This window comes from Adiantum capillus-veneris, chromosome 14 (assembly GCF_014529385.1).
Source record: "Adiantum capillus-veneris isolate H3 chromosome 14, ASM1452938v2, whole genome shotgun sequence".
NCBI lineage: Eukaryota > Viridiplantae > Streptophyta > Polypodiopsida > Polypodiales > Pteridaceae > Adiantum > Adiantum capillus-veneris.
This window is the reverse complement of record NC_140944.1, coordinates 133724731-133868909: the sequence shown is the minus strand read 5'-3', so window position 1 is coordinate 133868909 and position 144179 is coordinate 133724731. Positions and strand designations below refer to the sequence as shown.

Sequence of the window (144179 nt, the reverse complement as noted above, 5' to 3'; positions counted from 1 at the left end):
GCCCATCAACATGACTGTTATAGATCAGGTAGTTAAAACATGGAATGTAGTCAAGCTCGAAAACACTTGCTAAGGTTGGATGCAAGCAAAGATAAGGAAGTTTACTTGGAGCGTTCACACACATACAAAGAACTTGTTCAAAAAAGGAGGAGAAGGTGGGAAGTCAAAAAACAACTTCTTTTAGTGCAAGAGAAAGCACATGCATGTGGCAAGTTTTGGCAAAATCTAAAAATCAATCATGTTGAGAGCTTTGGTGACTTGAATCTTGAGGATATGTATACGCATTGCAAGAACCTCTATGAGCAACCCAAGGTTTATAAGATGGAGTGTTATAGCTCCCTTCCATTTATGCCTCCCTTCTTTACCATTGAAGATGTATGCCGTGCGCTTGAGAAACTTGCTACTCACAAGGCAGGGGAGCTTCAAGGTGTCAAGGCTGAAATGATTAAATAAAAAATCAAGAAAACACGATATTGGATATGCAATATGTTTAACCTTGCACTTCAGCATGGCATGCCTCATGATTGGAGTGCAAATTGGATCAAAACTTTTCACAAAGGAGGAGATGTAAACAATGTGAACAACTATCGCACTATAATGATTGGTTCTTTGATGGAAAAGTTGTTTGGATGTATCATGGAGATGAAGATAAGTGAATGGGTTGAAAAGAATGGCAAACGTGCGCTTGGCCAAACAAGTTTTTGAAAGCATCATAGCACTATTGATCACCTTGTCACTCTTTGAGTTCTTATGGAAGGATCTCGATTGAAAGGAAAAAAGTTGTATTATTACTTTGTGGATTTCAAGAAAGCTTTTGACATGGTACCACGAGGAAATCTATGGAGACGTATGCAAAGCCTTCAAGTGCCAAGAGAATTTATGCATGGAGTCTTTCGCATCTACCAAAAAGCAATATGTCGACTATGTATGGGAGATGGAATTTCAAAATTTTTTGCAAGCACCATTGTGTCAAACAAAGATGCCCACTCTTTGGGCTACTCATTGATGAATTGGAATGCATGGTTCTTGATTTTATGCAACACGAAGGCATAGAAGAGGTTAAGATCGGAAATGTGATGATCATGCTTCTGCTTTATGCGGATGATGTAGTGCTCTTGGCACATACCTTAGAGGATGCACAAAAGCTTATGAGTGTCTTGGAACTCTTTTGCCTACATAGCAGGCTGATCATGAATATATCGAAAACCAAGGTTATGATTGTAAAGGTCCTCAATGATCAAAATCCATGCATTGTATACAACAATGAGCAACTTGAAGTGGTAGATAGCTTCAAGTGCCTTGGCCTTGAGGTTCCATTTAATCATAAATGGAAGGATTTCCCAATGCATCACTTGGAAGCCGGAAAGAGGGTTTATTATGCATTTGAGAACATGTGCAATGCTGGAGAGATCAAGTGTTGGGCTCTCAAAAGGTACCTCTTTGACACATTGGTGACACCGGTGCTTCTTTATGGAGTGGAAGTGTGGGGTGGTAGCATCGGGAAGTCTACTTGGAAAGCGTTTGAGGATGTCCAAAAGTGTTTTTTCACCAACTTTCTCCAAGTTAAGACACAAACACCCTACATGCTCTTACTTCTTGAGTCCGGATCGCTTCCCATTGAGGTCTTGGGCATGCAAAGGGTTGTGGAGTACATGCTGAAGACACAACGCAGCCCTTTGTATCGACTTCCTAGAATTGCATATGAAGCAAGTGAAAAGGTCGAAAAGACATGCAAGAGTAAGATACTAAGTTTGGGGTGGATGTTTGACATCAAGAAATGGTTTGGAAGATGGGATGCATGTCACTTGGTCAAGGATGCGTCGATCGACTCCCAAGTTAATGAAGCCTTCTTACAACGCCAATGTATCACGGATTGGGAGAAATCCGAAGGTTCTCGCTTCAGCCATTACACCACACACACTGCCCCAAACTACAAATCTCTCTTCTTCTATGAACAAGGTAACCGAACCCATCCCTACATCCTTGAGCCCATCCCATTGAGTGTGATCCGCACCATTGCCTCCATTCATCTTAACTCCCATTCTACGTTGCGAGATAGGACGTTGGGGCACTGGTAAGGAGTCTCATCGACTTTGCACCTTATGCCCTCATCAAGTGCGAGAGAGTGAGTACCACACACTACTTGAGTGCTCAGCTTTTGACCACATTAGGTCCTCTTTTTCCCATATATTCAGCTATGAGCTCTCCCTACATACCTTCCTCTCCCAACCACGATGTGGACTCTCTATTGTGACGCTCATTTCAGCCATTTTTTAGCATCGAGAGTCACTTATAATCTCCACTCACACCACATGACATGTTCATTTGGTCCCATAGGTCATATTTGATCTTCAAGGATGATAATAGAACTATCTCTCTCTCTCTCTCTCTCTCTCTCTCTCTCTCTCTCTCTCTCTCTCTCTCTCTCTCTCTCGGGGTTGTTTACACGGGGGGGATGTGGGGAAAATCTTACAGGCGGGAGAGAGAGAGAGAGAGAGAGAGAGAGAGAGAGAGAGAGAGAGAGAGAGCGAGAGAGAGAGATATTTTATTATCGTCCTTGCATGTCAAATATGACCTATGGGATCAAAGTTACATGTGATGCGGTATGTGTATAGGAGGCGAGAGAGAGAGAGAGAGAGAGGGAGGATGGCTCCCAGTCCCGTGAGGACCGGCCCGCATAAAGACAGTTCCCATAGGGCTGGGAAGAGAGAGAGAGAGAGAGGAGACGGAGAGAGAGGCCCCGTGAGAGAGAGAGAGGGGGGGCTGTTGGGGACAAGGGCGAAGGGGCAAGGCGACAATAGGGGGAGGCCACGGGGATCACGGGAAAGGACAAGGGCGTTGACAGGGAATCGTGGTCGTGTCCATGTGACAATCCACATGGGCAACAAGCGACACATGGTGCCTACGTGGCACACCACGCAGATAGTGATGCATGATGTAGCCCGCATTGATGTGGACACGACCCGTGCACCCACCCCACTTTGACTCCTTGCCCCCGCTCACGTGCCCCCTTGTGCCCGCATCCCCTACATCGGCCCCTTACCCCGTCCCTTGCCTATCCCTACCCCCCCTTGACCCTCCGTCCCTTGATCCCGCCACTGCGCCACCTGCCCCCCCGCCACCACATTGTCCTCTACCCACCCTTGAACCCCCGCCACCATGCCGCAACCCTGCCCCCCCTTGACCCTGCCACCATGCTGTCGCCTGACCCCCCACCGGTGCCACCTAACCCCATCGCGCCGCGCCTGACCCCCCCCAACCCGCATCTACAAACCCCCACTGCACTCGACCACCCCCCTCCCCTGCCCGCGCCTTTTTTTTCCCTATAAAAGCTTACTCTACCTTTTTTATTTTTATTCACACTTCTACTCCTTCTTAAGCCATAGTGATCTCTATCTCTTTGAAAAGCAAATTTTTTTTTTTCATTGCCTCATACCTGTGCAAACCTTCTCATTTCACTCTCTTTTATTTAATTTCTCTTAAACCTTCTTCCCACACCTTGAAACCTCTTCACTTACTTTCACATTTCATCATTTTTTTGGGAAGCCATAAGCACCCTAATCAACAAACAAGATGCCAATTGTAATAAGAAAAGAGTCCAAAGACGTGGACCGCCAAGAAAAAATGACAATTCAATCACCTAAGAAGAAATTCCTTTGCACACCACTCAAGAGAGAGATTCCATGGTTGGAGCGCCCATTTTGATGATGATATAAATGCCTCCTTCGACGAGTGCAGTCACGTCGACGACCATCCTTGTGGAAAACACGGGTAATGATCCTCTTAATAATTTCTTTGGATCCGTGGTTGATAGCCACATCTCATTAGGTTAGATTGTTGCACATGTTGTGCCATATAATCAATTCTTGCCTTGCATCCCCCTTTGTCATCTTTTGGCCATTCGATAGGCATGGCACTTACGGGAGAGAGTTAGTGATGTCGGCCACATTTGATGATCAAATTAGAGATATTCCCAAGCTCTCTCACATAGAGAGGAAAATTTTCATTGTATGGGATGGCAACCACCGACTCCCTGCGTGGAAAGGTTGGGCATTGCGGGAGCGGTTGGATGAATTCTCTACACCAAAGGTTGAGTGCATGATTGTGAAGTGCAACCTTATGAAGATGGAAAAATTTCTATTGGTGCTTGACATGATCAACAAGTAAGTTTCTTCACACTTCTATTGGTGCACTTGATATTATCAATTATTAATATAATATTTCATTTAAAACTAGAGTAGCACGAGTCCATGTTGAACACCACTGCGCACGACATATTTATGATGCAAAAATTAGCGCTTGCAGACCCACAATCCTTATTGGACAAATTCAATGAAGAAGATATGGAAAAATCTTAAAGAGCACTTTGTGAGACGGTAATGAAACGTTCAAAATGACTTAGACTACCTATGTCTTTGCAAATGCAACTACTGTGGAAGATAATCGTAAATTTATCATACACATGCATTAGGTAAGCACGTGGGGGTTCTCATGGAAATTATTTTGCCTTTAAAATAGGTATTCACAGTCCATATTACAAGTATCCCAGCAATGCGCGGGTGGAATCTGAGAGAGAGGAGAGCGGTCTCTATCCTGACGATTGGATAGAGAAGCTCCATGGTAAGGATACGTGGAGAGACTGTCCATGGTTTTTGGAGTATGCGGATGGCGAATTTCTCGAAGATGAAGCTAAAGCATACAATGGCAAGTGCTATTTGTCTTGTTCAACTAATTTATTTATTTTTGTATAGTGTCCTCGCTTTTTTTGGACTTGCAGCATTGCACAAAAAGGTTAAGGGTAAGGGCAAAAGCGTCGCAATTAATCAGCCTCCCACCTATGCCATTTCCCCTAGCACGACCAAGGGACTTAGAATCCCAAAGACTACAGTGGATAGACCTAAACAAGGTAAGAAGAGAGTATGACCAGTCATCAGTGATATTTTAGAGTTCTCGGAGGAGTTTAGAGCAAACGGAGCGAGCATGAAGGTGGCGGGTCAAATTATGAGCAAGGTGATTCCAAACTTCACTTGGAGTCACAGAGATCTAGTCCTTCCTAAGCTTTTAGATCTGAGGGTCCCGAGCGAACCATGTCCATTGCTACTAGACAAAGCGAGGGCAGCCACCCAATTTCTATTCGGCCACCCAAACCACTTGACTCCTTTCCACTAGGTAAGAAATGCCACCACAAACAAATGCTTGTTTTGACAACAACAAAATTGTGGCACCTAACATTTCATTAAATTTTGCATTTGACACAGTTTTGGCTCACTCTGATGCACAAATGGCAGAAATTTTAAGTATTTGGGTAGTCCCAGTACATCTCGTAGTACTTGTTGATGTATGCCATCTATGAAAGGCTATCATGGATCCAAAGATTTCCTCTAAGTGAGTTTATGACACTTTGGCATCCACTTTGAACTTTATAAGCACTCACTCAATCTTCTTTTTCATTGTATTTATGTATTGCAAGAGCCTTCAAGTGATCCAACGTTTGATTGGGTCTCTCTCACACTCCGGGGAAATCGAGCCTGATCAGTGGCTTGGAGGGGTGCGACTTGTTTGGATAGACCTTATCACACATTGAAAAATTGATTCCAAAATTGGTGGCATACCCCGATGGAATGCATTCTTTGTCGAGCTCGTTGCCAGTGTGTTCACCTTGGCTATAGAGTATTTACTATCGGATGACGCAGTAGTCATGGCGTGCCGGACATACCACTTGGCACTCATCACCAAAGAGGCCCGCTTGCATGATTTTGCCATCTTTGCACTATTTTTCTCCGTATGGTGTCACACACACACGCTGCAATAGATGACTTCATGGAGCCAGTAAGTTCTCAACAATTTCTCCAATGGTTGATAGATATTGGTGTGTTTTTTGTTTGAAACAGTTCCCGTATTGCAGGTCGCGATCTTATTGTTGGTCATGTTCACACGTAAAATTAAAGGCCTTTCAATGATCCCACTTTATGATCGCCAAGCAGGAGATGTGGCAGCTGACAACGATGGGTTCGAGTTTGATTTGTGACATGATCCAAGAGCCATACGGGACTTGCCATGGATGCTAGATGCCCTTGGAGCACCATTTCGGCTTGGAGTGGAGAAGAGCAAGTTCTCTGCTCGGTAAGTCGAGGAGGCCACTTTCATGCTCAATTTTTGCTTTTGAACTAATTCGCTAATGTGACATTGAGATGTCTGCTAATGTTTGTGCTTTTGTAGACAGGTGGTTCTTGGGTACCTTCACAAAGGTTGGGAATGCCGTTTTAGATAGTCTTGCAGGTTGTGATGGCTTTGAAATGGAGTCCGAGAGTCTACAACAACATTTCATCAGCCATTGATCAGGACAAAAATTATTTTTGGCACGTATTCAGCCGCAACAGCGGCTTCCTATTGGTCTAGGATCGACTCATCATGTGGGCGAGGTATCACGTAGAGAAAAGTCACAGCCACCCCCGTCTCCTTTATTACATTGCCAAGAGTCGGTTGTGCCATCTTCTCCTCCGTCGGGTAGACCTTCAGCCATAGTTCTTGGTTGGCCAAGCTATGGTGAACCACTCTATTGGCCACTATTTCCCACACTGCCCATGGGGTCCCCACCTGCACACGCCCCAATAGCGCAACCCCCACAAGATTTGCGGCCACAGGGAACCTAAATCTTGACTTGTATTGATTACTCCATATTAACTTATTTCTATGTAATGGCACACATGAACTTACTGGTTGGTTATATTATGTTTTAATTTCGCACAATCTGATATGTGTTTGCCACTATGTTTTTTAAAATTTTTGTAACTATGTTTAATTTCGAAGGTAAGTCAATCGATGGTGGTTAATCTTTTAATGATTTCTTTTTTCTTTGCAATATTCTAAGTGAAAATATTACGGAGGACATGGTGTGAATGACCTTTGAAGTAAAGACGCTTGGGGTTTTTTATAAATAGAGCCAAAAGAACACTAGTTTCATTCATTCATTGATACGTAATTCACGCTAATTAAGTACCTATTTTCTAAAGCTATTCCTTTATTTTTCTCTCATTCACATATTTACCACGTCTAGGGAAAATTGCAAACAATGCGATCAGCATGTTCAACTCCTTCCCCGTGTTGACCCCATCAACAATGTGCACGCCAATTACATTCTCAGTAGTGTATATGCTATGAATGATGTATGCACATCACAGAGTGCACACAACTACACAGACAACCACAAGCTCAATATTCAATACCATGCAAAACCTTGATTTCAATGCACATACAACCAAAGGGAATATCGATCAAGTTTCCACACTAGCCAACAATGCATGTATTATTTGGGGTAACATGGTTTTCGTAACCCACAGGACTGTGCATCCTTCAAACGACATGTGGAGGCTTGAAGAGAAGTGTGGATGGCATACATTGTTGTGCAAGGAATAGCCAATGGAGCCAACAACAACAACTAGATCTCACATTTCCTTGCTAATGTTGGAGAAATAAGGCTCTGACACCATATTAACATATTGTACTGTTTTTTTCTCCATATCTATCTTATTGTAGTTGTTGCTTTAAGTTGTGTACTTTTAACCCTTTCAATATCAGTATGTGGTTTCTTTATTGCAGTCTTTAAATGTTGTTCAAAATTTAATTTCATTATTATGGAGTGTGAACTGTTGAAATTGATTTGTTGCATGTATACGAGTGCTCATAGGTGTGACAAAATAGAAGGAAACTTATCACATTGGTGGTTAATCTTGCTGCCCAACATATACCACAACATTTGAATGGACAAGTCCCATGTATGAGTGAGAGGATAGTGAGAGAGAGAGAGAGAGAGAGAGAGAGAGAGAGATTTATAAATCATGAATGTTTGATAGAGAGAGAGAGAGAGAGAGAGAGAGAGAGAGAGAGAGAGAGAGAGAGAGAGAGAGAGAGAGAAGCAGATGATGATAAAGAAGAAGAAGCTTGGGTGGTATAGTGATAGAACCATTTACCACTTTTTTTAACACATATGCAACCATCGGCAAAGCGCACACACACACACCTGAGAGAGAGAAAGAGAGAGAGAGAGAGAGAGAGAGAGAGAGAGAGAATAAAGTTGAGAAGGGAGAAAGAATATTTTTGGAATCTACTCGCTAAACTCAAAAAAGAGCTTGCTAAAAAATGCTCACCAAAAAATTACGTCTGACTAAATAGGTCAACTAACTAAAGCAAAGACAAGTTCATACATCTTTAATGGCAGATAACAAAACAAAGCTAAATGCACTCAATTAAACCATGAACAACCACAAATAGAAAATATAAATGTCCATCAACATGAATCATAGGAAGTAGTACAGTTGGAGGTATGGAATGTGTCTCCTCAATAGCTATGGAATCAAACATGTGATGTTGAAGCTTGCTCTATCCATGCTATGTGAAAGATCAAGTCCATGCTCGAACCCATGTATGCTGCAAAATCATAAGAAAAGCACTACCACACCTAGAAAGGTGTGTCAACATAGAAATAAAAAAATTTATTACCTAAATGCAAACAAAAATAAATCATATACTAAGGTCTCATACCTGGATGCCTAGAGGGAAAAAATTGCCTTTAGTATACGTGCATGTGTCTAGTGCACCATGGTCAATGTGCACAAGTCAAGGGTCTAGTGCAACTACGAGGGATAAGAGAACTCTCTCCAAACAATAAAACCTATAATCTCCTAGCTCTCTGTCTAATGGTTGGTTGGCTAGCACCTAGCTCCATGTAGATGGAATAATCTGTAACACAAATAATGGGTCTAGGGATGAAATCATCATGTGACTGTGTAGACAATGAATTGTGTGGCTCAAAATCCCTCAATGGCTGACCCTTGCCTCTAGCTCTAAGTCAATAACATGGTCAATGTGTTACCATATATGTGTGGTAGTGATGTGTGTGAACACACTAGGACCACCGGGGCGTTTTTTCCCTCTTTAGGAGGTTTTTTCCCCGGAGCATTGTATATATGCCCATCACTCTAGGGCTATTCCATTGCACACTAAGTAACACACTCTCTATTGTATGCCTTGACCTTTTTTCGTCTTCTCCAAGCTGTGTGTGTTTCTCTGCAACCCTAATTCCAACAATTGGTATCAAGCAGGTTGCATCCTCCCGGGCTTAATTGCCAGCTCCTCCAGCACACGCCTGCTCATTTTCTTCGATTACAGTGAGCTTTGGCAAGCATTCGCAAGTCGACAAAAATTTCGAGTTAGCTCGAAGAGCCCAATCTGCTCAGATTTTTCATTCGGGCTCATTTCGGCCTCCGTTTCCACTACATGCAGTACTGCACATGCTATTTCGTTCTTTGCATAACAGGTTCCTTACAGTCTTCTATGGTTTGTGCTATATAGCACGTGTTGTTCCCGCTCTATTTCTCCTATTTTCGGGTAGTTTTCACATCAGGTGTAGCATTTACCATGGTTGACAACAACACAGATGTGTTCAAGATGTTTGCTGCTGAGGACAGGTTGGATGGGGACAATTACCCTATGTGGGCTTACATAATGCAACATGTTCTTGTGTCAAAGGGCGTCTAGAATATTGTGTAGGGCATTGATGTACGTCCTGGTTCTGAGGATGCAAGCAATGTTGAGGATGTTGCAGGTCTTGCTGCAAGGATTGTTGCTATTAAAGTTGTTTTGCCTATGGTAGAACAAGTTGGTTGGGATGTAAAGGATGCGCAGGCTCATGCATTGATTGCGTTGTTTGTGAAGTGCACTATTGTTCCTCACATCCGTTCAGCAAAATCTGCAAGACAAGCTTCGGATATTTTGGTTGGTCTTTATGCAAGTCGCAATGAGGCTAAAATTGCTTTGTTGCATAAAGAGCTAGAATCGAAGATTATGCATGAGGAAGATGATATGGACACTTTCCTTGCTAGTGTCAAGGATATCAATGAGCAACTTATTTTTGCAGGTGAATTCATTTCAAACAGTTCCCTTCTGTAGATTGTTCTTGATGCCTTATCAGAGTCTTACCAGACTTTTGTTAGTACTTGGAGACTTATGACCCAAGGAAATCCAGAAGATGTCAAGTTTGATGCATTATGCACATTGCTGTTGTAAGAGTCACTTTCCAAAAAAAAAAAGACTAGACAATGTGCAGTTGAACAGGCTTTTATTTCTTCTCAAAGAAAGGGTGGTAACAGCAATGCATCCACTTCTTATGGTTCTCTTGCGAGTGGCAAAACTTTGAGCACTTCGTCTGGAAATTCTGGTGATAAGGGCAAAAAGAAGATGCGTTGCCATTATTGTAAAGCTAATGATCACTTGATCAAGCAGTGTCCTAAGTTGAAGGCAAAAGAGGCTAAGAAGAAAGAGGGTGGTTCCACTGCAAATGCTGGTTCCACTACAAATGCAGCCATTGTTGAGTTCTGTAAAAGGAGATTGTAAATGGGCTTTTAGCGCAGAGTGCACTTACAATCCTGTTGTCCATGATGCATGTTTGTCAGTTGCTACAGATTCACATGTGTGGTATTTTGACAATGGTGCTACAAAGCACATTGCCTCACATCCTGAATTATTTACCCCTCTCGAGTCTGTCCCACATGGGACTTCAGTCACTTGTGCCAAGAATGCCTCTTATCCAGTTCAGGGAGTTGGAAAGATTGTGCTTACTACTGCAAATGGCAGTTCTACTGCTTTCACTTAAATGTTCATGCCACAAAATTGCTATATTATATTGATCTTAGAGTTATTGAGAGCTTATTGTTTAGGGCTCTAGCAAGTAGCATATTTGAAGAGTTTCTCATATATGTAGGTAGGGTTGTTCTTTAGACTAATTTCTTCAACTGCAAACTTGTATGCTTCCTTATGTTCCAAAGCCAAAACTAAGATGCCTTGGCCACCCATTTTTTAATTTTCTATAGACTCTGATATTTCATTCAAGAAAGTCCTAATCTCATCAATCGTACAGGGTTTTTCTTTTTTATCAAAGGATAATTTGAAGATGTGGGAGAGCGTTGTAGCACTTAACTAGAGATCTCTTCCAAAAATAATGAGATTGTAACAGCGTCAGAATTGAATGTTTGATTTTCGTAGTGGTTCTTGACTGCGCAACGTTGTCACAAAGGTCTCAAGCATCACCATTACCTTCAGATAAACATGGATCATGAGTTTTTCCCAAGAGATATACAATTTTTATATGGGGATGTCGGGTCTGTCGCATCTGGCGAGAGTAAACCAGGCATCCTAAAGACGTTGCCATCTTTCATAGGAGAACTTGAAACAAAATTGGAGGTTAAAATGGTACCTTCTCAGTGGAAAGCCACACCAAAAATGGTACCTTCTGAGTGGAAAGCCACACCAAAAATGATGGATACCAAGAGCTTGCATGAATTGATGTCTTCTCTTATACAGTGCACACTTTATCTCTCAGAGCTACTAAAAATTAGACCGCATCTATGGGGCCAAACGGGCAAACACCTGGAAAACATGGGGCTGAAAATCCCTTCACATGACCAACTTGCATATGAAAACATGGATGACACCTTGCCGAAGAAACCACAGACAAAGCCAGTACTATTGAATAAGGTGGGTGACTACTGTGAAGGAGAAGAAGGAAACACCACCTTACCACTTGAGTACAAAGGAGTAAAGACGGTTGCTATATTAGATAGTGGGGCAGGAATTTCCATTGCAACCAAAGAGATATGGAAAAAATGGGGACAGCCTGCTCTTAGGAAAACTCGAATGAAACTGCAATTAGTGGATGGATACACAAAGAAACCGATTGGAATATTAGAACAAATCATTGTATCCTCGTGTGGCATCGAGTATGAGCACACCTTTGTCATAATGAATTTTGACAAGAGCAGCAACTTTGACATCATATTGGGCAGACCAATCATGCATCAGCTCAAAATGGTACAAGATTGGGACTATGACTATATCTACTTGAGACACAAAGAGGTCACAACGAAAATCAGTGTCAAAGATCATAGTTATAGAGATGTAGTGCGAACCCGGGGGGAAGACTTAAACTCCACAACTGATTTGGAAAGTAAAGCGCATATTTGGATGTACGGAGCTCCTGAGAGTGTAAGTGTTAGAAAGGAAGATTGCATCTAGAGCGTTCAATAGAAGATGAGACATATATTCCAGATCCTTTTCCAAAGAAGTTATTTGAACCCTTTGGATGGGATCAAATAGTGGCGACTCTTGATGTGTGTGTGAATGAGGAGACCCTGACTAAATTCTATGATGAGGAAGTCATATAACTCCCTTATTTACAATAACAGTGTTGAAGGAAGCTAATGAGGTTTGTGAGTGTGAAAGCAAAAAAGGTGAAACATATAGCTACGTCATGGAGCATGATGCCAAAGTGCACATGAAGGAAGCAGAGCAACAACGAGTCAAAGAAGAATCGACAAAAAATATTATTGACATACCTGAAGAATCGACAAAAGCTGTTTCAAAGAAGCCGACTCCAAAAAAAGTACAAATGAAAGCAGATGAAGGAAAAAAGTTTCCAAATTCAATGTCAAATGTTTAAAAAATGCAAGATCAAAAGAAGAACAAGGACAAGGAAGAAGATTGATTGTCTCCTACGATGATCAAATTTAGCATATATGGACAAATAGGACTCAAAATCACATGTTCGGCTATGATAGATCCAAAAGCAACAAAGAATATAATGACTTATGGAATGTGGATCATGATGGGAAAGCCACCAATCATTGAGCTAGAGGACATCGTGTACACAAGTTCAAAAATGCTGATTCCTAGCTTCAGAGTGGTAGAAGCTATACTCAAGTTGAGTACTGGGGAGTACAAGGATACTTTCCACATAATTGACTCCCATCATATCAAAGAGAGTTTGATCCTGACAGAAAGCTGGAGGAACATCTTCTTTCAACCACAAGGAAAATCTTCAACAACAACACCATCAAAAGCCCCAAAAGCACCTCAAGTCAATGCAAAAAAGGAGCAACCAACCATTGCGGGAAAAGGTAAAGCAAAGGTAAACACTGAAGTATATCAACCTTGCAAGATGAATTTACCATCAACGAGCCTCCATAAAAACTCCCACGAAGCCTCTACATCAAGAGCTAAACCATCAACAATGCAATGGAAACCAAAGCAAAAAGTCTACCAACCAAAGTTTCCATCACAAAAAAGCATCCAAAAGAAGACAAAGAATGTCAACCAAGTGTTGGTATCCAAAGAGCACATCAAAGTCAAAGACCCACTTTGTATACATGAATCACAAGCTCAACCACAATAATAAAAGGTGACAGGGTGGGTAGCATCAAATGAGTCAATCACTGCTCATGGCTACTTCCAAGAAAACGCTAATGTTTGGGCCAAAAAGCCTAAAGTAATATCCTGGACCTACCCACCTCAACCAACAAGCTCTACAAGGAACAAGACGCACTATCAACGGAATACAAATTACTCGGGCAAGCGAAAGAACACTAACAAAAGGCAAACAAAAAGACCTTCCAAGTGGGAAACACGAAAAGTTTGGGTACTGAAATCAGACTTCAACGAAGATACCCAACACAAACAGGTGAATCAGCGAATGATTCCAGTGAAGCTACTCAAAGCACAAGGATTTTATGCAGGTAACACTCAAATATGGTTACCAAAAATTGTAGCTCAGTCTAGAACAACCAAGAAAAATCATGCAGCACAAGCTTCTACCCCAAAGCAAGCGAAGACAACCAACATCCAACAGAAGCCAATTGCAACCAAGGATGCTGCAATTTCTAGATGGATACCTCATCATCAACTTCAAAATCAAGGCTTCTACAAAGGAAATCATCAAATCTAGATACCGAAGCCTAGTGGCCATCAAGTCATCAAGCAAAAGAAGCGAATACAAAAGACGGTCACACAAGGACAAAAAACATAATGGGTTCTGAAATCGCTCGTGGAAACTCAATCACAAAGAACCCACACACAGATTCAACCGCTTCTCATGGGAGATAAATCAAAGGCTCCATCAGTCTCTACATCAGCTGAAGAACTTGTTTCACAAAGCAGTGTAAACATACGACAAGCAAGTCAAGAGGAGCCAAAATATGCCAAACTACTCGACAAAATGGTGGCATCCAAAGACCAACACAATGGAAGAGGCCTAAATTTTCAGAACTTATGGAATTGGGTTTCTAGCCTTGAACAGGTAAGTCCAAGTTGCCATTAATACATGGCATAAAAGTCAGAGTCGGGCAGCTAAGCCACTAAATAAGCGAGGCGTTAGTCCCAAACCTTCATGTAATATTCTCTGTGGTCTAAGTATCTTAGTTATTTTAGGTACTGCTCAAGCTAGAAGAGTTGGGTATAATTATGTTGTGTCGCTCATGCTGGTATAGGTGAGCATAAGAGTCGAAGTCATTGTAGTATAGTGGTAAGTGAAGGAGGAGATCCAAAAGACACTCACGGACTTAGCACAGTGAGGAATGAGTGGAGAAGCTTCTACATCGAAAACCCTTCTTGGAAACGTGGAAGCTATTGAGACGTCTTTTGATGTCACATGTGCTACATTTGTTCCTTGAAGCACCCATCAACTTCATCTCTTCTAGATCATCCAGGTTTTAGACCCTAATCTAGAATCACATCATCTTCTTGTATATATTCCTTGTACATCAGCAATAAGGAAACGTCTACCCAAATCAATCGACAACAATCTGGAGCAAAAATTGTAGGTCTCCGTATGCTTATCAGGAGCATCTTTTATCTTCAAGGGCGACAACAAATCTCCATCAAACAATGGCAAGTCAAAGAAGAATGGCCTACAACACCAAGCAATGAAAAATTCAACAAGCGAGCTATCCACAACAATCATATGTAGCTCACTTAGTGCTTCCTTATTGTGGCTATCTATTGTGGAAAACTCAAATTGCACTGGACCTTGAAAGAAAATCCATCATAAAGTCCACTCCACAAAGAGGATCAGTTCTACAAGATCAGACACATCAACATCCATTATGGTGGCCACGACTGGCAACAAAAAGGAGAATGCACAGCAAGAAAAAAATTTGCCTCAACAATCAAGCTCAAATCACGTATCAACAACACCACAGCTATGAATCACTCTAGGAAGTGGGGAGCGTCATCAACGACAAAGCACTTCCCAAGTTGAAGACCAACCTTGAAGACAAAGCTGAAGACAACCTTATGACAAGACTGCACAAGGTCGTGTCAAGGAATGACACGAATTAGGAAGGGGGGAATGTTTGAGGATAGATCAAACGGGCGCCTAACTGGTCGGACACGTAAGCGGACACCACATTTGTACTCTATTAGTTTTTCGAGCTAGTGTAGTAATACTCTGTGTAAATCCTCATTCCAGAGTAGTGGGTCAATTTCCTGAGTTGTAATGATGTCATGATAATTGTAAAGGTCCGTGTGAGCCGGCCACTGGCCATTTAGAATGCCCTAGGTATAAAGTTCAATAACCTAAATGTGAAAAGAAGGCTTATCTTAGAAGAAGGGAGCTCAAAAAATGTACGCTCAAGCTACGAGCTTCTCCAACCTTGTAATCGTCGCAGTTAATGAATGGGTAATCGGTTTCTAAATCTGAAACTTTTGCATTGTGTTCCTCTCTCTTTGCTATTTAAATTAAGTGTAAGCATTGTTAGTTTTGCTGTGGTTCGCGACTACGCATCTGTGAGCTATAATTGCACATTTGAGTGCTTAAATCATTGGTTTTAGTCATTTTGACCATAGGAGAGTGTTCTTAGACCATAGGACAACCTTTTGGGACTGATCTGTTGTAGTTTTCAGGACCTTTTTCATGATGGATCGTGATTTGGGTACCTTGTCGGATTGCAACCAGACTTGCTAGGATAGTGCCCCTAGGTGTTCTAGACCTCCTCCTAAAGTTTCGTTGCATTTCAAGTCCGTTCGAGTGCCGAAATGGCGTGATGACCTAGAGCTGTGAGAAAGGACATAGGCAGATTTCCCTGATCATTGAGTGTTGGTTTGCTTGTTGAGCTAGTGTGTTTGCTTGTTAAGGTTCACTTCGTGAGATTGACGATCTCATAGAGTCTTCGTGCCCCATCCGAGTCACTTTCCCTGAGTATTGACATTATGTTAGTGCTAGAAAGCTATGCTGCAAACGTCCCTCGTGATGACCTGCTAACAATGTGGATGCCTTTGTATGAGCATGTGTGATTTTCCAAAAAGGTTAAGTTTGACATGCAAAAGGAAACAAAGTTTTTATAGCCACTGCCTATTCCAGATAAGCCATGGGAAATTATTGCTGTGGATTTTATCTTTTACCTTCCAAGAACGCCGATAGGGAATGATGGTATATGGACCATTATTTGCAAGTTACTCACTTTATGTCTCCTATGTGAAAGAGAATTCTACTTGTGTAGTTGAGCTTCTGTCTACAAAGTTGTGGCATAGCCGGCTAGGACATATGAGCCAAAAGGAATGAAAGTCTTGTAGTGTTTTGGTTATATCCCTGTGTTAGATTATTCTAACTTCTCTTTTGTGAGCATTGTCTCTATGGCAAACATACTAGGTTGATATCAGGACCTTTGGATAAAGAGTTAGGGAGTCCTCTAGATCTCATACATAGCAGCCTGTGCAGACCTATGCCAGTCAAGTCTCTGGGGGGAGCATTATACTTCCTAGCATTCATAGAAGACTCTATTAGAAAGGTGTGGGTTTACCTCTTAAAGCATAAGAGCGACGTCTTTAGTGTCTTTCAGAAGTTCTTAGCATTGGTCAAGAACCAATCGGGTAGAAAGCTTAAAGCTTTGTACAGTGGCAATGGAGGCGAGTACATCTCCTCCAAGTTCAAGGACTTTTGCAGTAAGAGAGGCATTAGAAGTCCTTTTACCACTCCTTACACACCCACCCAAAACGGTGTGGCTGAGAGAATAAATAGAACCGTTTAGAAACGGGTCACTTCTATGTTGTCTACATCCAACTTACCTCAATAATTTTGGGGAGAAGTTGTTACGACAGTTGCTTACTTGATCAATCGGTCACCTAGTACACCACTAAATTACAAGGTTTTGCAAAAGATGTGGATGGGCAAAGAGCCCAATTATGATAGGTTACGTGTATTTGGGTGGGAGGCATTCTCACATGTGCCAAAAGCACTTAGACAAAAGCTAGATCCCAAATCTTACAAGTGCAACTTCATTGGATATGGTGTAGCCGGAGAGATGGGTTATTTTCTGTGGCACCCCGAATCTAAGACGGTCATACATAGCTCACAGGTGATATTCAACAAGTCTAAGATGTAGAAAAAGCTAGTGAAATACATTGAGTATCGCAGAGTACGGTTTGAGGATGTCTCCTCACCGCCAGTTACACAGAATTTTAGACGTGCTAGTGATGTACCTTCCACTAGTACACACACACACACACATGTTGCTCCAAAGATAGAGGAATCCAGTAGTCAAGCACTTTGGATATCTACTCGTACATCTCGTGCACCTGAGCATTTTGAGCCAGGATTAGACTATTTACTAGTCATGATTGCAGTGAACCCATTTGCTACAAAGAGGCCATTCAAATATATGATAGCGTGAAGTGGGAAGAGGCTATGCAATTTGAGTATAACTCAATTTTAGCCAATGAAACTTGGGAATTGACAGAGTTACCTACGGGTAAACAGGCATTGCCATGCAAATGGGTGTACAAGATCACAAATGATCTTGAGCCTAAGTATAAGGCCAAATTGGTTGCTAAAGGGTTCAAGAAAACAAAAGGCATGGATTTCGATGAAATCTTTTCTCTAGTGGTCAAGATTATTACATTGCATCTTGTGCTTGGTCTAGTAGCCATCAAGGAGTTGGAGTTTGTCCAAATGGATGTGAAGACAATGTTTCTTCATGGGGATCTTGAAGAAGATGTTTACATGAAACAACCGGAGGGTTTTGTGATAAAGCCTAAGAAGCCAACACAGGCAGAACTGCTTTCTAGACTCAAGAAAGATTTGTATGGATTAAAGCAAGGCTCAAGGCAATGGTACATCAAGTTTGATAAGTACATTTAGTCCCAGGGTTACATACGGAGCCAAGAGAATCACTACTTGTACACGAAGAGGTTGAACGATGGTTCCCTCATCATTCTCATTTTGTACGTGGATGATATGCTCATAGCTGGGCAGTCAAAACATGAGATTGCACTTCTCAAGGATGCCTTAAGCAAGCAGTTTTCTATGAAAGACTTGGGTGATTCACATCACTTTCTTCGTATGTGTATCAAGAGAGATCGCAGACGTGGTATACTTGAACTTTCGCAGGAAGAGTATATTCACAAGGTCTTACAACGTTTAAATATGCAAGGAGGGAAGGATTGAGTACCCCTACGGTTGCATATGAAAACCTTAGCAAGCATGATTGTCCCAAATTGAATGTTGAAAAGGGAAAGATGTAAAAGGTGTTGTATTCTTTGGCAGTTGGTAGTCTCATGTTTGCCATGGTTAGCACACCACCAGGCATTGCATATGCAGTGGGAGTGGTCAGCAGGTTTATGGAAAATCCAAGCAGAAAGCATTGGAAGCAGTGAAGCACATCTTGAGATACGTCAAGGGCTCAGCTGGAAAGTGCTTACACTTTGGGAACAGTGATGCATCCGTATTTGGATACACTGACTCGGATTATGCGAGTTGTGTGGACACTAGGCGATCCACATTTGGCTACATTTTCTTGTTCGCTAGAGTTTCAGTTTCTTGGAGGTCATGTATCCAAAATTACACTTCGTCTTCCACCAGTAAGGTAGAGTATGTTGCAGTTTTTAGTTCCAGTAAAGAATTTGTGTTGTTATCTTATCTAGTGGGAGATTTTGGTATACACCAGACTCATGTGCTACATTGTGACAGTCAGAGTGTGATTGCGTTAGCAAAGGACCTCATGTTTCACTCTAAGTCGAAACACATAGAGGTCAGGTATCATGTGGTATAGGATATTTTGGCTAGCAAATGCATTGAGTTAGTCAAAGTTCATACGGATGAAAACCCAGTGGATGCTCTAAAAAAGAGCCTAGCCTTAGAGCGGTTTGCACATTGCATAGAGATGATGGGTGTAGGGTGAAGCTGTAGTCATGCATTACGGTTTTGTACATTTGTAAATAGTAGCCCCAACATTCTTTAGCCACTTGGACCACGTTGGCCTTCAAGTGGGAGATTGTTGGGTTTCAAGCCCGTGGCCAGTTATGGCCGGGCGGGTGACCGCCCACTTATTCTTTGGTTCATATAGGAAATAAGGAGGAGAGAGATATTTCTCTCTCAAGCTCCAGCAAAGGGTCTGTGTATTGTGTTCTTCCCTTCCCCCTTCTCCTTCCCTCTCTTGCACATTCCGCATCAGCACCAGCACATGGTAAGTCAAGCATGATCTCTTCAAGTCCAAGAAAATGCATGTGCATGTTGAAGATTTTAGAGAAACTTGAAGTACATTGGGTTGAGAGTTTTTATAGCTTGATTATTATGGATATCTACACAAATTGTAGGCAACTCTATAAACAACCACATGCTTCACTTCCATGTATGGCCTCTCTTTTTTACTATTGAGAATATGTGCAGTGGGCTCAAAAAGTTGGCCACTCGCAAAGAAAAAGATATTTAACATATCAACCCAAACATGATTAAATGGATGGGAGACTTTTCACATTATTGGATGTGTGATATATTTAACCTTTCACTTCAACATGGTATGCTTTGTGATTGGAGCACTAATTGGGTCAAGCCTTTGCATAAAGGAGTGGATGTAAAAAATGTAAATAACCATCGGACTATAATGATTGGTATTGTCATGGAGATGTTGTTTGGGTGCATAATGGAGATGGAATTGAGTGATCAGGTTGAAGAAAATGGTAAGTGTGCAAAAGGGTGGATCATCTTGTTACTCTTTGTGTTCTCATGGAGGAAAGTTGATTGAAAGCCAAGGGATTTTATCGTTGCTCTGTGGACTTTAAGAAAGCCTTTGATATGATTCCATGTAACAATTTGTGGAGAAGGATGGAAGAACTCCAAGTCCTAAGTGAGTTTATGCTTGCAATTTCTCAAATCTATGAGAAGGTGATGTGTCAATTGCACATGAAAAGAGGAATTTCAAAACAATTTGCAACCACCATTTGGGCTAAACAAGGATGCTTATTGTCACCAACTCTCTTTGGTCTATGCATCGATCAATTGGAACAAATGGTACTTGACTTTATGCAAGAAAAAATCATTGAAGAGGTCACTATTTGCAATGCGATAAATTGTCATCATGCTTTTGTTGTATGCGGATGATGTAGTGCTTCTAGCACACATTTTAGAGTATGCAAAAAATCTTATGGTTGTCCTTGAGAATTTTTTCTTACATAGTGAGCTGATTGTGAATGAATCCAAAACAAAGGTTATGCTTGTGAAAACCAACCATAAGGAGAAGCCATGCATTGGGTACAACAATGTGACACTTGGAGTTGTTGAGAGCTTTAACTACCTTGGCCTTGAGTTTCTGGCCAATCACAAGTGGCATGAACATGTTGTCCACCATTTGGAAGCTCAAAAGAGACGGGGGAAATGTCAAATGTTTAGTTCTCCAAGAAGTAACTTTTTGACATATTGGTGACATCGGTTCTCTTATGGAGTTGAAGTATTGGAGAGAAGCATCTCAAAGTCTACTTGGAAAGAACCCAACATTTGATATTTCCCGCATTGCACATGTTCTCAAATGCATAGTCTACTTGGAAAGAGTATAAAGAACCCAACATTTGATCTTTCCCGCATTGCACATGTTCTCAAATGCATAGTATGCTCTTCTCTTGGCTTCCTATAATCAAAGATAGAGAGAAAGGGAAATGAAGAGAGGGAGAGGGAGAGAGCGAGCGAGATGGAGATCGGGAAAGAGGAAGGGAGAGAGAGAGAGAGAGAGAGAGAGAGAGAGAGAGAGAGAGAGAGAGAGAGGGGGGGGGGGGGGGGGGGAGTGAGAGAGAGTTTCTCTCTCACAAAATCTAATATCTAACCAACCCAAATGATTTTCTCATATTAAACAAATCACTTAATGTGGGAGAATAAACGGGAACAAGGGTTAATATACTGATGTGCTTATAGATCTATTTCAACACAGGGCCAATGGTAAAGGGGTCCAAATAAGAAATGCATTGTCTATCAAAGAGCAAGGCTAACCAATGGAGCAAAAGACCTTAGGGTTGGATTCATTAAAGCCTCCAAAGGTAAGTGTTAAAAGCCTTAGGACATAGTATTTAAGGTCCAAGCAGGCAAGGGGGCAGCTTGCTTAAGCAAGGGTTGTGCTTAAGCAGGGGGCCTGCTTACTTACCAAGTTCAAATAACTTGCTACAAAGAAGGGGGCAAGCCCTACAAAGGAGGATATGAGTAGCATGTATGCACCTCACCAAGGGCCCATACTCTCATGAGACGAAAGAGGCCACATGTCGGGTGTAGAGATACACTGCTCAAGCAGGTAAGGGTTGTGCTTAAGCAAGGAGGGTGCTAGCTTAACCTCACAAGAGGGAAACAAGGACACTTGGCAAGAGACTACACAACTTGCCCCAAAGGGAGCCAAGCTCTCATTGGCCAGAGGGCTACATGGCCCAATGAGCTTCAAGGAAATCCTAGGGAAGGGGGTCGACCAAGCTACCTCTCTCTCTCCCTCATTTGAGCATCCCACGATCTCTCTCTCTCTCTCTCTCTCTCTCTCTCTCTCTCTCTCTCTCTCTCTCTCTCTCTCTTTCTTCTCTTCACACACTCTTGTGAAGCAAGAACTCCATATCCTTCTCCAAGCTTGAGAAGTTGAGTTCCTACTACAACAAGCCCTTGGCTATGGATGCAAATCCACACAAGAGAATGCTTATGCTTTCTTATCAATCTCTCTAATCTCCATTATCACTATGCTAATCTATGCTACAACAACTATGCATGATTATGAGCAAGGGGTTATTGCTTTCTCATAGAGCTACTTCTACTTCTCTCTTCTTCCTCACTTCCTGCCAGCTCTCATCACCTTTCGTGGTGTTTGAGGTCTTGGGATTGAGGCTAGGCATTCTTCAAGTTCATGCTAATCATGTTTATTGTTGTTACCATGCTAATGCTTGGTGAGTGAAGCTTTCCATCTTCACCTCATCAAGAAGGTCTTAAGGAACACAATCAGTTGTATTGTAAACAAGTCTTCCGTCATTGAAGAATCTATAATACAAACGCCTATTGGAGGGGGGACCGGCTCCAACTAATCTGGTCCTCTATTGGTGTCAATTTCTCTAAACTCTCACTCTCTTTTACAAGTATTGTTCATGCCATGTTAATGAAGTAATGTGTTAGTGTTGCTCTCTCATCCAAGCACTTTCTTTCTCACTATACATCTACACACAAAACAATGCTCAAGGAAATGCTCAATATGTTATTCACTTTCTGCTCCAACTCAAGTTAAAAGGCTAATTCTATTACATGGGTATCACAGCATTTGGTTTCTCTTTTCTTACTTAAGAAGAGAGGTCCTCAAGTAGCCTATAAATGGTTGATGGGTAAGTGGAATTGGGATCTATTATCGGTTTTGTTGAGCCCACTATGTGGGATATGGTGCACACCTCAGCAGCTTTGGGGTTAATAATGGGGTCTTTTTAGACTTGCCTACGGCTTTACCATTATTGAGCCATAAGAAGTTCGAAAGGAGCTAGCCCTCGGCAACTCTGCTATGTTAGACCTGCTCCTCTACTCTCTATAATTAACCACTTCGAGCCGTGGGTGTAGATACTTAAGAGCCAATTTTCAAAGGCTAAGAGGAGTGGCAACTAAGGTTTTGAATTACCAAAGCATACACTAAGTACATACATAAATTTTGTTAACATGGCTGACAATAATCAAGAGAGTAGAATGAACATTGATAGATTTGATTTTGCACATGAAGGTGCTAATGATGATGCTCCCATATTTGTGAATTATCTCGTCACTAGATTGCAGCAAGCTATGGCAACTTTGTGCTTATGGAATTTCCCTTCCTCTCCAAGAGGAGAGAGAGCTTAGGAGGCCTCTTGAAGAGACCCCAAAAAGAAGACTCTCTTCCATTCGAGAGAAGGAATTCAAACAGCAAGAAAGCAATGAAAATTTAAGTTCTTCTGAAGATGTGGCTCCACGAAGACAGCGGTCTAGATGATCGCCCAGTCCTCCCAAGAGGAAAAGATCAACACACAGTCCTTCTCCTCGTCATTCCAAAATAGAAGAGAGGAAACAAAGGAAGAAATGAGCTAGGAAGAGTTCATCCTCTTCTCCTTCTTCTTCACCTTCCTCCTCTTCCGATGAAAGCTATGGATATTCTCCTAGAGAATACAAGAGGGCAGGACAACGCAAACCATTCCCTGCATGGAGAAGGTCCCAAAAGTTAAATAAGTGCAAGGAGGGAGGAAAGAGTATCTCTTTTCTCACCTATGATGGCACCTTTGGTGCTACCGACAAAGTGTTGGCCTTCATCCAACAATTTGATGCGGCCTTTGGATACAAGGGCTTTACGAAGTCCTCCAAGCTACACCATGTAGCTATGCACTTTCAAAAACCAGCTCGTTTATGGTGGGCTAGCCTTCGTGGCACGGTGAAGCCCAAAGACATGGAAAACTCTACGGGTTCCATCATGAAGCAATACCTTTTGAGCGATGCAAAGGACAAAGTGCTTACTAAATGGTGCAGCTTGAAGCTTCTCTCTCATGAATCTATCCACAAGTATGTAGACAAGTTTTGGGATTTACATCTCAAGGCCATTGTCTTTCAAAAGATAGACTTTGCCGAGCAAAGGTAGCAATTCTATACGGGATTACCTAAAGAGATGGCCGAATACATCAATTCTCAATGTCCTGGTACTATTAGCAAAGTAATCCATCACACCATGGTTGCTTCACGCATAAATTTCCATCAAGGGGCTCGATAGAATGGCAAGCCCATGGAAAACAAAGACAAAAATGATGCAAAGGGGAAGACCAATGCTCAAAATTCTTCACAAGGCACTTCCAACAACAACAACAACAATCGGTCCAAGGAGAAGGGAGTTTACAAAGGTAAAAATAAACTTTCTTCTGAAGAGCTTGAAGTTTTTCGCAAGGACCATAAGTGTTTCAAGTGTGGGGAGCAAGAACATGGCTATCGTTCTTGCCCCCAAAATAATGTTCGTAGTGAGACTCCTAGGGCTTCCATTATTGAAGCTCCAAAAGAGTATGCTCATTGCAAAGGATCATTACTTTCCTATGCTTGGGGAAAGGTAAGAGAGCATGATGCCTTCATCTTGTTTGACCCTGGCTCTACTCACAACTTCATATCAACGGAGATATGTAATGGTTGACGTAGCTTCAAGAGATAGCAAGCCTCCATTACTCCCTTGATTGGGAAGTTGAGGCTTCATGTCCAAAGCTATGTCGACAAAGAAGACTTCTTCATCCCTCCTCTCCAACATGAGGATGCTACCCTAGGGGTGCCATGGTTTGATCGCATGGCTGCCAATATGAAGTTCCTTGAAAGGAGAATCTACTTCATCTACGGGGGAAAGAATATGTATATAGATGCTAGAGCGTGGTCACACTATTCCACTTGTAAATCCCCCTGCTTTTGATAAGTGAATGAAGAGCTCAGTTTCTGCGTACATGATTTTTGTCAAAGAGTCTCTAAAAGATCCTAATGTTTCATCAAATGTAGATGGTAAGAATCAAGAAGAGTTAGACTTGTCTAATTTTCTAAAAGGATTCCAAGATGTGTTCATCGATGATATCCCTATGGACTTACCTCCAAAACAAGGGGATGATGACCATCGTATTGAGCTCCTTCGAGGAAGCTCACCGCCTAACAAGCCTCCTTATCGAGTCTCTCAAGCTCAACAAGAGGAGATCATGAGGCAAGTACAGGAATTGGTAGACAAAGGGATGGTGAGGCCTAGTTCCTCTCCCTTTTGTTCTCCAATCCTTTTATTTTAAAAGAAGGATGGAACATACCGTATGTGTGTGGACTATCGACGAGCACTAAAGCATATTACTATCAAAAACAGATTACCCGTGCCTTGGGTAGAAGATCTGTTTGATAAGCTACAAGGCTCTACCTACTTCAGTAGGATTGACCTTAAGAGTGGCTATCATCAAATAAGGATAGTGGATGAAGATATCCTAAAGACCATGTTTCGCACAACGTTTGGTCTTTATGAATATTTAGTTATGCCTTTTGGTTTGACTAATGCACCGGCTACATTCAATCGTCTAATGGAGGAAAAAAATTAGACCTTATTGTAAATTCACTGGAGTGTTCTTTGATGATATTATCATCTACTCCAATGGAGTATTTGGAGGAACATAAGCAGCATCTCCAAGTGATTTTTCAAGCATTGAGGGAGAATAAGCTTTTTCTCAACCAAAAGAAAAGCGAATTTTTCCTTCAAGAGATTCAATACCTAGGTCATATTATCTCTCAAGATGGTATCCATATGGATCCATCCAAGTTAGAGGTAATAAAGGCATGGCCTAACCCAAGGAATCTACATGAGCTAAGAAGCTTTATTGGTATGTGCGCATACTATAGATGCTTCATAGCAAAATTATCTCAAGTAGTAGGACCACTACATGACTTAACTAAGAAGAATGTTAAGTATGTATGGACTGCTAAGGAGAAAAATGCTTTTGATAGGTTCAAAGAAAAGCTTACTTCCCAACCAGTCCTCGTACTTCCGGGTCTCTCAAAGCCATTTGAGGTCCAATGTGATACTTGTGGTGATTGTCTTGGAGCAGTTTTGCTTCAAGAAGGACATGCCATAGCATATGAGAGCCGAAGGCTCAATATTGATGAATGAGTCTTAGGCATTTATGAGAAAGAGCTTTTAGCTATTCTACATGCCCTAGATACATGGAAGCACTACCTAATGCCTTGGCACTACAAGATGCATTCCATTCCCGACTATGTTCAGAAAACTTTATCCTTTGATCATAAAGGAAAGCAATATGTGACACAAACCAAGTTGTCCGACAAACAAATGAGGTGGGCAAATTTTCTTTTGTAATTTAATTTTCATATTGCTCATATTGCTGGTAAGCACAATCAAGTGGCCGATGCACTTTCACGACGACCAAAGGTTAATGCGGTGTCTATAGCTAATCACAATGATCTATCTTCTATGACAGATGAGTATGCTACTGACCCTAATTTTAGACACATAATGTCAGCCCTTGATTTTAGGAAGAAAGAGGGACCATTCACCTTGCAAGATGGTTATCTTCTCCATGGCAATAGGCTATGTGTTACCCATTCCCTTCTTGACAAAGTTATGTATGAATCACATGCTCCTCCCTATGCGGGGCATAGAGGAATTCAACCTACTCTCCGAGGAGTAGAGACGTATTTCTATTGGCCTACCATGAAAGTGGACATACAAAAGTATGTTTCAAAATGTGTAGTATGCCAAAAGACCAAATATGATAGAAGGAAGCAACCTGGATTACTCCAGCCATTGCCTATCACAAATTCACTATGGGAGAGTATATCCATGGATTTTATGTTTGGATTACCCAAGTCTATCCATGGGAATACGGGAATATAGACAATAGTCGACAGGTTTAGCAAGCAAGCACACTTTATTCATGTCAAAAAGACTATTAAGGCACACCAAATGGAAACTCTCTTCATATCTCAGATTTTCAAACACCATGGATTACCAACATCCATCGTGTCAGATAGAGATCCTAGAATGACCAATAATTTTTGGAAAGGTCTCTTTGAAAATCTAGGAACAAGATTGAATTTCTCTTCCGCCTATCAACCACAAATGAATGGCCAGAGTGAGATAGCCAATCTTACAATACTCGATCTACTCAAGACTTATGTTACCAAAGTAGATCAACGCTCATAATGGGAAAAATACTTACCTCTTGTAGAGTATGCCTACAATAATACTATACATACTTCTATGAGAAAAGCACCTTTTGAGATCATTGAGGGAAGACCTAAAAGTCCCTTGCTACTCAAAGTACATGGGAAGATCTTCGATGCTGATGAGTATAGTCGTGACCTACAAGAATCTTTTCAAAAGATTAAGGAGGCTATATCCATCTCTCAACAAAGAAAAAAAGTTGTTGCTGATAAGCACAGAAGGGCCTTAGCGTTCAAAGAAAATGATTGGGTCTTACTCAAGTTTCCTAAGGCTCGATTAAGGCAAACACGAGCAAAAATCCTACGGGCCATCAAAAGTATTATGCTAAACTAGCAAAAAGCTACTATGGTCCTTTCCAAATCTTGAAGCCCATTAATAAGAGGGCTTATCAACTCAAGTTTCCCAATCATTGGCTCATACACAATGCCTTTCACGCAAGCCTACTTAAGCCCTACAAAGGGAATCCACCAAGTAAACCAATTATTGAAGACCCTCCCAAAGTTGAATACCAAGAAGAGGTGCTACAACCCAAATCTATCCTTTGGCATGAAGGCAAGGTGCTATGACATGGTAAGATTATTCGATGGTATCTTATTAAATTCAAACCTACAAAGGGAAGCCACTAAGTAAACCAATTATTTAAGACCCTCCCAAAGTTGAATACCAAGAAGAGGTTCTACAACCCAAAGCTATCCTTTGGTATGAAGGCAAGGTGCTATGACATGGTAAGATTATTAGACGGTATCTTATTAAATTCAAAAATTATCCTTTTGAAGATGCTAGATGGATGCAACGAATACAACTTAAGGATAGTATGAACCTTGTCAATGCTTACAATGCTACATTAGGGTAAGAACATGTATAAATTTCCTTTCAATGATCCATGTTTTTTCTTATAAGACTAATTCTCTTTTTATTGTGCACAAATTTAACTAGTATGCATGCTTAGAATCATGTTTGTGATAACGACGTCTCTCAAACACCAAGTAGAATTGGTCACTCTACTTTAGGAGAATGAAATGGACTAAAGAGCAGACATGCTTGTGGCAGCTATGTCTCCCAAGCACCCAATGGATTAATCATCCATCTTGGAAAGATGTCGTAGGGTAAAAAGGGATCCTCTACCTGCTAAGTAAAATTGACTAATGACTACGACTTTATCTATTCTACCTCATAGTCGAGGAAGACTATGATTTTAAGAGAGAGGTAATGTCATAAAATCTAGTATCTAACCAACCCAAATGATTTTCTCATATCAAACTGATCACTTAATGTGGGAGAATAAATGGGAACAAGGGTTAATATACTGATGTGCTTATAGATCTATTTCAACACAGGGCCAATGGTAAAGGGGTCCAAATGAGAAATGCATTGTCTATCAAAGAGCAAGGCTAACCAATGGAGCAAAAGACCTTAGGGTTGGATTCATTAAAGGCTCCAAAGGTAAGTGTTAAAAGCCTTAGGACATAGTATTTAATTTTTAAACTTTAGCAATTAATGTCCAAGCAGGCAAGGGGGCAGCTTGCTTAAGTAAAGGTTGTACTTAACCAGGGGGCCTGCCTGCTTACCAAGGTCAAATAACTTGCTACAAAGAAAGGGGCGAGCCCTACAAAGGAGGGATATGAGTAGCATGTATGCACCTCACCAAGGGCCCATACTCTCATGAGAGGAAAGGGGCCACATGTCAGGTGTAGAGGCGGACTGCTCAAGCAGGCAAGGGCTATGCTTAAGCAAGGACTGTGCTTAAGCAAGGGGGGTGCTAGCTTAACCTCACAAGAGGGAAACAAGGACACTTGTCAAGAGACTACACAACTTGCCCTAAATGGAGCCAAGCTCTCATTGGCTAGAGGGCTACATGGCCCAATGAGCTTCAAGAAAATCCTAGGGAAGGGGGTCGACCAAGCTACCTCTCTCTCTCTCTCTCTCTCTCTCTCTCTCTCTCACTTGAGCATCCCACGAGCTCTCTCTCTCTCTCTCTCTCTCTCTCTCTCTCTCTCTCTCTCTCATTCTTCTCTTCACACTGTGAAGCAAGACCTCCATATCCTTCTCCAAGCTTGAGAAGTTGAGTGCCTACTACAACAAGCTCTTGGCTATGGATGCAAATCCACACAAGAGAATGCTTATGCTTGCTTATCAATCACTCTAATCTCCATTATCACTATGCTAAGATATGCTACAAGAGCTATGAGTGATTATGAGCAAGGGGTTATTGCTTTCTTGTAGAGCTACTTCTACTTCTCTCTTCTTCCTCACTCCCTGCCAGCTCTCCTCACCTTTCATGGTGTTTGAGGTCTTGGGATTGAGGCTGGGCATTCTTCAAGTTCACGCTAATCATGTTTATTGTTATTACCATGCTAATGCTTGGTGAGTGAAGCTTTCCATCTTTACCTCATCAAGAAGGTCTCAAGGAACACAATCACTTGTATTTTGTAAACAAGTCTTCCGTCATGGAAGAATCTATAATACAAATGCCTATTGGAGGGGGGGTCGGCTCCAACTAATTTGGTCCTCTATTGGTGTCAATTTCTCTAAACTCTCTTATCTTTTACAAGTATTGTTCATGCCATGTTAATGAAGTAATACGTTAGTGTTTCTCTCTCCATCCAAGCACTTTCTTTCTCAATATACATCTACACACAAAAGAATTCTCAAGGAAATGCTCAATATGTTATTCACTTTCCGCTCCAAATCAAGTTAAAAGGCTAATTCTATTACAAAAGGTGTATGAATCAATTGAGTAGCAGCTTATCAAAGAAGACGGTGATGAGTGGCCATGTGATTGCAACCAATGTCATGAAAATCAATACCTTGATGTGATGACTATTACCAAATCTAAAGGTAAAGGACCCGTTGATTAGAAAGAGAAAAAAGGAATTAGGGATTAAGTACAAAGATAGGTCAAGCATGAGCAAAGAAATAAGATTTTGGATGATATGAATGTAGACAATCATATCGATAAGCAGAAGGATCATGTGGAAGACTCAAGTGAAAGGAGATCAAAATGACTGGTTTGAGGTATTGATTAACTCTCAAAATGGAGCAGGAAGATGTTTCTTATGAGATGTTATTGGGAAGACCTTGTTTCACACTCTACTTCAAAAGAAGTACTATCACAAGAAGAGAAGGAAGCAAGGGATATGGAAGAGAATATCTACAACAAAAGGTTTGGATGCTCCAACAGAGTTAAGCAGGATGAGCTAAAGGAGCTCGATTTGGAAACTGAGAAGGATCCAAAGATGGTCAAGGTAAGTATTCATGTGGATGAACAATTTTTTCATGATTTCTTCTAGTTATTGATGGAGTACAAAGATGTTTTTGCATGGGACTATTCTGAGGTAAAAGGGATTGTTACTGATCTGCATTAGCATTGTATCAACCTCAAAGAGGATGCACTTCTGGTTGTGAAGCAAGATACAAGATGAATCCAAATTTTGCATAACACTCTCCATCCATCTCTCTCTCTCTCTCTCTCTCTCTCTCTCTCTCTCTCTCTCTCTCTCTCTTGTGTGTGTGTGTGTGTGTGTGTGTGTGTGTGTGTGTGTGTGTGTGTGTGTGTGTGTGTGTGTTAAGACAGATTAACTAACAATAGTTTGATTTCACAAACTAGTGAACCATACAATGGAACTAGAGACCAGTCAACATGTAAATAATCAAACCTTATGTATACATTAGATAACAAGTAGATAGAGTTAAGACTATAATTGACTTTTAACTAAATACTGACATATGCTTTTATCCAAGAATCATATACAAGGGTCATCTATCACTAATCAAAAAAATCGAACAGTGGGCGATCTTCAGTTATTGCTGCAGTTGTCATTGCAATCCCAAGAAAATAATCTCTTATTGTCACCATCCAAGAAACACAAGCACATCAGAACTGGCATTACTTGGGAAGACAGGTGTCAACGACTCCCTCCCCTTGTTATTGGTGTCAAAAATTACAACAAAAACTAACATCATAACATAGATCATATATTAATTTTAAAGAATGAGAAATTTTTTATGATAATGTTTATATCATTAAATTCCAAAAATATTGGACAACATTTCCTTTGTAAATTGGATCAATTCTCAAAAGTTCAGTCTACTGCCATCTCATCCGAGACCCCCACTTGAGTATTAAGGCTTTTTTAACATTCATTGAACTAATTACAAAGTAAACATTTGTTTCAAAAATTATTCATTTATCCACCAAGAAAAGATAGCATCAAAAAGTACTTTTCAATTGTGAATTCACCACTATATACTTACCTTCATTGAAAGTGAGTTTTTGTATCCAAACATAGAAGTATATGTCTATAGGACCATTTTGCTAGGAAAAAGTTTAAGTTGGCCAGCACGCTATTTATATACAGATTGTATTTTCAAAAAATCCAGTCATTACCACTTCTTCCAAGATCCTTACCAAAGGCATAGGTATATCTATAAAATTCATTGAGCTCAAAAGATCAATAATACCTCCAGTTAGTAAGTGAAAAATCAAAATTAACCCACTCTATGTAATCCAGATCGGAGTGTCGAGCTGCAATCCATGGGGGTCACCCAATGGAAGCTATGTTGGAATTAGGGTTGCAGGAAAACACACACAGCTTGGAGAAGACGGAGGAAGCTCAAGCCAGCAGCATCAAGAACAGTATGCACAAGGGAACTGTCTGAAATGACTTCACCTATAGAATTAATTTTCTCATTGATATCCTTGACACCAGCAAGGAAAGTTTCCATATCATCTTCCTCATGCATAATCTTTGACTCCAGCTCTTTACGCAGCAAGGAAATTTTTGCATCATTGCGGCTTGCATAAAGACCATCCAAAATATCCCAAGCCTGTTTTGCAGATTTCATTGAACGAACATGAGGAGTAATGGTACGCTACACAGACAACGCAATCAATGCATGAGTCTACGCATCCTTTACATCCCAACGAGCTTGTTCTATCATAGGCAAAACAACTTTAATAGCAGCAATCCTTGCAACAAGACCTGCCACATCCTCAACATCACCTACATCCTCAGAACCAGGACGTACATCAATGCCCTGCATAATATTCCAGATACCCTTTGACACAAGAACATGTTGCATCATGTAAGCCCACATAGGGTAATTGTCCCCATCCAATTTTTCCTCAGCAGCAAACATCTTGAACACATCTGTGTTGTTGTCAGCCATTGAAAATACCTGCACCTGATGTGAAAACTGCCCAAAATGAGGAGAAACTGAGTGAGACCAGCACGTGCTATATAGCACAACCCACATTAGATTGAATGGGACCTGTTATGCAGTACTTGACACTGACACAAATTCTGCACAAAATGACAAAATTGTCTGTGCAGACCTAGATGTAGTGGAAACGGAGGCCGAAATGAGCCTGAATCAAAAAATTTGAGCAGACTAAGCTCTATGAGCTTATCTGAAATTTTTATCAACCTACGAACGCTCGCCAAAGCTCATTGAAATCGGAGAAAATGAGTAGGCATGTGTTGAAGCAACTGGCGATTAAGCCCGGGAGGACGCAACCTGCTCTGATACCAATTAATGAAATTAGGGTTGCAGGAAAACACACACAGCTTGGAGAAGATGAAGGAAGCTCAAGGCACACAACAGAGAGTGTATTACTTAGTGTGAAATGAAAAGATAGATAGCCCTTGAATGATGGGCGTATATACAGTGCACAGGGGGAAAAACCTCCTAAAGAGGGGAAAAAATGCCTCGGCGGTCCTAGTGTGTTCACACACATCACTACCACATGTATATGGTAACAATCTATATGTCTACTATGGGTGTGCTTAAAGGATCCCAAGCCTAGTCTACCACAGCAATGCTGATAGGTAGATGTATGAGTCTCATTTTGCAGTCATCATGTAAAAATTTAAGAGAATACTAGAGCTAAAAACATGTTTATGCTCAACCCAAAAACCAGACGATGTTTATTCTCAGCATAAAGGTAAATCCACAAGGAATACCTACAATCCAAAAAGTATTTTCATCACGAAATGCTAGTAAGTTAAAAGGCCAAAACACAACAGCTAGAAACCCAGCAAATCAAAGAATAAAGTTATGTGCCAGCAATTAGATTGTCGACCAGCACCACGCTCTTGACATGTATCATCCATAATGCTCAAATATCGGCAGTATTTCGTTTGTAGCTTCTCAGTCTATTGATGTTTGCAAAAGCTAGCATTTCATATGCTACTAGATTATCGACCAACACCAGGCTCCTGACATGCATCAGCTATATTGCTCAATATTTAACATATAAGAGCAAATAAAAAAAACATCATTATTTGTATAGTCATCTCCACTACAAAGTCCGACATCAACCAGCTGATATAGGGTCCTCGGTATCAATATGTGCAATCATGATGATCTCTCAAAAGTTTACTGCATATGGTGAGTATGCTTTCTTAAATTTCTTTCAACTTAGCGCATTTGTTAAGTTTACCAATAATTAAGGCCAAAAGAGTACATCACATACAGTACAGATGAAAACCCAAAAAGTATTGAGTAGGTGCAAATGCACCTACATCTATTGCATTGTTTTCCGCTACACAAGCTTCAATAGGTTTGTGATGAGGGTCGGTGAATGAATCCAAAGCTTTTGTAATTGCAGGTGTGCAAGAAGAGCAACCTTTATAGCATCTTTCTAGTCTGAGCTTGTGAGTGATCTCATCGATGAGCTGACAAATGATGCCATCTTTTGACCAAGGTCTATACAGTCCACTACCATTCCTCCAAATGAGAAGAGTGACAGTAAATATTGATTATCATGTCTAATGCATAGACATTGTGTGCGACTTTGTGTGTGTGTGTGTGCGTGCGCGCGTGCGTGCGCATGCGTGCACTCAAGCTTGTGTGTGTGTGTGTGTGTGTGTGTGTGTGTGTGTGTGTGTGTGTATCAACATACTTAGCATGCCATGAGGGCGGAAGTACCGAGCACAGAGAATGCTTGTTGTGCAAGTGAGCAATAGAAAGATGCCCTGCGTGTGCAGAGAGAGGTCTAATGTGCAACCCCTGTGTGTGCAAAGAGAGGTCTACACACCACAATGCCCTTGTGTGTGTGTGTGTGTGTGTGTGTGTGTGTGCACGTGCACACCCGCATGTGTGTGCATGTGCCGGAAAGAACCGGACCCAGAAGGGCTAGTGGGTACGCAGAGAGTTACAACGAGTTCTTATAAAAGAACCCCAATTCTAAAAATAGCGTGGTCATCATGAAGCACACATGTATGCCTTTGTAGACTTCATTATGAGCATCCACATTATGTGCATTGACTCAAAGATTTATAATTCAAGTCTACTACTTGCCCCATATCCAGTTAAGCAAACTTCTAAGTGTATTCTCTTTAGAGGTTCTAGGGTTTTGCAAGCTCGGTGTAAGAGAGAGCTAGATCTATCTGTACATGACGTCGAAGGGAGGGAGGAGGGACGATACATACCCTGAGAAGTGCGTGTCGAGGCAAGTTCATGCCATCTTCAAGGATTGTCACAGATAGTTGCAGACTACAACCACAAAGAAGTCCATACAAGAAAGAGAAAGAGAGAGAAAACAGTGGCATTTTTTATGTTGGGGGAAATGGGATTTTTCTATTTTTTCAAATGTCTAATTGGCATTTAATGGGTCATAACATACCCACACTTGGTTAGGTATGAAGCGGGCTATTGGGACATCATTCAAAGCATGTGTAGGTAGGGTGGGTAGGTCATGTACCCGGCATCAAAATATATGGCTAGATCCAATTTAAAGATACACCACATTTTGTAAGTCACCAGCTACCAATATGTCTCTATGTGTGTGTCGATTTTTAGGTAGAAATGATAAAGCCATTGGGGACATAGCTAAACTTTTAAAGAAAACATTATCATTGAGCAATTCTGTGAGATTAAAACAAACCATCATTCAGCTTATGATATTGAGTATGAGCAGATGCTTGAGCCTGATTGCCAGTGTTTGTGACCTATAGCCAATGGAGGGTAAAAATAAACTCTTTTATCTAGATAAGAATGTGTGTGTGACCCCTACAGTCGGACATTGTGGCAAGGGTACGGTCTACATGGTGGGAAACCAATCAAGGATGATCATAATGGACCGAGACAGAAAGCTCTCATCTACTAAGGGAAAAAACAAACTGTCTTGTTTAAGAGTGTGTGTGTGTGTGTGTGTGTGTGTGTAAATCGCTTCTCTCTCTCTCTCTATGTGTGTGTGTGTGTGTGAACCGCCTCCTATCTCTCTCCCCCTCTCTTTCTCTCTCCCTCTCTCTCTCTTTCCCCGTGTGAACCGCCCGCTGTCCCTCTCTCTCTCCCTCCCTCTCTCTCTCTCTCTCTCTCTCTCTCTCTCTCTCTCTCTCTCTCTCTCTCTCTCTCTCTCTCCACCCAACAAATAGGGACACATGATCTATGAGACCAACTCACGCTTACGAATAAGATTTTGGAATTATAACAGGTATCCATGGAATGCGGGAATTGGCATTGATGAGCTTACCAATGAATCCGATGTGATACTTCTTGTCAAAACATGGGAGCATGATGTGCAACAAATTCTTGGATTTGACAAATACGATGTGCATTCTTTAATGTGGGCCAAAAATGCAAAGCAACGTAGAGGCCAAGGAGGCGTAGCATGTATGATCAAAAAGGGTTTGACAGATGTTTCCATTGTCAAAGAATATAAGTATAAACGTTACTTATGGCTGAAAATCAGCCCACCAAATGGTCAAGTCATGTTTGTGGCTGGTTGCTACATTCCTCACTATGACTCCAACTTTTATGCTCGCTTGGGTATGGATAGAGATCAGCCCTTTGTTGAACTAGAGGAAGACATCGCTCATTACAAGGACCAGGGTGAAGTCATTGTCTTTTGAGACATGAATGCTTGCACAAATATGTTACAACACGACACACAACAAGTCAACATGCAGCATGTCTCAAGAAGAATCGATGACTCATACATGTATAATCAAAGTCTAATGATGCAAGAGAACTAGATCACTATGGAAAATCACTTCTACATATGTGCAATAGTACCGGAATGCTCATTGCAAATGGTGTATCTTTATGGCAGGGCACCAATGACTTTACATGTAGAAAGCACAATGGTGATAGCGTGATTGATGCATATGGTGGACCAAATGTTAAGCATGACAGAGCATCAAGAGAGCCCAACATTAGAATGCAACTGGAAAGTTTTCAAAGAAGTAATTTGCTCTGGGCGAAGGAATGCTTTTTAGTGAAACACATGTCTTGCAAAAGGTCTAAGAAGGGTAGCACCAAGAAGGAATGGTTTGAGTGCATTTAGACTAAAAGAAGGTCCTCTTATGGATGATTTTGTACAGCCAATGGCAAAAGAGAAACCTGTATGGATCGGATGTGGTGGATGATGAATGGTGGTGAGCATTACTCGACCCTAGTCTCCATGCAATGAAAGTACTAGCGTAATGTGCAATAAACTCAAGTTAGGAGAGAAACTGGAGTATGTACAAGTATGTTCATAGCACTATTCAACAGATTATTGGCAGAAAAAGCTGAAAAATTAGTGTATATTTTTTGCAAGGAAAAGATATTGCATCACATCAAAGTAGTGGCTACGAGGAGAAAATGTCAATCTGGGTGTATTATTGTGAAAAAGAAGACGAAGAAGATTTCAATGTCGGTGTATCTCAATGCATTAAGGACAAAATTGAAGAGAATCTGATAATAGATGTGGAAGTTGAATTACAAGAAGACCCACAACACTTAGACTCAGAACAAGATAACAACTTCATAGATACAATATAGCTTGAGAGTAGAATGAAAATTGTGTCAAAAACCATTATGAAAGAGCTTGTATTCAACTTGTTTTTATCATATACAATTCTTCGTAGTAGCAATTTAGCATAATGTGTCGATCTCAATTGTTATGCTCTGAACCTGCATCTTCGTAACCAAATAGATTTCTAATTATGCTAGGGGTGTCTTGGCGGGCTTACTTGAATTTATACTCATTTGCCATGGAAAAAATATCATAGATAACTTGTGGAATATCTTGTAACAGATTGCACACCGGCTACTATTTTTCATTAAACAAATTAAACACACGAGGTGATAATAATGACCATATGCCAATGTATAGAATCCACTCCATCCGTAAAAATTCTTGTAACGTACTACACACTGGGAAGATGAAGATGCATCTGATTGTGAAGCGAAACCAACTTTGGATGCACAATGAGGTGACTAATGTGTGTCCCTTGTATAGGTGGAGGATTCACTCGTTGTGTCAGATTCTAAAATCTTAGCTTAAACAATGAATAATTTTTTCCATTCGGACCTAGGATGCTTGGGGTGTTTGGGTTGCTACAGACAACCATGTTATTTTTGTATCTTGATTTGCTAGATTAGGGTAGATCACTGCGAGTAAAATCTAACATTATGTTGAAAGGATGTAGATCGCTATGCGGGCTATACCAGCTAAGTGAGCAGTCGCATCGCCATCAATTAAAGCATGTAAGATTGTTGGAATCTTCTCAATCACTTCTTTGATCCGTGTAGTCTCTATCTCTGATAAGTGCTCATTTGCTGGTGGCAGAGTCCTCAACCCATATTGTAGCTTGTGCATGTAGCATCTGAATGCTCTGTGGACAAATGGCAAGCGACACATCTTGTCTCCCAAGGTGCCCCTTGTAGTATGGGAAGATTGTGATCTAGGGAGCCTCGGTGGTAAAGCCAATGCATCTTACAATGGAGAGGGGAAGTGTTTGCATTCCTTGCTCTGTCTAAAAGCTATCAAATTTTGCTTCATTCCCTCCCTTGTAGTATTTTCCTACATATGTAATGTGCTCTAGAAAGAAAGAAATGCTTTTAATGGTGTATAATGTGCATACACCAAAAGGGTCTACTCCAACCCTTGCACCTTCTACCAAGACCTTGTGGGGAATGCCGACTCGATGAGTACACTTGGCATTCAATGTTGTGCACATGATTATAACGGTGCCACTGGCATCTGATCGACCACCCCCAACCGCTTGAGCATCTTGGGCCATCTTCAATCTCTTGGGTAAGGAGGCTTGGTCTTGAGCTTTCAATCGCTTCATCTTAACCTTCTGCTCCTCCCATTGTTTATCTGATAGCTCTATTTTTGTCATATCGCAAGTGGGAGGGAGATCTTCTTTTAAGTCTCTGTAGCAAACTTTCATATTGCTTAACACTGTCATGACCTTATGGTGGGGGTCAAATTCTCACATCCTTGTAGGAGTCAGTAACTCATATTGGCCTTCCTCTCGTAGCCTCCACTCTGTGTTCTTCCAGATAGCGATAGTGAGGTCTTTAATAAAGACGTCTCTTTCATTAATCTGTTGTGTGCGACCATTTGCACATGATATTGAAAAAATACATTCTTTTCAAATGTCATGCATAATAATTTTCTTTTTCTCTTGCGTCATATTTGCACTGGACAATAAAAAACAACATATAAAATACAGTTTCATTGAGCATTGACACTCTCACAGTAGTTCAGGGAACCTATAAGCGTGACTTCAAGACTTCAAAAAAATGTGCATGATTATATTGATATAGATTGAAAATCATTTTTAATTTAACATGCTATTTTTAATTGTGTAAAATGCAAAAAAAACAAGTAACTCTTAAGAAAATAATCCAGATTAAATACTATAGGTTAAAATTCCAAAACATTTCAACAATATATTGTGATAAACCATAAGACATGAGTTGATATTTTGCACGTTGTACTCTCACACTAGTTCAGACAAACCATACCCGTGACTTAAAGACTTCAAACCACTCATAAATTGCAAAGAACATCTTTCTCTTTAAAAAGAGCAAAACGAACAAAATGTGTGCTATAAATGTAGCATTTAAAATAACAACAATGATTGATGAATAAATAGTATATATTTCACAAGAACATTTAAAAACAACAATTTCAAACAATTCAAACATTTGTATATGAAATACTCTTCATAGTTGCATCATCGACCAAGTATTTCATATACTTAATACTTAAAAAAATGAACTCACTACAACACGTCGCGTAGAAATTGGCGTAGATACCGACGAAATAAAGTTAGTTTTAAAACTAAAAAGCGTTGAAATAGGCCTCGAAAGAAGCGCCGGTATCGTAGCATCGGAATGAGCATCGGTATACTTAACGTCAAAATAATCCTTTAAATACGCGTCGAAATAGACTAAGAAATAAGCACCGGTATTTCTATAGTATATTCTGACGCTTCTTTAGAAGTCTGTACCGATCATACCGTACTCTGTACCGAAGACAAACCTGCAATTTTTTTTGGGTAGAGAGGGATGGGAACTAATGCTGCATGTACTGCAGCAAAAGAAACAGCCCTCTCTGCCCAAAGGAAGAGTGTACAAGCAACTGCACTCCACCTACATGCTGACGCTAAAGAGAGCATGTATGACAATTAGAAAAGTTGTGGGAATAACATAACCTGTTTGCCATACCATAACCTGTTACCATATTAAAACATGAGTCGAAAACTATAAAACCATAAACATAACCTGTTTTCCATACCATAACCATTACCATAACTTGCTTGTCATACCATAACCATAACAACCATACCATCCTTGCACAACCATAACCATAACCATCACATGATTGCTATACCATCATAGCAAAACCATAACCATCACATGATTGCCATACCATCATTGCACAACCATAACCATCATTGCATAACCACAACCATAACCAAAACCACAACCATAACCATAACCATAACCATCAGATGATTGCCATACCATCATAGCAAAACCATAATCTTAAGTTAACTGTCAAACCTTAACCATAACATCTGTGCCATACACATAACCATAAACCATAAACATAAGCACTACACACTGTACATATGCAAACAATCACTGAGTGAGAAGACCCTCATGGTAATGCCTCCCACTCGATGTCCTCTCCCTTCTCCTCTCGGTGTGTCGGAAGGCGCTTCACGGTAAACTTTCTGCAAAATTGTGGTTTAATCATTAGATAAATCTTCAAATAACATATATATTATCAATAATTTAAAGCATACATATAATACTTACAAACTCATGTCAAAGCGTATTGTAGCCTCCACTCCCAAGATGTGACGCTCCAGCAGACTCCAAACGTGCTCTGGTTGCATCTTTCTACTTTGCTGAAATCTCTCAAGATTGTCTTGTGTCTCTCGTACAATCCCCGACCACTCCCTTGCATCCAACCATGCCAGCTTGGGATTGTCGTCATTGTACCTATCTCTTGCCTCCGACCGACAGTGTGACATTGTGGACATCACCATGCTCAAAATCCAGTTGTTCGAGACTGGATCGTACCCCTCTGCCGGCTGTACTCTCTCTGAATGGCCTCGATGATGTAATTCCTTTTCTCAAGATCAAGGTTATCCCAAACCTCCATCACAAAGTGATCAAACTATACAGAGCTGTCAAATCCTCTGTCACATGGCCTTTTCGACCCTATCCGCCACAACAGCCCCATCCTTGCTCTTGTACACCTTGTTAGGATCATGCTCGTGTGATCCCCAAGGTGTACATGGTGTGCCGATCGGTGAACTATCTACTGAAGAGAGTGGTGGACTCTCTCTTGGTGGTGTGGATGCATCGATAGAACCGCTATTACAATAATCACCGTCTCCAGAACGACGCCTACCTTGTCTCGAGGATGAACCACCCGTTGATGTAGGGGGCACATGAGTCCTAGGCGTAGGGGCACACTAGACTGAGGTGTGGGGCTGCTCGATGTAGGAGCCACACTAGTCCCGCGTGTAGGGTCGGCTGAAGTAGGTCTAGAGGGACCTACAGCCCAATGGTGCCATTGCGATCTGCTCTGGTGTGAATTGAGATAAAAAACGAGCCCATCTGCTCGGATGACATGCTATCCACTCTTGTCTTTACGCACAATTGCATTAGGGCCACTAGTAATAACTTTGAACCAGTTGACATCAAAGATAAACATATCAAACTTTTTAAAGCTAATCTTCAAGATGTCTTGGATGTAGACAAAGTATTCAAGATGGCTAGTCTCTGTATTCTCATCCCTGGCACTACTCCTACTTTCTTTGACGAAGCTTGCCCTAACACCACTGTCGAAAGTGACCCTTTGTTCGTCGATCTGTTGCACTCTGAAGTGCTTCCCATGCGATCACAAAGCTCCATATTTGTGATACTGCAGCCACAAAATTGAAATAGACTAAAAGTTATTAAAGCAAACTAGTTTTCATGTGGAGCTCGAAAAGGAAGTTGTGAAATAACCATGCCAATCGCAACCCCTTGACATCTCCTCTTCCTCTTCAGTATTCAACGCTCCATTCCTCTTTGCCTCTGAGAGTGTCGTATCTAACCACCACCCAGTTGGAAAGTCAGGCAATTTTTGAAGATGATCTGAAAAAGGAAGGTTTCTAATTGCACGACTGCACTTGAATTGAAGGCGATCTGTCACACATTGTTGCTTTTCCCCTTCGTATCTCTCTAGCCACTTTTGCATGATGTCTGAGTTGAGAAGGAAAAATTTCATAACCTTTTCTTACATTGTGATGTCCATCTTCCTAACGATGCCTTGTCCCTGCGGCTCGTCCCCTGTCACCTTGACGTTGACCTCAGTAGTCCACATTCGGGGCATCTCTGGATCAATCGTTGCTATCATGCCGTCAATATGAACGGGATGGCTGAGGTTGGTCCACAGTACTTCATTTAATGTTGTCACCTTCTATGCTGGAATCCATGTCAAAGAACGCGTCCAACATCTGCTCCATCTCTACTTCTTGAAATGCCGCTTCAGGTATTAGTTGGTAGGACTCAGTTGATGGCTGCTCGTTTGAAAATCGTCTTCTCTGGAATGAAGTTGGAGCAATATCTACTTGCAGAATTTGACCTTCAATCTCTAGACCATGAGATCGATAACACAGGTCTTTGACTTGCTCTATCGGAAAGAGACCGTGATTGCGTATGTGTTGGTCACAGATTTTTTGTTTTGAAAGATAGTATGCTTGCAATGCGCACAAGGACACGCCATCCTATTGTCCATACTTTATCTATCAATGATGCAACAAATAATTAAAACACTCTAGTTGTTATAACTACACACTACTAAGTACATGACAAGCTTTAACAACCTCACATTCTCTAGCCAGGCCCGATCCCCGCACACCTCGGTCTAGAGGTGCACGAAGATTAGGACCACAGGGTAATAATCTCGTCTTTTATTGGTCAATGACTATAAATTAAAGTTCTTGAAGTATGTGTGTACTTTTGAAGTCCGATTGCGTTTTTTCAACTATTTTTTGCTAGCTCTAACAACCTCACATTCTCTACCCAGGCCCGATCCCCGCACACCTCGGTCTAGAGGTGGACGGAGATTAGGACCACAGGATAATAATCTCGGCTTTATTGGTCAATGACTATATATTAAGGTTCTTGAAGTCTGTGTGCACTTTTGAAGTCCGATTGCATTTTTTCTACTATTAATTTGATACTAGCTCTAACCTAATCTATAATCTAACTTAACCTATAACATAAACCTAACCTAACTTAATGTAACCTAAACCTAACCTATAACCTAACTTAATGTAACCTAACTTATAACCTAAACCTACCCTATAGGCTAACCTAACCGAAGTTCGTTTGCGTTTTTAGAAGTACACTAGTCATCTTTGAAGTCCAATTGTGTTTTTTCTACTATTAATTTGACGCTAGCTCTAACCTAACCTATAATCTAACCTTACCTAAAACCTATACCTAACTTAACTTAATGTAACCTAACTTATAACCTAAACCTAACCTATAAACTAACCTAACCGAAGTCCGTTTGCGTTTTTAAAAGTACACGAGTCATCTTCGAAGTCCAATTGTATTTTTTCTACTATTAATTTGTTGCTAGCTCTAACCTAACCTATAACCTAAACCTAACCTAACCTAACCTAACATAAAAACAACACAATGGTGAGGCGTTTAGCAAAACGACAAGCCATAAAGCTTACCCACAATGCATATGTGATGTGGGCAAGCTCTATGGCTTTCCAATTTGACAAACGGCTCACCATTGTGTTGTTTTTAGGGTTGCGAAGTGATTTTATGGCCTGAAAACCGCTCGCAGACATATAGACAACACAATGGCGAGCCGTTGGCAATATGACAAGCCATAGAGCTTGCCCACAATGCATATGCCTGGTGAGCAAGCTTTATGGCTTTTGGTATTGTCAAATGGATCGCCATTCTGTTGTTTTTAGGGACACGAGAAAATTTTAGCGCTTGAAAATCGCTCGCAAACATATAGACAACACAATGGCCAGCCCTTGGCAATACGGCAAGCCATAGAGCTTGGCCACAATGCATAGAGCTTGCCCACAATGCATATGCATTGTGGGCAAGCTCTATGGCTTTCCGTTTTGCCAAACGAATCTCCATTGTGTTCTTTTTAGGGTTGCTTAGTTATTTTAGGGCTTGAAAATTGCTTGCGGACATAAAAACAACACAATGACAAGTTGTTGGCAATACGTAAAGCCATAGAGCTTGCTCTCAATTCATATGCTTTGTGGGTAAGCTTTATGGCTTGCCGTATTGCCAAACGGATCGCCATTGTGTTGTTTTTAGGGACACAAGGCAATTTTAGCGCTTAAAAATCGCTCGCAAACATATAGACAACACCATGGCGAGCTGTTTGGCAATACGGCAAGCCATAAATCTTACCCACAAGGCATATGCATTGAGGGCAAGATCTATGGCTTTCTGTATTGCCAAAAGGCTTGCCATTGTGTTGTTTTTAGGACCGCTTAGCTATTTTAGGATTTGAAAATCGCTTACAGACATATAAAAAACACAATGCAAACCGTTTGGCAATACGTCAAGCCATAGAACTTGCCCACAACGCATATGCATTGTGGACAAGTTCTATGGCTTGCCGTATTGCCAAACGGCTCGCCATGGTGTTATTTTCAGGGCCGCTTAGCTATTTTAGCACTTCAAAACCACTTGTGGACATATAAACAACACAATGGCAAGCCGTTGGCAATACGGAAAGCCATAGAGCTTGCCCACAATGCATATGTGTTGTGGGTAAGCTTTATGGCTTGCTGTAGTGACGAACGGATTTCCATTGTGTTGTTTTTAAGATGCAATGTGGGTAAGCTCTATGGCTTGCCGTATTGTCGAATGTAGCTTAACCTAATGTAACCTAATGTAGCTTAACCTAACCTAACCTAACCCAACCTAATGTAGCTAAACCTACTATGCACTACGACATAGAGCATGTTCCCACACGACCCTCTCTCTCCTCTCGACGTACCTGCGAAGGCGGTTCTCTCTCTCTCTCTCTCTCTCTCTCTCTCTCTCTCTCAGAGTGGCTCAAGAAATAACACCCAGTGGGCCCGATCGGGGTCCTCTATATATTTAGTTGCGGGCGTACCGAGCATTAGGCTCCTCGACGGGCCCATAGGGAAAACTAAATTGCTCGGCAGGCTTGTTGTGGGTTTCCAACTGGTTGCTCTCAACCGACTTCTTTGTGATCATGTTGAGTGTGATTATGTAAATATTTTAATAAGACCTTGTGATCACACAAATTTTTAGATAATTAGTAAATATTAAATCCATGCTCGTAAAACTAGTTAAAGTGAAGCTTAGAATGGCTTTGAAAAAAAAATAGAGTTGCTAAAACAACAAAAGTTTGTGGAATTGAACACCTAGTTTGGAAAACAAAGTTTGTATTGTAGGAAAAACTCTAAAAAGAGTCTTGTGTGTATCAAGTTCAAAATGAAACGCCTAGTTTGTAAAATGTAGTTCCTATCGTAGGAAAAACTCTAAAAAGAGTCTTGTGTATATCAAGTTCAAAATGGAACGCGTAGTTTGGAAAATGGAGTTCCTATCATAGGAAAAACTCTAAAAAGAGTCTTGCATATATCAAATTACTTACACTAATATCCAGTACATGGACATGGACATGCATGTGAAATATGTATACCATACGTTAAGGTTTCTTTAAGAGTTGGGTCGCACCCAATGTAAGGAGGGGGATTGGCAAGAAGAATCTTTCCAACTAAAGTAATTGCGCATTTTCCTCTCGAGGGGTGCACTATTAATCATGTGAATTTGTAACGTGAGTTCGAATGGAGGGGTTTTAAGATGCAAAACTTTTAGGCAATTTAATAGAGATACGTGAAAATAAAGGGTTTTTATATTCAATTTTGGAAAGAAATCATAAAATAAGGGATCATTTTATTCATTCAGAGATGTTAACATAGGGTTTTTTTTAACACCCCACGAACGCACGTTATATAGGGGGATATTGAACGGTGAACCCTCCGATGTTTTCCTCTAGGTTTCTAGAAACCCCGTTCTCGTTCCAATAGTACCTTGAAAAAGCTTAGTATTACGCTATTTTCTTGCAAAAGCTTCTCTCTCCTGATTTCACAAAGAGTTTCATCGAATAGAAAGCCGATTTTCTTGAAGGCAAACTCAAAATCTATTTGGGATTTTATAATTTCAGTCGATTAAAATACACTAGACCCTGGTTTTTTTCTAACATTGCTTTGAAGAAACTGCGCCCTTGGCGTGGAGGCCCCTTCAGCTAATTGTGTCGCCCAACCAATGCTACGTGTAGCTACATGATTGGCCTCTTTCCCTTCTGGTCGGTTGCTTTCAATAGAGCCAGATGCGGTGATCTTGTGGGGAGGCACCACAATGGTGGTGAGAAATTCCGAGAAATCTATATAAGGAACATCTATAGGACCTTCTAACATGTCACACACATGTGCCATGGTCGGCCTATTGTCCGGTTCGCCGTGTATGCACAAAAAGGCTACCTTGACCACTTTCTCAACTTGTTGGGTAAATGTGTTTGCTGTATGAGCAGAATGGAGTAGCCTTTTGTCGATAAGGTCAACAACTTTCCCTTCATTCATCTTCTGAGCTGCCCATTTGACATTCTTCCTTACACCACTCACCAACTCCAACAGCACCGTCCCAAAGCTGTAGACGTCACATTTCGTGCTCACTTCGGACTGGGAAAACAACTCCGGTGCTATGTAGCCTGGCGTGCCTCGTGCTACCGTCACTACGGCGGCTGACTTCTGATCCGTAGCCAGCAGCTTTGCAAGCCCAAAGTCTGCCAGCTTCGCCCCAAAGTTTGCATCCAGCAGGATGTTCTGAGGCTTCACATCCAAATGTATGATGGCCTTTCGACACCCTTCATGCAAATAAGCCAGCCCTCTGGCCGTGCCAAGGGCCACATTCAAGCGCTCTTTCCAACCCATCACAGGCCGACGACGACGTTGCTGCTCTAGATCTCCATCTTCGACCGATCTGCAAAACAGCCACTCATCCAAAGACCCATTTTCCATGTACTCATACACGAGCAACCTGTGCATGTCCCCCAGCTTCCCGTATAATATTATCTTTATTATTGAGTGATCCTGCTCCGAGCAATACCCATTGAGATCCACAATATTGTCATGCTTTATGGCTCCTAGTGTATCAATCTCTGCCTTAAACTCCTTCTGTCCTTGCGAAAGGCGCTCCGATTTCAATTTCTTCACCGCCACCGTCCTTCCGTCCGGTAGGATACCTTTATACACAGATCCAAATCCTCCGTCACCAATCATTTCTCCGAAACCTTGGGTAAACCTGCTCAAGTTGTCATATGAATACCTTTTCAAAGCACACCATCTCAGCTCCTTGTCTTCCCATTTCCTACTCACGTTCTTCCATTTCCAATAAATTACTGCTGATATAAAGCAGATTACAATCACTGGTACTACAATTGCAGGCACAATTATTTCAGGACGGTCTACAATAGACCTCGGCGCTGCTGCTGCAACTGTCTGTAATTTTATGAATGCAATATGCTCTTCAGAAGGAAGATCGAGGAAGCTTATGTTGGACAAAGGTGTGCTATCACCAAAGGGCAAGCAGAAGGATGACTTGGTGTGATAGAAGAACCCCGAGCAGGAACAGTTGGAAGAGCAAGCAGCCTTGCAATCTTCCAGAGGCATGGTGTTCTCTTCCCAAGTGAGCTCAAATAAGGGTAAAATGGATATAAATGCAACATTCTTGATCTCAACGAGGGATTGAGATGCAGGGAGTTGCCCACATTCCAAAGCAACTCGTCGTCTGCACCCTTTAGAGGGGTTTGAAGTATCTATGGTGGTGAATGCATTGCTGAGATTTTTGTTGTCTTCCTGTGAAGGGCACCTGCGGCAATCAAGGGACATCTCAGATCATGAAGCTTTCAGTTGCAAAACAGTTAAGAGCTTAGAGCTATACCTGCCATGAAAAATGAGCCAAACTAGTTTTAATAAGCATTGCATTTCCACACTCACTCCAAAATTTTGAACTCGCTCCAATAACAACTACATGCCATCATGGATACTCTTTCAACATTCGTGATAGTGCGTTGTTGTTAGCCGCGAGGAAGTTGATATGAGTATATTACACACAAAAAGCTTCCTATCCATGGTGTGGGCCCTTATAAGAGTGAGTGGATTCAATGACATACCTAGCATGGGGATGATGATGGATGCAAAGGTCTACTCATTTTTAGATAAACTTTTAGGCTTGGAAGTGGGCACTTCAATAAGCTTCAATCTAGAATCTGATCATTTAGTATCCACTTTGTACAAAGTTATATACCAATGAGCTATGGGTTAAGAAGTTCAATTTTCAAAGTATCAGCATTTATGTCTACATTTGAGGAATTTTTATATTATAAAAGAAGTGACATGAATCAACATGAAGTTATGCTATAAAGACATTTTTTGTGAGTAATGACAGATCCAAGACAAGTAAATACCATGTTACTTACACAAGTTTTTAAAAGAAAGTTTCTTTTACACCTTATAAATACCATGTCTATCATGAGGAGATGTATAAAGATAGACACACACACACACACAAACACACACACACACACACACATACAGACATACATACGTAAATACATAGAGACATTCAAAAGCGATAATAGAGAAATCAAAGAGATATAGCATGAGTGTTTCTATGTGTACTCATGAGTGAGCTTGAGAAACCGTATAAGATTACCATTCAAAATTTTTGGTAAGAGCAAGTGAGACCCGCCATACATGGGTCGCTGAAGCTAGTAACTCTAAAAGAGACCCAATGAACTAAGGTTCAATATTTTAGCACAAGTTATATTGATGTATGTCAATTAAGTCCATTGACTTGGTAAATTATTATCTTAATTACTTAATGGGGTCCAAAAAATGCACTCATGCTAAGCTATGCCACTTGTCGCAAGTCCATTGGTGGAGAGTCAAGTAACCAAGGTAAAAAGTATGTATGCTAAAGTGTTATCACAAAAAATAAAGCCAAGGACTATTAGGGCTGGTTCAGACGAGCCCGCCAACAACTCTAGATTTTCTTTCTTCGTCTACTTCCCTTGTTCACACAGAATGGAGGTAATATGATATTTTTAAAAATCGCACATTGTTGTCAACCAATGGGAGTAGTGCAACGGTAAGGATTGCAATTGACAGCTACAATTGAGTGTGTATGGCTCATATGCCTTATGGATGATTTGGGTGTTGGACAGGACACTGCCAACATCATCTACATTGACAGTCAAAGCATATGCTCATATGCCTTATGGATGATTTGGGTGTTGGACATGACACTGCCAACATCATCTACACTGATAGTCAGAGCACATTGGTAGTTACGAGGAACCTAGTTTTTCATGCTCGCACAAAGCACATTGAGGTGCATTACCACTATGTTAGGGAGAGACTCTCAGCATGAGAGATCAACTTGGCTTATGTGCCAATGCAGGACAACCGCACAAATCTTTTCACAAAGGCATTGTCTTGTGAGAAGTTTAAAGCTTTGTGCAAATCTTTGGGCTTACATCCCTTTGTGGACTGATCATGTCCTCAGGACATGGCACTTCCCTATACTTTATGTGTCAGGTCTATACATGTGTAAGGTCTAAGGGGATTTGTTACCATATACATGTGGTAGTGATGTATGTGAGCACCCTTAGGGCCATCGAGGCATTTTTCCCCTCATTAAGAGGTTTTTTTCCCCATGCATTGTATATACGCCCATCACTCTAGGGCTATCTTATCTTTCCATTGCACCCTAAGTAATACTACTCTCTGTTATGTGTCTTGAGCTTCCTTCATCTTCTCCAAGCTGTGTGCATTTTCCTGCAACCCTATTTCCAACATCCATGATGTGAAGTTTGGTTGGAGGCCTAAGCTATAAATGTAGGTAAGTAAGCTGGAGGATGATTATTTTGAAAGAGGAGGATACTTAGGAAAGCAGTTATTCTTAATGAGCACATTACTGATTTTGTCACGCTGTGGCATGAAGGCTCTTGCTGAGCTAGAAATCGAGGACAATGCAAGAGATTTACTAACTATCTCTAGCTACCTCAAATCGTATGATCAAGCCAAGAAAGATATGCATAGGGCGTCAAAGATACTCTTGATCGAGCTTGTTGTCTGGATCACCCATGCTTGAGAAGACAAAAGTCAACATCAACTTATAGGTAATGACATCTTTGAGTGCAACTATAGTATTTAAAAAAGGCCCCTCCAATACTAGAGGTGAAGCATAAGTCCTTCTCCAACACTAGAGAAAAAACACACCCCCTCCTGCAACACTAGATGAGAAAAAAGGTACACAAGGGGAGAGCATGTTCCCAATGGTTTATGGATCTTAAGTGAGGATGATGCCACCTCCCCATCATAGGCACAAATGGTTTTTTCTTTTATTGGGGGACACAAGAACTTCCCATGCACATCATGCATGTCTAGTATACCTCTACAAATTGTATTTTCTTATATAATTACTTTTGCTTAAGACATTAGCAATCATGAGGTGAGATTGTCGAGGATTTTAAGCAGCTTCAAGAAGAGATTCTACAATGACCAAGAACATGCAACAACATGCTATTCACAATACATTAAGACTCCAGTTTTTCAATTTGTTTCTTAGATCTCATAGCTTGATTGAAATTTGTTTTCAAAAAATATATATGTATAATTTCATTAAATTTAATATCTAACCAACCCAAATGATTTTCTCATATTAAACTGATCATTTAATGTGGGATAATAAACAGGAAGAAGGGTTAGAATATAGACATTTGCTTATGGATCTATCTCAACACGGGGCCAATGGTAAAGGGGCCCAAATAAGAGATGGTATGTCAAAGAGAAATGTTAACTAATGGAGCTTAAAAGACCTTAGGGTTAGCTTCATTAAAGACCTCCAATGGTTAGTGTTAAAAGTCCTTTGACCTTAAGCAAGCTAGGGCTGAGCTTGAGGTGGGAACCCGACCTAAACTTGTCTTTGACCTTAAGCAAGCTAGGGCTGTGCTTGAGGTGGGAACCCGACCTAAACTTACCTTTGACTTTAGGCAAGCTAAGGCTGAGCTTGAGGTGGGAACTCCACCTAAGGTGCTTGTCATGCTTGATGACTAAGGTACTTGAGGTACTTGTCATACTTAATGAGGAAGTTGCTTGAGAAGCTTCGTATGCATGGGGGGTAAGATGCTTGAGTCAAAAAGAGACCCTACACACTTAATGAGGAAGTTGCTTGAGAAGCTTCATATGCATGGGGGGGTAAGATTCTTGAGTCAAAAAGAGACCCTACTTTCTTAATGAGGAAGTTGCATGAGAAGCTTCCTATGCATAAAAGTCCCAAAGTGAGGGGAATCTTTGAGCTAACTTTCCACTCACCCAAGGGGCACCCCTTTTCTAAAAGGGCACATGGAACACATGTTAGCTCTCACTAAGCTTACCCACATGGGGTGCTTGAATGCTATTGGTTGGGCTAAAGAGGGGTCCAATGAGCTCCTACTTCCATCCAATAAATATCTAGATATTTTCAAGCTCTGTCTATCTCTAAGAGGTAAGGGGGTGCTTGAATGCTATTGGTTGGGCTAAAGAGGGGTCCAATGAGCTCCTACTTCCATCCAACAAATATCTAGATATTTTCAAGCTCTGTCTCTCTCTAAGGGGTAAGGGGGACACTTGTCAAAAGACTACCCATGTACTTGACTACATGATGCATGTGATTGGCTAGGGGGAGAGGGGTCCAATGATATTGAAGCATGTGGAAAAGCTACCACTCACCCAAGGCAAGGAGGGGGGTGTTAGGGGGATATACTCCACACACACACACTCATTTGGAAGGGCATTCTCACTTGGTGAAAGTTGGGGAATACCACCTCCTTCTCCAAGCTTGTGAGAAGTAAGAGCCTACATCAACACTCTTGGTTATGGAATGCAAATCCAACCAAGAGCCATGCTTCAATGATTAAGCTTGTCATCTTCTCCATCTCCATTACTATGCTATTATGTATGCTAGCAAGAAGAGCAATGATAAGTGAGGAACTATTTCTTTCTCCTATGGAATGTTTCTTCTTCCTCTTCCCTACCCTCATTCCCCGCTAGCTCTCTCCACCTTCGAAGGTGTTTGAGGCCTTGGGACTGAGGCTTGGGATAGTTAATGCTTTCTACAAGTTTATGTTATGCTTGTGATGCATGAAGCTTTCCATCTTCGTTGCATCACGTAGGTCACAAGGAACACAAAGATTGTATTGTACCAAGTCTCTCTTGATGGGAGAAACTATAATACAAATGCCTATTGGAGGGGGACCGGGTCCATATGAATCTGGTCCTCAACTATTGTCATGTTCTCTAAACTCTCTCTCTTTTGCAAAAGTATTGTTCGTGCCAAGTTAACTAAGTACCATGTTTATGTTGCTACCATCAATTAAGTTCACCCGCTATGCTCACAAAGTAATCTCTCAAAAATGCTTCACCTAATTTCCTAATTCCGCTACTCTCAAAGTTAACAGGCCATCTACATTACATTGGTATCAGAGCATTTGGTTTCTCTTTTCTTGCTTAAGAAGAGAGGTCCGATTAATGGTTTTTTTGGTTAATTATCTTAGGGTAAGTGGGTATGGGATCTATTATTGGTTTTGTTGAGCCCACTATGTGGGATATGGTGCACACCTCGGGAGATTTGATCTTAATAATGGAGTCTTTTTAGAATTTCCTATGGCTTTACCATTATTGAGCCATAAGTAGTCCGAAAGGAGCTATCCCTCGGCAACTTCGCTATGTTAGACTCACTCCACTACTCTCTATGATTAACCAATTCGAGCCGTGGGTGTAGATACTTAAGTGCGTATTTTCAAAGGCTAGGAGGAGTAGCAACTAAGGTTTTGAATTGCCAAAGCATATACTAAGTAAACATATAAGTTTAATTAACATGGTCAACAATAACCAAGAGAGTAGAATGAACATTGATAACTTTGATTTTGCACATGAAGGTGCCAATGATGATGCCTCCATGTTTGTTAATTATCTTATCATTAGGTTTCAACAAGCTATGGGCAACCCCACTTTGCAAGCCGAAGTTACTCAACAACTTTGTGCTTATGGGATTTCCTTTCCTCTCCAAGAGGAGAGAGAGTTTACGAGGCCTCTTGAAGAGACCCCCAAAAGAAGACTCTCTCCCATATGGGAGGAGGAATCCAAAGATCAAGAAAGCAATGAATCCCTAAATTCCTCCGAAGATGTGGCTCCACGAAGAAGGTGGACTAGATCGTCAACTCCTCCCAAGAGGAAACGGTTAACCCATAGTCCTTCTCCTCATCACTCCAAAAGGGAAGAGAGGAAACCAAGGAAGAAAAGGGCAAGAAAGAGGTCACCCTCTTCTCTTTCTTCTTCACCTTCCTCCTCTACCGATGAAAGTTATGGCTATTCTCCTAGAGAATATAAGAGGGGAGGAATCCTCAAATCTTACCCTGCATGGCGAAGGTCACACAAGCTCAAGAAGTTCAAAGAGGGAGGAAAGAGTATCTCTTTTCTCACCTATGATGGCACCTTTGGTGCTACGACAAAGTATTGGCCTTCATCCAACAATTTGATGCGGCCTTTGGAGACGAGGGCTTCACAGAGTCCTCCAAGCTACGCCACGTAGCTATGCACTTCCAAAAATCGGCTCGTCAATGGTGGGCTAGCCTTCGTGGCAATGGCAAAGCCCCAATGTCACGTGACACATCCAACCCTATGTGTTCGTGGACAACCTACAGCACGACAAGGGTTCAGTCAGTCCAGTTAGTCTAGATTTAGAAGTGATCTACGGGATGATCTGGCACTTTTGTGAGTATGTTCGCAGACCGTGCATGCCCAGTCACTTAGTGTAGATGCATACCCTTTGGTTACACACAGCATGATCATAAGCATTCCCATCAGAATCCTTCAGGGGAATTTTTCATTGCATTTAGCCTATTTTCCCTATTTTTGACATTTTTCACTTATTATTTTTAAGTGACTTTTGCTGGAATGTAGGTAGGGAAAATTGAGTAAGTTTTTATATAAGTAAACCTAGACTAGCACTAATTGGTAGAAGAGGCAGCAGGAGCACCTTCCTCAACATGCAACTTCTCAGCAGAACCCAAGAGGCCTAGCGTTTTTGCTCCACATCAACCGCCTAGCGTTTTTGGACCAGATCAGCCAGCCATTTGCACTTGCGGATTCCGACGACAACAGAACATTAGATCAGCCTAGCATTTTGCATTTGCAGAACAACTGGCGATAGATTTGCAGATTTTCAGCCCTAGCGTTTTTGCATCTGCACCATAACCCAGCGTTTTGCAGATTCACCACGACAGAACATCAAGAAACCTCAGCATTTTCAGCCCTTAGACACCGCAGATCAAGTCCCGAACCTAGCATGATCTCACCTTCCCGCAGCAGTTCCTCGTTGCACGGTCAATTTCCGCAAGGTTTACAGTTTCAGCCTATAAAATGCAGATTTCAACATCTGCGTTTTCAGCACGTCGCCGTAGCATCGCCGCCATTGACATCGTCATCGACATAGAGTCAGAATTCAGAAAATACAAGATTTGCAGATTTCAGCCCTTATCATTTTCAGATTTTAACCGGTCTCATCATCGTCCTCATTGTCGTCGACATCGTCGGCAAGTCCAAGCATTGTAGAGATTTGTGCAATCATAAGTAGACCGCTCTCGCCATAGAGAGTGGGGCCTTCAGAGGAGGATTTTACAATGTCTCTGGTGTCGTATTCTCTTCTCTATCTCTGAGTCTCATGCACCTTCATTCACAGTGTTCACCACTCTGTTTGTGTCCATTCCACTCTCTCACTAAAGGAACGGAAGGCTCTCCCTTCCATAAGTAAAAGGAATCCTTGAGCACAGTTCGGAGCACTCATCTTGAGCAAAGTTCAAACATTCATTTCGTTGCACCTAACATTGGTATTAGAGCTTTGGCAGTGTTCTGTATCACTCAAGGAAAGAACCACAAGAACCACAGAATTTTTTTTGCTTGTTGAGGTTGCACGAACCCAAGTTCACTTGGGCGTGTCGATTTTGAATCGTGTTTTTGAAGACTGACAGGAAATCCAAGAAAGAAGGGCTTGTCCAGCCTCCCCTTGTGCCTCTTTTCATTCATTGAGAGCGGACCGTGCACTTAGCGGCCGGCCAATTGACGTGAGGTGGGAAAAAGCAACCTTGGTGTGAGCGCAAGGCCACCAAGGGGTTCGCCAACGGAAAAGAGCAGAACTCGGGTGAAAAGAAGATCCTTCTCGAACACAAATTGCAAACAAAAGAAAACCCTCAAGAACCTCAAGAACTCAAGACCCGCAAGAACCTCAAGAACTCAAGAACCCCAAGAACCAAGACCTGCAAGAATCCAAGTTCCTTGTGAACTTAAGAACCCAAGACCACAAGAACCCACGACTTGAGAATCGTCATCACTCGAAGCGGAATGGATAATTCGCTTGGAGGTGATGAGCATGAGAGAGGCGAAGAAGAATTTTCCCCACCAGGAGGTTTTTCCGACCCTCCCCCTTCCCCATCTACGCCAAGGATTGCACTAACTCCTATGGAGGAGTTGGAGCAATTGTTTATGGAAAGGAAGTTAGAACGCGAAGCAAGAAATGCAGAAAGAATGGCAGAAATGGATGGCAAACACGCCGAAAGAAAAGCAGAAAGAGAAGCAGAAATAAAGGCATCCAAATCAAGACAAGAACAGAGCAATCGACACATGAAAGAGTTCTTGCGACTCTTTTCTCAAGTGCAGGTACAGATGCAAGAGATTCAGGAAAAGGAGACTCTCTCAATCTCTTCTTCTCGCAAGCATGACACACATGATTTGCATGATGATAAGCATGATGAATTGCCTGATAATAATGAGCATGATAATGATTTGAATGACAAGGATAAGCATGATGATTTGGATGACAATGACAAGCATGATGATTTGCATGATGATAAAGATGTGATTTCTCACAAGCATGATGAGTTGCATGAAGATGATGTGATTGTTCACAAGGATGATGTGTTAGTTGATGCTTTTTCTAGTGAAGCTAGCTAACCTCATTGCAGAGACGATCAATCACGAAGACCCGATCTTGGCTCTCAAGCCTAGGTCCAAAGAACCCCCTCAGGAAGAACCGATCTTGGCTCTCGAGCTTAGGTCTAAAGAACCCTCACACGAAGTATTATGTGTTCGCATGATTCATACACACACATTATTTGAGTGTTTCATTTGTGATCGGTTCTTGTATTTTTGTCAGTGTCTTTATGTGATCCCTTTTCTTAGACATGACATATTGTACGTTGAGCACGTTTCACTCATGAATGAGCACAAATGTATGCGAATTGTTCATGAAAAGCTGAAAAGTATGTATGTAAGGAAGTCACATTCCATGTCTCTTCCTTGGCATGACGCATTGTAGAAAGAGCACATGAAAGTATGAGCACCAAGCATGGGCATTTTCGTTGTGAATTGCCACAGTTGATTGCTTTAGATTAAAAAAAAAAGATTCAATCTCATTGCTTGCGTGTGTGTGGTGAACGGTTTTTCACTCCATCTCTTTGTTCATCTACATTGCATGCATAGTCTATTAGGACGACATAATTTTTTCCAATCACTTTACATGGAATAGGTATGTTCATGGTTTTGTGTTGGAAATGGTTTCGGGAATTTTCAGCCATGGAGATTCTTGAAGAAGAAAGAAGCATGACTCTAGACGAATTTGAAGCATGGAAGAAGCCTCAAAAGACTTTGTGTCGCTTTCAAAGCGGCCCAAAAAAGCAAGCGTGGTAGACCTTTATGAAGTTCAAGTACCGTACGACCCACACATCAGAGTGGGCCGATGAAGATTCCCTTCCAGGATTCTGGATGCTATTGGCGATCTCTCTCGATGCCATACAGTTAGATACCAGTACCTCACTTTGAAAAGGAGGGGATGCCACGTGACACATCCAACCCTATGTGTCCGTGGACAAGCTACAGCACGACAAGGGTTCAGTCAATCCAGCCAGTCTAGATTTAGAAGTGATCTGGCACTTTTGTGAGTCTGTTCGCAGACCGTGCATGCCCAGTCACTGAGTGTAGATGCATATCCTTTGGTTGCACACAACATGATCATAAGCATTCCCATCAGAATCGTTCAGGGGAATTTTCCAGTGCATTTAACCTATTTTTCCTAGTTTTCACTTATTATTTTTAAGTGACTTTTGTTGGAAAGTAGGTAGGGCAAATTGAGGAAGTTTGTATATAACCAAACCTAGACTAGCACTAATTGGCAGAAGAGGTAGCAGGAGCACCTTGCTCAACAGGCAACTTCTCAACAGAACCCAAGAGGCCTAGCGTTTTTGCTCCACAGCAACCACCTAGCATTTTTGGACCAGATCAGCCAGCGATTTGCACTTGTAGATTTCGGCGACAGCAAAACATCAGATCAGCCTAGCGTTCTGTATTTGCAGAACAACCGGTGATAGATTTACAGATTTTCAGCCCTAACGATTTTGCATCAGCACCATAACCCAGCGTTTTGTAGATTCACCGCGACGGAACATCAAGAAACCTCAGTGCTTCCTGTTTTTAGCCATTAGACACCGCAAATCAAGTCTCGAACCTTGCAGATCTCACCTTCCCGTAGCAGTTCCTCACTGCACGGTCAGTTTCTGCAAGGTTTACAGTTTCAGCCTGGGAAACGGAGATTTCAGCATCTGTGTTTTCAACGCGTCATCGTTGCATCATCGCCATCGACATAGAGTCAGAATTCAGCAGATACAAGATTTGCAAATTCAGCCCTTAGCATTTTCAGATTTTAGTCCGTCTCATCGTCGTCCTCATCGTCGTCGACATCGTCGGCAAGTCCAAGCATTGTAGAGATTTGTGCAATCATAAGTAGACCGCTCTCATCATATAGAGTGGGGCCTTCGGAGGAGGGTTTTACAATGTCTCTGGTGTCGTATTCTCTTCTCTATCTCTCAGTCTCATGCACCTTCATTCACAATGTTCACCACTTTGTTCGTGTCCATTGCACTTTCTCACTAAAGGAACGGAAGGCTCTCCCTTTCGTAAGTAAAAGGAATCCTTGAGCACAGTTCGGAGCACTCATCTTGAGCAAAGTTCAAACATTCATTCCGCTGCACCTAACACCCAAAGACATGGAAAACTCTACGATTTTCCATCATGAAGCAATTCCTTGCAAGCGATGCAACGGATAAAGTGCTCACCGAATGATGGAGTTTAAGGCTTCTCTCTCATGAGTCTATCCACAAATATGTGGACAAGTTTTGGGATTTACATCTCAAGGCTACTGTCTTTCAAAAGATAGACTTTGCTGAGAAAAAACAACAATTCTATGCGGGATTACCTGAAGAGATGGCCGAGTATGTCAACTCTCAATGGCCTGACTCTATCAGCGAAGTAATCCACCATACCATGGTTGCTTCACACATCAATTTCCAACAAGGGGCTAGACGGAATGTCAAACCATGGAAAATAAAGACAAAAGTGATGCAAAGGGAAAAATTAATGCCCAAAATTTTTTCCACAGTCATTCCAACAACAACAATAACAATCAGTCCAAGGAGTAAGGAGTTTACAAAGGTAAAAATAAACTCTCTCCTGAAGAGCTTGAAACTTTTTGCAAGGATCACAAATGTTTTAAGTGCGGGGAGCAAGGACATGGCTATCGTTCTTGCCCCAAAAGAAATGCTCGCAATGAGACTCCTAGAGCTTCCACTATCAAAGCTCCAAAAGAGGATACTCATTGCAAAGGATCACCTCTCTCCCATGCTTGGGAAAAGGTAAGGGAGCATGATGCTTTTATCTTGTTTGACCCTGGTTCTACTCTCAACATGGGAAGATCTTCACTGCCGATGAGTATAGCCGTGACCTGCAAGCATCTTTTCAAAAGATTAAGGAGGATATATCCATCTCCCAACTAAGGCAAAAAGCTTTTGTTGACAAGCACATAAGGACCTTAACGTTCAAAGAAAATTATTGGGTCTTACTTAAGTTTCCTAAGGCTCGATTGAGGCAAATGACGAGCAAAAATCCTACGGGCCATCAAAAGTATTATGCTAAACTAGCAAAAAGATACTATGGTCCTTTTCAAATTTTGAAGCCAATCAATGAGGTGGTTTATCAACTCAAGTTGCTTAACCATTGTCTCATACACAATGCTTTTCATGTGAGCCTACTCAAGCCCTACAAAGGAGAGCCTCCAAATGAACCAATTATTGAAGACCCTCCCGAAATCGAAGATCAAGAAGAGGTACTACAAACCGAAGCTATCCTTCAGCATGAAGACAAGGTACTATGACATGGTAAGATTATCCAATGGTATCTTATTAAGTTCAAAAATTATCCTTTTGAAGATGCTAGATGGATGCAAGGAATCCAGCTTAAGGATAGTGTGAACCTTGTCAACGCTTACAATGCTACATTAGAGTAAGCAAATGTACATGTTACTTTTAATGATCAATTTTTTGTCTTATAAGACTAATTCTCTCTTTATTGTGCATAAATTTAAGTAATATGCATACTAAGAATCATGTTTGGGATGACGACGTCTCTCAAACACCATGTAGAATTTGTCACTCTACTTGAGAAGATGAAATGGACTAAATAGCAGACATGCTTGCGGTAGCTATATCTCCCAAGCACCAAATGGATTATTCATCCATCTTGGAATGGATTCGTAGGGTAAAAAGGGATCCTCTGCTCGCTAAGACAAATTGACTGATGACTATGACTTTATCTCTTTTACCTGATAGTTGAGGACGATTATGATTTCAAGAGAGAGGTAATGTCATTAAATATCTAATATTTTGAAAACAAATTTCAATCAAGCTATGAGATCTAAGAGCAATGTTAACTAATGCTGGTCTTTAATGAAGCTAACCCTAAGGTATTTTAAGCTCCATTAGTTAACAATGCTCTTAGATCTCATAGCTTGATTGAAATTTCTTTTCAAAAAATTATATGTATAATGTCATTAAATCTAATATCTAACCAACCCAAATGATTTTCTCATATTAAACTGATCATTTAATGTGGGATAATAAACGGGAACAAGGGTTAGAATATAGACATTTGCTTACGAATCTATCTCAACACGGGGCCAATGGTAAAGGGACCCAAATGAGAGATGGTCTGTCAAAGAGCAATGTTAACTAATGGATCTTAAAAGACCTTACGGTTAGCTTCATTAAAGACCTCCAATGGTTAGTGTTAAGAGTCCTTTGACCTTAAGCAAGCTAGGGCTGAGCTTGAGGTGGGAACCCGACCTAAACTTGTCTTTGACCTTAAGCAAGCTAGGGTTGTGCTTGAGGTGGGAACCCGACATAACTTGCCTTTGACCTTAGGCAAGCTAGGATTGAGCTTGAGGTGGGAACTCCACCTAAGGTGCTTGTCATGCTTGATGACTAAGGTACTTGAGGTACTTGTCATACTTAATGAGGAAGTTACTTGAGAAGCTTCCTATGCATGGGGGGTAAGATGCTTGAGTCAAAAAGAGACCCTACACAATTAATGAGGAAGTAGCTTGAGAAGCTTCCTATGCATGGGGGGTAAGATGCTTGAGTCAAAAAGAGACCCTACACACTTGATGAGGAAGTTGCATGAGCAGCTTCCTATGCATAAAATTCCCAAAGTTAGGGCAATCTTTGACCTAACCTTCCACTCACCCAAGGGTAACCCCTTTTCTAAAAGGACACATGTGACACATGTCAGACTCTCACTAATCTTAACCACATGGGGTGATTGAATGCTATTGGTTGGGCTAAAGAGGGGTCCAATGAGCTTCTACTTCCATCCAACAAATATTTAGATATTTTTAAGATCTCCTTCTCTTTGTAAGGGGTAAGGAGGACACTTGTCAAAAGACTACCCATGTACTTGACTGCATGCTGCATGTGATTGGCTAGGGGGAGATGGGTCCAATGAGATTGAAGCATGTGGAAAAGCTATCACTCACCCAAAGCAAGGAGGGAGGGTTCTAGGGGGATATACTCCACACACACAGTCATCTGGAAGGACATTCTCACTTGGTGAAAGTTGAGGAACACCACCTCCTTCTCCAAGCTTGTGAGAAGTGAGAGCCTACATCAACACTCTTGGTTATGAAATGCAAATCCAACCAAGAGCCATGCTTCAATGCTTAAGCTTACCATCTTCTCCATCTCCATTACTATGCTATTATTTATGCTAGCAAGAAGAGTAATGATAAGTGAGGAACTATTTCTTTCTCCTATGGAATGTTTCTTCTTCCTCTTCCCTACCCTCATTCCCCGCTAGCTCACTCCACCTTCGAAGGTGTTTGGGGCCTTGGGACTGAGGCTTGGGCTAGTTAATGCTTTCTACAAGTTTATGTTATGCTTGTGATGCATGAAGCTTTCCATATTCATAGCATCACGTAGGTCACAAGGAACACAAAGATTGTTTTGTACCAAGTCTCTCTTGATGGGAAACTATAATACAAATGCCTATTGGAGGAGGGACATGCTCCATATGAATCCGGTCCTCAACTATTGTCATGTTCTCTAAACTCTCTCTCTTGCAAAAGTATTATTCATGCCAAGTTAACTAAGTACCATGTTTATGTTGCTACCATCAATTAAGTTCACTCACTATGCTTACAAAGTAATCTCGCAAAAATGCTTCACCTAATTTCCTAATTCCGCTACTCTCAAAGTTCATAGGCCATTTACATTAAGCTTATCAAAGAAAATTATAAAATTACTATTACTTAGAGGTTTCTAGGAAACCAATTCAAGGCATACTTTTTCATATGTTTCTTAGATCTCAAAACTAATTGGACAACGAAAAGTTTGTGAGGGTGATTATGGAGGGAGTCACACCTTTGCAATACAGATAGTGGATTTTCTACTCCCAATGAAGGACATGTCTACCAAGGCAAAGACATCACCAAAGACACCCACGGAAACACGACCAAGCTTCGCTATTGTCATAGCAACCCTGAGAAAAGCAGACTGCATTGGACAACTGCAAGAAACCCTAGACAAAGTTATTATGAAAAATAGTGACCTCAAGGCTCGCCTTAGCAAACTTGAGGCATAATTTGATTCTATGGTAGATCTCACTACCAACAAGGTAAAGCAAGTTGAAGAAAAGATACCCATGCTCACTCGGCAGCACTCAACATCACCAAGACGATTGACCATAAGATACAAGCGGTCTTACAAGAGTGTCGACTACGAGAATCCCTTGGCCTCAAGGTCAGGATCGTGGGACTTCCCTCCCCATGGTGCACCGATGAGGACACCCTTGATGAAGCCATCACCAAGCTCAATCATATCCTTCAGCCAGTTCACATAAAGCCCGAAATCATCTCTTGGATCAATGATACACATAGGAAAGTTCCACCTAAGTAGTGTATCCTCACCTTCAAGGACAAAGAAGAACGATTGCAGTTGCTACCCCAATCTCGCCTTCTCAAGGAGCAAAAACTTTGGATCGCCGAAGAATTGACTACAAATCAGTTGAAGAATAAAGCAAGCGAGCTCAAGAAGATGCATGAAGCATGCAAACAAGGAAAATGGGCGGTTTACCGAGGAGGCAAAGCCGTCATTCAGGAGTTTCGAACTCCTAAACCGGCTTCCCTCTCACTTGACCCCTCTTAGTTTTTGTTCTTTTCTTTCCTCTTGGCCAATCGATCCTCAGTCTTTAACTAATATGTACCTAATGCCTCCATTTAGAAGCGCTCATGTCGACCCATCTCTCTCTCTCTCTCTCTCTCTCTCTCTCTCTCTCTCTCTCTCTTCCATCGGCCCAGAGAGAGAGAGAGAGAGAGAGAGAGAGAGAGAGAGAGAGAGAGAGAGAGAGAGAGAGAGAGAGAGAGAAGACAAGATGGGAAAGATCGTGATGAGAGGGACAGGGAGGGTGCCTTGGGTATTTTTATTTAAAAGAGGGAGAGAGGGGGAGTGGAGGGAGTGCTAGAGACAAAACCCTCCCCACCAAGGCCCTAGCGACTAGCGACCTCGCTAGTGCCTTTTGGGGGGAGGGGGTAAGCACTACCTGCCACTTGCTCTCTCTCCGTCTTTAAAAAAAAAAAAGAAACCAAGGCACTCTTCCCCTCTCCCTCTAGCGGTTTCTCTTGCTCCCTCTTTCTCTCTCTCTCTCTCTCTCTCTCTCTCTCTCTCTCTCTCTCTCTCTCTCTCTCTGAGAAAAGAGAAGAGAGAAGAGAGGGAGAAAAAAATGGTGAGAGGGAGAGAGAGGAGTACTACCCCCCTCCCTCTCTCTCTCTCTCTCTCTCTCTCTCTCTCTCTCTCTCTCTCTCTCTCTCTCTCTCTCTCTCTCTCTCTCTCTCTCTGTGATCTCTCTCTCTCCTCCCCCTCTACCCTTTCTCTCTCTCCACCGCTCGTCACCTTTCCGCTCCCATCCTAGAGTGAGAGAGATAGAAGATTTGGGTGAGAGAGAGAGAGAGAGAGAGAGAGAGAGAGAGAGAGAGAGAGAGAGAGGGAGAGAGAGAGAGAGAGAGAGAGAGAGAGAGAGAAGAGGGGGCGGGAGAAATGGTGAGAATGAGACAGGGGAGTGCTTTGGTTATTAACAAAAAAGGGAAAGAGGGGGAGCGGGAAGGAGTTTTTAAAACAAAAACCCACGGCACTGGCAACCTCGTGCCTCATCCTTATTTTTTAAAACATTCTCTCCCTCTTTTGTAAAAAAAAAAAACCAAAGCATCCCCTCCTCTCTCTCTCTCTCTCTCTCTCTCTCTCTCTCTCGTCATTTCTCCCGCCACCTCTTCTCTCTCTCTCTCTCTCTCTCTCTTCTCTCTCTCTCTCTCTCTCTCTCTCTCTCTCTCTCTCTCTCTTTCCACCCCCCGCCCCCCTCTCTCTCTCTCATCCTCTCTTTCTCTCCATCTCTCTCAAAAGTTATCTCCTGCCCTCCCTCTCTCATGTTACCAAGATAGCTTCATGGCACTGCATCCCCTCTTTTAATGCCCTCCGAACTACTTGAGGCCCTTATTGCACCATGGAAACTAGTCTTCTCTAAATTGATATGGGTTGAACGTGCACGGTACAAAGGTCACTCCTTGGGATAGGAATCCTCTTTCTAGTCATTCGTTTTGAAAAAACCATGTGTTAAGTACCTAGGGAGGAGTTTTTTTGCTCCTATATAGAAGGGGAGTAAGATCAATTGATCAAATTATGGACTCCAACAATTGTTTGGTTTCTTTTTTGATTGCCAGATGCATGTTTCAATTGGGACATGGGCTTTGAATCCCTTGGAATATGCTACAAGCACATGCAACTGATGGTCAACTCTCTTGCTCTCTCAATGTTAGTGATCGGTATAGGGATTGGGAACTACCATGCACATTTTCACATTGGTGGAAGTCACCTACTAAGAGTTTTTCTGTAGTTTTATTACCTAAGAGATTGGAATAAAAGATTTTAGAATATGGGCCTTACCACAAACCAATATATGGTGGAACATAAATATGCAACAAGTATGGCACTCATTGATGTCTTTCAAACATAAAATATTCATGTGACGGGTTATCACGGGAGCATTGCCTATTGGTGAAATTTTTCAAACGAAAAGAATATCAAGGGACAAATGCTCCACATGTAGGAAGGTTGAGACATTGAAACATTTATTCAAGAACTATTCTCAAGTGCAAAGATGGTGTGATGACGATGTGAGCCACTGAAGGAGTGCCTAGGATATCCATATTATTAAATTTAGGCTTACATTTGAATATACCTTCTCCAAAGACTCTCACTTATAGTTTTGTCTGCAATCATGTAAAGCTTGGTTCTTGTCACTGATTTGGGCTACTCGAAATGCTATCGCTATGGATCAGATTCACGTACACTCATAGGGACTCCCTTGGTCTGTCATAATAATCAATATCTAATTCTCCTAAATGATTTTCTCATATTAAACTGATCATTTAATGTGGGGAAGTGCCAAGGGAGAAAAAGCTAGAATATTGGTTAAGCTAGCAGACCGGCCACAGTAGGGATCCAAAGGAGGGAAAATAGGGATCCAAAGGGGGGGCCATCTGCAAAAGAGCCATGTGAAACAATGGGCCAAAAAGACCCTAAGGTTCAGCCCATTAAGACTTCCAAAATGCTAAGGTTCCAAAATTCAAAGGTTGTGGCCAAAGGTCAACCCTAGGAAAAATTGGATGCTTAGTGTGTGCCCTAAAAGTCTTTCTACATCCCTACATGGGAGGGGGCGAGCCCCAAAGCTAGGGGATGAGAGAGAAAGCCACACACACACACAGGCTCCCTTTACACAAAGGGAATGAGGGACACATGTCAGCTCCCTAGGCCAGATGCCCACAAGGTGTGCCCAATTCCTATTGGAAGACCCTTGAAGTGGACCAATGAGAATTAAGCTAGAGTAAATCTAGTTTAATTAATTTAAAAACATTTAATAAAAGAAACCAATGAGAATTAAGTCTCCTAGAAGACTATTGGGCAGTCTCCCAAGGGGTCCAATGAGCATTCAGGAGCCCCATGGCTTGCCTGATTCCTATTGTCCAGGAGGCAAAGGGGTCCAATGAGAGTTTAGTTTAATTATTTAATTACCTCAAGCTCTCACAAAAGGGGAAAGGGGGACACATGTCTAAAGGCTATCACTTATGCTGCTTAATCCCTATTGGCTTGACCTGGGGAGGTCCAATGAGGCAAAGGCCAGACTTATTTAGCAGCTAGGGCTCGCCCAAGAGAGAGGGGGGGATGATTTTTGCTTAGCATTGACACACACACTCTCACACTTGACCATGTGTGAAGGGAAAATACTCTATCTCCTCCCAAGCTTTAATGGAGAGCTCATCACCTACTCCAAGCTTGTGAGATAGAAGCCTACATCAACACTCTCTTGGCATGTGGATGCAAATCCAACCAAGAGCCAAGCTTCAATGCATGCTCATCTTCTCTACCAAGCTAATTACTAAGCTAAGCTATGCTAATATGAGTGATTATGTGAGGAGATGTACTTCTTTCTCGTAAGATACTTCTTTTTCCTCTCAATCTACTCTCATACCCTGCTAGCTCTCACCATCTTCGAAGGTGTGTGAGGTCTTGGGTCTGAGAACGGGGATAATTCAAGTTGTGTTTGATTAAGTGTTTTGCTTGGTGTATGAAGCTTCCATCTTCATTGCACTAGCTAGTCTTGAAGGAACACAAAGAATTGTATTGTACAATGTCTCTCTTGATGGGAGAAACCATAATACAAAGCCTTTTGGAGGGGGGACCGGCTCCATGCAAATCCGGTCCTCAACTGTTGTCAATAGCTTAATTGCTCTCTCTCTTTTGAAAGTATTGTCGATGCTATCTAACTAGGTGTTATGCTTTTTGTTGCTCTCTCCACCCAAGCACTCTTGTAATTCTCATTAGGAATCAACTCTAATGAAATGCCCACTATGTTCATGCTAATTTCCGCTACACATAAGATTTTAGGCCATTAAATGTTACATTGGTATCAGAGCTCAAGGTTTCTCTTTTCTTGCTCAAGAAGGGAGGTCCTCAAGCTAGCTACAAATGGTTGGTATTATTAATTGCCTGTGAGTAAGTAGAATAGGGATTTTTCAGCCTTGCAGTGCGCCTGCCTTTGTGCAGTTAACGGGGCATCACCGTCGAGAGCTATGGTCTTAATAGTGGAGTCCTACGGGGCTTGCCTACGGCTTAACCACTATTGAGCTATTAGAAGCTTGACAGGAGCCGGTGCTGTTTTGGTGTCGAAAGACCCTCTCTTCTATTCCTTGCAATTAATGGTATTCGAGCCGCGGGTACAGTAGCTTGAGTGCTTTTTCTAAAGGGGTAAAGAGGAGTAGCAACTAGGGCTTGAAGTGCCAAAGTACACCTAAAAAGTTTACACCTAAAAGTTGTTAGAATGGCTGACAATAGTAAAGAGAGTGAAATTAATGTTGATAACTTTGATTTTGCTCATGAGCAAGCTACTAATGATGCTTCAATGCTTGTTAACTATCTTGTTTCTAGGCTTCAACAAGCCATGGGCAATCCATCTCTCCAAAGTGAAGTGCAACGGCAGCTCCGTGCTCACGGGATTCTCCAAGCTCATCACCATGACGAGAGAACACCTAGGAAGCCTCCTTGTGAGACTACCAAAAGAGGTCTCTCTCCGATTCGGGAAGAAGAAGAGAATCCATATGAAGGGCTCAAGAACTTACTTCTTGATGATGCATCTCCTTCCCAAAGGAGAACTCAAGAGCCTCCACCGAAGGAACGAGAAAGAAGCGAGTCTCCCGCCACCTCGGCGGAGATGGCTCCACGAAGACGGCGGGCTAAACGCTCTCCATCACCACCAAAGCGGAGAAGACCATCACACTCTTCTCCACGCCATAATTCAAAGAGGGATGATAAAAAGCAAGAGAAGAAAAAGGCGAGAAAGAGGACACCCTCTTCTCCATCTTCTTCATCCTCTTCCTCTTATGAAAGCTATGGTGAAGACGACAAAGATCAAGACAAGAAAAAGGCGAGAAAGAGGTCACCCTCTTCTCCACCTTCTTCAAATTCTTCATCTTCTGAAGAAAGTGATGGTGCAACTTTTGAACCATCAAAAAGAAGAGGCCATAGGAAATCCTATGCCGCATGGAAGAGGTCGTCCAAGCTGAAGAAATTCAAAGAGGGAGGGAAGAGCATCTCTTTCCTTACCTATGATGGCACCTTCGGTGCTACAGACAAAGTTTTGGCCTTTATCCAGCAATTCGATGCGGCGTTTGGAGATGAGGGCTTCACGGAGTCCTCTAAGCTACGCCATGTAGCTATGCACTTTCAAAAGTCCGCCAGACAATGGTGGTCTAGCCTACGAGCCAACGGTGAAGCTCCACGAACATGGAAGGCTTTAAGAGCTTCCATTATGAAGCAGTTTTTGGCCACCGATGCCAAAGACAAAGTACTCACCGAATGGCGAAGCTTAAAGCTCTCTCCCAATGAATCCATCCACAAATATGTAGACAAGTTTTGGGACCTACAACTCAAAGCCACTGTCTTCAAAAAGTTGGATTTTGGAGAGCAAAAGCAACAATTTTGTGCGGGCTTAACCGAAGAAATGGCGGAGTATGTCAACTCCCAAAGGCCACGTACCATATCGGCGGTAATACACCATACTATGGTGGCCTCGCGAATCAATTTCCAAACGGGGGGTAAAAGAAATAATAAGCCCCCGGAAAACAAGGGTTCCAATGAGCCTAAGGGGAAGGACAATGTCCAAAAGTCTCCTAAGGGCAATTCCAACAAAGCTAAAGAGAAGGGAGTTTACAAAGGAAAGAATAAACTCTCTCCTGAAGAGCTTGAGCGTTATCGTAAAGATAACCGGTGTTTCAAGTGCGGCGAACAAGGGCATGCGTACCGCGCTTGTCCCCAAAAGAACAACCGCCAAGATCCTCCTAGAGCTTCTTTGGTTGAAATCCAAGAGGAGGAGATTCACCAAACTCACCACAAAGGATCTCCTCTATGCCATGCTTGGGGAAAGGTAAGAGAACATGATGCTTTTATTCTCTTTGACCCTGGTTCTACTCACAATTTCATATCTATGGAGTTAGCCACCAAGCTAGGCATACAATCCTACGAGATGGGAGATATCCTACCCGCAGACAGTGCCTTCAAGGGGCAAGAAGCTTCAGTCACTCCCTTAATCGGGAAATTGAGGCTTCATGTCCAAGGCTATGTGGACAAAGAGGACTTCTTTATCTCTCCTCTCAAGCATGAGGATGTAATCCTAGGGGCACCATGGTTTGACCGCCTGGCTGCCCATGTTAAATTTCCTGAAAGGAGAATCTCCTTTAAGTTCAGGGAAAAGGACATGTATATAGATGCTAAGGAGATGGGTAACACCATCCCCATTGTACATACACCAGCTTTCAACAAGTCAATAAAGAGCTCTATTTCCGTGTACATGATTTTTGTTAAAGATTCTCAAAATGAACCTAATGCTTTAGCAAAAGAAAATAAAAGCAACCAAAAGGAATTAGAGTTATCCAATTTTCTCAAGGGGTTTCAAGATGTCTTTATTGACGACATCCCTTGTGAGCTACCTCCTAAACGAGGTAATGACGACCATGCAATTGAACTTCTTCCAGGAAGTTCACCGCCTAACAAACCTCCTTATAGAGTTTCTCAAGCTCAACAAGAGGAGATTATGCGGCAAGTGCATGAGTTAATTGAGAAGGGCATGGTTAGGCCTAGCTCATCTCCATTTTGCTCACCTGTGCTATTAGTGCAAAAGAAAGACGGCACATATCGTATGTGTGTCGACTATAGAGCACTAAATAGGATCACTATCAAGAATAGGTTTCCCGTTCCACGGGTAGAAGACCTATTTGATAAGCTACAAGGATCGACCTACTTCAGTAGGATTGACCTAAAAAGTGGCTATCATCAAATAAGGATAGTTGATCAAGACATTGTAAAGACCGCATTTCGTACTACATTTGGTCTTTACGAATACATTGTCATGCCTTTTGGCTTGACTAATGCACCAGCCACATTCAACCGCTTGATGGAGAAGCTGTTCAGGCCTCATCGAACCTTCACTGGAGTGTTCTTTGATGATATTATCATCTACTCTAATTCATTGGAGGAACACAAGCAACACCTCCAGGTAATATTTCAAGTTTTAAGAGAGAATAAACTTTATGTTAATCGAAAGAAAAGTGAATTTTTCTTGCAAGAGATTCAATATTTAGGTCACATTATCTCTCAAGATGGAATCCAAATGGATCCATCCAAGTTAGAGGTAATAAAAGGATGGCCTAAACCAAGGAATCTTCATGAACTAAGAAGCTTTATAGGTATGTGTGCATACTATAGACGCTTCATAGAAAAGTTCTCACAAATTGCGGGACCATTACATGACCTAACAAAGAAAAATGTTAGGTATACGTGGTCTGCTAAGGAGAACAATGCTTTCGAAAAGCTTAAAGAAAAGCTTATCTCTCAACCTGTGCTTACACTACCGGATCTCTCAAAACCATTTGAGGTCCAATGTGATGCTTGTGGTGATTGCCTTGGGGCTGTTTTGCTCCAAGAAGGGCACGCCATAGGCTATGAGAGTCGAAGGCTCGACCCTGTTGAGCAAGCTCTAGGCATATACGAAAAAGAACTCCTTGCAGTTCTACATGCCTTAGACTCATGGAAGCACTATTTATTGGGGACTCCTTTCATTCTGCGAACGGATCACCAAAGTCTTAAGTACTTCATGACGCAGACCAAGCTCTCCGACAAACAAATGAGGTGGGCAAATTTCCTTTCGCAATTTCATTTTCATATTGCTCACATTGCTGGCAAGCATAATCAAGTAGCCGATGCACTCTCAAGACGACCGAGAGTGAATGCGGTTTCCATAGCAACTCACAATGATCTATCTTCAATGATAGATGAGTATGCTATTGATCCCGATTTTAGAGATGTGATTTCAGCCCTTGCATTAGGGAAGAAAGAAGAACCATTTACTTTACAAGATGGTTATCTTCTCTATGGCAATAGACTATGCGTTACTAACTCACTACGTGAGAAAGTAATGTATGAATCTCATGCTCCCCCATATGCGGGGCATAGAGGGATTCAGTCTACCCTAAAGGGAATTGAAACATATTTCTATTGGCCTACCATGAAAGTGAACATACATGAGTATGTTTCCAAATGTGTGGTATGTCAAAAGACAAAATTTGATAGAGGGAAGCAACTTGGATTGCTTCAACCCTTGCCAATCCCTAATTCACCGTGGGAGAGCATATCCATGGATTTTATCTTTGGATTGCCTAAGTCTATCCATGGGAATACGGGAATATGGACGATAGTAGACAGGTTCAGTAAACAAGCTCATTTTATACCTGTCAAAAAGACTATCAAAGCCCATCAAATGGCAACCCTCTTCATTTCACAAATTTTCAAGTACCATGGCTTGCCAATGTCCATAGTGTCGGATAGAGATCCTAGAATGACCAGTAATTTCTGGAAGGGTCTCTTTGAGAATTTAGGAACAAGGCTAAACTTCTCTTCGGCCTATCATCCACAAACTGATGGCCAAAGTGAAATAGCTAACCTAACCATTCTCGATCTACTAAAAGCCTATGTAACGGAAGTAGATCAAAGATCCCAATGGGAGAAGTACTTACCCTTAGTAGAGTATGCTTACAATAACACTGTACATACTTCCACAGGAAAAGCACCTTTCGAGGTAATTGAGGGAAGATCAAAAAGTCCCTTGCTACTTAAGGTACATGGGAAGATCTTCGCTGCAGATGAGTATAGCCGAGACCTACAAGAATCTTTCCAAAAGATTAAGGATGCTATCTCTATCTCACAGCAAAGGCAAAAGGCTGCTGCTGACAAGCACAGAAGAGCCCAAGCCTTTAAAGAAAACGATTGGGTCTTGTTAAAGTTTCCCAAGGCTCGATTAAGGCACACGACGGGCAAGAATCCTACGGGCCACCAAAAGTACTATGCTAAACTAGCAAAAAGGTACTATGGTCCCTTCCAGATTCTTAGGCCAATCAATGAGATGGCCTATCAACTTAAGTTGCCCAATCATTGGCTCATACACAATGCTTTTCATGTGAGCCTCTTAAAGCCTTACAAAGGAGAGCCACCTCAAGAACCAACTATTGAAGACCCACCGGAGATCGAGGACCACGAGGAGGTGCTGCAGCCCGAGTCCATTCTCCGACATGAAGACAAGGTATTAAGAGGCGGTAAGACTATCCGACGATATCTTATTAAGTTTAAGAATTATCCTTTTGAAGATGCTAGATGGATGCAAGGCATACAATTAAAGGATAACCTAAACCTTGTCAATGCTTACAATGCTTCCCAAGAGTAAGCAAATGTACAAAATGTTAAAAATGAACAAAAATTTTTGTCTTATAAGACTCTCTTTTTCTTTATTTGTGCACAAAAATGAAGTAGTATGCATGCTTAGATCAAGTTTGCGGAGACGACGTCTCCCAAACACCAAGTAGAGCTTGTCACTCTACTATGGAAGACTGATAGGACTAATGTGCAGACATGCTTGCGGCAGCCTCAGGCTCTCAAGCGCCAAATGGACTAGTCATCCATTATGGAATGATGTCGTAGGGTAACATAGGGATCCTCTACCCGCTAAGAAAAGGACTCATGCATATGCTTTATCTTCTCTACACCATAGTCGAGGACGACTATGATTTCAAGAGAGAGGTAATGTCATAATAATCAATATCTAATTCTCCTAAATGATTTTCTCATATTAAACTGATCATTTAATGTGGGGAAGTGCCAAGGGAGAAAAAGCTAGAATATTGGTTAAGCTAGCAGACCGGCCACAGTAGGGATCCAAAGGAGGGAAAATAGGGATCCAAAGGGGGGGCCATCTGCAAAAGAGCCATGTGAAACAATGGGCCAAAAAGACCCTAAGGTTCAGCCCATTAAGACTTCCAAAATGCTAAGGTTCCAAAATTCAAAGGTTGTGGCCAAAGGTCAACCCTAGGAAAAATTGGATGCTTAGTGTGTGCCCTAAAAGTCTTTCTACATCCCTACATGGGAGGGGGCGAGCCCCAAAGCTAGGGGATGAGAGAGAAAGCCACACACACACACACACAGGCTCCCTTTACACAAAGGGAATGAGGGACACATGTCAGCTCCCTAGGCCAGATGCCCACAAGGTGTGCCCAGTTCCTATTGGAAGACCCTTGAAGTGGACCAATGAGAATTAAGCTAGAGTAAATCTAGTTTAATTAATTTAAAAACATTTAATAAAAGAAACCAATGAGAATTAAGTCTCCTAGAAGACTATTGGGCAGTCTCCCAAGGGGTCCAATGAGCATTCAGGAGCCCCATGGCTTGCCTGATTCCTATTGGCCAGGAGGCAAAGGGGTCCAATGAGAGTTTAGTTTAATTATTTAATTACCTCAAGCTCTCACAAAAGGGGAAAGGGGGACACATGTCTAAAGGCTATCACTTATGCTGCTTAATCCCTATTGGCTTGACCTGGGGAGGTCCAATGAGGCAAAGGCCAGACTTATTTAGCAGCTAGGGCTCGCCCAAGAGAGAGGGGGGGCTGATTTTTGCTTGGCATTGACACACACACTCTCACACTTGACCATGTGTGAAGGGAAAATACTCTATCTCCTCCCAAGCTTTAATGGAGAGCTCATCACCTACTCCAAGCTTGTGAGATAGAAGCCTACATCAACACTCTCTTGGCATGTGGATGCAAATCCAACCAAGAGCCAAGCTTCAATGCATGCTCATCTTCTCTACCAAGCTAATTACTAAGCTAAGCTATGCTAATATGAGTGATTATGTGAGGAGATGTACTTCTTTCTCGTAAGATACTTCTTTTTCCTCTCAATCTACTCTCATACCCTGCTAGCTCTCACCATCTTCGAAGGTGTGTGAGGTCTTGGGTCTGAGAACGGGGATAATTCAAGTTGTGTTTGATTAAGTGTTTTGCTTGGTGTATGAAGCTTCCATCTTCATTGCACTAGCTAGTCTTGAAGGAACACAAAGAATTGTATTGTACAATGTCTCTCTTGATGGGAGAAACCATAATACAAAGCCTTTTGGAGGGGGGACCGGCTCCATGCAAATCCGGTCCTCAACTGTTGTCAATAGCTTAATTGCTCTCTCTCTTTTGAAAGTATTGTCGATGCTATCTAACTAGGTGTTATGCTTTTTTGTTGCTCTCTCCACCCAAGCACTCTTGTAATTCTCATTAGGAATCAACTCTAATGAAATGCCCACTATGTTCATGCTAATTTCCGCTACACATAAGATTTTAGGCCATTAAATGTTACATGGTCTACCCTTAAAGGAAGAATGTCGGAAGGTTTGATTGGAGTTGAAAAATGACAAAATTTTTCATGTCAGCTCATTCTACAAAATTTGTAATGTAATGCAAATACAACCATTTTTTCCAAACAAGAAAAATATTATATATATATATATATATATATATATATATATATATATATATATATATATAGAGAGAGAGAGAGAGAGAGAGAGAGAGAGAGAGAGAGAGAGATTTTATTATCTTCCTCGGAGGTCAAATATGACCTATGGGATCACATGTGATGTAGTATGTGTATGACTAATGAGTGACTCTCGATGCTCCAAAATTCTGTTGATGAGAGTCGCAATGGAGAGCCCACACTTTGGCTGGGAGAGGAAAGTGTGTAGGTCTAAGTTATGGTTGAAAATGTGAGAGAAGCAAGTTCTGATGTGACCAAAAGCTGAGCACTCTAATACTGTGTGGTACTCAGACTCTGGAACTTGCAGTGAGCAAAATGTGCACAGTCAATTTGACTCTTCTCCATTGCCCCAACGCCCTATCTCGCATCGAAGGAAATGGGGGGATTGCCCTCCCTACTTTCCCTTCCTTCTCTTATTGCCCATGTGCTTCCTCCTCTTCCAACCTTCTCCTTCTCTCCATCTCCTCCTCTATCTACCCTCCCTTCCTCCATCTCCTCCTCTGGCCACCTTCCCTTCCTCCATCTCGTCCTCCAACAACCGCAGTCCCTTCCTCAAGATGCTCCTGTTCTTCCACTTCTTTCTTCCTCTCACTCTATAGCAACCCCCCCCCCCCCCCCCCCCCCCCCCGCCTCTCTCTCTCTCTCTCTCTCTCTCTCTCTCTCTCTCTCTCTCACACACACACACACACACACACACACACATATGACAACAAGAGCGAAAGAAAGTACATACCTGCATCGATGTTGGCTTGTATTACCAAATTTGTTGGATGCAAAACATATGCCGTAGGCTCCACAAATGTTGGGGCTATTGCAGGGTCTAGAATTTGATAGGCTGGAAGTAACTGTATAACTAGAATTTGGTAGCTCATGCAGATAGTAGTCCCTGAACACCCCATCGGTATCGAGTCTCAAGAGATCTTTTGTGTTTTTTTCTCGATTGTCCATATTGCCACATGCATCTTGAACCACAAGAACATCTCCATCAAGCAAAGCATATGCTTGGGACTCATTGAAACTAGCTTGATCACAACTCGGAGACGCCATCGATGCAGTCAAGTTCTCCGTTGCATCTTTATCCAGCGAAAATGGGGTCACCATAGAAAGATAATACTCACCGAGTGAAATGTTGCCCGGGAAAATCCAATACCCAAGAGGTATAGGATTGGCTGAGACTTGGTAGAATAAAATGCCTCCTGCTTGCATTAGTCCCTTGTACATGTTATTGCTGCTTGTCAATTCCATTCCCAACCTAAGCTTCTGGCCTCGCAGGATAGTGTCGCTTGGGTGATCGAAGCTCTGCCATACTGATTGGTTGGCACTGTCAAAGATTACAAGATTGCCATTACTCTGCATCTCCATGCTGTCCACATTGTTCACAGCCCACACAATACTGCCATCGCCATCCCTGAGAGTCAATTGCCTGTGATCGTCCACCTCCAGCTTGACGAGCTGCTCCTGAGATTTCTGATTAAGGGGGCGTGCGTTATTGAAAGTCCAGACGGGAAGAAGGAAAGGGTTGCTAGAACTAGCGCTTGGGCCATTAATTCTGGGGTCGACACCCAAGCAGATGGAGAGGAGGATGTGAGAAGGGGGGGAGGAAGGGGTGTGGAACAGACTGAGGAAGCCGAGGGAGATGCCTTTGGAGCCGGAGGAGAAGGCGGGAGAGCTGAGGATGGGGACGAAGAAGGAAAAGGGGGCGATATCAGGGTAGGATTTCATGAGGGAGGAAGGGCTTGTGGGGAAGGAGAGGTCGGAGGAGAACCTCCATCCCGGCGGTAAGGAGAGCCTCTGCTCATCATGCGCTACAAGTGCTGCTGCAAATGTGGCGCCGTGTGACAGAAATATTGGCAGACAAAAGACGAGTACTGTGAGGGCAGCCATGAAGCCGATATAATTGGACGAGATCATGGCGACTTATACAGAAATATTGGCTAGAAGCTCCGTCGCTCCGTTTAAATAGACACAATCGAAAACAGCTTTAAATTTGAATAATTGGAAACGGTAGACTAGAGCGCGATAGACTAGGGGCCAATTTATTTTATAGTGGCCATCCAGCGCGCGGTACTTTGGTTCGTCGTCTCGCATGACAATGGAAGCAGGAAACGAAGGCGAAACCTCCTGATCAGTCCTAGTCCCAAAGGGCAGCAGCGAAGGGCCAAGATCATGGCGAGTCGCCGACTACCTGCAGAGCTAGAGCTGATAGAAGATCATACAACATACACGAGTTTTAATTGGAATATATAATCTCGAATATGAAATGTATGGTGACATCATACATGCTCAAGGGCCAATGGTCACCCACGCCATAGTTAATTCGTTGGGATAACTATGCATTACTAATTCACAACAAGTTTTAGACTTTTTTTCTCGACATGAGAAAAAGGGCATTTTTCTCAATTATTTTCTTACTTTAAAGTGTGAAAATCGTGAGAAGAGTGAAAACCGTTTTGATAGAAAAGAGGAGCCTTTTTCATTCAATTTTTTTATCATCCTAATGTAGTATCTTTATCAAAATCAAGATATTTGCACATATCACCAAGCAAGAAGAACTTCGTATTTTTGCATACATGAATAATTTATGTCACTTTTATAAGCCTAGATTTTCTTATGTTGAAAGTTATACTATCTGGCTATATGTAGGTAGTGACCATAATAAATCTTTTTCACTTAGTAAATTTTAACAATTACTTATATTCTCATCTTGTTGAGTGAAAAAATGCATCCATGAACTATGAACTATTCAAATGTTGAAAAAAATTCAACACTTGGATCATTGAAATTTTTTTATGGTAAGGGATATTCTCATGTCTCACGTTATGAAGCGCTTTGCCACTAATGTTAATTATTTCTACTTTGTAAAGTTTTCACTTTTCCTAGCAAAATATTTCAGCTTCTAAAGTAAGAAAAATATCAAATTCAATGTTTCAATAATTTCATAGTAAATCTTTTAGCATTTAAATAATAGAATTGAATTTTGTGTTATAACAATAACTTACATCATCTAAAGTTTTTTAATGAAAAAACGAGGTTTACTATAAATTACCTTTATGATCTTATATTTCCACCTTTTGTAGCAAGATTTCACTCTTTAAATCATCAAAAGAATCGTATTGTGATAAAAATTCTTATCTTTCAAGGTGCATAAATTTTGGACTTCAATGTAGAGGTGCTTTTTTGAGGTCAATAATTTCGATGTAGATTATTTCTATATAATTTTTTTCCCTTTTTACTGACAAGATTGCTCTTATGAGACGATGAGAAATTTTTACCATATGAAAATTTATCATCTTGTAGGTTATTCTTATGTGGCAAAATTTTCACCTTTTTAGCAAGACTACCTTATACGTACCTCTTAAACCATGAATCTTGCTACTTCTAAACATTAATTATTCTCCTCATGTAGAGTTTTTGAGCCACCTTAATGTACCATATGCTTCAAAGTTAGTCTTTGCTCTTATGTTTTTCACGTAAATTATGCCTCTATAAGACACTACATTTTGTTATTTATGAGAGAGAGAGAGAGAGAGATCACACTACATTTTGTTATTTATGAGAGAGAGAGAGAGAGATCACATTCAAGACATACATAAAGACCTTCCGTTATAAACAAGGGATAGTAATACATTTTTTGGCATCTCATAATGAAATGCTATCCACGATCAAAAAAGATATTTTCTTATAAATCAACAACAAAAAATACTAAGGATATTTTTAAAAAACAGCCAATATTCTAGTAGTTTGGAGCACCACCTTACAAAAAGTGATAGTTGTTGAGCTCCACCTTACAAAAAGTAATAGTTTTAGAGCTATGTTGACATTCTCGATACATATCTCAATAGTATTTGAAGTATAACAATGTTGGATTCTCATTATATGATGATATGCATTTGCAATTGTTGTTCCAAAAGAGCTATGCACTTACAAAAGCTCAAATTCATCTTGACCCATCTCCATTTTTTGACCCTCTCTAAGCTTCAGTTTTTTGGTCCAAAGAGCCCAAGACACCCAATGCTTCTAACTCTTCAGTTGATTTTTCAAAATCAAATGATCCATTAGGAGTTGTCCGTTGCACATCCCTTAGAAAGTCATCAAGTCTTCTAAACATCAAATCTACCACTATAACAGGAGTTGTCTATAACCGCTAGCATTGTCGCGGAAAAACAAAGGAAACAGGAGAGAGAAAAATTTACGGGGGCGGCAATAATCGCGGCTATGGATGCGGTAGTGGTTTCTCAGCAATAAGCGCGGTAATAGTCACAGTAATATACCCGCTGCTATTACCGCGCCAGTTGCCGCGTTTATTACCACACTTATTGCCGCTACACACTAATTCAAAAATAAAGGTGCTCATTTGGGCCACCCAATTTTGGGTGGCCCAAATGAGCACCTTTATTTTTGACCTGCATAAAACAATGAAACATCAATTGTTTTTTGGAAGAGTATAAAAAATACCAAAGAATTGAAATTGAATTTACTTTATCTTAACAATTTAAAATGCAGAAGATCAACTATTTAAAAAAGTTACAATAAAAGTAAATAGTTGTATATACATTGTGCCACATTGGGACTTTACGAAAGTTTGGACAAAATATTTTTCTATCTAATCCTCCTAGTCTATCTCATCGTCATCCAGAGGCACGTATATTGGATCACTTTGACTGTACATAAACCCAAACCAAATTATCAACAGCTCAAAATAATTGATACAAAATTACTTGTTTAAACTTACCGCTTGTAGTAGTCCAGCCGCCGTGTCTAATTGCTTGCGAGAGATGTGGTTGTTTTCGAACAACCATCGCCAAATATCAAATTCTGTATGTCGCTCCCGATACTTGACCATCTCTCTGGTTGGTCGAGAGAGAGTGATATTTTCCTAAGTTAGCAATAATAATACCAAATCATCAACTACAATCTTTATAATCACCAATAGACGTTATAATTCAATTAATCTTACCTTTTTATGCTTCCAAGATCCCTTGCCTCTTGAGCAATAGTGCCTGGGAGTTTGTCTTGCGCGAGCCTCGCGTTGTTGTCAGTATGATGAGCCCTTCGCATCTTGATCGCTCTTCTCTTGAATTGCCCACTCCGCGTCTGCCATGTTGCCACCACGGTAACTCCTGTCTGGCTCTCTGACCTGGTTGGCTGCTGCGCGTCGCACATTGGACTGCTTGTTTTTTAGAAATGTCTTTATGTAGCCCTCCAACCATTGTTGTAAAAAACGTTGATCGGGGGTGTTTGGAAATCTAGCTAACAACGCATCCTCAATGTACCGTGTATGATCGGACAGTTGGTTTCTAAACTTTATAAAACAATTCTTCTATGTTGAATGTATAAGAATTTGTAGATGGCATCGAAATGCCCTGCCCTGTGCTGTGCCAAAGTCCACCTCCCCGCCATATTTAACCCTGTAGTAGCACCCATGCGTGTGTGGCACGGGTGCGTCAGCATCCTCATCCTCTGAGTCAAGGGCGGCACACTCTGAAAGTGGGGACTCCGTTCCCCTGCCACTACCAAAACATGAGAAAAAACACAAGATCCATCGTCGCTTCGTCTCTCATGGCGCTTGCTGCCCTGAGACAAGCGTCAACGTGCGCTGCTAGAGGAAGTCCGTCGATGATGTTCTGGTGAAGCAGGAGTGAATGGAGTGGTTTAGGACCCTGTGATGCCATGGAAGTGGGACCCTGTGATGCAAGGGGAGTAGGACCCTGCAATGGAATAGGAGTAGGACGATAGGAAGGGAGAGTAGAGGGAGGTGCCATCGGTGCGAGGCTCTGTAGGTAAGGAGTCCCTCCCTGACTCCCCCATGGTGTAGTCTATGGAGAAATACCGTAGGTCGCAAGCTGTTGCAGAGTGTAGCGGCCAAAGAAATCCTCCGTCAAACGGAGTTACTGCACTCGTAAAGAGATAGCCCACTGTAGGTCTAGATCTACGACCGGTGGAGGAACCTGAGAAGGGTAGGTGTAGGATGGCCATGCCTGAAAATAACAAAAATAACTCATGACACTCATGGTTTAGGGTTAACTACGTAGAAACATTCTTTATTTCTTTGCTTGTTCTCACCGACTCAAGACTCGGGTCCACTGGAGGCGATGTCCGCCTCGGGTGGAAGCCCACCTGGGTGTGAACCAACCAAAAGAAGAGCCAGCTGGCTGCTCCTCACCAGTTGGTGCTTTCCACCCTACTCACTCATCTATAAATACGTACACAAGTATATTAGCACACAAACGCGTAGATACATATACATACTAGTAGAACTAAGTAGAGGCTAGTAGTGCCAAAGGTCAAGTGCACCTCTTTAGATATCATCGCAGTCGCAACCATGGTAAACCCAAACGTACATTGCAATAATCCATGCATGAGTGGATCAATGATCGCAATGCCACAATTAAAAAAGGACTATACCCAAGAGGAAGCGTCTAACCTTCGGGGTGCTATGCTCCCGTACTTAGTGGCTACATACATGCGTAAACAAATATATGTGTACACACATATATATGTTATGGTTATAAATGTAGCTATCGTTTTGTGTTGGCTGCACCTAGATTCAACGTCTAAGTGATCAATTGATCGTAGCATTACAATTCTAATGTAATGCGATAAGTTAACTCTATTTCTCTCACTAAGTCTCCCTCGCTCTCCCCCTCTCGTTTGTGCAGTTGAACTACGAAGCGGAAGCTCCATCCCAGAGTCATGCCTGCGCGTCCATGTAAAGCAAGCACTCTCTCTATCTACTCTCTCTCTTTCCCTATCTATCTCTCTCTCTCTCTCTCTCTCTCTCTCTCTCTTTCCCTCTTTCCCTATCTCTCTCTATTCCTCTCTTTCCCACATATATTACCTCTCTCTCTCTCTCTCTCTCTCTCTCTCTCTCTCTCTCCCTATCGATCTCTATTCCTCTCTTTTCCTCTCTCTATTGACTCTCTCTCTCTCTCTATCTACTCTCTCTCTTTCCTTATCTATCTCTCCCTCTCTTTCTCTCTATCCCTCCCTCTTTCCTATCTCTCTTTCTCTCTCTCTATCCCTCTTTCTCTCTATCTCTCCCTCTATCCATCTCTCTCTCTCTCTCTCTCTCTCTCTCTCTCTCTATCTCTCCCTCTTTCTCTCTCTCTTTCTATCTATCCCTATATCTCACACTCTTTCCCTCTTTATCTCTCCCTCTTTATCTCTCTCTTTCTATCTATCCCTATTTCTCTCTCTTTCTATCTATCTCTATATCTCTCTCTCACACTCTTTCTCCCTATCTCTCTATATCTCTCCCTCCCTCTCACACTCTTTCTCTCTATCTCTCCCTCTTTCTTGTCTCTCTTTCTCTCTATCTATCATATCTCTCTCTCTTTCTCTCTATCTCTCCTATCTCTCTCTCTCTTTCCCTCTTTCTCTCTATCTCTCCCTCTCTATCTCTCTTTTCAATCTATCCCTCATCCTCTCTCTCTCTCTCTCTCTCTCTCTCTCTCTCTCTCTCTCTCTCTCTCTCTCTCTCTCTCTCTCTCTCTCTCTCTCTCTCTCTCTCTCTCTCTCTCTCTCTCTCTCTCTCCCTCTTTCACAACATAGCCCTTTGCATCGACTTCCTAGAATTGCATATGAAGCAATTCAAAAGGTCTAAAAGACATGCAAGAGCAAAATACTAAGTTCGGGATGGATGCTTGACATCAAGAAATGGTTTGGAAGATGGGATGCATGTCACTTGGTCAAGGATGCGTCGATCGAATCCCAAGTTGATGAGGCCTTCTTACAACGCCAATGTATCACGGCTTGGGAGAAATCTGGAGGTTCTTGCTTCATCCATTATACCACACACGTTGTCCCAAACTACAAATCTCTCTTATTCTCCGAACGAGGTAACCGAACCCATCCCTACATCCTTGAGCCCATCTCGTTGAGTGCGATCCGCACCATTGCCTCCATTCGTCTTAGCTCCCATTCTCTACGCTGTAAGACATGACGTTGGGGCATTGGCGAGGAGTCTCGTCGACTTTGCACCTTATGCCCTCGTCAAGTGCGAGAGAGTGAGTACCACACACTACTTGAATGCTCAGCTTTTGACCACATTAGGTCCTCTTTTCCCCATACATTCAGCCATGAGCTCTCCCTACATACCTACCTCTCCCAACCACGATGTGAACTCTCTATTGTAACGCTTATTTCAACCATTTTTGAGCATCGAGAGTCACTTATGACCTCCAGTCACACCATGTGACATGTTTATTTGGTCCCATAGGTCGTATTTGACCTCCGAGGATGATAATAGAACTATCTATCTATCTTTCTCCCTCTTTCTCTCTCTCTTCATCTCTCTGTCTCTTTCTCTCTATCCATCTCTCTCTCTCTCTCTCTCAAGTCCCTCATTCTCTCTATTTCTATCCCTATCTCTCTCTCTCTCTCTCTCTCTCTCTCTCTCTCTCTCTCTCTCTCTCTCTCCCCCTATCCCTCATCCTCTCTATTTCTATCCATTCCTATCTCTCTCTCACACACTCTATCTCCCTATCTCTCTCTCTCTCTCTCTCTCTCTCTCTCTCTCTCTCACACACACACACACACACACACACACACACACACACACACACTCTGTCTCCTTCTCTCTCTCTCTCTCTCTCTCTCTCTCTCTCTCATCCTCTCTATTTTTATCTATCTCTCTCTCTCTCTCTCTCTCTCTCTCTCTCTCTCTCTCTATCTATCTATCTCTCATTCTCTCTATTTCTATCCCTATCCCTCTCTTTCCCTCTCTATTTCTATCCCTCTCTCTCTCTCTCTCTCTCTCTCTCTCTCACACACACACACACACACACACACACACACACACACACACACACATCCTCTCTATTTTTATCTATCCCTATCTCTCTCTCTCTCTCTCTCTCTCTCTCTCTCTCTCTCTCTCTCTCTCTATCTCTCATTCTCTCTATTTCTATCCCTATCCCTCTCTTTCCCTCTTTCTCTCATTCTCTCTTTATCTATCTCTGTTTCTCTCCATTTATCTCCCTCTCATTAATTCTCTCCCTCTTTATCTATTTCTCTCTTTATCTCTGTCTCGCTCCATTTATCTCCCTCTCATTAATTATCTCTCTCTTTCTCTCTTTATCTCTCTTTCCATTTATCTCCCTCTCATTAATTATCTCTCTCTTTATCTACCTCTATCCCTCTTTCTCTCTCACTCTCTTTCTCTATCTCTTTCTCTTTCTCTTAATTTCTCTCTCTCTATCTATTTCCCTTCTCCTCTCTCTCTATTTATCTCCCTCTCTTTAAATTTATCTCTCTCTCTCTCTCTCTCTCTCTCTCTCTCTCTCTCTCTCTCTCTCTCTCTCTCTCTCTCTCTCTCTCTCTCTATCTAACATTCTATCAAACAAGCCGAACAAAGCAATCATTTTCAAACAAGCCTAGCAAAGCAAGCATTTTCAAAGAAGCGTAGCAAAGCAACCATTTCAAACAAGCCGTGCAAAGTAACCATTTCCAAATGAATGAGGTATGTTATGGATTCTCTATTTTCTCTATTTTTTTGTATTTATATGTGTGTGTGTGTGTAATAGAAAACAAAAGGGAAAGAGGGGAGATGTGCTTTGTTTTGTGTTTACCTCTTTCTTTGTAGGGTGGTTCAGCTTCGGCTAGGTTGAGCTTCCAAAGACGATGACGGAAAACCCCCTTCGATGAAACTTGGGAAGCTTGGAGAAGGAGAGAGAGGGAAGGGGGGGGGGGGGGGGGGGGGGGGGGGGGGCTTAGAGAAGGAGAGAGAGGGAGAGGGAGGGAGGGGGGGTGGGGGAGGGGAGGGGAGGGGGGGGGAAAGCTTGGGAGAGATGGCATAGAGCAAGAACGCAGAGTATGCAAAAAAAATGTGGCATACTCTGCCTTCTTGCCTATTTTAGGTGCCAGTTATCACTGCGGATATTACCACGACTATAACCGCGCCCATTACCGCGTCAATTACTGCCTATATTACTGTGGCAGGTCATTTCAAACGGATACATGCAAATCTGAGGTTGAGGGGAAGGAGGGGGTACAAACCACGCCCTCTACTGTTAGCTATACATTATTTCTTTTTTCAGCCTTTTGAGTTTTTTGATGAAGATTTTTATTCTTAATGGATACTATATTTTGTAGTACTTTTAAATGTTTATTAATTGCATTTTCTAAGTTCTCTTTTACTTAAAAATAATTTTAGCACTCATTGTCATTTATTCCCTTTGACTTTAACTATATGTAATTTTTCTAATGGAATTAAGTGCTTTTCTAATTATTTATTTTTTAGGACACCTGACTAAATAAACAACATTTCGCGTGTGCAGGACATTGACTGGGATGATCGTGGTCCCCCTGGAGGCCCTGAGTGTGTGATCATTGGCTCAAGAAAAAACTCCCTTGTCCTTGCGTCAAGTGAAAAGTGTTGGAATTAGGGTTGCAGAGAAACACACACAGCTTGGAGAAGACGAAGGAAGCTCAAGGCACACAATCGAGAGTGTGTTACTTAGTGTGCAATGGAAAGATAGATAGCCCTAGAGTGATGGGCGTATATACAATGCACGGGGGGAAAAACCTCCTAAAGAGGGGAAAAATGCCCCGGCGGTCCTAGTGTGTTCACACACATCACTAACACATGTATATGGTAACAAATCCCCCCTGGAGTGATGCGGTGAACGAGAGCTGGCACATGAGTAAAGGGAAGTGCCATGCCCTGAGGACATGATCAATCCACAAAGGGGAGTAAGCCCAAAGCTTTGCGGAAAGCTTCAAGCTTCTCACGAGACAATGCCTTTGTGAAAAGATCTGCAAGGTTGTCCTGTGTTGGCACATAAGCCAAGCTGATCCCTCCTGCTGAGAGCCTCTCCCTGACATAGTGGTAATGCACCTCAATGTGCTTTGTACGAGCATGAAAAACTGGGTTCCTCGCAACTGCCAATGCGCTCTGAGTGTCAGTGTAGATAGTGTGGCAGTGTCCTGTCCAACACCCAAATCAGCCATAAGGCTTCTGAGCCATACACACTCAACCGTAGCTGTGAAGACTACCCTGTACTCAACCTCACAAATGGAAGTGGCCCCTTGGGATAAAACAATCCAAGATGTAAAGTGCCACTAAGGTAGCGGAAAATCCTCTTGACAGCCTGCCAATGTTTAGACCCTGGGCCATGCATAAATCTGTTGACCTGTGAGACTGCAAACTGAATATCCGGCCTCGTGTTGCATACATAAATGAGGCAGCCAACAGCAGTTTGGTAAAGAGTGACATCAGCAGGATCGCCATCATCATGTAGACTCAACTTCAAACCTGTTTCCATGGGAGTGGCAATAGGTTTGCAATCCTCAAGTCCAAACTTACATAGTAATGTCTCTATGTAACTTTTCTGACACAAGGCAATACCACCATCACATTGCTTAAACTGTATACCCAACTAATGATGCAACAGCCCCAAATCTTTCATCTTGAAAGTAGCATTCAAATCAGCCTTAAATTCAGCAATATGTCTCTCATTTGGTCCAGTGATCAGCAAATCATCGACATAAAGAACCATAATGAGAAATACATCATCCTCACGGTTTACATACAATGTGCTTTCTGTTGGACTGTTACGAAAGCCTCGTTTAACCAAATGAGTGTCAGCTTTCTCATACCAAGCACGAGGAGATTGCTTCAACCCATACAAAGCCTTCTTACATCTGCACACTTTGTCCTCTTGTCCTTTTATGACAAAACCGCGAGGCTGCGTTACATAAACTTTCTCAAATATGTCACCATTCAAGAAAGCAGTAACAATGTCTGATTGATGTACATCCCAACCAAAATGAGCTGCCAATGCACATAGAAAACGCACAGTAGTCATACGACAAGTGGGAGCAAAAGTCTCTTCATAATCTATGCCTTTTTGCTGTGCATAACCCTTTGCAACAAGTCGAGCCTTATGGCGATCGATCTCACCATCCGGCATGCGTTTCAACTTGTAAACCCACTTCGTACCAATGGCCTTTTTGCTAGGAGGAAAATCACATAAAGTCCATGTGTCATTTTCTATAAGTGCATCATATTCTGATTGCATGGCAGCCATCCAATTTTCTGAATTCTGTGCTTCATCAAAAGACAGAGGCTCCTCAACATCATGTAAACTAGACACAGCCAAAGCATAACAATCTGATGCATAAGATGCATGGTGAGAGCCTGAACGAGTACGACTAGACAAAGGTGCATCCAATTTACTGTCACGCAAAGTGTGCACCAACCATTTTGGCATACCTCTAGCCCGCTCATTTTCAGCCCTTTCCTCATCAAGTACATCATGTACATCTGCATCAGTAATAGGCTGACCTAAAACATTTTCAGAAACCCCCATAGGCTGTACATTTGCCTCATTGGAACTTACATTCGTATTTCCACCACTGAAAAGAGGCAACAAAGTGTCATAAATGTCCTGTGAGCTTACATTACTGTCTCTAGTACATGACAGCAAGGGCTGAACAGAATCTTCTAGAAACACTACATCCCGAGAAACCAGAATACGTTTTGTTTGCGGATGATACAAACTATAACCTTTGCTTTCAGCACTATAACCAACAAAAATACATTTGACAACCTTATCATCCAATTTTCTGCGCTGCACTTGTGGCACCAAAGCATATGCCAAACAACCAAAAACACGCATGTGCTCAATAGAAGGCTTTCTATCATGCCATGCTTCATATGGAGTAATAGACTGCAAAGCTTTCGTAGGACACCTGTTAAGTACATAAGTGGCACACCTAATGGCCTCAAGCCAAAAAGAATGCGGCAAAGCTTGACTTTTGACCATACATCGTGCCATTTCCGTCAGTGGCCTGTTTTTCCTCTTAGCAACACCATTTTTGCCGAGGTGTATAAGGCACTGTACATTGGTGTTTTATCCCACGACTAGCCAGAAATGCATTAAATTCATGAGACATATACTCCCCCCCTCGATCGGAACGGAGGGTGCCCATGGTACATTTCGAGACATTTTCAGCCATAGCCAGAAATTGTTTGAAGCACATAAAAACTTCTGACTTCGCTTTAAGCGGAAATACCCATGCATGCCTGAAGTAATCATCAATGAAAGTCACGAAGTACAGGTAATTGCCCAAGGACGGAGTTTGCATGGGCCCACAAACATCACTATGCACAAGCTGCAACCTGCATGTGGCCCGAACTAAACCATCCTTTGGAAACTTAGAACGCAGCATCTTACCCAAAATATAGCCTTCACAAACATGTTTGATAGGTGCTTCAAGAGGCGGCAAAGAAGCAACCATATTAGATTTTTGCAAACGTAGCAAACTGGCGAAATTCAGATGACCAAAACGTGCATGCCAAAGTTTTGCATCTGAAATAGCCCTTGAATCTGCAACAGCATTTGCAAAGTTTTTTCCACACTTGTCATACAAAGTGAGCTTATACAGCCCACGGAACAAAAGGCCAGATGCAACAATTTCATCATCAAAACTGAGATCATGAACTGTATATCTGTCATCCACAAATTTGACTACAAGTCCAAGTCTAGCAAGTGCGGATACAGACAAGAGATTCTTCTTGATCCCAGGTACATAAAGTGCATCAACAAGTGTGAAGGAACTGCCATTAGCAGCAGTGAGCACAATCTTTCCAACTCCCTGAACTGGATAAGAGGCATTGTTGGCACAAGTGACTGAATTCCCATGAGGGACAGACTCAAGAGAGGTAAACAATTCACGATGTGAGGTAATGTGCTTTGTAGCACCATTGTCGAAATACCACACATGTGAATCTGCAGCAACTGATAAGCATGCATCATGGACAGCAGGATTGTAAGTGCACTCTGCGCTAAAAGCCCATTCTGCATCAACATCAACAACACAGTCTCCTTTCACAGAAGACTCAACAATGGCTGCATTTGTAGTGGAACCAGCATTTGCAGTGGAGCCACCCTCTTTCTTCTTAGCCTCTTTCGTCTTCAACTTAGGATACGACTTGATCAAGTGATCATTAGCTTTACAATAATGGAAACGCATCTTCTTTTTGCCCTTATCACCAGAATTGCCAGACGAAGTACTGCCAGCAGAAGCATTAGGAACAGAATTTTTGCCACTCGCAGCAGAACCGTAAGAAGTGGCTGCATTACTGTTACCACCCTTTCTTTGAGAAGCAATAAAAGCCTGTTCAACTGCACGCTGCCTAGTCCTATTTTTTCTAGAAAGTGACTCTTGCAACAGCAATGTGCATAATGCATCAAACTTGACAACTTCAGGATTTCCTTGGGTCATTAGTCTCCAAGTACTAGCAAAAGTCTGGTAGGAATCTGGTAAGGCATCAAGAACAGTCTGCACAAGGTTATTGTCTGAAATGACTTCACCTACAGAAGTAAGCTGCTCATTGATATCCTTGACACTAGCAAGGAAAGTGTCCATATCATCTTCCTCATGCATAATCTTCGACTCCAGCTCTTTACGCAGCAAAGCAATTTTAGCCTCATTGCGGCTTGCATAAAGACCTACTAAAATATCCCAAGCCTATTTTGCAGATTTTGCTGAACGGATGTGAGGAACAATGGTGCGCTTCACAGACAACGCAATCAATGCATGAGCCTGCGCATCCTTAACATCCCAACAAGCTTGTTCTGCCGTAGGCAAAACAACTCTAACAGGTGCAATCCTTGCAGCAAGACCTGCAACATCCTCAGAATCGCCTACATCCTCAAAACCAGGACGTACATCAATGCCCTGCACAATGTTCCAGACACCCTTTGACACAAGAACATGTTGCATCATATAAGCCCAAATAGGGTAGTTGTCCCCATCCAACCTGTCCTCAGCAGCAAACATCTTGAACACATCTGTGTTGTTGTTGTCAGTCATGGTAAATGCTGCACCTGATGTGAAAACTGCCCGAAAATAGGAGAAACGGAGCGGGAACAACCTGTGCTATATAGCACAAACCGTAGAAGACTATAAGGCACCTGTTATGCAGAAAAAGGCACTGACAGAAATTCTACACAAAATGATGAAATAGCCTGTGCAGTACTGCCTGTAGTGGAAACGGAGGCCGAAATGAGCCCAAATCAAAATTCTGAGCAGACCCAGCTCTTTGAGCTAACCCAAAATTCTTATCGACCTGCGAACGCTCGCCAAAGCTCACTGAAATCGAAGAAAGTGAGCAGGTGTGTGCTGGAGCAGCTGGAGACTAAGCCCGGGAGGACGTGACCTGCTCTGATACCAATTGTTGGAATTAGGGTTGCAGAGAAACACACACATCTTGGAAAAGATGAAGGAAGCTCAAGGCACACAATAGAGAGTGTGTTACTTAGTGTGCAATGGAAAGATAGATAGCCGTAGAGTGATGGGCGTATATACAATGCACGGGGGAAAAAACCTCCTAAAGAGGGAAAATATGCCCCGACGGTCCTAGTGTGTTCACACACATCACTACCACATGTATATGGTAAAAAAAGGGAAATCCCTTGCTTGAGGCGCATTGCTTTGGAGCACGTGGAGAACGAAGGGCTTTGGCATCCTCGAAAAAGCGCTCGGAGAGATGGTAGTGCGACTCACCCGTCGCTTGAGGAGGTGCCTCATTGGTCTGTGTTCGGTGGTGGTGCACCACGCGCAAGGCCGAATGACAGAGGCAAGAGCGACTGAGAAATTTGGGTGCACCGCATAGTGATTCTCCCGCTGCCTCTACGTCGGCAGCTCCTATGGCGTCTTCGTTGCACTTTGAGGCAGAGGATGAGCACATGTTCGACATGTGTGATGAGTTACTAACTCATGAGCTCAACGTGTGCGAGGAGGATTGTCAGTTCTACAGTAAACGGGTTGCCGAAATTGAGGATGGATTGATGGCGAGTGCCCGAAGACCTCTTTACGACGGTGCACGGTACTCGGTGCTCCGAGCATCCTTGGGAGTCCTCAACTTGCAAGAAAAATTCGGTTGGAGTAATGCAAGTGTCGATGCACTACTTTTGTAAGTATGGAATGTGGCTTTTATATACTCTCCACTCACTTTAGGGTGCTTCCATCTAGGAATTATACTAATACGCATGTCTGTTGTAGTTTGATGTTGCCAGAAGATCACCACATGCCTCCAGATCATCGACGAGATAGATCGTATGTAACTGCACTTGGAATGGAGTGTGAGTGCATCCATATGTGCATCAACGATTGCATGCTATACCACAATGAGCACGCACATGCTACCTCTTGTCCCATGTACGGGGAGGCACGATCCCAGACAGGAGTGAGTGAGGCACACCTACCCCACAAGGTATTGAGACATTTTCCATTAATTCCTTGCATCCAACACATGTTTAAAAGCAGGTCTATTGTGGAGCTTCTCGCGTGGCATGCGAACCATCGCTCAAATGACGGAATGCTGCATGTCCCTGCCAATTCACCTGCATGGAGGCACATCAAAACTCAATGGCCAAAGTTTGGGTTGGAGCCTCGACACTTGAGGCTTGGGTTAGAAAGTGATGGTGTCAACCCCTTTGGCACTAAGTCTACTTCATGGAGCACTTGGCATGTGGTGATCGTCAACTACAATATTCCACCATGGGAGACAACCAAGAAGAGCAATATACTTCTTTCCTTGCTTGTGCCAGGGAAGTACAAAGTGTCAAATATTGACATTTACCTCGAGCCCCTCATCGAGGAGTTGGAAGAGTTATGGAGAGGCCTTCCTATTGTCGATGTCTCACTTGCAAAGGGGGGGAGAGAGACCATAGTGAGGGGAATCCTTATGTGGACTATGCATGACTATCCTGGACTTGGAGAGATTTTTGGTAACCCCCTTTCCTCTATCTCTCTTTCCCTCTTTCCATCTCTCCCTTTACTTCACTTTAGTTCACTCATCTCTCTTACCATATGATATGTATGCAGGGTTGTCCACATCGGGGTACAATGTATGTCCTACTTGCGGGCCACCGTTGGTGACGGAGAGGCCCAATTTCTTGCACAAGGTAATCTATCCAAACAACCATCGTTTCTTACCGCAAGGGCATAACAAGCACAAGGCTCCAACAAATTGGAAGACTCCTCTAAAGCTCACGATGGTAGATTGGGCAACCATGTGGGAAGAACACCACAACAGCAATCCGGCTCCATGTCCTCCACCAAAAGGTATGTCAAGGTATTCCATATTTTTAATGCTTCCATATTGGAAGGACTTAAAAATACAACACCTCTTGGATCACATGCACATATTCAAGAATGTAGCCCAAACACTATGGGACCACATTATTGGCAAGAAGAACTCTTTGGGTGCGAGGGAGGATTTAAGGCTTTTAAAATGTCTCCCCACCTCTGCTACTCCATAGCATGCGCCAAATGGAAAGATTGTGCTTCCTAAAGCACCATGGATGCTAGCCAAAGAAGAATTAGACAAGGTGAAGGGTACCATTTCCTCTATTCGCACACCAACAAGATACCTGACATCTCTAAAGGGAGCTTTCACAAAAGAGAAGAAGGGTGGAAGCATTCAATTGTATGGGTTGAAGTCCTATGATTGGCATAAGATGCTTTAGGTAATCTTCATGCTCCCTATTCTATCTATAGTTTGTGTGTATGACTATCACTCACTTTCTCTTTCCCTGATTTATATTGTAGTTCATTCTGCCGGTGAGTATGTGTATATGTTGGGATAAGAAAGTCGGGGATGCTATTTTCAAACTAGGAGAGCTAGTAAGGTACACCACAAGACTCCCCTCAACTACACGTTTTTTATGTACACAATAATTTCAACTAGCACTTAGTGTATCCTTGTGTGTTTTCTTGCAGATTTGTGAGCTCCAAGGAAATCAAAATAGATGCTATCCCTGCTGCTCAAACACTTGCAATAGAAACTGTGTGTGCCATTGAAGATGCATTTCCTCGATCGGTCCTTCTTAGTCAAATTCACCTCTTGGTTCACGTGGTGGAGGAGAGCACTATATGTGGAGTAGTGCACGCACGATGGATGTTCTTCTTAGAGAGGTTTTTAAAGACTCTCAAAGATTTTGTGCGGCTACAGTCTCAACCAGAGGCATGTATGGCCAAAGGGTGGATCGTTCAAGAGGCATTTGTTTACATATCAGAGTATTTGGCACAAGTTGATCCTTCAATGCCTCGCATATGGTCATAGGAGGAAGATGCAAGGATGATTTGCCCCTTGCCAAGTGGAAAGGGGAAACTACTTAACATGGATATGAATCTATCCCGAGTGGTCGATATCTTTTGCATTCTCAATGCAAAGATTATGACCAAGTGGGTGGACTTTTGAACAGTGTTAAAGGCAAGGCGTTTGCAAGAGAGGGAAGCATGGAAACAAGCACATGGAGGAAGAAGGTCACCCCCAGTGCCTAGACACCTTGCATGTTTCCCATATCTCATTAGTGCAGAGTGGATTCATGAGAGAATGACCGAGGCAAAAGCGCGCGGAGAAGACATCACCAACAAAGAATGGGAGTATGCATGAGGCTGCGTACCAAACGTAGAGTACTCATATACCTAAACCATATTGTAGTGCTATTTCTTGAAATTATCTTTAATATGTATTTGATAAATTAATATATTTTTCTATTTTGTAGTGCCTTTCCTTTAACTCTATGTGGTCAAAGGGTTGTTACTTTCGTGCACGCCACATTCACGAGCGTAGAACCACCATGGATTGTGCCATCATGGGCAACTTTGACACAGACAGTGATGAAGCCTGGTACGGCAAAACTATTGAAAGGATACTAAAGGTTAATTTTAGAACCTTTCATACCTTCATCTTCGAGTGCAAGTGGTTTGCAAATGTGTCTAGACGACATGAGAATGGCCTCTACATGTGGACTCTAGTGTGCATCACACAGGGAGGTATGACAATTTAGTTTTACCGTGCAATTGTGAGCAGGTGAGTGACATGTACTTTTTTTATTCTTATTTGCTTGTAGCATTAGTTATACCAATGTTACTCACTTTGAGCTTCTATTTTATAGATCATCTATATCCCAGTAATCCACCAACCAAAAATTTGGTTCGTATTCCCGTAACACCTCGAGGAGGAACCATTTTTCCAACTCTCTCTCTCTCTCTCTCTCTCTCTCTCTCTCTTCTTTTTTAAATTTGAAAATTATATACAATATTATTTGATTTTTATTGAGAGAAGGGAAACACCAAAATTTGAAGGGGAGGGAGGGGTTAAGCCAGAATTTGAAAGTTTAGGCGCTAAATTTGGCTGTCGGATATAACAATGGTAATATACGTGGTAATAACAGCAATAATATACGTGATAATAATATCGAAAAAAATCGTGGTAATATTTTTAAACACAAAAAAAAACCGTCCCTCCTCTCTCTTGTTTCTCTACTTGAATTTGCACCTTCTCTCTACAAAACGTGATAAAACAGCGCAGTAAACACTTGGAGATTTTCATAGTGTACGTTGTTTTCCCTCATCAGCTTCATAGCAATCGACTCTTTTGTTGATTTTGGTAAGTTGTGAGCCTAAATCGTCACAAAAACCAAGTGTGAGTTTTCTAGAACAGATACATCGAGTGAAGTGTCAAGAACATGGCATGTAAGGGAAATTGAAATGAAACACAAGTATACATTAGCAAGTACTCCCGCATGTTTATCCAAAGAAGTAACCTTTTAACTTTTGGATTTTTGAACCTGAAATAAAGATACAATAGACATCAACATTCTATTCATTTTGAGTGGAAGCATTCTCTTTGAATCTAGCTGGACTTTGATGCTTCCCTTAGAGTTTTTGCTTGCTCTATTTATACCTTGCAAAAACATTCTACTTGCGTCTACATATCTTGGGTAATAGGCATCATAACATTTAGCTTAAGACATCCCAAACCTGTAATGGTACCACACTTTCACTTTGCACTTTCCCATTAGAGATATCCTTAAGAGCCTACAAAATAGGTCAATGTGTGAGGCTCTTCATTACAACTATTCTTTAAACAAATTTGAGCAATAAAAGTATACCTTCTTCTTTGTAGGTACCGCCGTCTTTGTATGGTTTTTCCCCTGTCAATACATATTGAAGTATTGAGTAGACAAAGGAAATTTCTATCTCTAAGTTAATTGAGTTGTCTTTTCCTTACCACCAATTTTCTCATGCACACAACTTTTTTCTTCTTTGCTTGTGCTCTTCTTATAGTGGTTTCATTACGGTCCTACAGAGCATAGTAGGGTTAAGCTATATACTAAGATTAGAACCCCTTGGAGTTAAGAAAATATACCTTTTTCATTATCTCATCATCACTTTCCTCTTCGCTTTGTGATTGATGGTTTGCGATTGATGGTTTGCGACCTATAACTCACCATTAATTATTACTTATGCACACCTAGTACACTTATCACATAGAAAAAAGAAGATTGTATAGTATGAGTCTTACAAAGCCTTTGATCATTGCAGTAGATGGGTCTTCAAAGGAGCCATCCAAGTTAAATATTTTCCACGTGCACTGTAAGGATGATAAAAATTGAAACAAAAATAATCCATTTTGTGTCCTATGTATCAAAAGATAATCTACCTTGTTATTTTCTTCCGTGGTACAATCCAAGTTATTGAAAGTTTTTGCACTTAAATGCGAGCTACTTGCTACAAGCATCTATTAATCAAAAAAGCAAGTAAAAAGCATATATATATCACAAATTACCAATTAACATGTAGAAAAAGAGACGTGTTTTTAAGTACCTCCTAAGGTTGCTTGTTTGTTGGTTGTGGATCCCCAAAACCATCCTTTGAAGTCGATTTTTTCATGCAAAGATTGTTTTCTTCTCAATGGAAGGAATAGTATTTATGCATCAGTCAATGCAAACATATACTTGATTAAACATCTTCGAGTAGGCAATCTTTTATTTGTTAGAAGAAATGGTTTCTTGAACATGTGAGAGTGAGCCATTTCCAATAGTTATAACCTATGAGCAAAATATGAAGGGTTTGTAAGAACAAAAATACACAATCAACTCTTAACAAGAGTAAGCATACCTCTTCTAATTTTCTTGAATGCTCAAACTCACAGTCAATAGATAGACTTCTTGGTTGAGTGTATGTGATCGAAACAGCAGGAGTATGCTCATCCTTTTATAATTAGGATAAAACATTAACATGTGAGAAAACAATAACATTCATATTCAGAGGTATATAATGAATTTACTTCTAATTGAACTTCAGACAACTTTTTGGTGTCTTCCATGGTTGAATTCACACTGTTTGTTGCAAAGATAAGGGGCTTGTATCCTTCCAAGGCTATAATCATCTTGGAGTTAACAAACATATGCAAAGACAAATAGTTGATCTTTACAAGGCACAAGAGGAATAATACAATTTACCTATCATTCTTCATCAATTGATTGGGGCTCAATCTTGCTAAGAAACACAAGTGGAACCTCTATTATTTGATTCTAAATTTGAAAGATAACAAGTGAGTTGTGGAAAATCTTAAAAGTGAATGTAGTTTAGATGCTTTTCTATAGAGGTACTTACAATATGTACTATGGATCCTGAAAAAATACCTCTAGGAATATAAAGACTCTTTGCATCATTTCTCAATTATTTCAATCTCCACATTCCACCGTTCATAATCATTTCCACCATGTGACTTCAAAAAGACTATGCCTCTACCAACGTCCTTTGTGTGAAAATCAAGGACTGGAATGAAGTAAAATTGTTGTGGGGTGTACCTTTAGAAAACAATCCACATCCACATCTCACATTATCTGCAGTTATAGGATTGGATGATCCCATGATTTTGACCTTATCTTGACCACTTGCAGGCACATAGCAAGCCTCTTGCATATGATGTAGAGGGGCTGAGAGATTTTGTATGCCTTCAAATGAATCATCTACTCCAAGATCAACCATCTCGATGCCTACTTTGTCATGGTTGTTGTATTCATCAACACTCTCCAAGTGTGAGATATCTTCCATTGGGACTTGGTGAATTTTAGTAAGCCCTTCAAACAATGGCCCCGCTTTGAGTTTCATGTAATGACTATGTTGGTTTAGTTTTAGAAAGATTTGTCTCTCTGTCATATAATTAGAGTCCTTGGCTTCATTGCGGGTCTTAAAAGGAGATAGTGTCTTTCCCTTCCGATGAATGAACTTTGCCACCCACTCTCTCATTTTTTTGTCCTTCTTGAAATTTGCTTGCATAAACTTGTCGATGGGAAACAAACCTAGCCCTTGTTCGGTCCACATGCGAATCCGCTCCAAGTTCCTATTGTATGTGTGATGCTCCCATGCATGATTTATATGGAGGAAACCTTTTTCCTTTGCACTATTTGGAATTTGGACTACAAAATGAGATTTTGATTTAGCTTGGCCATTGACTTCATTGTTGGAAAAGGTTTTCCTATCTCTTCCAACATACATCAAGGACAAATGATCATGTTGCATGGGAGGGGCACTTCTTGCAAAACCTATCTTGGTGTGTATGACAAAGTCTCCGCCTCGGCCAACTTGCTTTGCACCCAACTATGCAAAGCAAGTCTATGTCCAGTGACCTCTATTCCTAAGTCTTTCCATGAAGCCACAAAGGTATATAAGAGACTTCTTCCATCAATATTATTCTTGCATATACTTTTTGTGTAGCGATCCATTCCCAAAAAATCTTTGACAAACGCTGCAAAAACTGTTTCATCATTCCATAAGAAGGTGCTCTTCAAAGGCTTGTTCTCCATGTTTATGTGATCGGTATTAACCCTATAAAAAAAATAAAATGAATTTTATTCACAAGCTATAAAAAGGTTCTAGCACATATAAAAAATTCTTCAAATATTGCCTACAAACTACTACATTAACCTCTTCTTCATGCTCATTTCCTGTTTGGATGATGGGCCACACGAACGTAATGAGAAGTTACTTCAAACTCATTAAGGACATGACCGGCCATAAGAGTGAAGCCTCATGGCTGGTGCTAACTTCTTGAGCACAAAATAAAGGAGTCAAATACACCCAAAAGTAAATCTAGAAGTTGAATGTGTATCTTATTATAGCTATAGTTACCATGGTTTTCATCTATTTGTATCAATAAAAATCACCTTGCATGGCAATGTTTTTAGATAACCATGGTAATTTTTTGAATGGACGTTCTTCCTATAATTTATGGATTTAATCATGCTTTGATCAATCTCTTGGTTACAAACCACGATTGATATTTAACTCTTACAAACAATACGTAAAATGGTATTACACAAGGTGGGGAGGGATTGAGGCACTCGTGCTGAATGGGGATTGTTATCCCATTTGGGTTATTGGTTCTAGTGGGTAAACAAGAAAGCACATGGCCTAAACATCAGAGCTTCAGTTAACAATGAAATCGAAGTACCTTACAAGTGGGAAAACGCACAAAGAGGGCCTTCTTTGCACCTGTAAGAACCACAATGATTTGATCCCTTGGAGAAGATAGGTGCGCGAGATAAATATTGGGGTTGGTATCACATGCATTCAACTTGCAAGGTGCACCAATGGAGAAGATTTCAATGAGGAAGAAGAGGGTGCATTCCCAAAGTCAAGGGAAAGAGGAAGGTGCAGAGAGGAGCTATGAGTTGGTGATGGCGTAGAGTTGAGAGAAGCTTGGCGTTGTGCAGCCGAGGTCAAGCTTGCAAGCATGAAGAACTACCTCCAAAAGCAAACAATAAAGTTTTCATGGTACCACGTGCGGACTGAATATAACTTGCCTTATAATTGTTTACAAAGGCTCTTCCACAATATAAACCTTCAAAAATTTTAAAGAAGCAGCAATTGCGCCGTTGTTGCTTACCTTATTGAGAATTTCACAAGAAGGGTGAAGGCAATATGATACATATGAGTGTGTTTTGCAAGCGTGAGATGCACTGCCATCGCGGAGTAGGTGAAGCTAGTGCCTCGATCTACGCACAGAGCTTTCCTCTCACCTCTTCTCGACGCGCTAATCATCCTCAAGTTTTTGTTAGTGGCAGTGCAATAACCCAAGGTGACCTACTTGATCTCATTCTCAATTTCATTCACAAGCAGTCTCAAGTTGCCAAATGTTGAATCTATTCTCAAACCTATGATGTCACATATGAGTTTAAATGGGCACCATTTAAATAGGCACGTGGATGTTGTTCATAAATTAGAATTTCAGCTTTGCTTTTCGGCTTTTGATTTTGTGTATGGCATGTATCTAGATAGCACACAAGTTTGTGGATCCATTGACGATAACTATACTCTTCAAAAACTAAATTAGCTATCGCATTGCTTGTCGATGCGGCTCCTTGGCATTGCAATCTGCAGTCTTGCCTTGACCTAGGCATTTGGAGAGATGCACTCACTTTGCATCAGTTGAAATAGTTTAAAGCTTCCTAACCCCGCCCCTAATTGGCATATTATGAAATCAGTGCATTCAAAGGGCCAAAATCCACCAAGCACAATCTTCATTAGGAGAAAGTTGGACTCACTTTTGGGCCCTGCAAGAAGTGCCACGTCGGCTTAGAGAGAGAAAATGAAAATGTTAAATTGTGCATTTTATGTGATACTTTTTTGCGCCAACAAAAAGCCAAAATGACATTCTTTGGTAGGTAGCCGCCGTCTTTATCATTCTTATCCTTCATTCTCTTGTCAAGAATCCAACTAACCGTATGACTAATGATTTGAAATGCCAACTTACAAGCGTTCCCTCCAGAAACATAAGCCACACGAACTCTATCAACTCTAAACTTAAGAATATGGTCTTCCCTCCCAAAACCTCAGATATTTCATGAGTTTCGAGTGTCCGTCTTTTTCTCTATCAACTCTAGGAATGGAGAACGCTTCTTTTTCTGATGAAAACACCAATTTGAACTTGAAATCCTCAGCCCCTTCATCTTTAACACTTACCCAAAGAAAGAAAACACACCATCTTCATGTTGATGTATTGCAAGAGTACGCACCGTTGCAGAAACGTAGGAGGGAGTCTTTCTTATCTCAACGGGAGAAAGAACTTACAAGGACAAACAACGAACATCATTTGGATTTGTGGACCAATGGATGTATTTATCCAAAGAATCCTACGACAAATACGCCACCTCACTTTGCTAATATCACTAACCTCTTACATTTCACAGGCGATGGCAAGGATGGGCTATTGGGATACACCAAACATTTGGAAATGAGAGGATTGAATGCAGAAAGGCAAAGAAACTTCCATGCAGCTGAAGAAACTTAAGCATACTCTCAAAAGATTTCATCAGACAAAGAGACAATCCAAGGCCTTCAGAAGAAGATCACAAGTTTGTTAGAGAACGACACCGTGCTTGGTAGTCGAAAAAGAAAACAAGATTTGTGCAACATTGAGAATATGAAGATTGGTAGTGGTGGCCTGAAAAAACAAATACGAGCTTTAAGGTAACTCGAAGTTTGTTTCTGCTTTTGTATCTTCAATGTGCTTCACTAAGAAATGGATACACTTTCCTATACATGATCATAACTCATGGTGCTTTTTTGGCAGGTCTTTACTGCATCCAAACTCGAACGGTGCAGACTTCAATGCCGGAGTGCATTACAGCCGTCTAGTTCCAAAAGAAGTAGTTGAAGAGATGATAACTTAGAAAAAATTTCATAAGTTGAAAGGGAGGCTCCTTACCTCCTTCATGAACGAGAATCAATTGGAACCAATGGAAGAGTCTCAAAATAAACTACAGAGAGGATCATTGCTGCCAAATCCATCACATGTAAAGGCTGCTCGCCGGCACGTAAACGATGAGGTGTTTGACAAACTTGGGTCACCATTCCATATTGAAGAAACGTTCTTAGGCAAGGGCGGTAGAGAGGTAGAATTTAACGAGCACAAAAACCTCTTTGTTGATCTTGAAGCATTACAAAGGTATGCAGTTCACTTCTTTGACATCAGTCGAGAGGAGTACGGTGGGGTTCTCAAGTTTGTTTTGAAGCTCGACGAGTGCGAGGTCCTAAAGAACAAGAAGCTGGAGAGAGTCACCACTACCCTCATGAAGAGAGCTCTCGATCCATCAGTAACGAAAGAGGATCCACAATACTTCAGCGTGCAATCCGAAAACAACATTCTAACTCTAGGATCATTTCAGGTATACTTCGTTCACTCTATAATAACAAAAATATTGATTATTTTTGTTGATTTTGTGTTTTTGTTTTTCACTGTAGGTTGATAAGAAAAATTTTGAAATCCTCGATTGGGTTTTTAGTCAAACCCAAATTCCTTCTATCATCAGTGAACAAAGAAACGGAGCCGTTCTTTCAGTGGAAGGATTTGGTGACTATACAGTGGAATGGCACATGACAGGTGGAAAATCCATGCTTATATTGCATGGCTGATGCACAATCTCTTGAGAGTGTGCAATGGAATAGAGCTCCCAATAGACATCTTCAAGATAAAACTTTTAGGCCAGTGCTTGATATTCCTCTGAGTAGAGTTCACGTCTGTACACTTCATGCACTCTGTCAAATAATTGAAAAGGTGGTTCATTTGTACATATGTTTTGCATGGACATTAAATCTAGAGAGTGAATTGAAAAGAGTAATCAAAGCATTAGAGGGAGTGCTCTCAGATATTGGTTTGCATGGAGGCAATGTCAAAATCGAAGAGGACCCTAAGATGTCTCAAAGTCGTTACAAGGTACCTAGGAAAGCATCGATAGGTGGCGTGAAGGCAAGAAGGTTTCTTGGGTTTAGCCTCATAGATTCAGATAGAGAAGAAAGGAGAAACCTGTTCAACAAATGGAAACAGTTACATAAAGTGGTTAAAGACAATGTTGGTGGTGGGGCAATCCAGAATCACAAGGCGAACGTGTGGAAATCACTAGATCAAATTTTTCACTATGTTGAGAAACATTCTTGGGACCAAAGTAAGCTCACATCATTTCAAGTAGCCTGCTGGATTGGAAGAAGGCTTACCTTACATGGTGGGGTGGGCAACATATCACACATTACATGGTGGGTTAGCATTCTATGTATATAAAACAAAATTTTAGATTGTACTCTACTGACCATTTTGTTTTATTTCAATGCAGCACATACTGTTCAACCATGGTCCATACTTTTCCAAGACATACGGCTCACTATCAATATGGTCCACACAAGGCATGGAAAAAACCCACTACATGGCAAGAAAAGGTTATTTTAAGCACACTAGAGATGGGGGAGGAAAGGATAAGGCCAATAGCTTATTAGAGTTACACCAATGGACTTATAGATGATTAATTCATAGAGCAAGGCAAAAGGAGCTTCTTAAGAGTTCACAAATTACACGGTCTTTACAACACATCCGCAAAGAGAAGAAACAGATGGCTTGGGGAAATTCAAATGCGGGGGAGCGCCATGCAAGGTGGCGAAAGTCACGAGTCAGGAGCGGGAGAAGATGGACTTGAGCTCGTCGTTTTTATCCTCTTCGATGCACCTCCTTCTTCCTCACTTTGTACCTCTTTGATGTGCAAGCTCTGTAGATGAGCTCGTTCCTCTGTTGATGGCAGCATCTCCACGGGCATCAGGCACCTTCTTTCCCTTATAAATAGCCACTTGTTGTATGGATCTAAGCTCTTTGGGTCTTTAACCCCTGCAGCCAGAGCCTGAGCTGTGTAGGACATGAAATAGGGGTCTCTGAGTGCTTGGCACCCATACCCAATGCCAAAGATGCGTAGAGAAAACTATTTCTCAATCAGAATTAGTCTTTCTATGTTGAGTGGGAGGAGGTGCCCACCACACAATCTTGTAATAACTTTCATTGCAAACAGTGGGAACTTTGCATTGTCCTCGGAGTATTCCTTGTGGTATATTATGATCTACAAAAAAATAGTAATGAACTTATGGGCCGTCAGTGAGATGAGTACAATTGCCAAGTACTTGAATTGTTTCTACAAACCTTTTTGTGGTTGAAACGCTCGATGTAGTGAGACAACACCACATCCTTGCCTTGGACTCCAGTGACAAGCCCTTGCTGTGAGCCTCTCGCCCTTCTAAGGAAACTATCGTCATACACTAGCACTTGTCAACAAAAAAATTGAGCATGATATTTTATCACTGGGCCATCTCCAATACCATCTAAATGCACGACAAAAATCACCATCTGATTCTCGTCCATTTCTAGCATCGACCTTCCCCACAAGTGAATAGACTAAGTATTCATTACCTCAGCTCTGGGTGCCACGGGCCTACCCATGTTTTCCAAGCCGAGTTGTCTTATGTCGATTGAAAATGCTCATCTGTTGGAAAATTGGCCTCTCCGGACTTTGCTTCATTGAATGTATCTTTGATCAGTTGCCACCCTGAAGTAAACTGTGAGTCGCGGACAGCTGTGTCATCAATAAGATGTTGGTTCACTCCATCATCATCCACAAATCCCATGTTTGCCTCACAAAAATTCGCAATTGCAGCTAGGTAGTAGTCCTCCCGTATAATCAGCTCATGCATGATATCTGTGAGCAAAACGTAGTGGGTGTTGCCCGCCATAGCAAAGCTGGGAGCGCAATTCAGAGGCAAAGTCACTTCCTTATTTGGGCTTTCTTGCTTGCACCCTATTACTGCATCTGCAAGAGAAGCAAGAATTAATCCCACATCAAATGTTTCCTTTAATACCTCTACCCGCTCTTCTTTTGGGTCAAACTGTACCTCCACATCCTCTACCTCTTCCTCCGGCGCCAATGGACAACTACCAAAAGTTGTTGACTGGGAAGTCTTTGACTCACCATCCATCTGAAAGTATAAGTAACACAAACCCGTGGTAGAATTCCACTAAGAGACTTTTTGAAGTGCTTCATACACCTGTCTTGTACAAGCAGTGCATTGGAGGGACACTTTTCTAGACAGCGATTCAGTCCCCTTGAAGCACTCTTGCCAGGGTGAAGGTCGGCTAGGTGCACATATCTCTTGCCATCAACTGTCATGGAATTGTCACAAATGACTGCCTCATACTATTGCAAATGGGTTTGTAGGTACTCAAATGAGCAATCTATAATCCTCTGTATAGAAAACTCTGCATTAAACATTCCTGATAGTTCTGGTGCACGGTGATGAGCACAGGCGTTGTATAAGAATGTGAATAGTTTTTCTTCACATGTATCCTCGCCCACAACGTCTGTCTCCAGGACTATGATCCCCATGACTGAAAGAAAAAGCAAGCCAAAACTACTATTCAAAATTGGTATGTATTTGGTGTCATAACCAAGCGAATATTGAGCCTTGAGTACCCCTCAAGGTCTCTATTCGCTTGGTGCTAATGTCATAATAGGTGACATCACATGAGTCAGAACCAGGCGAATAGGAGCCCCAAGAGTCTCCGAAGGGACCTATTTGCTTGGTTCCGACCCAAGTTGAATTTTTGCTATAGCCACAACATCTGTCTCCAGGATGCGGTACCCCATGACTGAAACAAAAAGCAAGCCAAAACTACTTTTCAAAAATTGGCCTGTATTTGGTGTCATAACAAAGAGAATATTGAGCCTCGAGTACCCCTCAAGGTCTCTATTCGCTTGGTTTTGTCCCGTGCACTAATGTCATAATAGGTGACGTCACTTGAGTCAGAACCAGGCGAATAGGGCCCCCAAGAATCTCTGAAGGGCCCTATTTTCTTGGTTTTGACCCAAGTTGAATTTTTGTTGTAGCCACAACGTCTGTCTCCAGGATGTGGTCCCCCATGATTGAAAGAAAAAGCAAGCCAAAAGTACTTTTCAATATTTGGCATGTATTTGGTGTCATAACCAAGCAAATATTGAGCCTCAAGTATCCCTCAAGGTCTCTATTCGCTTGGTTCTGTCCTGTGCGCTAGTGTCATAATAGGTGACGTCACTTGAGTCAAAACCAGGAGAATAGGGGCCCCAAGAATCTTCGAAGGGCCCTATTCGCTTGGTTCTGACCCAAGCATTTGGAACAGGTGGATAAGAACAGAGCATTTAATGTTATCAGTGATAGATATATAGGCCTACTCACTCACTATGCCCAAACTCAGGCACGGTCACATAAGGAGTAATTATTCAACCATGCGGTGCGAGACTTTTAATCTTACCCTAACGACCACTCTTTGGCCCTTGGAGTGTCATTCCCATTGTGCTATAACCCCGTAATGCAGTGGCTTCGGTGCGCACACAGTTAACAGCCCAGGAATGGGAGAGAGAGAGAGGGAGAAAAAACCTTTCTCTGCAATATCCAATGGCGCCGAGTTGGATGGTGATGTCGTAGGCCGGTGAGAGCAAGAACCAGAAGGTGGCGATGGCGATGGCAACGCGGCAGCAAAGGACGCAAACCAGTGGAGGTCGCTCAACACAGGATCACGAGAGGTGGCCAAGGGGAAGAGTGCATAAAGGCAAAGGAAATGGTGATCTGTTTGTTCTACTTGGAGATGGAGATGGCGACTGCAAGGGCGATCGGCGTCTGACTCGAAACGCAAGATCACGAGAGGTGGCGAAGGGGAAGAGAGTAGAAAAGGCCAAGGCACGGTGATCTGTTTGTTCTACTTGGAGATGGAGATGGCGATTGCAAGGGCGATCGGTGTCTGACTCTAAACGGTCACTCAAAAAAGGCACATGGGTTGCGCTCACAAGGACACCCAGTAATAAATGGACTCAGATTCCCATGCAGTACAATTTACCAACCACAATCTCGGGTGTAATCATGCGCATAAGTGAAGTCGTCACCCTTGCCAAGATAAGCATTCTAAGTTTAGAGGCAGTACCCCCGCCAAAAATTTTAATTATACCCTCACCCGAGATGGACGCTCTTCTACCTCTTTTCGCATCCTCTATTTCCCATCATTTTAACTCTACCCCCATCAATGCTACGCGGTAAGCAAACTAGCTCTTTTGTGCTCCGAACCCTTTTTGCGCATCTCCTCTTACTCTCTAGTGCTCCTCCTTTTTGCGCATCCTCCTTTTACTCCTATTCTGCAGTGCTTTAGTGACGCAAAACTCTACACACAGTGAAGACGTATGCTACTACACTTTTGTGCACTTGTATTTTGTGTAGTTAGTACCAAGCGAATAAGGGAAGGTAAACCCTGTTTGTTGCACATGTTCGCTTGGTGCTGACCATCGTCTTTATTAATGATGTTTGCTATTACACTTTTTTGAGGTCAGTACCAAGCGAATAAGGGAAGGAAAACTTTGTTCGATGCACCTATTCGCTTGGTACTGGCCTCGGAGAATACAAATGATGTTTGCTATTACACTTTTCTGAGGTCAATACTAAGCAAATAAGGGGAAGGTAAACCCTGTTTGTTGCATCTGTTTTTTTTATTACCAAATACGCGTTTTGAATTTATAAGGGAGAAGCAAAATTACAACTTAACACCCATGTAGGGGGTTTTGAGTTAGAAAACACTAGGGACAGGCGCAAAGGCCAAATTTCAGACTTTACAAAAAGTGGTCTACTAATTTCCGGGGGATACAACTGGCAATAAACAGTTAGAAGTTAATCCTTTTCCTTCACAACCAGTCTATCTCTTCCTGAAGCTTGTTGGTAAAGTTCAGGGCTTCCTCATATTTATTGGCTAGCTCAAGCACATCATCCTTCATCTCCTATACCCAATTATAGATAACATCTAGAGAGCCATTCTCGGCGAGCAATCCCTGCAGGTCTTCAGCCCTTCTCGCTTCTAGAGAGTCTTTGAGGATTGAGACTCTGTGCCTGTAGATCCTCATTTGTTCCAACTTGAGGTTAGCATCCTACATAGAGCATTTAGTAAATAAGATCTTAAAACTAGGAGCTTGAAAATTGGGAACAAAAAGGGAAGAATTTTTGAGCTTCCAAGGGTTGGTGCTAAGGGGGAAAGGATGGGGGTGTTGGTTTGGCAGTTGAGGCAGGCAAAATTACCGGTGGATTACCTCGAGGATTGACTCCCGTGTTGACAGCAGCCACTCCTGGGCTGTGTCAGTGGAGAACGCTAAGGGTACCATCGAGGGAGGACCAAGGGGGGACCTCATGAGAAGGGCCCGTATGCGGTCCTGCTGGCATTGCGGGAGTGTCCCTTGGAAAGGAATCACCACTTTTCCAAGCCTCCTGTACTTTCTCTACGAAACCTTGAGGGGGGTTCTAAAAAGACTGTTGGTTAAATAGACTAGATGGACATGCCTGAAAAGCAGGGCCTGGGTTCTAGCTGATGAGTGGTCTGTGAGACGGTGGGTTGGAGTAACGCCATGCGTTTTCATGAGAGGTAGATGTGGGAGGCAGAAGCAATGGTACCATCCCCCTAGATTAGCGGAGGTGATGTGAGGGCACGACATGACAGTTAGGGCAGCGTGGACTTAAATGTCTCCTTCACATTGGTATTTTGTTGCACCTGTTCGCTTGCTATTACACTTTTCTGAGGTCAGTACCAAGAAAATAAGAGAATGAAAACTCTGTTCGATGCACCTGTTTTCTTGGTACTAACCTCAAAAAAATTGAAAGATATCTGCTATTGCACTTTTGTGAGGTCAGTACCAAGCGAATAAGGGAAGACAAACTCTGCTTGATGCACCTGTTCGCTTGGTATTGACCTCAGAAAATTTAAATGATATATGCTATTGCACTTTTTTGAGGTCAATACCAAGCAAATAAAGGAAGGTAAACTCTGTTCGATGCACCTGTCGCTTGGTACTGACCTCAGAAAATATAAATGATGTTTGCTATTACACTTTTCTGAGGTCAGTACCAAGCAAATAAGGAAAGGCAAACTCTGTTTGATGCACCTGCTCGCTTAGTATTGACCTCAAAAAATATAAGTGATGTCTGCTATTACACTTTTCTGAGGTCAGTACCAAGCGAATAAGGGAAGGCAAAATCTGTTCAATGCATCTGTTTGCTTGGTATTGACCTTTTCTGAAATCTTAAGTCCCTTGTGCTGACAAATGAAATGTCGTTTTCTGTTATGCTATTTGTAGAGATGCCTCGTGCAAAGGCCACGCCTAGAAGGGCAACGGGTGAATCTTTGAATGCTCAAGCAAGAAGACGCCGATATGAGGCGCACAGAGGTGTACTACAAGAGCTACGAAGGATCGAACGACACGTTCAACCGGCTATTCCACGTCTTCCTTTCCAGCGAGTAGTGTGAGAGATTTGTGAGCAGTGGAGAGTCGGCATGTGATGGGCCAACAATGAACTTCTCTGCCTTCAAGAAATTGCAGAAGACTACCTCGTTGAATTCTTCAGTGATGGATATATCCTGGCTGCCCATGCACACCGCGTTACTATCATGCCGTGGGATTTTGATACTCTTCGGAGGCTGAATTTCCACTACGATGGGCTGCTTCAGCCACCAGTACCTATCCAGGATAGTAGAACCATGGATATTCTTAACATCCCCCCTCTCCATCCTCGTGCACAATAGACAGAGCCATTTAGGGCTGAAATAAACAGCAGAAGGACACCATCACGGGCCGAGAGAAACGACACAGATGGGCAGGCTGAGATAGCCGCAGAGGGGCATGAGCAAGCTAGGGTGGACCCGCAGGCAGTCATGGAAGAAATAGAGACAGTTATGGAGGATCTAAATAGACCCCAAAATGAGCAATTCATGGAGGATCCGGCGCCAGTAAGTGTTGATGAGGGGCATGAGCAGGCCAGGGTGGACCCTGACACTTTTATGGAGGAACGAATATTGAAGGAAAATGAGCCGGAGCATGTGCTTGTTAGGGAGGACCTTGTGCCTCTTAGGGAGGACCCTGCGGCTATTAGGGAGGAGCTTGAGGCAACGAGGCATAAAGCTCAAGAAAGGCAAGGGCAAGGCTCTGGTTCACAAGGGCCATCCAAGGAGGAGCCTTTATCAGATGAGTCGATTATTTTAGAGCAAATCAACGAAGAGAACGAAGAGGAGCTGCAAGTTCTGCTTAGCGTAGCGCTTCTGCATACACAGATACTGCTACCTTGAAGGTTAGAGGAGGCCTGCATTTTCAACCTCGATCAACAAGACTTCCTGTACATGTGCAGTTTCACCAGCTCCAACGCAACGGATGGGGTCATCAACATTGCTTTGTGGTAATTCTCATGCTCTTTAAAAGTCACGGTTGGTTCATTAAATGGCTCACTACCAAGACATGGGTCAATACCAAGCGAGTCAATGGCTCATGGAATTGGATAGTGATACTACTCGCTTGGTATTGACCCATGTCTTTGCGGGAGTCCTCAAGTTTTTATTTATAAGTTACGCTTGGTTCATTAGATGGCTCACTACCGCTAAGACATGGGTCAATACCAAGCGAGTCAGTGGCTTATGGAATTCGATAGCTGCCCCAATCGCTCGGTATTGACTCATGGGTTTGTGGCAGTGAGAGCCCGCTAAAATATCTTAAGTCTAATCTCTGCCATTGATTCATGTTAGGCACGCTGTCTCACTTCTGGCCCCTGAGGTTCAAAACAAAATATACGTAATAGATCTGCTCATATCGCCTATGCTGCAGAATAGCGGAGTTTCCTTTTTGGCTCTAATGGGCTGGTTTAGCAGAGTCAATTTTGATCTATCATGCTTTCTGGTCACTGCATACAATCAATCGTGAGTTTTTTCTTGCCTTGTAAAAACCATGTTGCATTTAGAATCTTTCTCCTCATCTTTGATGGTTTTGGTATAGTGATCATTGGAGTCTGTTGTTATTTGACATTGAAGATAAGATTGTTTACTATGCAAACTCCGGGCAAAGCAGGGCGTTTCACGGTCCTGTAAAAATGTAAGGCACATCTGGGTACATTTGGAAGTAGTGTCTCTTTGTAATGTGTTGCTGACTCAAGTGGTTATGTCTGTAGTGCCGTGAAAAAACTTGTATGCTATGTAGAGCATGTTTTGTTAGAACATGATCTAGGGAATACCATCCGGCACGAACGGGTAACCGTGCCCATGCATCTTGATGACTATAGCTGTGGCTGACGAACTTGTTTGAATGCCTGTTGCTCCTCATTCAAATTTTGGATGTACTGAACGTAAGTAATTGTGTTGTTTCATTATTTGCTGCAACGTTTGTATTAAAAGAAGCAACATCTTTACTTACTTTCCTATTATCACGCTTCTACAGGAACTTCAATTACATAACTACAACCCCAACCATGTGCGATATTTTTTTGTAATGGTCATCCAACATATTATAATCTTGGTAAACAGACGTACAAGAGAGGAAGGGGCGAGAGCTGAGGAGTTTAAATAGGCTCGCGTTAACGCGATGATGCAGCGCTACAATCATACTCAAGAAGATGTTCAAAATATACAAAAAGCAATAAATCAATATTATGCGGACGCCACAGAAGTAGAGGAATGGTCTACTTGTCGACAGCAAGAGCAATAACAGAGGGAAGCTTCACAGGTGCAAGATGCATGGGAAGCCATGGAAGAGGCCCATGATTTCGAATGACACGAAAGGATGCTCGAGACCAGCGTCCCCAGAGGCAGAAGTAGCAAAAACTGGAGCAGAGGGCATGGGAGCGGTGGCAGCAACCGGGGGAGAGGGCAGGGGACGAGTGGCATCAACAACCGGGAGAGAGGACAAGGAACCAATGGCACAAACCGGGGGAGAGGACATTAGCAAGGAAAGGGAGAAATGACTTGTATAGATCTTGACAGAAACAACATAATTTGTAAAGTTTTGAGATAATGAAAAGTGTACATTTTTTAAACATTGTTTGACCACCGCAAAATGTCTTTGTATTAGTCATTTTAAAGAGTACATCATGGTTTGCATGGCATCAAAGCTCATTGCGTGCACAAGGTATGTGGCCTAGCTTCCGATGGAAGCAATTAAGTGAAGGTATTTGTGAGTGACTCCTTGCACAATGTTCTTTTTTCCTTGCGTTTTGGAATCTGAAAAAGAAGAAAAAGTTAGATTATGTCTTAATGTATTAAAGACAATCAAAATTCATCCATTTAGTAAGCACCTTTCTATTGTTGAGACTGAATGCATACAATTCCGGCAAAAGTGGAAGTTCTTCACATGTAAGATCTACCCTGAGCTGTGCAAGAGTTGTGCTTGACATTGTCTCCATCACAGTAAGTAGGCTGTCTCGAAAGTAGAGCTCCATTGATAAAGGTTTGTTCTCGAGGCTAGACTCTGTATCTTGGTTGAGTGGAATAAGCTGCCCACTAAGAAGATGATATGTAAAATAGTAAAATGACACTATGAAATTTTGAGAGCTCATAATGAACTTGCAAATTATGGACTTCTTTTGCAAAATACAATTTTTTCTCTATGATTGTTTTCTATCCCAATTATCATCTAAAAAGTCCAAACAGCTCTCAGACTTGCAAGTAAACATTGTTGCGGTAGTTCTTATTTACTCATCGAAGAAAAAATCTACAAACACTTCAAGAGGCATAAATAGTACGAGCCAAGGGATTTATCCAAGCTGTGATACATTGGCGTTGTAAGAAGGCCTCATTAACTTGGAAATCGATCGACGCATCCTTGACCAAGTGACATGCATCCTATCTTCAAACCATTTCTTGATGTCAAGCATCCACCCTGAACTTAGTATTTTGCTCTTGCATGTCTTTTAGACCTTTTGACTTGCTTCATATGCGATTCTAGGAGTCGATGCAAAGGGCTACGTTGTGTCTGAAGCATGTACTCCACAACCCTTTGCATGCCCAAGACCTCAATGGGAAGCGATCCGGACTCAAGAATTAAGAGCATGTAGGGTGTTTGTGTCTTGACTTGGAGAAAGTTGGTGAGAGAACGCTTTTGAATATTCTCAAATTCTTTCCAAGTAGACTTCTCGATGCTTCCACCCCACACCTCCACTCCATAAAGAAGCACCGGTGTCACCAATGTGTCAAAGAGGTACTTTTTGAGAAGGAGAGAGAGAGAGAGAGAGAGAGAGAGAGAGAGAGAGAGTAGATAGAGAGGGAGAGAAATAGAAATAGAAAGAGAGAGAGAGAGAGAGAGAGAGAGAGAGAGAGAGAGAGAGAGAGAGAGAGAGAGAGAGAGAGGGGGGCAGAGATAGAGGGGAAAGAGGGAGAGAGAAAGAGGTGAAAGAGGAAGAGAGAGAGAAAGAGAGATAGGGATAGAGAAGAGAGGAAAGAGGGAAAGAGAGAGAGAGAGAGAGAGAGAGAGAGAGAGAGAGAGAGAGAGAGAGAAAGATAGGGATAGAGAGAGAGAGAGAGAGAGAGAGAGAGAGAGAGAGAGAAAGAGGGGAAAGAGGAAGAGAGATAGGGATAGAGAAGAGAGGAGAGAGGGAGAGAGAGGAGAGAGAGAGGGAGAGAGAGAGAGAGAGAGGGAGATATAGAGAGATAGGGAAAGAGGGAGGGAGAGGGAAAGAGAGGGAGAGAGAGAAATAGAGATATCCGTGGGGAGAAAGAGGCAGAGAGAGAAATAGACACATCTGCCGACATAAAGAGATAGGTAGAGAGAGAGGAAGATAAAGAAATAGGGAGATAAAGAGCAATGGTTGTAGGTGAAAAAACCATTTTGTGGTGTGTGTAGTGTGGGCATGCTCCTGCTTCCCTAGAGTGCTATGAAAAATACCTTTTTTACGTGACGTCGACAGACCCTTGGAAATTACTTTCTACTCTTTTCTCCTTAACTTCTCTATCTTTCTCTCTATCTCTCTTCGTATCTCTTTCTCCCCACCAAATAGGCATTAGGTTGGACAGCTTTTAATGTTATCGTACCTCAGAATGGAGGCAAAGTAGACCCTCGAACAAGGAGCTATTGTGAAGAGATGTTGCACAAGAAGCACAATAAAGAAGCTCTTCTTCATAGCACTCTACAGAAGCAAGAACACTCTCAAACTGCGCACAACACAAAACGTACGATGGCTACATTTACAACCATAACTCTTTATCTCTATTCAAAACGATGGCTACATTACGTACATGTATATATATTTGTGTGTACATATATATTTCTTTATGCATGTATGTAAGCACTAAGTACGAGGCATAGCACCCGAAGGTTAGACGCTTCCTCTTGGGTATAGTCCTTTTTTAATCATGGCGTTGTGGTCATTGATCCACTCATGCATGGAGTACCGCAATGTACCTTTGGTGTTACCACGATTGAGACTGTGATTATATCTAAAGAGGTGCAGTTGACCTTTGGCACTACTAGCCTCTACTTAGGTCAACTAGTATGTATATGTATCTACGTGTTTGTGTGCTAATATACTTGTGTACATATTTATAGATGAGTAAGTAGAGTGGAAAGCTTAATCTTATATTGCTCTTTGTAATGTAGATGTCGGACAAGAGACCAGCTGGTGGGGAGCAGCCAGCTGGCTCTTCTTTTGGTTGGTTCACATCCAAGTGGGCTCCCACCCGGGATGGACATCGTCTCTAGTGGACCCGAGTCTTGAGTTGGTGAGAATAACCAAAGAAATAAAGAATATTTGTGGCCAGTTAACCCTAAACCATGAGTGTCATAGGTTTATTTTTGTTATTTGCAGGCATGGCCATCCTACACCTACCCTTCTTAGGTTCCTCCATCGGTCGTAGATCCAGACCTACAGCGGGCTCTCTCTTTACGAGACCAGTACCTCCGAGAGGCAGAGAATTTGTTTGGTTACTACACTATGCAGCAGCTTGCAACCTACGTTATTTCTCTACAAACTACACCATGGGGGATTCAGGGAGGGACTCCTTACCTACAGAGCCTTGCACCGATGGCACCTCAGTCTACAGTCCCTTCTTATCGTCCTACTCCCATTGGGTCCTACTCCCCTTACATCACAGGGTCCCAGTCCCATGGAATCACAGGGTCCTACGCCACTCCATTTCTCTCCTGATTTTCCAGAACACCATCGATGAACTTCCTCTAGCAGCGTGCGTCGATGCTCATCTCAGGGCAGCAAGCGCCGTGAGATACAAAGAGGCGGCGGATCTTGTGGTTTTGCTTGTTTTGGTAGTGGCAGGGGAACGGAGTCCCCACTTTCAGAGCGTGCCGTCCCTGACGCAGAGGACAAGGATACTGACGCACCCGTGTCAGATACGCATGGGTGCTACTACAGGGTTAAATATGACGGGGAGGTGGACTTCGGCACATCACAGGGTAGGGTATTTTGATGCCATCTACAAATTCTTAATACATTCAACGTATAAGAACTGTTTCATAAAGTTTAGAGACCAACTACCCGATCCTGCATGGTACATTGAGGACACTCTGTTAGCTAGATTTCCAAATGCCCCCGATCAACGTTTTTCACAATAGTGGTTGGAGGGCTACATAAAGACATTTCTAAAAAACAAGCAGTCCAGTGTGATACGCGCAACATCCAACCAGGTCAGAGATCCAGATAGGAGTTACCGTGGTGGCAACATGGCAGACGCGAAGTGGGAGTGGACAATTCAACAAGAGAGTGATCAAGCTGCGATGGGCTCGTCATACAGACAACAATGTGAGGCTCGTGCAAGACAAACTCCCACGCACTATGGCTCAGGAGGCAAGGGAGCTTGGAAGGACAAATATGTAAGATTGTTTAAATTATAACGTCGACGATCGATGATTATAAAGATTGTAGTTGATGATTTGGTATTGTTATTGCTAACTTAGGAAAATATCTCTCTCTCGACCAACCAAAGAGATGGGCAAGTATCAGGAGCGACATATAGAATTTGATACTTGGCGATGGTTGTTCAAAAACAACCACATCTTTCACGAGAAATTCGATGCGGTGGTTAGATCACTGCAAGCGGTAAGTTTAAACAACAAGTAATTTTGTATCAATTGTTTTGAGCTGTTGATAATTGTTTAATTTGGTTTGGGTTTATGTAGAATCAAAGTTATCAAACATACGTGCCTCTAAACGACGACGAGATAGAGGAGGATTAAATAGAAAAATATTTTGTCCAAACTTTCGTAAAGTCCCAATGTGGCACAATGTATATACAACTATTTACTCTTTATTGTAACTTTTTTAAATAGTTGATCTTCTGCATATTAAATTGTCAAGGTAAAGTAAATTCAATTCAATTCCTTGGTATGTTTTATACTCTTTCAAAAAACAATTGATGTTTCATTGTTTTATGCAGGTCAAAAATAAAGGTGCTCATTTGGGCCATCCAAAATTGGGTGGCCCAAATGAGCACCTTTATTTTTGAATTGGCGTGTAGCGGCAATAAGTGCGGTAATACTATGCGGCAACTGTCGCAGTAATAGCAGTGGGTATATTGCAGTGACTATTACCACGCTTATTGATGAGAAACCATTATCGCGTCCATAGCCGCGTTTATTGCGGCTCTCATAAATTTTTCTCTCTCATTTTTCCTTTGTTTTTTTGCGGCAATGCTAGCGGTTATAGACAACTCCTCTTATAGTGGATGCCCTACCTTCGCATTCGCTAAAAACAGTCTTGGCTCCCTAGCCCTGCCACATTTGGAATACATAGCGAGCACGGTAGTGTGAATCACACTACAAGAGGTTGTGTGCTCTTGTGACGCTTATAGCGACGAAAATACACTTGGTTTTTTAAACCCCCGACGTCGCTAACAGCGTCGCTATAGTAGTCGCTATAAGCGTCGCATATAGCGACGCTGCAGAGCCTAATATAGCGACGCCCATAGCGACGCTCGAGATTAAAATTTTTTGGGGGCAGGGTATTCAGGCAGGGCATTGAATGCCCTGCCACCCATCAACCATATTGAATGTTTCATTGGTCTATTTACCTTTGAAAAAAAGTGCAAAGGTAAATATAGACCCAAAATAGTCACCCACAAGACAATATAATCATTAACTCCAACATCCATAGTATGTATTGTTTGCAAAATAAAGATACAAAAATGACAAGCGTGAATTGATGGAAGTAAATAAATGACAATTGTAGATAACAGCAAAATCACTTAATTGTTAATCATTGCAAATGTAATAGTTACCAACCATTGTCATTATTTAAAAAATATGTGTGGTTTTCAAAAATACATAGTTACATGGTCTCATGATACATAAGCTAGGACAAAAAGAAACTAATGCTATCTTGCTATGGCTAAAGTGACGTTGTCAAGAGTTTTTTGGAGCAAGAGATTGCACATATGTACATATACATGCATGGTGCATCAAATAAAGAATTGCCCATTTTTCAGAGCCAGGTGGTTACGTGGGGCCCACATGTGTACAGGTAGGACAGCATGTACATAGTGCATCGATTTTCACTATCACTAGTACCAGTATGTTTTTTCTACAATAATGAGGAGTTTATAGCGCGTAAAACTTCTCGAGGAAGCTATCCGCGGGCCGACGACATGAGGTAAGCAGGTGCGTCAGATGGCATCTAGTGGCGTCAGGAGGGCGAACGAGGTCAATATTTGCACGCGGATGAGGATGGACACAACGTGGGTGTTTTCTTGTGAGAGTTATGCAGAAAGTTCATCATTAGGACCACTTTTTGGGGCCACTTCACGTGGTGGCGAGATGCATTATTGGAAAAAAGCTGAGTGCCAGGTATGCGAATGATGCAAAAAGGTGACAGCTATGCACTGCGAGGTCAGTTTTTGGCCTGTTCGGGGTCCGTTTGAGGTCATCTAAAAGGCCAAGGGTGCCCAAATAATAAAGCTAAGTGTGGGAACTGAAAAAACAGAGAGAAGACCAGAAAAAACGTGGAGAAGAGAGGAGGAACAGCCGCAGGTGTGTTTTCGCTCATTTTGGAGCTTGTTTTGGCCGTAAACTGCTCATCCGAGGTCGGATTTGAGCACTTTGACATTGTAGACTGGGGTTTTGGGCCGTTCCGGACGCGATGGATCTGTCCATTTTGCCAAATTCCTCACTCTTTTCCTGCTATTTTTCTGTGTAAGTTTCTCCTATGAGCGAAGTTTCTGCTCTAGTTTGTGATTGTATCTGGCTTATTTTACCCATATTGTGTGAGCTATTTGCCCCATTGGTGTTCGCCCAAGCTCAGTTGTATCTAAACATCAGAAATTATCCTCTTTTGAGTTGAGTTTTTTGGGTGTGTGTGTGTGTGTCTGTGTGGAGTGGGCAAGTGGATAATCTCTCTCCTCTCACTCCAGAGGTGTGTTCCCTGTCTCGGCCAGGTGTGTTGTCTAAGCCGAGTGGTGTCCCATAGTGTGTGTGTATATCCTTCCAAGAGTGTGTGTTGGGTCGTTATAGAGGCGTTGTGTGTGTTTTCATCCCGCTCACATTCTTTTGGGGTCCCCACGGAGGATCTTCTTCGAGTACCTTCTGCTTCGAGATTCGAGACTACAGGTTACAGATTACAGATTACAGATTACAGGTTACAGGTTATAGGTTACAGGGACAGGTACAGGTACAAGTGATTCACACAGGTACAGGTAGTTGGAGTACAGTGATATACTAGCAGTGATGTCACTTGCAGTTGTTGTGGGTATGCATCACTTGGCGCTTATTTGAGCGCATTGTCTGCTGGATTGTACGTTACTTGTGGAAACTGCCATTGTACGCATTTGTGGAGCCATACTTGGTTGTATTTAGCAATCCCAGCCATTTCTGAGACTTGGTCTGGAAGATAGTCATTTCTGAGACTTGACTATATGCGATTTGCATTAGCCTTCGTGTGAGGGTCGATAGCGTGAGGTTTTTATTGAGCTGGGGGATTCTCAAATGTAGAGATCCTTTCGGTGATACAGGTAGCTGGAGCACCCTTTTTGTGACCTCGCCATAGGCTATGTACTAGTGAGTCCTACTTGATGCTCGGGTTCTATTGTTGACAGTTTATGCATACATATACAGTCTATATTTTGGGTTCCTACTGCTCTATTTCTGGGGAAACTCTGCCAAAATTTTTCCAAGTTATGATGGCTGGGTTTTTGGTCTTTTGAGCCATTTATGCTGTTATGCTGCTGAAATTTTGGCAAAATCAGAGGTTAAGTCAAGTGTGCCTTCTTGGGAGCTTCATGGTTGGCTTTAATGGATGATCAAAATGGCCCTCAATTCACTCCATTTCATTTAACTCAAAGAATCCAGATAAATGTTCGTGTGTCCAGGAAGATTTTTTTCCAGCAACGCATAGTCTTTATGTTCGGGCCAAGAAGATTACGAGAGATCTTGGAATGTCCTTTGCCTGTTGTAATTCCGATGATCAACTATGAAAACTCATTTGATGTGCATGTGTTTGTCCTTATCTAAAGTTGAGCTCCATTGAAGTTTCTGGGGATTGGGTACTCAAAAGTTTTGGGTTCTTGCACGTGTGTTCAAAGGGGTTCTCAAATCATTGAAACTTGGGTAGCCATGGCTTTCTCTTATCCGGAGTTTCATGGAAGAAGTGATGAAGATGTGGAAGAATTTTTGGAAAAGATGGAGGTTGCCTGCATTAGCAACCAGATTCATGACCCTGCGCAGATGTTACGTCTTCTCCAAATTTGTTTGAAGAGTGATGCACGAGTTTGGTTTAAAGCATTTAAAGAGGAGTTGCGTGTGGCTGATCCACCTGTAAGGTTGAGTTGGGAAAATCTACGACATGGGTTGAAAGTGGAGTTTGTGAAGATAGAAGATCCTGACAAAGTGTGGCAGGAAGTACAGGCTTTGGTGCAAAAGGAAGGTGAGCCAGTAGATGCGTACATACGTAAGTTTTCATTGGCATGGGAGCGAATGTGCAAGGCCTTAGCACCACAGGTACCCCCGCCTGACATGCTGAAGAAGGACAGGTTCTTGGCTGGTCTTTGGGAGAATATACGTTGGAGAGTGGAGCTAAAGAAGCCTAGGACATATGAAGATGCACTAGAGGTATCAAGGAACAAAGAGTGGAAGTTGAGGAAAATGAGCCAGTTAGGGGTGGAGTCTTTGCCCATGAGGTCTGAATTTCAACCTATAGAGTCTTTACAAGGTCGCATGTCAGGGGTTCATCACGAACCAGTGGTTCCTATTACTACTCAGGTTATGCCAGCAGTGGTCACTACAACAGTGCAAGATGATGGGCTAAGGCAAGACATGAGGCAAATGGTAGATTTGATGAAGAATCTCAGCCTAAACATGCTAGGTCAAGTGGGAAATAATCGAGGTCGAGGGAGGTTTGCAAATCAGCCAGGAAGTGAAGAAAGGCCTAGGAATGGTGTTGGACAAAGCAATGGTAGGTTTTGGAGGCAGACGCCCACATGTTATAATTGTGGAGAGTTGGGTCACATCAGCCTGCAATGTGATAAGCCACCAAGGATGGAGGGAGACATGTATCCATTGCCAAGACAGGTGCTAACTAGGTCAAATGATTATGGCATCGAAATTAAGGGAGACGAAGGAACCAGTGGACTGACCCAGGAGGAAAAGGAAAAGACAAAAGTGCTAAGTGTAGTCACCTTGGAGAAGGCATCAAAGCTAGAGGATACATTAGTGATGCCTATTGGGAAGAGGACCACAGAGGATAAGGAAGGAAGAAGTGCCCCAGGTCCTAGTAAGAAGAAAGGAAAGAGCCATGAAGGAGAGGATGTCAAGGCCAAGAGGAAAAGGAGAGCTCGTCGAAAGTTTCATGTTTTAGATTTTCCACTAGGGGATGGGCAATTAAGCTATGACTTGAAGGAGGATCTGACGAGCAGTAAGGCAGATGTTACTTTTGGGCAGCTTATAGAGATGGTGCGTAAGCTAAAGCGACAGTGGAAGAGGATGGTTAACCCAATGGAGAAAGAGCCAGAGAGAGGTTCAGTAAAGGTGTTGACAATGGATGAGCTACCAGACATTTGTCCAATAGTAGACGTGTGGCATAAAAGGAAAAATTTGGGACAAGGTTATGTGGATGGCGGAGCCAAATATGTGTCATAACACACTCATGCATTGAGAAGATGGGTCTCACAGTGGCTGGGGTGTCAGGTTTTCGGATCAGATTGGCAAACCATCAAAAACTAAAATGCTTGGGTGTTGTAAAGAGCTTAGAAGTGGAGGCATATGATGCAAAGGCAGTGGTTGATTTTCATGTGATGCCAGCAAGGTTGGGAGCATATCATATTATACTGGGTAGACCATGGTTACGTGCAGTGGGAGCTGTTCAAGATTGGCGACATGGTACGATTAGCCTCTATGGAAAGACAGGTACCAAGAAGCTTTATAATATGGACACAAGGAAACGATTAGAGGAGCTTTATGAAGAAGAGGATGAGTCTAGTGATAAAGACTCTTCCATAGTGACAGATGAGGATAGTGATAGCACTACAAGCAGTGATGAGGATGCTGATGTTGCATTTCTTTTGATGGACAAAGAAATACAGGAGTTTGGTTTAGTTGCATTTGCGAATGAGGTTGAAGATGAAAGTGAAGGGCCTTATGAAGTGATTGAAGGACTGATGCAAACCAAGGTTGAGTTGTCAAAGAAGCAAGAATTGATGACACAAATGATCAGTGGAGACCTCTCAGCTATGGAGAAGGATATATATTTGCATATGCTGGCTAGTTTTCCTGATTTGTTCATTACTTCATATGAAGAGATCAGAGGGTTCAAGGGTGAAGAGATGCATATAGAGCTGAAAGAAGGTGCTAAGCCAGTGCGGCAAAGGCTAAGAAGGATGGGTCAAGAGCAAATGGAAGCCTTGCGAGAAGAGGTGGACAAGTTGTTGAAGGCAGGGTTCATAGTCCCTGTGGAGACCACAGAATGGGTGAGTCCAGTAGTAGTCAGTCCAAAGAAGGATGGGAAGTGGAGAATTTGTGTAGATTTTAAACCCTTAAACGCAGCCACTAAGAAGAACCCATATCCTCTTCCATTCATCGATCAGATCTTGGATTCAGTGGCAGGTTATGAGAGGTACAGTGTGTGTGATGGTTTTTCAGGCTATTTTCAATTGAAGATTGCTCTTGAAGACCGCACAAAGACAACTTTTATTACGCCATGGGGCTGCTATTGCTACACAATATTGCCATTTGGGTTGTCAAATGGACCTTCCTTCTATCAAGAGAGAGCAAATTGGGTGTTGGAACCATTCATTGGTAGTTGTGTTAAAGCTTTTATGGATGACTTCTGTGCTTATAGCAGTAGGGCTGAACACCATGAGAAGCTGCAGATGGTATTGGCTCGATATGATGAATGTGGAGGACAACTAAATCCAAAGAAATGTCATCTAGCACAGCCAAGGGTGAAGTTATTGGGCCACATGGTGTCAGAAATTGGCATTGAGGCTGATCAAGACAAGGTTAAGTCTATTATTCTTCTTCCATCACCTACGAGTACGAAGCAATTGGCAACCTTTATACACAAAGTGAAGTACATGGCAAGGTTTATTCCATTGTCTTCTCAGATTCTTTATCCATTACAACAAGTGGCAAAGCACGATCCATTGCAATGGGATGACAAGTGTGAAGAAGTGTTTCAAGAGGTGAAACAGGTGTTAGGGGGGTTGTCAGCCATGCAGGCTCCTGATTGGGAGAAAGTGTTTTATGTAAATCCATCAGTAGGGGATGATGCCATTGGAGCCATGCTATTGCAAAAGGGGAAGGGCAGCCATTATATGAGGCCAGTGTATTGTGCAAGCCGAGTGAAGTTGGTAGCGGAGAGAAAGTTCTCAGAAGTAGAGCTAGTGATGGCCAGTGTAATATTTGCTTATCGACGATTTCGTCATTACTTGCTACCACGGCCTTTTGTTTTCTTGACGAGTTATGCCTTTTTGCCACAGTTAATTAATGGTACTAACATGTCAAATGTGGTGAATAAATGGGTAATTGAGCTGCAAGAGTTTGAGTTCTCTTTTCTAGTGGAAGATAGTACAAGGGCTACCCTAGCTGATTTGTTGACCTACAAGGAGAATCCCCTTATTGTTAAGGAAGAGGTGGTGAGAAAGGTAGTTGAAGAAGTGCCACATATCAGCAATGCACATGTGTTGTTCTTTGATGGTTCATACAGAAAGAACCATTATGCAGCTTCAGGGGGTATAGCACTTTATGATCCAGAGGGGAAGCTAGTATGCAAGAGAGGGTTCAAATTGGATGCTCATAGTAACAATGAGGTTGAATATGCTACTCTGGAAGCCGGATTACACATTTGCTTGAAGCATGGGGTTCAAAGGTTGAGCATAAAAGGTGATGCCTTGTTAGTGGTGAAGCAAGTGCTGGGTGTGTGGAAGAGCAAGAACACCTCATTGAAGGAAATGTGCTTCAGAATTAAAGGCCTGTTAAAAAAGTTCGAAGCATGGAGCATCAGACACATTGAACGTGCTCTAAATGGAGAGGCACATGAAGCAGCTCAAAGCATGATTGGGGAGCTATTTGTGTTGAGGACCACTTTACCTCTTTATCATGGCCTGGAAAGTTTGGCTCAAGAAGAGGAGTTTTTGCTAACAGGAATCATTCCAAAGGAGATTCAGAAGTCTAAGAAGTATGGGTTTGTGCGTAGAGCATACAGGTACAAATTGATTGGTGATTTCTTATCCATGAAAGGGGCTGATCTCGTGTTGAGACGTGTACCTTGGCGGGAGGAGCTTTACAGAGTGTTGGAAGAGAATCATGAAGGCGCATGTGGTGGCCATTTTGCTCTAAAGATCACCTTGCATAAGATTTTGCAAGAGGGGTATGTATGGCCTAGTTTGCACAAGGATGTTCACCATTGGTGTAGGTCTTGCAATAGGTGTCAAGCATTTGGGAAGAGAGTGTTGAAGCCAGAGCTACGAAAAACCATTATGGCGTTTGATGTGTTTGAAAAGTGGGGGATTGATGCAATAGGCCCGTTACCTATCACAAGCAGGGGCAAAATCTATATCTTGACGGCAGTGGACTATCTCTCTAGATGGGAAGAGGCTATAGCAGTAAAACAGATCACTGCAAAGGATGTGGCAAAATTTGTGTATGATGAAATATGTTGCAAGTTTGGGGTGCCATTAGAGCTACTTTCAGATAAGGGGCCAGGATTTAGAGCTTAACTGCTAGACTTCTTATGCACAAAGATGAAGATTAGGCACCAGCATACCACTTCTTATTACGCGCAGTGTAATGGCTTAAATGAAAGATTCAATGGTGAGTTGGTATAAATTCTTTCTAAAGTGACAGAGCACCAAGGAAAGAATTGGGATTTGGAATTGCCTAGTGCATTATGGGCTTACCGTACTTCGGTGAAGACAGGTACAGGGTTTACTCCATTTCATTTGGTGTATGGAAAGGAAGCACTATTGCCTGTGGAGGTAGAGTTTCCTGCGGTCAAGATGTTAGAGAAGTTGCTTGGGCCGCCTAGTGATGCATTCAAAGAGAGGCTGTTGCAGTTACAAGAGGTCCAGTTGTATAGGATGAGCGCATTGGAGCATTATGGGCAGATGCAGGATAAGGCTTTGGCAAAGATAAATGAAAAGGTCAAAAGTAAGGGTATCAAGAAACATGACTTGGTTTTGCGCTACAACAGTAAGTTGGACAACACCTTCCAAAAGAAGTTTCAAATTAAGTGGGAAGGCCCTTTCAAGGTAGTGGAGTGTTTTCCAAATGGCACATATCAGCTGGCTAACCTGGATGGTGTTCTACATAAGTCAAGGGTAAATGGATTGCGTCTTAAATTGTATCATGCTAGATTGATGATGGTGGAGCAAGATGAGCGTCTGTGGATCAAGCAGTGTTGGTGAGGGATGAGGAGACCTATGATACGGCGAGTCTCATATCTGTCTTTGCCGCTGCTGATCATGAATGATCTAGCAGGCTAAGGGATGGGCAAATTATGTCAGGATTTTTTTGAAGCAAGAGATTGCACATATGTACATATACATGCATGGTGCATCAAATAAAGAATTGCCCATTTTTCAGAGCCAGGTGGTTACGTGGGGCCCACATGTGTACAGGTAGGACAGCATGTACATAGTGAATCGATTTTCACTATCACCAGTACCAGTATGTTTTTTCTACAATAATGAGGAGTTTATAGCGCGTAAAACTTCTTGAGGAAGCTATCCGCGGGCCGACGACATGAGGTAAGCAGGTGCGTCAGATGGCATCTAGTGGCGTCAGGAGGGCGAACGAGGTCAATATTTGCACGCGGATGAGGACGGACACAACGTGGGTGTTTTCTTGTGAGAGTTATGCAGAAAGGTCATCATTAGGACCACTTTTTGGGGCCACTTCACGTGGTGGCGAGATGCATTATTGGAAAAAAGCTGAGTGCCAGGTGTGCGAATGATGCAAAAAGGTGACAATTATGCACTGCGAGGTCAGTTTTTGGCCTGTTCGGGGTCCGTTTGAGGTCATCTAAAAGGCCAAGGGTGCCCAAATAATAAAGCTAAGTGTGGGAACTGAAAAAACAGAGAGAAGACCAGAAAAAACGTGGAGAAGAGAGGAGGAACAACCGTAGGTGTGTTTTTGCTCATTTTGGAGCTTGTTTTGGCCCTAAACTGCTCATCCGAGGTCGGATTTGAGCACTTTGACATTGTAGACCGGGGTTTTGGGCCGTTCCATATGCGATGGAGCTGTCCATTTTGCCAAATTCCTCACTCTTTTCTTGCTGTTTTTCTGTGTAAGTTTCTCCTATGAGCGAAGTTTCTGCTCTAGTTTGTGATTGTATTTGGCTTATTTTACCCATATTGTGTGAGCTATTTGCCCCATTGGTGTTGGCCCAAGCTCAATTGTATCTAAACATCCGAAATTATCCTCTTTTGAGCTGAGTTTTTTGGGTGTGTGTGTGTGTGTGTGTGTGTGTCTGCGTGGAGTGTGCAAGTGGATAATCTCTCTCCTCTCACTCCAGAGGTGTGTTCCCTGTCTCGGCCAGGTGTGTTGTCTAAGCCGAGTGGTGCCCCATAGTGTGTGTGTATATCCTTCCAAGAGTGTGTGTTGGGTTGTTATAGAGACGTTGTGTGTGTTTTCATCCCGCTCACAACGTCGTCTAATCAGACGTCTCATCGCGTCCAAGCGCCGTATCTGTCGGATTCTACAAAAAAAAACAATAAGATAGCCCATTGTAAGTATAAACATATAGCAAGCGACATTTATAAAACAATACAATAAATAGAAAAGAATGAACCCTAATACTAACCATGCCGCCGCGAGAAGTCAGGATGTCTATAAGGGCGTTTAAGCCCTTCCTGCCTGCGTACTTACGCTCGTACGGAGTGGGATCACGTCCTGTAAATGACCACTATCAAAACATACAAATAATCCATTATGTTAGAATTTCAAATCCCAAAAACCCTAAACTATCGAACATAGATGCGAAAACACTTACAAAATTGGCCTCAAATGATTCCCACCCGCCGCTCCCCAAGTGGTGCGAGCTCCCTCTCTCTACTCGCGCTCTGGTTGCCTCCTTTTGTTGCTTCCACTTGTCGGGATTCTCGCGCGCTTATTTCTTCACATGCTTCCAATCTTCTTTGGCCAGCCAATCTGGTCTGTTCCATCCATGCTTGATTGATTTTTGCACTTTGGAACGCTTATGCTTGCAGTATTCGCGCATTCAAACCTTCATCACATCTTCATTGAAGCAGTCATCCCGTGTTGGAACGGGAAACTCGTCATGAAGCATGTTGATGACTCTGTCTTTTAATTCATTCGGTACTTCACTCCAGGTGTTTAGTATGTAGTGGCTGAACACCTGAGAGCAAAGACCGCGCATGCGCGAAATCACCTTCTTGCCGTCATCATCCAAGATGATGCCGCCGCTGAATTCGACGGAGTAAGGCAAGCCCTCTTGCCGCTGACGCATGAACCTGGGTGTCTCGACAGGGGTCTCTAGTGGCGTGTCAACGGGGGTACGGACGCCAGGTGTCTCCACTGGAGTCTGAGCCCCGAAGCGAGGAGTGTCCACTGGAGTGACTCCTGGAGGAGTAGCTAGTGGTGTGTAGCTGTGGGGAATGACACTCAGCCGTGCAAAACCTGGTATCGATGGCGATGACGTGGCTAGTGTCGGGACATGCAAAGAAGGCGAGGGTAAAGAGCCTCATCAAACAGTCGGTGGCGCCACCCCCACAACAACCGCCACTGCCATCGCCACCACTAGAGCGTCGGTGCCTAGACGATTGTGAAGATCGTCTCGTCAACACCGAAGCTTTGGAGTGCGCTGAGGACTTTGAAACAGAGGGAGATGCGGATGGAGTAGGAACGCGTGATGGTGCGCCAGAGCGATGACGCTCCACGTACCACTGTCTCTGCTAGGGTGACAAAGAGGAAAGAAACTCGTCATCATCCATACCTGCATTATACACACGGACATTTAAACTTAATATTGAATGAATGGAGTAGAAAACATGGACAAGTAGATAGATAAAGAGAGAGAGAGAGAGAGAGAGAGAGAGAGAGGAGGAGGTGCTCGTCGTCTCTACTAATGAGAACATACCTAGAGCATACGCAACTGGAGTGGATGCAAAGACCATTAAATACAATGACGCAATGACGCATATAAATACAATGACGCAATGACGCATATAAATACAATGACGCAATGACGCAAATACTTAAAGATCCGGAGAATCGTAGAAGAACTTGAATGTGCATGTAGCTTTGGAATGTTCAAAGGCTAGCAGCAACAGAAAGCGTTCTTCTTCTATTCAACTTGAGTGATGAAAGAGGCAAGTGCATAACTCTGAATTTACAAAATGGAGCCATCTTGTTCAAATACAATATTTATGGCTTTAAGAGATCTCTCTCTCATCCTCGCATAGCTCAACATAACTTCCTATATCTATATAAAGCTCTCCGTTTAAACAGATGTCCTCTGTTTCATTTTGTAGATTCTCTGCATGCACCCCATAGAGAGTAGCAGCTTGATGTTCGTCTAGCACCACCTCTTCTGACGCACATATCCCTTGAGAATTTTCATGAAACGTTCCAAAAAGAACATCCATCTGGAATGTATTGTGCCGACTATTTCCACCTCATCAACTATGTGAACAAGAAGATGCACCTGAATGGTTAGTATGGTAGTAGGAAAATGTTTCTCAAACATACACACAACCTCCGTAACGTTTAGTTTGGCGAGTGGTATGGAGTCTACGTTGATCTCCTTTTGTGAGATCCATTGTACCAACTTCGCAAGTTTGTAGATTGTGTTACGGACATCAAGAGACAGACATCCCTCAATGGAAACCGGTAAAATCCTTCATAGCTTTATGGGACAGGTTGATCTTTTGCAATACATCTAGCAAGAGACAGATGCACATTATGCAAGGAACATAGACATGAGGTCTACTAGAGGTCACTTTTGTTGGTGGTGCAGTGAATTGGACTCTCATTGAGAGCAATGTACGACCTTATCTACCACAAAAATTAAGTCTGATACAATTATAGGAGCCATATATATATATATATATATATAATATAGTATACATATACGTATGTGTATATATATATATATATATAAAAGAACCCAATCCAAGGGTCTATTTGAAGGGAGGTTTTGTGTGCACTTTATGTGTCTCTGTAAACTAAAATACTTCAAATCAATGATACACCTCATGTGTAGGTTCAAAATAATGTTAATTAGTTGTTCTTTGTGAGTGCATATATATATAAATATACATACATACATGAATGCATACATAGGGATATGTGTGTGCGTGTAACATCAGTCTTAAGCAACCAGCATCCCGTACATAGCAATAGCAGCTTGAATTTATTTTGAATGTCTATGCGACAGTATTTTTCGTTCTCTTTTTTTTCCCGGCTTCCTCAACTTGGCATGTCTGCTAGTTAGTAGAGACCAAGCAAATACAACATGATATCAAAAGCACAACACCTATATATAGATATCAACCAAACATTTTTCACAATGACAGCTAACAATTAGACATCTGGTTTCCTCCAAAACATTTTTGAGTGCAATAAGTAAATAAAACATTTCCACTATAGCAACTTGGATGGATTTACCTCTTTGCAAAGGCTAGGTCCACAGGCCAGACCGATTCCCTGAATCTTGTGTGGACCCTTGCAACCCCGTAAGCAAAAATTGTAAAGCATAGTCTAAGAATGATAACCACAAACTCTTCGCAACAGGGAGGCCAGATACATACCAGATAGCACGGGGCTCTCAGCCGGCTCAATTATCATCACCTTGATCTCAGGGTTCTGTTCTTTGAGGAACCGCCCTGCTCCAGAGAAGGTTCTGCCCATACCTACTCCCGCCATGAAAATATCCACCTTCCCAACAGTATCCTTTTATATCTCTGGCCCTGCTTAATCAAACTAACAATTTCTAAACATACATATATTTGCCCGATTGTACAACGGATTAACACGGGATCTAAAAGTAAAGGTTCCTTTAATTCATCTACCCTAAAATGTAATCTTAGGGTTGAACGGATCGGCATTCACATTTCCAGGGTACTTGATGTCTTGCCATTTTCTCATGTCCACATAGTGGAACAAGATGAACTCAATCACAAAGAGAGTGGAGGCGGGGGTGCAGTACTCGACCTTGCCTGCATCATACCATGCAGGAACATTGATGACACCAATCTTTGTCAAGAGGTCGGGGATCAACATGCCAGCTACTCCAAGCATTGCCCACCTTCCATTTTGAAGCTCTGCTTGTACATACCATCTGAGGTTGGCCGGATCCTTAGCCAAGCCAAGGGGGTCGAATCCATTGTCACCAGCAAGGTTTTTGTCAAGGTAAGCAGGGGATGACAGACCAGGGAGCCATTCACCTTTCTTTGCCTCGACCTTGAAGGCACGGATAGGGGAAGGGGCAACAGCAGAGGCCACCCTAGAAAGACGAGAGGTGCTCCCACGACTTGCATAGAGATGAAGAAGGGTAAGAAACGCCCAATGTCGCCTGCATGGCAGCCATTTCTGCAAGCACACACGAGCTTCTCACTCTCGGGCCCCTTCTTGTTCTCTCTGCTTCCTTCTAAGTGATCGATTGCTTGCAAATTCTCTCTCTCTCTCTCTCTCTCTCTCTCTCTCTCTCTCTCTCTCTCTCTCTCTCTCTCTCTCTCTCTCTCTCTCTCTCTCTCTCTCTCTCTCTCTCTCTCTCTCTCTCTCTCTCTCTCTCTCTCTCTCTCTCTCTCTCTCTCTCTCTCTGTGGCACCTCTGTGATGTTGGACTCCGACTGTGCTCGAAAAAACCTAGGTTTAGTGTAAATTCACCTACAAATTTTGAAATTTACCTCTAAATTTTATTTTTGAAGGTGAGAAAACCTACAAAATTTTGAAAAAATTAGTGTAATTTGATGTAAAAACCTTCAAATTTTGTCAATTTACCTCTGTTCTTTAACATGTATAGGTCTGCCAAGTTTTTGGAAAAAGTTTTTTTCGAGCACTGTGTTGGGGGCGATGTTCTCCTTTTGCGTGGAAGGGTCGTGGATGCCCTCCACGGGTATGCCCTCACTTTGCATCGTATCCTGCTTCCAAACAGTGAATGCGACCCCGGTAAAATTCCACCTGGAAAAACAAAAAAAATGCAAGGAAAATGAAGCAAAATCGGCATGAAGAGACACAACTGTGGATCTGAAGGGTGTAGAGAGGGAGAAAGACATACCATGGTAACAGAAGACCAGGCACACAGGAGGGAAGCTTCAGGAGGAAGGGATGCTGTCAACGTGAGGAAGATGGCGTCTGTGGTAGAGATATGGAAGAAGACTTTCTTTCTCTCTCAAAACTCGCTAGGGACCGAACATTTGGGACAAGGAAGTTGCAACAACTGCACAACTCAAGCAAGGGCAAGTGTGTGGTATGAATAGCCCTTAAGTTTAAGGATCTTTGTTTTAAACTACCCATAGTGCCCGTGTGCGGGATATTTGCCGCTTAAAGGCATAGGGTAAAGGGGCCAATATAAGGCACCCTCAGTCTGTAGCCCTCTACATTGAAAGAATGGCCTCACTTGGTGAAACCTTTGTGATGTAACCCCAAGGTTGAGGGTTCAAGGCTCATGGGTTGCGTTCTCTTGGGTGTATTCTCTTCCTTTATTGGGGTGGGTGGTTCCCACAGTTTCCTCTCGAGGTTGTAATGTACATCAATGTACAATTGTAAATACATGATATGTGTAAACAAGGATCTAGATGAGAAGAAAGAGTTTGAAAAGCTACTAAATAATGCACGCACATGCAAAGATTGGGAAAATTACTATAGATCACAATGACTGGTATCGTGGGTGCAAGAGAAGCTCTTGATCATGCCATTGATGTTGCTATTCAGTTTTCATATGAAGAAGGAGAAGAGAAGAGTGACTTGGATGATGTGCAAGAAGACAATAGTAAATAAAATGAGGGTGGAGATGTGGAGACAAAGCCTATGCAGATGATGGTGGTATTGATGATGATGATGTTGAAGAGGCTAATGAGGGTGTGAATGTCCAAGATATTGATGCCTAGTGGCTACATAAAAGAAGATTAGTCAAGTTTATGGTAGCATCAACCCCAACAAATCTAGAAGCTTGTTGAACAAGTCTTAAAGATGTTAGCTAAGGGAGAGGACAGGGAGGTACCATATCTTCTCATTGGTATAGCTATCTTAGTTTGATAGTGGAGTAAATCAACTCTTTGAAATACCAAGAACAACACCCTCATGTGAAAGATTCTTTAATTGGCTTGTTAGGCCATGTGCCTTATGGCATAAGCACTTAATAATCCCCCCCCCCCCCCCCCCCCCCCCTCATTAAATCATTGTGATAGAAGAAAAGTTAACAAAAATTTGAATATTTTTTGTGTGGTAAGGTAATGGCGGCAAAATCAAAAACCACCCCACCCTCATTAATTAGGAGTTGTTGTTGATACCCACTACCAATTTTCAAACCCAAAAGAGACTAGTCTTGATATCTATGTTAAGAAGACCAATACTAGGTACGTGGAGCTTGATGCAAAACTCTTGCAAACTTGGGTTGCTAAGCATGAGGTTCATCAAGATATAGAGCTCCCTTGGGTACCCTTGTTTTGGTTGGTGGGTCATGAAGCAGTCCGCAGCACTAGAGGGAACATTGGGAAATTAGAAAATAAGTTTAAGCAAGTAGGATATATGTTAAGTCTAAGAAACTTTCTTGTTTATGAATTTTGGCCCAGTTGGAGAGGATTCGCGTGCCTGAAGAGGTAGAGAAACAGTGGGATGCGTCTTTTTGGCGTGCTATTAATCAAGAATTGGAGATGGAGTTATCCCTTTCTCAAAGTTGGACACATCTTAAAGGTCAAAAATTAGTGGTACTCAATGGGAACCATCGTCTTAAAGCTTGGATGTCACAAATCAACATTGGTAAGTGTTGTTTGTTTTTATAGATATTCATTGTACATCAATAAATATTGTAATACAAGTGTGAACAAATTGTAGTTTGTCGTGATGATCCTTAAAAGTACATGCACGTTAAGGTCAACATGACGTATTTCTCTCCCGACGAAGAGTATTCAATGCTATGGACTCTAGAGTGCCTGAATAGGTAAAAGGTAACTCTTGCACTCATTATTCTTTCTCCTTTGGAAGAATCTCTTCTAATGTTCTTTTTTTCTTGACACTTCCATAGCTTGACACAAACTCATGTGAAGCGGTCACTTGCAAGTGATGTTTTTCTCATTAGGAGGCTCAGTCTTGGAAATGAGCAAAGCTGGAAGAAATTCTTTGATGAAGAGTCTCTATAAGAAATTGAAGCAGAAATACAAGAGGACAAAAGGGTGCATCCTTGGATTTGATGGAAATTCCCCTTGGTTTGCTCATGCAATTGATGTACTCGGTAGGTTACACATGCTTTGTACTGATCTGTCTCTTATAAAGCATCATTTAAATTTTCTTTCACATATAGGGAGAATTTAAGGATAAGCTCTCAAAAAGGCTGACAGAAACCAGCCTCTCTTGTGAAGATAAAGGCTATAATGAAAAATACAAGAGCTCCATTGATGAGGTCGAGACTTATCTCAAGAATAAATGCGGGTGCAAATTGGTTGCAGTGGCAAATCTGGCACTAGGAGAGAAGTGGTTTAGCAAGTTATATGGTCTAGATTGGGAGAGTGAACACAATGTCACACTTGATAAAATTCTCACAATTACGCAAACTCCACTTACAACATAAAGGTAATATGGAAGTGCCTTTGGGATGGTATGTTGAAGTCGCTAATCTTTTTATGTGCTTCGTATTGCTTGGAGGAAGGTCTGTAAAGAATGAGGATGCAAGAGAGCTACACAAGACAAGCACAAAGGACACAGAGATGGAAAGCTTCTTCTTCTGCTCACAGAAAAGAGAGTACAAAATGACTAAGTGCTAAAACTGAAAAGTAGCACATATCTACATGCGGTCACTAAGTGTGAACTCGCTAGAAGCGTACTAGGCTGGCACTATAAGTGTAGTCCAGCTGTAGAATCACTGACAGAGATCCTCCGTGTCGGTCACCTAACGCGCCAGTGAGTAAATGTCGTAAGCGGCCAAGACCCGTAGTGGATGCCAGCTCAAGATGTAGAGCTCGACATCTCAACACTCCCCCTCGAGCTATGCATGTAGCAAAGTCCAAGCATAGTCCGGAAACGTCGAAGCTTCTCAGCTCCGAGGGTCTTGGTAAAGATATCCGCTATCTACTCCTCTCTGCTGACGTAGACCAAGTCGATATCGCCCACCAACACTCGCTCTCGAACGTAGTGGTAATGGACCTCTATGTGCTTGGTCCTGGCATGGAACACTGGGTTCCTAGCCAACTGCATGCTGCTGAGGTTGTCACAATGCATGAAAATTTGCTGGTCCACCTGCACTCCCAAGTCCTCAAGTAATGTGCGTAGCCAAGCTACCTCGCACGCCGCAACTGCTGCACCTCTGTACTCGGCCTCTGTGCTCGATAAAGCAATCGTAGGCTGCTTTTTGCTACTCCAAGTAACAACAGCACTCCCAAAAGAGAACATGAAGCCACTCGTAGATCTCCTATCAACAATGCTACCTGCCCAATCTGCATTTGTATACCCATACAATGCTAATGGCGCATCTGCTGCATAGAACAATGCGTAGTCAAGAGTCCCTTGCACATACGGAAGTGTGCGTCGTACTCCATCCAAATGTGGCTTCCTCGGAAGCTGCATGAACTGACTCTCCAAGCCTACTGTGTAGCTCAAGTCTGGCCTCATGATAGTCAAGTAGATTAGACTACCCACAATCTTCCTGTACATATTGACATCCTCAACAACATCACCCTTCTTTGCACTCAGCTTTGCATTCACATCCAAGGGAATAGAAATTGGCTTACAATCAGCCATACCATACTTTGACAACATGTCCAAAGCATACTGTCTCTGTGACAGCCATACACCCTCTAGAGTCCTAATCACCTCAATGCCAAGAAAGTAGCGCAACTCGCCCAAATCTTTCATTTCAAACTCCTGTTTGAGAAGACCCTTCACATGGTCAATCTCCATAGCATTGTCACCCACAATAATAAGGTCATCTACATATATGGTAATGACCACAATCCCCACATCACTCTCACGTACATAGAGTGAATGATCAGCATGAGCTCTCCTAAACCCAATACTGACAAGATACTCGGCAATCCTGTCATACCATGCTCTAGAGCCCTGCTTCAAACCATACAAAGTTTTGAGAAGTCTGCATACATAATCTGGGTAACCTGGATCGACATAACCAGGAAACTCACCATTCAAGAAGGCATTCTTTACATCCATTTGATGCATAATCCATCCTCTAGATGTAGCCACTGCTATGACAGCTCTCACAGTCGTCATCTTTGCCACTGGACCAAAGGTCTCCTCATAGTCTATGCCATACGTCTGTGCATAACCCTTTGCAACCAGCCTTGCCTTGTGACGCTCAATGTTACCATCAGCCTTATACTTAGTTTTATACACCCATTTACAGCCAATAGCTATCTTGCCACTTGGCAATGGCACCAACTCCCATGTGTCGTTTGCTTCCAATGCATCCATCTCTTCATTCATTGCATCATCCCAATGCACATTTCCAACTGCATCCTCAAAACATGTGGGCTCCACATCCTGTATCACCTTAGCCATGTAGGCTTGGTGATGCGCTAGATACCCATCATAAGTCAATTTTTGAAATGGATTTCTGACTCTGTTAGATCTACGCGGTCCTGGGTCACTCCTTTGCCCTCTAGCATCTTCTTGTACTTTTCCTTACACCAGGTGTCCTGACAGCCGGAATTCCAAATTCCTCATCAAGACTTTGTTCAGAACCATCTGAATCCATGTCTACATGTGAAAACCCTGTTGATGCATCAGCCATAAAGGGAGGTTCATCAACCTTTTCCTTTCCTTTTCCTGATACATTCCCTGTACCTGCTGGTGGAGTAACCTGCGTACGTAGTCTACCATTCCATGGCTTCTCAAGAGAGCCACAAGAAGACGACTCTTGTGGTCCACTCAAAACCTGTGACTGTGGCCTCACATTTTGTACAACCACATCATCTTTTACATAAGCCCCAATAGTGCCATGTGCATTACTGTACCAGCTGCTCATCTCATCAAAGACTACATCTCTGCTCACTCGTAATTCTCGTGTAGTAGGATTGTAGCACCTGTACCCCTTTTGTTCAAGGGAATATCCCACCAAGAATACATTTCTCTGCTTTAGGATCCAATTTCCTCCTCAACTCATCTGGTATATGCACATAAGCTATGCAGCCAAACACTTTCAAGTGTGCCAAATCAGGATTTGTACCTGTAAACTTTTCCTCAGGTGTTACATCATGCACCGTAGCTGTAGGTGTCCTGTTCATAATGTACACAGCTGTATTTACAGCTTCAGCCCAGAAATGATGAGGCATGTTCTTCTCATTCATCAATGCACGTGCAACCTCTGCAATGTGCCTGTTTTTCCTTTTTGCGACCCCATTCTGTTGTGGAGTATATCTGCACGTAAACTACCTGCATATACCATGCATTCACAAAAAATCTGAAAAATCATTGGAGAAGTACTCTCCCCCTCCATCTGACCTCAATGTCTTGATTTGCATATCTTTCTCCTTCTCAATCATGACTTTGAAGTCCTGAAAGTGACCAAACACTTCACTTTTGTTACGCATGAAGTAGACCCATACTTTCCTTGTATGGTCATCAATGAAAGAGACATAATACCTGCAACCATGTATACTTGCAGTGTCGGTTGGACCCCAAACATCTATGTGCACCACCTCAAGTGGCTTTTTACATACATTGATGGAGGAGAAAAAGAATTGTGCAACTATATAGCATACTACTCCTATTGGGAGTCAGTTGTGGAGCGAGAAATGGACCTTATAAAGGAGGCCAAGGAAGTTCCCTTTGATATTTCGAGCAAAGCCACCCAATATTTCTTTGATTCTTACCCAAACGAGCACTTTCTCACTGTTTTAGGGAGATATCTAAATTGACTCTTGAAATGAAAGTACAAAAGATGTCCTATTTGGAAGCTACAACTCAAAGATTTCCATATAGGCAAGTATGCTTAGCTTCTTTGATACCTCATCGCATAGAAGATTCTCATGTGTAGATGCTTTGCAGATCTATTGAAAACTGCAGACATTACTAATATTCCAACCACGATTCTTGATTGGAGAGATGCTGGTACTCGCTATAAGTCGTTGTATCCTCCATCATGGCTCGATGCTCGCAGGACCCTACCTGAAAATGTGCAAGATATTCCATGGTTTCTTGAATATTCATAGGGAAAGTACCCAAAATAGCGAGAAGAAAGTATACGCAAGTAAGAATCTTGATATTTCTTCTTTGTTGGTTTCTTTGAGAATGACACTTTAATATCCTAGCTCATCTTTCTTTATGATAGGGCTTTTTCTGCAAAAGAGTACAAAGTTCACATCCACTGAGAAGAACTTGAAAGAGAATGCCATTACTGATGATGGCATGAAGAGTCCACATGCAAAGCTACCAGCTAAAGGTGGTAAGGGTCAATGTAGTTTGCTAAAGAGTCCATCCACACCAAAAAGCAAGAAGATACAAATTCCTCAAGTTGGTAAAGAGGGAGACAAGTACAAAGAAAGTCAAAACCGTACAAAGGGAAGGTCCAAGAGTCATAAAGGAAAACAAGGACAATTGAAGATCTTTTTTCTTCTGCAACAAGTCAAGGGTTTGAAGGGGAGGGAAAGCTTGTTGATGAATCTTTTGTGCCATTTCCATCTTCCTCTTTGTATGGATTTATGTGAGTCTATAGAGGACATGTATGGAGATACAAATGATTCACCTGTATGCTTGATTTCAAAGTTTCTCAACCTGATAGAGAATCTTGATAAGCTATGCACGCTCATATGGGTAGACTTGCCTTTCGGATTGGCCCTTTTTGTAGAGAGTGATACAGTGCCTGAATGGAACAAATGGAAGATGACGTATATCACAGCATCAACTTTCATTGATGAGAAGTCCTTAGCGCAGGATGGATACTTTGTGACTACAAGCATTATAGAGAAGACTTCGACTATCGTGTCTTCTATCATGCAAGAGAGCAAGCTCCAGACAATATACACTATGCTTTTGAAAACTGCCTCTCAAAATAAAAGACTCATTTTTTGTGACATTGAAGATGTAATTATGATTGCTTTCTTGTAGATGAATAAAGTTTTACCACATTTTAGTTATTTCATAATTCTTGGCTTCTTGGTGTGCAGTTTTCTACTCTTGTCGTTACTTTTTTTGCTTGGCCTGGAAACACATGAAATTTAAAGAAGAATGATGCTTTGGATATTATTCTAAAGGGATCTTTTGAGGTGCGTTTTGACATGTTTGTGGAGCTACCTAAAGGCAAGTTTCACCTGGTTTCAAATGCAGATGGCAAACCATTAAGAGGTGTTGCTGAAAGGCATTCAAATTTTTGCAAGTACGTTGTTTCATCAAAATTCTTTTGCAGTAGTTCTATTTGGAATTCGTTTTTGATTTGTTGAGTCTTTTTGGGGTTATGCATGTTCTTGGTGTCAATATGTACTGAGGAGGAGGATGTTGTGGTAGATTGCTTTGCCAGTGTGGGCAACATGGCACAAGTTTGTGAAGACATGGATTGCCATTTTATTAGCGTAGACATAGATACAGAGTGCTATGAGCAAAGTCTTTGTCTTATTGGAGACCAAGTCCAACTTGAAGAATGAGAGTGTGACTGAGTCATATTTTTGTTTCCATGTCTATTATATCAAAAAAATTGAAGTATATTTGCCATTTTGGTTTCCATTCGTATTTGTAATCAAATATGTATCTAGGATATTCAATTTTCAGCTCCTTATGGTGTCTATCTTAACTTCTGGATTACTTATGTATGCCATACATTTAATAATTGTATAGAAATGTCTCTTGCCTTGTTCAATTAAGTCAATCTATGTTTTTTTATTTATTTTTATGTCTCAATTTGTATTGATTTATTCATGTGATTGTACAATCAACTTGTTTTTTGTTAATTAGTTAACAATGAAGTATTTTTAGGTTATAATGGAGGAACAAGAAGAACATCATGTGGATACAAGCCATTTAGTGCAATCCATAACTAACAAAAGGAGCCATGAGGATGTAGTGGATACAGAAGATGACATTGAATCTTGGATAATGACCATGCAATCAAAATTAGACCGATTTAGAGTGCCTCTACAATTGCAAGACAACCTAGTAAAAATGATATTTTCAACAAATACAGGAAAGGGAAAAAGATCCAAAAGAATAGAGAGAGAAAAGTCACTAATAGAGATACTGTTAAATCCCAAATTTCCAGGTATAAAACCCAATATACCTCAAAATATAGACCAAGTATTTAAGCATCACACCTCAAAAATGGTGAATATGCATAGGTTTGGAAGACCGCCAACAGAAGCCAATTTTGTACCCTCCACATGCAGGGGATGCACATATGGGCGATGTTTTAAGATGCATATGTTCTTCCTCTTCTTCCACTCATAGGTTAAAGCACAATTGTGAAGTATGTTGTGATCGATGTAATGAATGGGGGAAAGAAACAAAACACATGGTTCAATTTGAGTACCTGTCGATCATCTCGGGGGGTTCATCGTTCAGTACCCCCCTATATAATGTGCATTCACGGGGTATTTAAAAAAACCCTCTCTTAACATGTGTGAATAAATAAAACGACCTCTTATTTTAGGTTTTTTTTCCAAAATTGAATATAAAAAACCCTTATTTTATTGTATCTTTGTTAAATTGCGTAAATTTTTTGTATTTTAAAATCCCTCCTTTCGAACTCACGTTATACATTAACATGATTACATAGTTCACCCCCCGAGCCAATCATAGTGTAGTTTCAAATACTTTCTCGGAGTGATACTTTTTTCCATGATCTTCTTTCAATCTGGCGTGCAAGAAGTGATTGGATCCTATCTCAATCTTCAAATAGAAGCATGAAAGAGTTTTGGGATGGTGGCAAAATCCAAATGTACAAGGATTTTTGAAACCTTACGAAGGAGTGGGAGCTTCTTATTAAATTCTCAAATGAATATTGTGGAATATACTATAGGACATTCCCTCTTGCTTTGCGAAGTCCAAAGCTTGAAGGTGCATGGAAGGAGAGACAAAACAAGTACAACTTTCTTTGCTCTTTATGTAGAAATTGCATTGAGAAAGAAAGGATGTTTGTGAAGGTATGTTAGTGTATCATAATAGATTCTAAGTGTACCTTTTTATTAAACACATAGTTAGCAAACTCATCATGATCTATAACTTTTTGTAGGGAGATCCTCAAAACTATGTGCTAATGTGTCATTGGGATGGGTTCCAAACGGAATCAACAAAGCCTAAGGATAGTGGAGTGATCAAAGTAGTGGTTCTAAATGGAGGTAATGGTTCCAAAATTGGGCCCCTTCCATTTATCTTCTTGCCATTGATCTTATTGAAGGTAGCAAAGAGGCATGGAGATGTTTTTTTGTATTTCCTAGAGCCATTAATCAATGAGCTTGAAGTAGCCTGTGTGGAGGGGTTCACTCTAAATTTCAACTATCCAACGTCTTATATCTTTGAGAATGAAAAAAATATTGGGGAAAATTGTACTCTTCGAGCAATCCTTATGTCGTGGACCGGAGATCATCCCACCCAGTGTAAGTTAGGATATTTAAAAGATGGAGGGAACAACGGATGCAGAAGAGATGTAGCACCTATGAAAAAGATATCAGAGGGGGTTTCAAATACCAAAGTATGTTTATACAGAAGAGATGTAGCACCTATGAAAAAGATATCAGAGGGGGTTCAAATACCAAAGTATGTTTATACAAATAGCAGATACCTTGCAAGATATCCACCTGAGGAGAGGCATGTTGATGAGATGCTAGATGCTATATGTAAATCAAAAAGGAAAAAAACCAAGGTTAATTGCAATAAGGTTTTATCTAAGGCTAGCTAACAAGAGAATCGTCACTTTGGCAATTATATCACTTACACGGATTTGACATTAGTCTTGAACTTGTCTATGATGATGCACATTTTGGCATTGAACTTATTTAAGAAGTGCACTAGGACCTTCTTTGATAAGGTCAAAGATACAAGAATGTTAAAGATCATAGAGTGTGCAATAAAGGAAGTATCAAATGCAATACCACATGAATGCTTTGTAATGGTGGGAGATGGTCCATAAATGCTATCATGCATCATGGCACCTTCATTGCAGAGGAACAACAAAAGTTCTTGCAATGGTGCGTACCACATATCTTATGTAATGGAATTGGCCTATTAGCTTGAGAGTAGCGGAAATTAGAGGGAGTACTTTTGTGAAACTACTTTGTGATCATAGCGGGTGAACATAATTGATGTTAGCAACATAAACATAGCATAGGAACCTGACAACAATTGAGGACCGGATTTATGTGGAGCCGCAGTCCCCCCTCCAATAGGCATTTGTATTATGATTTCTCCCATCAAGAGAGACTTGTTACAATACAGTCTTCGTGTTCCTTGTGACCTAGGTGATGCAATGAACATGGAAATCTTCATGCATCATGAGCATAACATAAAATTTGAGGAAAGCATTAGGGTGAAAGAATGTTAACTTGTCATGATTTTTCATGTCCCGGACAATGCTAACTAGCACAATTTTGATATATGCTAACTAGTACAATAACTTGAGCTACATATCCAAGATCTATGACATATGATATATCAATAGAAAGCACTCAAAACAAGGAATCCAAATGTACAACCTCCGACAAATTTTGATATTATTTGTAAAAAAATTTACCGGACACCCAACTTTTCGAAGATGTGCTAACTTGAAACTGCTAACTAGCACAAAAAGCGCGACAGGTTAACATGCTTTCACCCATTAACTATCCCAAGCCTCAGTTCCAAGACCTCAAATACCTTTGAAGGTGGAGAGAGCTAGCAGGAAATGAGGGTAGGGAAGAGGAAGAAGAAACATTTGACAGGAGAAAGAACTAGTTCCTCACTTATCATTACTCTTCTTGCTAGCATACATAATAGCATAGTAATGAAGATGGAGAAGATGGCAAGCTTCAACATTGAAGCGTGGCTCTTGGTTGGATTTGCATTCCATAGCCAAGAGTGTTGGTGTAGACTCTCAACCTCTCTACTTGCTTGGAGAAGGAGAGGGAGCTCTTGCACTTTGCACTTCACACAATGAGAATGTGTGTTGAGTGTGTGTCGGAGAGTATACCCCCTAAGGGGCGCAATTTTTGGGCGAGCAATTTCTGGCGAGCTCTTTTTAAGAATTGGGCGAACGGATTCCCAAAAGAAGGGATAATCAACTATCTCTCTCTCTCTCTCTCTCTCTCTTCAATCAAAATTTGATTGTCGTTTCACAGCCAACTTACATTCAAACAAAAAACACCATGGATGAATTCAATACACTATTAATAAGACAAACAGAAGTTCCTTACACACAGTTATGGTCTATTTCATATAGCAAACCCCAAATCTATGTGTTCCATTGCATCAAAAGTAAATACATACATGGGGGGGGATACATCATGGGTGAGGTGGGTGAAAGAAGGGCGGTGGGGGGCCATATGCTCTAGGAGGAAACAAAGGTCATGCCAATGGGGGCGGTGCACCAAATGGTGGGGGAACTCCTCCAAATGGCAGAGGGTACAAACTATATGTGGGGGGGGGGGGGGGGGGGGGGGGGTGTGTAGATAGTGAAAGAGGCAATGGATCAACTCTGGGCGGGGCCTCATATGTGGAGGCAATGAATGCACTGGGAGACGGTCCAGTTGCACGCCATGCCAAAACTGGGGCCGTGAAAGTGGGATATGGAGCTGCTACTGCCCTGCCTTGACTGCTGAGTGGTGTCGAGAAAGGTGGCTCCAGCGGATGAAACTTCTCTGTCACCTGCTTCGGTTGCTCAGTTACCTGAGCTCTGACACTCTATGAAACATCAATGTCGAGCCTAAATCGGAAGGAAGGCGCTGAGCTAGATCTAGATAAGCACTGAAAACTGACCAATCCTTCTCACAACTAATGCAATGCCTACGTAGTAGTAAACATTGTGCTACCAATGTCCCCACTCCTGCAAAACAATCCAACACAGCATCTCCCATGTCTGTGAAGGTACCTAGTAGCCATCTACCAAAAAAAAATCTTTAGATTTGTTATACCTATAATTTTATAGCAACATGAAGAAAAACTTCCAAAAAGTTTCTACCACCTAGCAAACGTTGGACTCCTCTCAACACCTGTACGATAAGGCATGCCCATACGATCAAGCATCCACTATGTGGAATCTGAACTTGGTAGCTTCTCCCACAACATGTCGTCATCTGCAGAAAAGCCACGTACATTTGCTGCAATCTCTCCATCCACTCGATCATACCTCGGAAGCCTACACCCACCGGTTCTAGGGGGTGCAAAATTGACCAGCAACAAAGTACCAACCTGCGAATAACAGTAAAACATTATTATTTTGAAACGCAAACATCAAAGTTACTATTCAGTATCAAAACAAAAAATAACATACCCCCTCTAAATAGTCATGAACAGTCGTGCAACTAGACTCCGACAGCCGTATGTACAATATCCTCAACAATTGGAAACGAGCTCCCTCTGCCTTTGAAGTGACAATGGAAAAATGTTCTGCACGACATATCGCCACAACCATGCCATCAACCAAAAGAAACTCAGTTGCCGGAAGCAATGCAGCATCCACAAGCTCACTATCCCATTGGTTCCATAAAGGAACCCCACCCATGCTAGCTGCATGCGGCCTAGTGTGTAAGGGAAAGATCATGTACATCAAACGTACGCCACCCAATCTCAAGCTGGGATTCATCTGCCTTGTTCTTGATAGAGAACCCAAGAATCTACGTAGTGACTGCATAGAATTGCATGCAATCTTTGTTAGCACTAAAATTGTGGACATAACTTTGATTGTAAATTAGCGTGGCTTACCTGTCATTGCACAACACATCTGGAATAGCTTTTGCCAAGCACTTGACACTAGCACGCACTGCAAGGTGGCGTGGCTCTACATGCATATCTGTATGTAGCAACATAAGATCAAATATATCTTTCAAGCAATGCTAAAGAGAACAACACAATGTTAAGCATTTTCACGTACCTGGAGGGTTATCTCCCACAACTCTGGCCATGTCTGATAGGTCCTCTGCAGCCCTGCCATGTGATGGTGAACATGGAGGGGACTCTTGGATGCTCCCTACTGGCCTTGGAGTGAAGGAAATTGTCGGTACACTGTGGCTCATAGCACCAAGGCTATGAGCACTATCGGTGACTTGTACAGAATACTCCTCAACAACATGCTCTCTCTCATTAATATCATTCGAAACAACAGCCCTCTTCTTTCTCTTCCCACGTTGCCGGTCAGCCAACGGTGCTTGCGAGTCTTTCTTTGAGGCCTCTTTCTTTTTGTCCGGTTTCTTTGATGTGTTTGGAGATAGAGTATCCGCTATCACAACTGCTTTCTTCCGTACATAGTATGCTCCGCTATTAATTAAAAAAGAACAGTTATTGAGCCCATGTTGTATTGTTGCATGGCAAAGGTAAAAACTATATAGAATGATACCTATGTATAGTGCTTCCTCTTGAGGTGGGTACTCCTTGTCCGGGTAGTCCAGCCACCAAGGACACTTGAGCCAAGCTCCCTTTGGCCGCAAGTCGTCTATCCACTCATCAGGATATGAGCCCGTCTCCTCTCTCTCTGACATGCACCATGCATCACTGGGATGCTCGGGAATGGGAAAGACAAGAGAATTTCTCCACCATCTACAAGACAGACCACAACGTTTTGAGCCACCGAGAACAAGATAAGTGTATCCTACTACATTCTTAATTTTTCAATTAAAGATGTCAAACCTGTACAACAAGCATCGCGTCGTGCAAGCAAAGTGGGGTTGCTCTTCGGGATCATTTGTGGACTTGATCTAAGCACTCCACTTCTTGAAGTCCTTGTCAAAGTTCTTGCGTCTGTATGTCAGTAATGTGTGGGCAAGTGTGCAACCATGCCTACCTTCAGCCTTCTCGTGTTGGATAGCAACATTATGATTCTCGGCCTTCATTTTCTCGGCCATCTCAAGCACTCTCCTACAACAAATAATAAGTCACAAGTTAGATTATCAACAAATTGCTAAGCTAGTGCACATAATCACTAAATCTAACCTTTCCAATTGCCACCAATACACGTGATATTGAAGCCACTGGATCCAGGTCTTCTCCGTCAACCCTATGCCATTCTCCTACAAGGATGCATCACCAACTTGGAGCAAATCAATCAAGCGGCACTTCCTAGCAAAGGAAAAGCGAGACATATTTTTCATTGCTACATAATAAAAGGAGAAAGATATCAAATGATTTAAATGGCATTTACTTACTCTTTCGGGCTAATGCATGCACGCGCAACCTCTGCCACTCTCGAGGGTGTCATTTTGGTGGTCTTCTCGCCCCAACCTGTAAATGATATACATTTTTGGAAAAAATTGTTGCCATTCTGGATTTGCAATGGTGGCTATCTCAAGCCCTTTGCATGTAAAATATTGCTTCGTTTGGGATAGCGCTAAATTGATGATTTCCTTGTATTCGTCAGGTACCAAGTCGTAGTCAGAACTCCCTTTTGATGGAAGCCCTTTTGTTTTACTACTATACAAAGCATCAAACTCTTCCTATCATTTACCAAGGACTCAATCAAAATAGACATAATAAGATTTAGCAATCAAAACATATTCTCATTTAGTATTGGTTTAAAGCATACCTTCCAAATGAGTTACGCAAAGACAGCCATTGGCAATTTTAGCCACTTTGACTTGTTTGGACCCCTAAAATTCAAAGCCCTTTCTGCTGCCAAACGCGCTCTTTTGGGAAATTTTTGCAAAAGTGAAGTAGGGTCCGCCAACCCTAGCTTTCTCATCATGAAAATATCATGAGCAGTTGTGTGAGACACTGAAACCCTCGTGGCCCTGTTTAACACGCAATTGTAATTTACATTGTCAAAAAAATAAGATGCATTTACATTCACACAAAAAAATTTGGGCTTACCTATTGATCATTCCCAAAACCAATAGAAACTCCGCTCTCTCATGCGGTTGAAAATCAACTAGAACGCACTCCACCTTTGGTGCCTTCTCAATTGGGATGCCATTCTCGTTCATCCATCGCATCCATGCCTCCAATCTGTGATTACCATCCCAAACCACAAAGTACCTCTCGACCATGTGACTAAGCTCGAGGATTTGACGAAGCTCCTCATCCAAATCATATGACATTGCAAGATCCCTCGAAGGGTGACCACGACGAGAAGATTGCTTGTGATCCTCCTCAGGAATCCGTAAATCTTGCCATGGTTGGTTGGTAGCTTTTGTTTGCAATGGAGAGTTGCAAATCCACCACATGGTCATCATGCGTGCAAATGGTAGGGTTTGAAAGAAGTTGACATAGAGGCAAGCGTGGAAGTTTGCCATCGTATGGAGCTCTATGAGAATCCACCCAGCCCAATGAAATGTGCTTGTCGACCACATTTCCAAACGCTTCATCTCTTACATCTTCAATTGTGGTAGTTGTTTCCACACGATGACTAAATCCTCCACTTGATTGTGTTGTTCCATCCACTCCGGTTACGATTGACACAATGCAATCTAAAGAACTCAAGGCTTGAGATTGTTCGGTATCTTGAGTGCATCGTGGAGGGACTTCTTGCGACATAGTAACATCAACCTCATCCACGGACCAGTATTCTTGGATTGATTTCTTGTTCTCATACATGCGTTAAAGAATTAAAGAAGATAGATATAAGTATGACTTATGAGAAATTGTAGCTAAGAGTTTGAGAAAGATAAGTGAGCAAAAGAATACTTGAGAGAAAGAGAGCTGTGCAATAGAAGAAAATAGAGATGAGAAAAGTGAAAAGAGTGTGTCAATGCTCCTTATAAAGCTTTGAATTTTACTTATTAATTTTAATTTTTTAATTTAATTAATTTGACATGTGTGTGTGTGAGGTGGGTGAAGGTGTGTCTGTGTGTGTGTCTGTGTGCGTGCACGTGTGTGTGTGTGTGTTGGCATGTGTGTGTGCGTATCCGTACGTGTATGTGTGTGTGTGTGTCCGTGCATGTATGTTCTGCATATCCGTGGGCGTCCACGTATGTCAGTATCCGTTAGTGTATGTGTGTGTGTGTACACACACACACACACATGGTGGTATGTGTCTGTGTGTACACGCATGCGCATGTCAACATGTGTGTGTGTGTGTTTACACACACATGCGTTGCAGGTACGTGCGTGTGTTTGTGTGTGTGTTCACAAACACATGGACTTGCAAACGTGTGTGTGTGTGTGTGTATGTGTGTGTGTGTGTGGACACGCACTTGTGGCAGTCTACGTTGCCACGCAGCAACCACGCAGGCCGCCTCGTGGCCACGTGGACTTGCCACGTGTACCGTCGTTACCTGGCCACGCGGAGGTGTGTGGCCGTCCATGGCCAAGGGCGCGTGGCCAAGGGCGCGTGGCCGTCCATGGCAAACGCTGGCAAACCCCACCCCGCCCTTACCCCGCCTCCGCCCCTGGTAGCGCCCCACCCCTCCCTTACTCCGCCTCCGCCCCCGGTAGTGCCCCTGCCCGCAAACCCCCCCCCCCCCCCCCCCCCCGGGACCTCGCCTGCGTCCAACCCTTTGACTTACAAAAGCTTCTTGCCCCCCTCTCATTAGCACACCCAACGGCTCACACATCCCCCTTACACATAAACATTGAAAAAAAAAATTAATTCACGAAAATTTTATCTTTTATCTGTTGCATTAAACTAATATTCACGTGTCACACAGTCACAAACAAATATTTTTTTATTAAATATTTTTTATATATAATTTATTTAAAAAAATAAAATATTATTAATTTTAAATTTATAACGGCTATATTATTAGACGTGAGTATATAAACAATTTGTTAGTTTATACAATGTGATCTTGTGCTTAATCATTTGTTTAGCATATTATTATGGCTTGCTCTTTATTTTTCTGGGTAAAGAGTTTTCTTATCCTTTTTACAATGGTAAATTTATAATATCTGGATCATTTTCTTTTAGAATTAATTTCTCCAATGCAATTTACAACTTTAGATGCAGTCATCGAAGTTAGTGATATTGAAATGAATTTGCGTAAGAGGACGCTCAACAATTTGGGTGAATTCGTCTATGTACTGGATGAACAGCTTTCACGTAAATACAA

The 144179-nt window shown here is 42.0% G+C and overlaps 2 protein-coding genes, 1 long non-coding RNA gene and 2 pseudogenes across 3 annotated transcripts; 1 reads left to right on the top strand and 4 right to left on the bottom strand.

Moving 5' to 3' along the window:
* Window positions 1-37540: 37540 nt before the first annotated feature.
* LOC147443172 (G-type lectin S-receptor-like serine/threonine-protein kinase SD2-5) lies at window positions 37541-74912 on the bottom strand. The gene is made up of 3 exons (XM_086529484.1): window positions 73762-74912; window positions 45291-46973; window positions 37541-37943 (listed from the first exon to the last, which is right to left on the bottom strand). Exons 1-3 carry the CDS (start codon window positions 74910-74912, stop codon window positions 37541-37543), a joined length of 3237 nt encoding a protein of 1078 aa, XP_086385610.1.
* A 17301-nt stretch (window positions 74913-92213) lies between these two features.
* On the bottom strand, window positions 92214-93057 carry LOC147443171 (uncharacterized). The gene is made up of 4 exons (XR_015190313.1): window positions 92942-93057; window positions 92811-92867; window positions 92555-92617; window positions 92214-92449 (listed from the first exon to the last, which is right to left on the bottom strand). It is a non-coding gene; the product is annotated as an uncharacterized LOC147443171 (long non-coding RNA).
* A 527-nt stretch (window positions 93058-93584) lies between these two features.
* On the bottom strand, window positions 93585-95858 carry LOC147443170 (uncharacterized). Its single transcript, XM_086529800.1, is given in 2 exon segments — window positions 93585-95368; window positions 95371-95858. Coding segments are annotated over 2 exon segments (1068 nt in total). The 5' UTR covers window positions 95645-95858; the 3' UTR covers window positions 93585-94574.
* Window positions 95859-125669: 29811 nt separating this feature from the next.
* Window positions 125670-126491, bottom strand: LOC147443169 (chlorophyll a-b binding protein 4, chloroplastic pseudogene; annotated as a pseudogene).
* Window positions 126492-128729: 2238 nt separating this feature from the next.
* Window positions 128730-129643, top strand: LOC147443168 (uncharacterized; annotated as a pseudogene).
* Window positions 129644-144179: the final 14536 nt, after the last annotated feature.

Coding starts and splice junctions, on each gene's coding strand:
- LOC147443172 (XM_086529484.1), bottom strand. CDS start 74,912: ATGGCTGCCCTCACAGTACTCGTCTTTTGTCTGCCAATATTTCTGTCA. Junction 46,974..73,761: donor ACAAGCCAACATCGATGCAG/GTATGTACTTTC, acceptor TGATTGCCGCAG/GTGCCCTTCACAGGAAGACA. Junction 37,944..45,290: donor AATGTTAGAAAAAAACCAGG/GTCTAGTGTATT, acceptor AGTTTGCTACAG/AGACTTAAAAGAAGATCTCC.